At 37.7% G+C, this 136,031-nt stretch overlaps 8 protein-coding genes and 4 long non-coding RNA genes across 19 annotated transcripts in view; 7 read left to right on the top strand and 5 right to left on the bottom strand.

Annotated features, from left to right (window-relative positions):
• Positions 1-11,507: 11,507 nt before the first annotated feature.
• LOC139117783 (putative uncharacterized protein DDB_G0277255) lies at positions 11,508-13,839 on the bottom strand. Its single transcript, XM_070681039.1, has 3 exons — positions 13,768-13,839; positions 12,517-12,587; positions 11,508-12,252 (listed from the first exon to the last, which is right to left on the bottom strand). The coding sequence occupies exons 1-3, from the start codon at positions 13,795-13,797 to the stop codon at positions 11,784-11,786; spliced, it is 570 nt and encodes a 189-aa protein (XP_070537140.1). The 5' UTR covers positions 13,798-13,839; the 3' UTR covers positions 11,508-11,783.
• Positions 13,840-14,358: 519 nt separating this feature from the next.
• On the bottom strand, positions 14,359-15,663 carry LOC139117856 (uncharacterized). Its single transcript, XM_070681090.1, has 3 exons — positions 15,258-15,663; positions 15,066-15,143; positions 14,359-14,475 (listed from the first exon to the last, which is right to left on the bottom strand). Exons 1-3 carry the CDS (start codon positions 15,450-15,452, stop codon positions 14,359-14,361), a joined length of 390 nt encoding a protein of 129 aa, XP_070537191.1. The 5' UTR covers positions 15,453-15,663.
• An 8,434-nt stretch (positions 15,664-24,097) lies between these two features.
• Positions 24,098-26,055, top strand: LOC139116789 (uncharacterized). Its single transcript, XR_011548381.1, has 3 exons — positions 24,098-24,221; positions 24,633-24,761; positions 25,807-26,055. It is a non-coding gene; the product is annotated as an uncharacterized lncRNA (long non-coding RNA).
• A 413-nt stretch (positions 26,056-26,468) lies between these two features.
• On the top strand, positions 26,469-29,822 carry LOC139116790 (uncharacterized). Its single transcript, XR_011548382.1, has 3 exons — positions 26,469-26,640; positions 28,733-28,880; positions 29,629-29,822. It is a non-coding gene; the product is annotated as an uncharacterized lncRNA (long non-coding RNA).
• A 5,444-nt stretch (positions 29,823-35,266) lies between these two features.
• LOC139116784 (signal peptide peptidase-like 2B) lies at positions 35,267-58,912 on the bottom strand. 3 transcript variants are annotated; one of them, XM_070679437.1, is made up of 15 exons: positions 58,845-58,912; positions 57,242-57,358; positions 53,847-54,032; positions 53,147-53,239; positions 51,449-51,591; positions 50,335-50,504; positions 48,920-49,016; positions 48,316-48,508; positions 46,866-46,940; positions 46,496-46,552; positions 45,774-45,876; positions 44,661-44,738; positions 43,831-43,985; positions 41,949-42,072; positions 36,179-40,253 (listed from the first exon to the last, which is right to left on the bottom strand). In XM_070679437.1, the coding sequence occupies exons 1-14, from the start codon at positions 58,902-58,904 to the stop codon at positions 41,962-41,964; spliced, it is 1,638 nt and encodes a 545-aa protein (XP_070535538.1). In that variant the 5' UTR covers positions 58,905-58,912; the 3' UTR covers positions 36,179-40,253; positions 41,949-41,961. The 3 variants fall into 3 exon arrangements, with proteins under 3 accessions (XP_070535539.1, XP_070535538.1, XP_070535537.1); XM_070679438.1 differs by lacking the exon at positions 41,949-42,072 and having other exon boundaries at positions 35,267-40,253; positions 43,805-43,985; XM_070679436.1 differs by lacking the exon at positions 41,949-42,072.
• A 105-nt stretch (positions 58,913-59,017) lies between these two features.
• On the top strand, positions 59,018-64,576 carry LOC139116786 (U6 snRNA-associated Sm-like protein LSm7). Of its 2 annotated transcripts, XR_011548380.1 has the most exons (5): positions 59,018-59,157; positions 59,849-59,951; positions 62,900-62,971; positions 63,482-63,760; positions 64,028-64,576. XR_011548380.1 is itself a non-coding variant. In XM_070679444.1 (4 exons), exons 1-4 carry the CDS (start codon positions 59,152-59,154, stop codon positions 63,619-63,621), a joined length of 321 nt encoding a protein of 106 aa, XP_070535545.1. In that variant the 5' UTR covers positions 59,018-59,151; the 3' UTR covers positions 63,622-64,576. The 2 variants fall into 2 exon arrangements, 1 of the variants encoding a protein (XP_070535545.1); XM_070679444.1 differs by having other exon boundaries at positions 63,482-64,576.
• Positions 64,553-76,068, bottom strand: LOC139116785 (uncharacterized). Of its 4 annotated transcripts, XM_070679441.1 has the most exons (4): positions 75,928-76,059; positions 73,989-74,085; positions 67,201-70,012; positions 64,553-65,835 (listed from the first exon to the last, which is right to left on the bottom strand). In XM_070679441.1, exons 3-4 carry the CDS (start codon positions 67,280-67,282, stop codon positions 65,081-65,083), a joined length of 837 nt encoding a protein of 278 aa, XP_070535542.1. In that variant the 5' UTR covers positions 67,283-70,012; positions 73,989-74,085; positions 75,928-76,059; the 3' UTR covers positions 64,553-65,080. The 4 variants fall into 4 exon arrangements, with proteins under 4 accessions (XP_070535542.1, XP_070535543.1, XP_070535540.1 ...); XM_070679442.1 differs by lacking the exon at positions 73,989-74,085 and having other exon boundaries at positions 67,201-67,318; positions 75,928-76,068; XM_070679439.1 differs by lacking the exon at positions 64,553-65,835 and having other exon boundaries at positions 69,132-70,012.
• A 4,477-nt stretch (positions 76,069-80,545) lies between these two features.
• On the top strand, positions 80,546-92,501 carry LOC139116781 (uncharacterized). Its single transcript, XM_070679434.1, has 3 exons — positions 80,546-80,580; positions 90,223-90,335; positions 90,658-92,501. Exons 2-3 carry the CDS (start codon positions 90,254-90,256, stop codon positions 91,413-91,415), a joined length of 840 nt encoding a protein of 279 aa, XP_070535535.1. The 5' UTR covers positions 80,546-80,580; positions 90,223-90,253; the 3' UTR covers positions 91,416-92,501.
• On the top strand, positions 80,894-88,048 carry LOC139116782 (uncharacterized). 2 transcript variants are annotated; one of them, XR_011548377.1, is made up of 3 exons: positions 80,894-80,986; positions 86,400-86,483; positions 86,927-88,048. It is a non-coding gene; the product is annotated as an uncharacterized lncRNA (long non-coding RNA). The 2 variants fall into 2 exon arrangements; XR_011548378.1 differs by lacking the exon at positions 80,894-80,986 and adding an exon at positions 81,648-81,791.
• Positions 92,502-94,632: 2,131 nt separating the features above from the next.
• Positions 94,633-102,370, bottom strand: LOC139116783 (uncharacterized). Its single transcript, XR_011548379.1, has 3 exons — positions 102,281-102,370; positions 98,768-98,888; positions 94,633-95,692 (listed from the first exon to the last, which is right to left on the bottom strand). It is a non-coding gene; the product is annotated as an uncharacterized lncRNA (long non-coding RNA).
• Positions 102,371-114,233: 11,863 nt separating this feature from the next.
• On the top strand, positions 114,234-121,093 carry LOC139116780 (uncharacterized). The gene is made up of 3 exons (XM_070679433.1): positions 114,234-114,267; positions 115,247-115,359; positions 119,446-121,093. Exons 2-3 carry the CDS (start codon positions 115,275-115,277, stop codon positions 120,204-120,206), a joined length of 846 nt encoding a protein of 281 aa, XP_070535534.1. The 5' UTR covers positions 114,234-114,267; positions 115,247-115,274; the 3' UTR covers positions 120,207-121,093.
• Positions 121,094-126,590: 5,497 nt separating this feature from the next.
• Positions 126,591-136,031, top strand: part of LOC139116779 (uncharacterized) — a 15,949-nt gene continuing 6,508 nt past the window's right edge. Inside the window, exons 1-2 of the mRNA XM_070679432.1 lie at positions 126,591-126,699; positions 134,219-134,320. Coding sequence (XP_070535533.1) covers positions 126,660-126,699; positions 134,219-134,320 — 142 coding nt within the window. The 5' untranslated portion in view covers positions 126,591-126,659. The remainder of the gene's footprint in view (positions 126,700-134,218; positions 134,321-136,031) is intronic.

Genomic DNA, 136,031 nt, shown 5'->3' with positions numbered 1-136,031 from the left:
AAAATAAAATTTACTGTTATTGTTTAAAATGAAAATCTATAACTTGTCTGTCTATACTCTTTGTATGATTGTTTTGATGAATGAGTATGTTTAATTGCCCCCCCCTCCCCCTTCCCCCCTTTATGGCCCCTCATCTCTGAGAAAAAAAAATCAGACGCAGATGCTTGGTATTTTCAATTGAACAAGTTTGAAAATTTATTGAACACCAACAGGAAAGCCAACACAAGAACTAGTAACAATGTAATGAATATGACTTCTAAGTCAAACGAGTCTGTAAAAAGTTAACATCATAAATGTCAAAATCAACACCAGTCAATTTTCAATGAAATCATTCACGAGAAAGTCATTAAAAGTCAAGTCCTCAGTAAACTGCTTCACAATGTTCGACATGGACCATCCCCGGCAACGATGTAGCAGATAGTAAAGGACGTATTGTCCACACACTGAAGAAAGAGGTCCCTGGAGCCTTTGTCTGTTATAGATCCAGTCGAGGGAGTTCCTGTTGAGGAATGCCTTGAAAGGTGTCCTGTTGGGTGGACGTCCGTACGAATCGAAATATTCACCACGGTTGCTATCGGCAAAGTAGAAAGCCACCCAGTGTTTCCCTGGTTGGGTACTTGGGTCCACATTGGCCACAAAGGCAGCAGGATAGGACTTTAGTCTGGTCTTAGGCAGTCGGTCTGATGGTTTCACCCCGGCAAAAGATGATGCAGTGTATCGATCTGTACTCAAGATCTCTTTCAACTTTAACGTGTCCATCTTTCACTGGAGTCGATGAATCAACTTCAGTAATCAAAGAGGATGTTGCGGTCTCTGTCGATTTCAATGATGTTATCCAGTTCGCCATACACGAGTAAATTCACAGTATTTGGCAGGGCTTGTCTGAACTGCAGTTCGATGCCCAGGTTGCCTTCTTTGACCAGGTTCAAATGTCCTCCGTCGGCAGACAAGTCCGGTGTGAGATCAAATGCAAACAGTGTGTATCCATTGTCGTATTCATAGCGATTGATGTTGATTCCTTCATCCCTGCCTATTTTATTCGTCCCAGTAAACAGGGAATAGTAGGCCATGATGAATGATTGACCACCAGCTTTGGTGAAGTCCAGTTTCAGGGGTTTGCTCGGAACTTGCTTTCCACTGACATAAGGACCAGCGACGTCATGCCGTAATGTTTGAAGTTGAAAGGATTCTTCTTGTATGAACCGTTGAAGGCATCGTTGTCCACCAGACCCAAGACCACACGTTTAGGTAGCTGTCCCAGAAAGATGTGGTCTTTGTTGAAGGACATGGTGCCTCCAGGAATAGACAGAACCTTCATCACACAACGATGTATGGGATACTTGGACGGTCCCTGCTTTAAAGCTTCTGCATGGCCCAGCTGTACCGATGGACTGAGTTTTATTTTCCTGATCAGAAGTGTGGCTTCGGTGACTACAGCTTTGAAGCCTGGATTTTCTGCAGAGCTCACAAGGGAGAAGGCATTCTTGCTTCTATTGAGTTTGAGACGTAATTCGACACCATTCATTAGGTACTTGGGCTGAAAGAAGAGATCCGAATGGATGGGTCCTACCATATCAACAACTTGACTGCCAGACGTGAAGGCATATCGTTTTTCAGTCCCTTGTTCACTTCTCCACCTTCTTTAGTGGGGTCCACTTCATCCATTTTCAAGTGATAGTCCTTGAAGAAGAGGGCTGAACCGATATGGGTGTCTTTGGCCTCCTTACCATAATTCAACAAGGTCTCCAACAAGGCTCGGTAGGGGTAAGTAGGGGAAGGGTTGGATATCATTTTGCCATTGAGGTGTACATCCACCTGGCTGAACAGTGAATGGAGCCACAAGTTGACGGGACCCACTGCTGCATCTGCACCAAGGTTAGTACCATCAGCTTTTGTAATCTTGGCCTTGATCAGAAGGAGTGTTGAGGACAGATCGATGTAGTCTTCCCCTGAACCCGAAATCACAAATTCGATGGGTCCCGATTCCACAATGTTGGTCAGGGTATGCACTTCTTCCCATTGTCCCTCTTCCACACTGGTCTGCGTTGGAGGAACTGTGAACAAGTCAAGTTCACTCTTGGTACACTCGCAGGAGTGTTCGTGAAGAAATGCCATGTTAGTCAAAAATGTCAGGAGATCTTCTCTTTCGCTTGGCTTTGGAGGAAATGACTCTTCGTTTCGGAGCTTTACGTTTTATACCGCCGCCTTGGGGAACTGAGTATCTGGAACCCCTGCCTGTCATCAACTGTTTCCCGGCTTCCACCAACCGTCGTTTTGCCGAGTGCTTGATGTTACGTCCACTGAGTGCATCACCTGCAATGTTCAGTCCCGTTTCAGCATCTGTCTCCCTAGGACTTTCGCACCTTGTTTGAGCAGTGGTGTGGCTGCACGGAAGAGGCCTCCCAAAATACCGCCCAAGCCATATCCTCTCTGCACGGCTGCCCCCTGGAAAGATGCTCCATTTCCCACCTGATCCAAATAAAACTTCTTGAATGTGGCCGGGTTGCTTTCATAGATTTTACGTCTATACGGCATGGTTCAGGTTACAATAGTGTAGGGCGTCGTTTTCTGAAGGCTAGTGTCACGATCACTTTCCCACCTTGAAATGGCACTTTCTGACCCATGTCGTCTCTTATGTAGACTTCTACCGTATCAAATTCACGGTTTCTCAGGGAAGAAAGTATGGCGTGTGGAAGGTGCGGTTGATCATCTGTCCATGGATCCCTTCCACATTTTCTATTCTCAACAGGGGTGCAAAGGTATCTCCCACCAACTGGTCGTCCACTAGGTCGCAATACACATACAGAGAAGAGAGGTTTCGAAGACTGAACATGAAAGGTGCATTGTTCTTCTGCCTCAAGATGGTATTGGGATGAAATCCCATGATTTCAGCCAGACCTGGTAGAAAGTAGAGGCTGGTACCGTCACTCACATCAACGGTTACTTTTCTTGACACCGGGTCGAAAGTCAGCTGGACGTTGTCCGGTAAACCTTGCTCTCTCAGAGTGGCCAGTATACTTCCAAAATCATCGTAATAACCTGCAGGTATTTTGACAAGTGTTTTTTCTATGATCTTGAATTTCGTACGCCAATAAGTTTCTGCCCTCGACCACATTGTACCAGAGAAAGGGTAGTGTATGTCCATCAAGGCCACTTCCCAGTTGCCCCGCAGAGAAATGTGTTTGGGTAATTTCACAGTGTAGCCTGTCACTGCATTGTCTGGGAAAACATCCATCGATGCATTGCTCGGTAGCGTCATGAAAAACGGATGTTCAGCCATGATGAAAGTGGGGGTCAGACTGTGACTGTCCAGACAGAGTCACCCCTCTTATAGTTTTGTCAGATCCCTGACCCAACTATTGAATTTGGATGGCCAACCATACCACTTGACCAGATATTCAGTCTTGCCCTTTCTCTTTCTTGTTTCGAGTATTTTTTCCACTCTGAAGACATCGTCCTCTTTCTTGACAACTTTTTGTAGTTCTTGTTCATAGAAAGTACCTTCTAATTCCTCCTCATCAAAATCTTTCAGCTTGTAAAGAGGTGGTCGACTGGAGATCCTTCTCGACACAGTGAAGATTTCTTCTGTCCAATTTGGCAGATAACCTTTCTTGAACATACGTTTAGTTTTGCTGATTCTCACTTGTTCTCCCACACTGAATTTGAATTTCATCTTTGTCTGTTCAGTGTCACTGTACAGAGTATCCAACACCTCGTTTTCATTGGTCTTGTTGACAGATGCTGGTTTTCTCTTGATGCTGCGATGCCAAGTGTTGTTGTAAGATTGCATTAGCTGAGGAAGCACCGATAGGTAGCTTAGGGTGTTGTTTCTGGTAAAGTACTTCCACATTTTAGTTTTCAGCGTACGATTGAAACGCTCAACCACAGAAGCTTTCGTTTCATTTCCGGTGGTGAAAAATTGAATGTCTTCACTCTCCAGAAATTTCTGAAATAGGTGGTTCACGAATTCTTTGCCTTGATCCGTTTGCAGTTTTTCTGGTTTTCCTCCAGTCTTCAAAATCTGTTGAAACGCTGCCACCAAAGTGGTCCCTCATTTGTCTTTCAAGGGAATGGCCCAGGCATACTTGGATAAAATGTCAATGCAGGTGAGGATGTATCGGAACCCTGAATTGTATTTTGCTAGTGAACTGACATCAGCAAGATCAGCTTGCCACTGTTGATCCATTCCACCGACAATTACTCTAGCCCTTGGAAACTTCCACCTCACTGGTTTGTGTAATGTGTAAGTGTCCTGATGTTGCATCCATTCTCTCACTTTCTGACGGGTGGTCTTTATTCCCTTCTCTTTTGCAGCACGGTAAACAGCATCGATTCCTCCAAAACTTGCGGAATGACTTGGATCGTAATACACCTGGCTGAGGTGCTGATCCAAGTCCGTCAATTTGGTCACAGGTTTCATGTTTGATGACTATAGATCCAGAACAGCAAGCACAGAGGCACCTCACCCGTTTGAGGACATCGCCAAGGGATAGAGAAGGTGGACAACACTCCATGACAAATGTCTCCTTTGGAATGACTATCATCGAATTGTAGAGTGATGTTTTAAAAGTTGAGCCAATTCCCTGTCATGGATGATCGATGTCGTGGTCTTGCAGCGGTTGAAGTGACAGGACGTATCTCCCTCCTTATCTTTTTCTTTTTAGCGGGTGATTGTCCAGCAAACACTCCATGGTCACCTTCTTCATCATCACCTCTTGGCTGAAACAATCCTTTTGATTTTCGCTGAGACTGAATCCAGTTCCATCTTTCCTTGTTGCCAATCAGATCTTGTGGTACATTCATGTCAGACAGCACTCGGGCAAATTGTTGCCACCCTCTAGGAGTGAATGTTTTCCTCCGACGTAAAGTGTCGTTGATGAGGTCTACCATATGAGTTCCAGGTAAGGGATTACCATCATACGTTAATTCCCCTTTCTCATTCCAATCCACGGAATCATGCTGTTTCACTTTCTGAAGGAGCAAGTGTGCTTTTCGTCGGAGGGATTTTGGCACACTTTCCATCACATCTTGCTCCACACTATCCGAGGGCTTTGGCTTGTCTATGCCTTCCTCTTCTGTGTTCTTATCTAAGGGAGACCCTGAAGACGACACAGCGGTAGTGGTACCTGTTGAAGTTTCAGAGGGGAGGATGCTGATTTTAACAGGTTCCTTCCTTTTATCAATGTAAGCCCGGTACTGCTGAAGAGTCTGTTGGTACAGTTTTGCCTTTTCATCATCAGTGATGTCTGTTCTTTCCAAGATTTGTTGCATCTCCCTATCCAGAGAGGACAGCATCTTTGTCACGGGTTTGTTGTTTGATTCTGCTGTAGTTGTATTGTATCTAGTAATTCCTGTGGCACAAGTGCCATCTTCTTGGCATGTTCCATGGGCATGGTGACAATTCACTTAAAGAGGAGACTTCCCAACACAGACAGCACAGGCCCTAGGACGGCTGAGAGAAATCCACCCTTTTGCACAAGTATCTTCTTCTTCTTTGATGTAGAAACCTTTTTATTTGACAGTGTGCGAAGATGATGTTTGTATTTGCTCAATTTCTTCTTTTGAGCAGATGACAGTGGAACACTCCCCCGAAGAATGTTCAGGCAACATTCACAGAGGCAATGGATTAAATCGTTACTGGCTCCCTCGATGATCCCCCTCTGTTGCTTTGGATTGCCCCTGGCTAACACAGAGAGAAAATGAGCATGTTTTCTCATTCGCTGAGACATGATGAAATGATGGCATTTCATCTCATCATGTCTATTTTATGTTTTCCTGACGTACACAAAGGCAGTCTCTCCCGGAAAGATGTTCGTGCGCAGGCGAAGGACTTCCGGTGTGTTGGGTTTCAGGTCAAGAGGAGATAACCATAGGGTTCACGGAGGCATCGGTGAAAGCTTCTTGGATGAAACGGGTGTGTCCTGGGTACATCTGTTTGGCTAAGTGAGTGATCTGTGATCCGTCTCTGGATTTTTAAACAAGACCAGATAATGTGAATTCAGACTCATGGTTCGAGTCTCTCTGCCTTGATGAAACAGATTTTGTAAGATAAGCATGACAGAGAGATTACGATGATGAGAACCTTTGGTGAACAGATTGGTAATTCTCTTGTCATTTCCAGTTTCTGACATCAGATCATCAATAATCAATAAGTTGGATTGGTGAGGGGAAAACGTACTGTCCAACTCTTCAGGAATGCCTTCAACAAAATGAATGCCAGGGATAAGGGCAGCCAGTTCCGTATAGGCAGGTTGATATTCTCCATAGCACCAGACAATACGCTCGGGAGATGGAAAAATCATAGTTTCCCGTTCCTTCAGCAATCGTTTGACAAATTCGGTTTTGCCAGATTGTGTGGGTCCACATATGAGAGCAGTGAACGGATGTTGTAGTCTTGCATCCATGATTGACTTGATTGATGTTGTTCAGACAGTAGACGAACAATTCGTATCAACTGGCACATCAGTTGATGAGTGTCAGATTGTCTGGCCAGTTTTAAAAATCTGTGTCTTTCAACTTTATCTTCAATATTATGCACTTGTGTGAGATGATTTGCCAGTCTTACGAGATGTTTTGCATGACAACCAGGGTAAGGACAGTTCTTTCGCATTCGTGGCATGGTATACCGAGTTGACCAACTTGATCTTCACTGTGATGGGACTTTTTGGTTGATTTCCTTTCAGTCAATCTCTCAATTCAGATCAATGCTTTCATAACATGAGACTGGCTTCTTTTTGAAAAGTTTATCATAGATGATGTATGGCAGCACACACAAATACAGGAAGAACATAGGATTGGAGAAATCTCGATTATTGATGATCAGCTTCAAGAGTGTTCGCAGAATGAGACCCATCACGCCAAATGAGTGTTAGGCTGAAACAGTACAAACTTATACAGGAAAGCTTAAGGATGTTCTCATTTCTTGACAGAGGAGGGCAAAAAAAGGCCCAAGGGGCAAGAGGGCCTCAAAGTGTTTGTAGGGGGGTGTTATACCCAAATGAAGTGTGATGTAACTCATTGACCAAGAGCAATCTTCTTCGCTGGCCCTCGGGGCAGTCGGGCCTACTTTTTGGCCTTTGGGTGAAGTCTTGTGAAGAGACGACACACACACATACAAACATACATACATACATGTTTACGCATTCAGCTAATGTTTATACACAAACATCAACAAATGAATTCAAACCAGCCTCTGAATTTTTTTTTAAATGAACAAAGTTGATTTGCGTTTATTACATTCCTTGACAAAAAAAAAAGGTTTAACCATAATCGTTTTGTTTTTGTTTGTTGACATACAACATACAAAAAGACCTTCGAAAGATGAAAGTTGAAATCTACAGATAATTCTGTTGAAAGAAAAAAAATTGAACAAAACTGTTGGTCTGTCGTCTTCAATATTTAAAATTTAAAGGGGGAAATAAAAAATGTAACTTCTTGTCTCTTTTCTTGCATTTACAAATTCTCCAAATATCAAATACATACATTCCAAGACTTTGAAAGTGAATGAATTATACAACTCTAACAGATAGAATAATCAGAATACCATTGCCACAAAACTGATCAGGAAGATTTCAATTTTGTTTTTGCAATTATCCAATTAAATTGTGAAAACAGCTTCACCAAAATTATTAACATACAACTTGATAACTTGAATTTGTTTTTTTTGTTTTTTTTGAATGATATTATCAACAAGCCTATTGAATTACAATTATAATTACCATGCCTTTTTTTTTTCTTTCTTACAAAGTATTGGACTCTGCTTGATTGGGTGGGAGAGGAAAATATGAAGAAAAGCATTTGCCAAACATTTGTTGGCATCCCTCAATTGATGTTTCTCATTTTTTTTTTTTTTTTTTTTGGTGGGGGGAGGAGTGTTTCATGGACAAAGTACAGTTTTAATATCCATAGGGAAGGGTTTTGTAATTTTCAATTAATGCTCTCTTATCATAAACTAGGGCATATTTTTTACTTTCACTTTTTGTGACAACATCACATCCAACACGTCGGATTTTGGCGGGGTCATTCACTGTGATGGTTGATGATGGACAAGTGGTGACCAGACGAGTGATGGCATCAAAGTTGATGTTTAAACTGTTGCGGTAGTTTAAGGTGATCCCTCTGACTTTACAAAGAGTGCGGTTTCCCTTCCTGTCGGGTTGTGCTAGACAGAAGGCATAGTTTTTGGCTCCACCGGACACAAACTTGGTAATGTAATTGCCTGGAGGTTCAAGTTCGCTGGTGAGATCACCTAAGTAGTCACCCAGAGGTGGTTCATACATGTCTGACTTGCTGACAAAGATGACAGAATCGGTATCAAAGTACAAGACACGCTCACCAATGGCTTCAAGAAGATCATACAACTTCAGGCGGGCATAGGCTGTGGTGAATGCTGCGATGACAACATTTGTATTAACGGCACCTTCGACAAATTCATCCCGAAGTGAATGTTGTACAGCGACCATGTTATCGTTGACAAAAGACAAGTTGTTGACGGTGTGTTGCTCACTTGTGAGTAACCGGAAGAGTTCTGCAGGTTCTTGGATGTACTGAAGCAATGGAAAATTGTTGAGCAAACTTGCCCCACATGGAATTCAGCATCAGTTTTGCCAATGCTCGCTGACCTGGATTTCGATGAATCTTAGTCTTGTCAAGTAGGATACCTTCTCTCTCATGGTACTCACGGATGTATCGGTCTTGGTCATCTTCCGTCTGACACCATGAAGGCCAACCACTGCTCTCTTGTTTCAACTTTAAGAAGGTATTGATGTAATCGGTGAACAGCCCACCTGTTTGAGACTCTCTGTTGTACTCTTCACTTTCTCGGTAGTGCCACACCTCAAACACTTTGACGACTTTGTACCCCTTCTCCACAGCTTTTGCTAACTCTGGCGTTGTCCAAGTTCCCACAAAGGATCGTTGGTCATCGCTATGTTCACACGGTGCCTGCTGTTTGGTATCCGCACAGCTTCTGCATAGGGGAAACATCAGTTTCTTATCCACTCTGAGGGGCAGAACAGGAAAGTAAAGTTGCCGTGGTGGCAACACTCGACATCTGGCAACACCAAAGTACCACTGAACAGGCAGTATGATGTTCTTGGTGCGGACTTCCGGATGCTTGATGGGGTACTTACAGTACTTGTTGACATAAGGGTAGAGGCTTGTGAAATCGACATAGTGAATCTCTTCGTTACCCTCACACTCATGGTAAAGTCTCGTTGCATTGGTTCTACCACCATAGAAGGCATCCCGTGGATAAAGAGGCTCCTGTAGATCAAGTGACTTGATGAATTCTTGCAGGTCTTGGTTTTCGTGAATATCTCTCTTAAAGTCACATTCCCACATTTCGATCACATTGAAGCCATTGGTGCGTAGAAATCGCATCTTGTCGAGGGTACATTGGTAGAGATCACCCATGGTCTTCTCTAGTTTGGTGTTGACGATATCATCGTCTTCGTAACATCGCGGACAACCATGGTAGTAGCAACCGTGCATCTCATAAGCAGTGTTGTTTGCTTCATCATACCCATCTAGCCAATATCGATCAATTTTCTTCTCACCCCCGTTGTATACATGTTGAATGTTGACATTCTTCTTATATGCATGCCACTCCAACCACTGCAGTGCAATGACAGATTGATTTCGTCGGTGGATGTAGCCGTGATCTGGAATGATCCCAATGGTATCTTTCTTGAGAAAATTCCTGCGTAGAACGACATTGCAGGCTGATGCGATGGTCACACAATCCCTGAATGGATCCACACCATTCTGTTGTTTGAACATATCTTGAAATTTCAAACAACTCCTCCTTAAGATGTCTACATCGCTTCTACAGTAGTTCTCAAGTTCTTGTTTCAGGTTGAAAGGATGGTTTTTCGATCGCTCTTCTTCGTACCATCTCAGGAATTTTTCTCTCTGATGTTGTTTCATACCATCAGGACCATAGTATTGTGCATCTGGGAGAGGACCGATGTATTCTTGATTCTCCGCTGTGTTGAAGAAATGGGGAAAGTAACCTTTGTGCAGTTCAGCCAGTTCAAACATGTCGGGAAGTTGAGCCAACGCCACAGGGAGGAAATTGTAGGAGTCGATGAATTTGATATTTAAACTGGGATGAAAATGCGAATGATTTTGGTTCCATTGATAATGACTTCAGGTTGAACATTATTCTCATGGCAGTACTGCAAAATGAACTGACCATCATATCCTTGAAGATTGTGTGCTATGAAAGTGCCGGGGGAGTTTTCTTCAGAAATTGCCCAATCACAGAATTCTTGTTTAGTGTTAGGACCATGGAAAACTTGCTCTGAGCAAGACTCAGACTGGACGATGCAAAATTCGGGACATGGACTCCACCATCTTGGTACATTCAAAGTCGAAGAAATAATACTTCATTTCTTCTTCACTATATTCTTCATCTTCTTCTTGGACTTCAAAGTCGAAAAATCACCCTGATCATCACTGTTATCTACTGTGCCGGTCCTCTTCTTTTTCTTGCCAATAGGCTTGATAAAACACAAGTGGTTGCTCGTATTGTTTGCAGACTTTGAAGTATTGCTCACCACAACGATATTCCCTCTTCTACTTCTCTTTTCCCAATTAATGGTTACACCGTACAACTTGCAACGACTGATGACCTGACGTACAGTGTTTTCAGCATGACGACTGGTTGCAGTGTGCTTGTTGAAACACTGCTGACCAAGAAAGTAACCATAACAGTCTTTACAGTATATTTTATCACCGGTAGGCGAACAGATTGAGGGAGTACGGCAATATTTGCAGAAAACTTCATTAACATGTTCATGCTTATTTTCGTATGCTGTGTTGCAGTTGTGACAATAGTGGGCTTTCTTCAAAAATCCAGGCATCGAAGTCACTACATCATAGTGGTTGTCATGATGGTACAAGTATATGTTGTGTTCTGCAGTGTCACGTCCCTGATAAATAAGTGTACCAGATTTCTCATCAGAAATGACATGGATCCTGTATAATGGTACGGCAGCTTGCAACTTGTCCAGTTCTTCATTTCCACATGGCCCTGGTGGAATACCTGCCTGAGTGATGAGTTCAGCTGCACGTCTTGTCTGTGCCTGCCGTCCCCTTCGTACTGAGTCCCATTCAGGATCACTGTTGCGATTGATGTGAGCAATTGCCGTCACTATTGCCCTTGCACAGCACAGTTCATCGTTGTTAGCGATGCGGATGACACTCCTCATCAATCGGAGTCGACGGGCAATGTTGACAGGTCTCCTTCTCCAATCCTTTCCTGCCCCCTGAGGCATGTGTACATGAATGAAGTTGATGTAGATGTTTTCATCAAGAGTGAACTCTTCGTATGATTGCAGCACCCGTTCAATTTCACCCAATACCCTGTCGACTGTAAGCTCTTGCACAGGTGAGAAAGGTAACCAAATTTGATAGGGAAGTGATGGACTTTCCAGAGTAATTCGCACACGGTCTCTTTCAGGGATACCATTAGTCAGCCTGTCGAGGATGCTTCAAAGACGTCTTGTAGTACTGACATGACTTGTATGAAACCACGAACTGGTTTAATATCATTGAATTTGATTTCATAATCATGCGCTAAAGCATTGAATTTTTGTACTTGACGTTCTCGGACGCGTGTGATTTGATAGTACTCAGCCCCGACGTCTTCATCTGCTGGCGAGTCATCTGGTGGCATGTCATCTATTGACCCCTGACCAATTTGACTTATTGGATGTGATGGAGATGATGATGATGATGATGTAGTGGTGGTGGAACTTTGAGAGGAAGGAGGGCAACGGCTATTTGCAATAAGAATCTGCCATTTTGCATTGAATTCTTGGGTATTCTGGGGTGGGAGAATCCTTTGAATTTACACTATCATCAGTATTTAAGGGGGAATGGGGAGTATATTGATTGATTAGAGTTTGTAATTTGTCATTGAAACTTTGAGTGCCTAAATAATTACTGTCATAACTACTACAGCTACAACTACTACTACTACTACTACTACTATCGTGTGAAGAATCTGAGTTCAAATTGCTACAGCTGTTTTCTTCACTACTACTACTACTACTACTACTACTACTACTACTACTACTACTACTACTACTACTACTACCGCGTGACGGATCTGAGTTCACATTGCTGTGGCTGTTTTCTTCACTATCCCCAATTTCTTCACCCCAAGGAAAATCCCATGTACTCTTCACCATCATTACATTTTTTCTCAGCCTGATATATTGCTTCTTTGGTTGCTGTGCTCTTTGCCTAAAATGAAGGGACAAAAAAAAATTGCTTCATTTACTCCCACAGAAATACCATAATGAAAATAATACTAATCATAACCTAGAAAAAAAATAAATGTCATCATGATAAATCAAAATATATGTGTGCGCTTGCTTTTACTTTTTTGTGTCAAAGACAAATACATGTTGACCTCTTATCATATATGAAGTTAACTGAGTATTTGCTATGTATTACCTAAAAATAAAAAAAAAATAAAATAAAAATGTGGAAATATTGTACACTTACATAATTAATTCATTATGATGATCTTTTTCCCTTCCTTCATCATCATGATCACTCTCAGAGGCAGTGTTGTCCTGATAAGAATAAAATCAACAAATAAATATTTAAACAGTAAAACAACCCATATTCTTATTTTTAACACAGAGAAAAGTTTGGGAAATAAAAAAAAATATTCCATTCAAAGGGGCGGGAGGGGGGTTGTGTTGTGTTTCATAAAACACTAAATATACAAGCTGAGTTCAATACAAAATACTGGCCAGAACTGTTGGCACTATACACTCTTGTATACTGTTCACTGCCTATATAAATCTGTATTATATATCTTCATATTCAGCACAGTAGCTCACAGACTGAAGAATTGTACATCTGTGTTTGTCAATTTTGCAAAGTCCTGCATCGATGCATCATTTACTTTACTGATTCAGAAGTGAATGCAAATTCATTAAAATTTTATAGTGGTAGAGGCTATACTTTGATTGCACAAATCAACAAAAAAAAATAATGTCACAAAGCTATAAACCTCCTCAGTACAATATGGCCGGATATCACGATTGCATTTACATGACCCCTTCAAATGCACAAAATAAATCGCCAAATAATACACACTGTGTTTTTTTTTTCTTTCTTTAAAATGCATTCAGTTTGTCGATTAAACCTCCCTTTCTCCACAGCGCATAAAGCAATCATTTTCCCCTTCCGTAAATTGCTGGTTTATATCTCACGCCAATCTTTTCATTTAGTTTGATTGTTTGTTTACATGCGAGGGGGTTTCCCTAGATTTGTCAGCTCTCAGGTCAGACTCAAGCCGACGAACCAGCAGACAGCTTGCTTGTGCAGTTGGCAGTAGAACAATAGGTGGAATTTTCCTTTTCACGCACACGACCTCTGACCCTGACTGTCAATCAAATCAAAAATGCTACAATGTTCCTTATACCTTTTGATTACGGGTGCACGACTGAAGAACATGACCCAATTACTGCAAATTTGTGGCGAGTAGAAAGGAAAGATCGTTGACCTTATTCAGTCGACTGCATTGATCACGCACACGGCCAGAAAGTGCATGCACCTTGCAAGTCACCTATTGTTTACATGTTCTGAGCAAGGCAATGGCTGTGGCCTCAGCGATTTTTAAATTTCATTCTTTGTCTCTTTAGTGAACAACTAATTTTTTTTTTCTTTTTGAACGGGGGAAATCTCAGCCAAATAGTACATCATAAGTCTCATGACAAATAGTACATCGTAAATATTACTCACATCACAGTTCCCGTACGGCCGATGAGACATGGGTTGCCGATTTTGAGTTGCTCTGTGGAGCTGTGAAGTCAGCCCATCCTGCAGAGAAAAGAACACAAAAAATATGTATTACACACTTATCCGGGGGGGGGGGTGATCATTGATTTAGGTCATGTTTTCAATTACAGGTTTCAAAGTTCACTTTGACCTTTTTATCATTTATTTGTTTACATCCGTTTTTTTTTTTCTTTGCTGCTCGGTACGGTTAGGGTGGCGGAGAGCAGTTAGCAGACTATACAACAAAGGGCGCGCAAACATTTTCACCCAGCACAAGCTCTGACTGTCAATCAAAAAAAAAAATTGTTACATTGTCCGTCGATTGCATTGATCACGCACCAAGCTAATGACACAAACTAGCACCGGCAGAGAGTGCATGCACCTTGCAGGCATGTCACGTATTGTTTACATGTTTCGAAATTAGTTACTGCGGAGAAATTCCAACATCGGTAATGTTGACTTTGATTCCTGTTTTCCCTCTCCAATGAACAATATAATTTTTTTTTTTCAAGTGGAAGAAAAAAAAATATCACAGAGCCAATGACAAATATTAAATCATAACTTATTACTTACAGGATCAGGATCATAATTTCGCGGCGATCCCGGTACCGGTTGTGTCCGTTCGCATTGAACGGGAGTTGTTTCTCGGGGGAGCTGCAAAGTCGACTCATTCTGCAGAGAAAGGGAAATAAAAAAACACACATAAAGACGTACATTCCCCAAGAAGTGATGATTTTATTTTTTCAACTGCCTACGGCTTTCAAACTCACTTTGAGTGTTTTATTGTTGTTGTTGGTTTTTTTTTTTGCATACATTCTACTGCCCTGCGGCCGGCCGGTCGCCGGTTATTTATAGCAAAAGGTAAAAAAAATTCCATTTGACTCACACAGCAATCTGAGTCTGTCAATCAAAAATTTGATACACTGTTTCAACATCTTTTGATCACGACCCAAGTACATGACCTAATTACTCCAATAGGTCAGACCTGCCTGACACTACGCATATCTTTGACTGTTGTGATCACGTAGCAAGTAACACAAACAGGTCATCGGCGTGAACTGTGACAGACAGACACAGTCATGCACCACTGAGACATGTCATGAGCTGTGTACGTGCTATCCAACCTCTGAGCAACTGAGAATGTCATTTTTTTCCCCTCTCGGGTGACTATCGCTAACTTGTTTTTGAAACAGATGGGGTACGGGGCGGCGGCGGGGGGGGGGGGGACACGTACTTGCTTCAATCATTATAAAGGTACTCACATTAAGATCGTCATTCTGTGGAGCATACAGGGGTTGACCATTGGCTGTACCATAGCATGGCTGCAAAGTTGACGCATTCTGTAGAGGTAAAAAAAAAAACAACACTCAGAAACGATATGAGATATACATACATATGATGGACGGTAAGAAAATTTAGAAAAAATTGTTTTAAAAAAAAAATGTATCACTTACGGTATAACCATAGTACTGGTCAGCCCATCCAAACACCTCATCCAACTCAGAATTGGTCAAACACAAATCATCCCACTCCTTATCATCCATGGTAAGGTTGATGGAGGAGCCCCACCAACGGAGAATGGATCCAACAGTGATCAGTGCTGCATCACCCGAGGCTGACACACAGAAATGCGACAGTGGCCCTGGCATTGCCCTGCTTCTTATAGTCTTGCCTCATTTGCATAAACCAATCAGAGTGGGGTACGTTGACGTTGTATATTCTCACTGAGCCAGGGGGTCCTTGGGGTTCAGGAGGTTCCTCGGGGGGCCCATCTATGCATGGACCAACTCCCAAATTTATAGTCCACAAGTCTCGCGAGACTTTGAACTCTCGCATTTTGCGAGATGTGTGGACTATCCAACGGCCATAACTACTACAGTCCATTTCAATAGAAACACAACAAATATTCCTTTATCTTATTTTGTAAAATCGCAGCAATTCAAATCCAAATAATTAATCAGATATTATTTTATTTGTATGTCAACTTGCTCTCTTTGATTAAACAATGATGGCATTAACGTGCATGGATTGCCGAAGAAAACTTTTCTGCTTTAAAGAACTGTGTCGAAATGACTCACGCCTCTAAAAGTAAGTAAATGACCCAATTTTCGTCGATTTGTGACCATCATTCAACTTTCTGTCTACGTACAGATAAAGGAGAAATAACAGTACCGGTAGTTTGTTTGGTACTAGAAGGTGGACAAGGTACTTTGGGAAATGTGGCAAGTGCTACCAAGAACGGCACTCCAACAGTCATCATAGAAGGTTCTGGTCGAGCGGCTGATTTGCTTGCATGGGCAATAAGAAACGCACCGGAACCGTACAGGGAAGATAGCAAAGATGAAAAACTCATTTCATTCGAAAGGTAAGAGTTACGTCTATGACAGATGTGACTGTGAAAGACAGGTACACCTGAAGACAAATATAATAGACCTAGTCTTCATGGCGGAAACATTTTGGTTGTCTCACAGGGAACCTAGAATCTGGTTGTTGTTGTTTTTTTGTATTGTTGTTTATGTTGTCATTCATCGTATTGTTTTGTTGTTGTTGTTGTTGTTGACCAATAAAATTGAAAGAAAATAACTGTTTTGTTGTTCTTTCAAAGACAATGTAGATGTCATAAGAAACACTATTATTGGACCCAATGCAACTCTCTTCCAACGTACACCCTCTTCCCAAAATTACGAGAGTGTATACGGAGTAACATTGAATCGAATAATGATAGTGTCCTTGTAGCGTTTCTTATGACATCTGCATTACGTTTGAAAAACCAACAACAACACAATAGTTGTGTTCGTTTAATGTGATTTGTAAAACAAATACAAAGAAAAACAAAAACAAGCATATTTCTAGGCTTCCTGTGGTTGTCATGGGGGAGCTCCAACGGTTATGCGCAAAGTGCGCTGCTCGTATCAAAGTGCGCACACAAATTGAGCAGGTCAGCACAATTTCTGTGTGATTGAAAGAACATTCGCTCCATCGTCACCTGCAGGCGGCGTATGTCCGATGCACATTATGCCCATGTCGTGTGTCACTTTTGCAAACCTTTACGGTATCCGTCTCCGAGAGTTAACACAGGAAAAGAAGTAGCGGCGCTCTAATTGATCATCTCAACCGTCTGTCAAAATGGTGATTTATACCAACTTCGTAAACAATGAAATGATTTATGTTACGAAGACAGGTAAGATAATTTTGTGTGCCTAATAACTTTATTGCATTCAAAGTCATTGAACGTTCCAATATAATTTTGAGCTTGCTTTGTATCATGATTTAGTGATAATTTTCGGGTGAATATTTGAAACATAACATAAAAATCGATTCTTAAGTGAGGCGTAAATATGTGAACCTTTGCTGTGCTATTTACCTGTGACCACATGCTCCCAGCAAAACTTACATCTCTGCCACGACATGCCAAACGTGGTTATACACCACACTTCAGTAAACAGAGAAGTCTAAGATAGCGATAAGATGGTAACTTAACATGATACCATATTTTATGTCAAAGAAGAATGAAAAGTCATATATCACGTTTTGTCAAACAGTTTTGGACCTCAGATTTTTAAATTGATAGCATTCTAATCATGATATCAGAGGGATATAGTTGATCATTATTTGTCTTTCACAAACATTTTAATTTTACTCAAGTTCGCTCACATAATGAGGCTACAGTGAAGATTGCCGTAAACGTAAACGGCAATATTGATTTTATAATTGCTTCAAGAAGTCGAGTTTACTATGAATATGCTAGAATCTTTATGTACTAGGTCACCTGTAAACTTGTGTAAGCTTTCCTCGGGAGTCACTTCTATACTTTCAGTTTGAAAGTAGTGTTGCAAGTCTTTCCCAGAGAGCCAGCACAATAAAGGATATAGGTATTACCGTTAACAAGGTACCGCACATACAGCGTGTAACGGCGTGTCTGGTGTGCACCAGACATCAATATTTCTTTCTGCTTTCAATGTTAATTACTGATGGTCGTTTTTTATGGTCGCTGTGTATGACTTATAAAATGACAGACCAGATTTTTAGGGCATACATCCCCAATTGCAAAATTTTCTGAAGTGCTGAAAGTATATTTCAGAGCTTTACTGCTGATAGACATGAAACAGTTGACATTTTCGTTCTGAATTTGCAGTTAACAGAACGATAATGGTACTTTATACTTTGACCAGACGTAAGAAAGAATGAAGTAAAACAATATTCCAAAAGATAACAAAGTCTCTAGAAAAGGATTTGTGTGAACCGTTGTTGCGATATTAATCGGTTATCTATCTTTCTTCAGAGATCTTCAAAGAAAGGTCAAGGAAACATTAAAATCTACATCAGAAGACATCATTGAACTTGTTCGACAATGCATCGCTGAAAGGAAACTGTTTAATATTTATGAATTGAAATGTAAGGAATCATCCAAGGAAATCGACTCCGCCATATTGAATACAGTTGTCCAGGGTAGGTATTTGTATACCAAAGAAGAATGATGATTTGTACTTTACAAGGTATTGTCTTCAGCCTGATGACGTAGTGTGATCGTTATGTTGCAAACAATCTAAGGGACATTGTGTAGGATAAAATGATATTAATCTTGTTCAATTATAAAATTCACAGTTTCCATAGACTTGATTGGTTTACGTCGGTCAACTTATTGTTGAAAATTCCTTATGATTTTTATCTTTTCAGCGAAGACAGCCGAGAAGGAACAATTGCGCCTGTCGCTTGCATTCGACAAGGTCGAAATCGCTGAAAGAGTTCTATCCAAGTCTAAAGATAAACTGCAGGTATATTTGTGCAAGCAGATTGTATTCTCTTCTTGATTTTATTTATCTCTTATGGGCCATAGACTGCAGAGTAAATTATGTTTGTGTTATATCGTGAAGTATAGACCATAAGTGGATCTTTAATACCTGATCAACAGTTATATCTCTTTAATTAATTTTCAGGATTTGAATTTATCAGACTTGTTACACACAGCTCTGATCAATAATCAGGTGCAGTTCGTCAAACTATTCTTAGAAAATGGTGTCTCTCTTGACGAATTCCTTACCGTAGACGAACTGACATCACTTTACAAACAGGTAAAACGTTTAACATGTTTTATTTAAAAGTAATACCAGATCTCGCAAAAATCGTTGTACGCAGCCTTTTCAAACTATTAAGCCTCCGAGTACTAGTGCACACAATCCTTTCAATTCAGTGGGTGATATGACCTGGCTACCATCCTACATTCTAATTTTATATTCCATCCAATGTGCAAAACACTTGACCAATCAAATATCTGTTAGCAACTTTTGAACCATACCACCCAGATCCTATATACCAAATTCCAAATTTTGACTCTTTCGTTTTTGAGAAGAAGATTTTAAGAGATTATATTTAGGTTTTTGCAAACCTAATTGAGTATGTACAATCAATGTATCTCAGCAACTAGATGTGCTACAGGTTTCGTTCCTGCTGTTTATGAGTCACCCTTGGACCAGACGTTTTTGGCTATTTGTGGATGACCTTGAATGACCATTGACCTACTTTAATGTATCTTTGGCACCCATTCAAAAACTGTTGCCCTAAATGAGTGGCACATGGATAAACTCAAAGACCATATTCGTTAATGTTGTTGCCATGCCAACTGCTCGCATGACCTGGTGGCAGTCTTTGATTGAAGCTTTAAAATACATCTCATTTGTAGATTCCTTCAATGAAAATTCTGAATATAGACTTTGTAGACCATAGACCATGTAGATCATGATTATGTACATATCTAATTCTGAGCTGGCTCATAGCACTAAATGTCTAATTTTTGGTACATAGGGTCATGTATGGAAGCAAATTTTTTTCATAAAATGATGACCAGGATAACCTTTGCCCTCCATTTTACAAATAGGCCTATAAATCAGAAACCACAAGTGCTAAACCCTTCATATTTAGTAGGATGGAGGACCTTATGGTGTCACATACTGTACCTCATTAATTATACACATGTCTTATTCTGAGGCCTGATATTTTATATATCGGGATAAGTAAGGGAGCCAAGTTTTTTGACAAGATGTCATATACCAGAATGACCCTTGACCTCGACTTCACAAATAGGCCTGTAAATCAGTAGCCACAAATGCTACAGCCCTCATGTTCGGTGGGATGCGGACCTTATGGTGCGACATACTATACTATTCAAGGTGTCTTCTTGACAGCTTAGAGATGATGTGCTATTTTTATTCAATAGGTTATTACATATGTTGTTCCTAGAAGTTTCACGAAAACTCATTTTGTAGCATTTGGGACAGTAAATCCCGAGCATTTACGAAAACGTGTTAAATGTCCATTTTCAGGTTAAACCGACAAGTTCTATGTATCGGCTTTTGAATAAAGTGAAGAGACATGAAACAAAAGACAGGAAAATGGTAATGTATGATATTTTTGTTTGTTTCTCTCAGTTTACACATCAGAACGAAGCTTTAACAAGTTCGTAAGTTGTCGTTTGCACTATTGAAGACATAAATTAGACTGGCAATGTTCAATAACCGTATCCATTTTAAGATGCGCTGTCTTCATATTTTATCTTAGAGTGAGGTTAAATACGAGATCTGTGATATAGAAAACTTAATTGATCAGATGACCGACGGCAAATACAAAATACGTACTACGAGGGACAGAAAAGGAGGAAACAGAGAATACTCCAGAGGTATTGAAACGCAGAGAAAGAAGGCAAACAGTGAGTCATAGCGTTGACTACTCTAGACATCTGATAAAATTTAGGTTTTGATATCAGATCATAAGCCTATTCAAGATACAGAAAATCATCCTCGGGGACAGACATTCGGACTCTCAAACTTTTACAATTCTCTTCTGATATACCACATGTGGGGGTTCATTTTAAAGCTCTTGGTGAAAGAAAACTTTTCACCGGCTTAGTTTTTCGAAATTCGAAAATTTTTATTTTTCTCCATAGAGTTAACACAGGGATGGCGGCCATTTTGAATTTCCAATATCGGTAAATCTTGGATAATTTGTTTCTCTAGTACCCAAATTTGCACGGTGACCCACTATTTTTATTCTTGATTTTGAAAGAGAATGATTGAAAGATTCCTTGAGGAAAGTTAGAGCAAAAGTTTAAGTCTTTCACTTTCGAGGTGCATATTACCTTAAAGCATTCGTATTTGTAAGTTCTCTCAGTCATCCATTGCAATCATCGAACAGAAATACGACTTTGCCGAACATGTTATCAATTCACACTGACATATTACGTTTGGCCGAAGTGTGCAAATTTTGTAGCATGGCAATATGGTTTACCCTCTTTCTTCATAACTATCGATAATTTTCTATAAAGAAAAGCAGATTGACTCAAACTTTTGCTGAAAATTTCTTAAATGAAAATTTCAACCATTCTCGTACCAAACCAATAATAAAAACAGTTGGTACAAATTTTAGCGATAGAGAAACAAATTATCCAAGATTTACTGTTATCGGACATTTGAAATTCAAAATGGTCCCAATCCTAGTGTTAACACTATTAATATCATTAAGGCAACATTAAAATTTGAATTTTCGAAAAACTAAAACTTGAAAGTTCTTCTTTCGTCAAGAGCTTTAAAATGAGCACCCACACGTGGTAGATCAGACAAGAATTTTAGAAATTTTAGAGTCGTAATATCTGTCTCCGAGGCGCATGCTACCCTAAAACAATAAAATGTACTTGTCTTGGAAAACGAAATAGTACGGTCTTTCCATTATCTTATCTCGTTAAATGTTTGTGACTGACTGATTTGCTGTTCGTATACACTTTACAGACACAACCAGAAGACAATATTTTGAAAATCCACGGCGTGAACTTTTTCTATGGTCTGTGTGTCTGAATCAACACGACATGGCAAAATTCTTCCTGGAAGAGATTGGGGACACTATGGCAGCCTCACTGGTAGCTATGCAGTGCCTCAGAAACATTGCAAGCACAGAAGATGATATTGATTCACGTGCTGGCATGATGCAAAGCGCAAAGTAAGGGTTCGATTAATAATTTATTGTTTTCTTGACACCCAATTTGTAAATGATGTTGAAGCGTTGGCAAAACTTCGCGGAGCAGAAGAAGCTGTATTATGTGATGACTTGTCGAACGTTAAATGATTTAATATGTTTTGCCATTACAAATTGCCATTAATTACTCATGTGTTTATTGTATTCCAAGTTTCGAAGTACATGCACTCTATAAACAGAAGTGTATCGTGAACAGATTATGTATACCGTTTTGTAGATGTTTTATGTTAGGGAGAAAACCTGAGTAAGTTATGATCTCTCAAGGTCAAATCATACGAAAAATCATTAATATACAAAGATGAACATCGTCATCACAGACAGCTACTTTGAATCTTAAGGAGTAAATGCAGTTTAAATAGGAGAGACTCGTGTAAAAACAAAAGACACCAGATTCAGATATGAAGAAAAAGGTAATATATCCATTCTTTAAGATAAGCGCGTATATCAGGATATCAGGAATGGCATAGGATAATGTAATTATCAGTCAAGAATTTGGTCTGCAATTGTTTTATGTGATCAAGTTTTCAACTATGTGACAGTGATAATAATATTTAATAAATAACTTACGAATTAATATTGTATAAATGTTCTTAAATTCCACTGGAAAATTCTCTGATATCATTTATAATTTAAATTTTTTCAGAGATTATGAACAATTAGCAATAGAGATTCTGACACGATGTTACAATGCCAGTGAGAAGCAAACTCTGGCACTTCTATCACGCAAGCTAACACACTGGGGCGATTCTTCTTGCGTTGATCTCGCATTCAGCGCAAGGAGTATGAATTTTATCGCCCATACCGCTGTACAGGAACTGCTGAGCAACGTCTGGTATGGAAAAATTGATCCACAGCGTACATCGATGTTCGGGGTTAGTTACAGTACCTTCTGCACAATTCCTTATTGCTGTTTATACAGTCTATTTACATTATTTTCATGGTGCATAAGGATGCATATTGGATGGATGGATGGATGGATGGATGGATGGATGGATGGAAAGATGGCTGGATGGATGGCTGGATGGATTGATATATGGATGGATGGATGGATGGATGAATTCTCATGATGTTTGCCATGTACGACATTATGTTTCTCTGTGTGTGCACAGTGGAAATTCTAACTACCGGTAATGAATAAACACTGCCACTTTGTCCACATCAACAAAGTTTCTCATTTTGGGTGAATACGCAAAAATTTAAGAGGCTAAAATTCAGTCCAAGAATTAGGCAGATTGCTACTCTTTTCGTTATAGATCGCATGCTGCACTCTGTGTCCACCTTTACTGTTATGCTTAATGCATTATAGAGAACCAGATAGCGGGGACTATGAGGTCAAGGGTCAAGAAACAAATGTAAGTGTACTATATGTTATAGGTAGAATGTGTGTATAATTCAGTTAATTCTCAAATGGCTTGAACTCACAGAGTACGGCACATAGCCACATAGTGAAGACATAATATTCAAAACTGCTAGGCTAAATCCAACCTTTATACAAGTTAGAGTGGTTCAGTAACCGATTTAAGTTGTTACAATTTTCTGACGCTGTAGAGTTCATTAAACACTCACATATACATACTTGCTGTCATCGCACACATTGACGTTTGAAATCGTCGCCATAATCAGATGTGTAATGAATGTGGTTATTATTTTTACAAAATCGCGAAACTAAAATGAAGAAGTTACCAAAAACAAGAGATTTGTTGGTGGATGGTATTAGATTTTGATACCAACAATGAAACCTATTCGATGCTAATTCGTCACCTGTGACATTTTAACTTACGTAGCCTTGTTTTTGCTGTTCAACAAAACAAATATATCTATTGTGTCGAATAATTCTATTTGCATTTATTTGATTTGTGTTTTACGTCCAGCAGGATGCAGCTCTTGATTCTGTCGCTGAGGGCGCCACAGAGGTAGACAAAAAGTATGTCCCGTCCAGGTGACATTTCTCTTATAATAATGTCACGTGATTATTACCTGAAAGAACGATATGAATTTCATTTAAATTATTCTTAGTTTTTAAAGTTTAGAAACTACTTTTATAATTCCATGATTAAATACTTTGTCATATCGGTTAAGTCATGCACTGGTTGTCCTGAAATAGTTATTAGAGACACGACATACAAGGAGACATCTCATCCTCACTATACTAACACTTGAGAACAGTGAGTGTTTAAAGAAGATTCTATTGGTATTTGAACAGCTGATATATCATTGTTTCTGCTGTTTTCATGGTAATAATCGGACTGATCTACTCCACTTCAACATACAGTACGAATGCAACGGCGTGTAACATGACTCAGAGAGGCAGAAACAATAGTGATGAGAACTTGACTGGAGTAAAAGAGTTGAAATACTTCTTTGGAAGTCCAGTTGTGAAGTTCTACTATTCAACCGTAAGCGACAATCCATGACTCTAAATGTTTGTTAGTTTCCCTGCGAAAGTGAATAAAGATAACTGCGATACCGTTTTCTCGAACGTCCTTAGAAAAATAATATCAGCCACCGAGGCTTCTGGTTCCGTTACCTTCGGTCCAGTTGTTGAAGGTACTTGATTGTATGAACTATTATTGTGCCGCCTGGTGCTTCTTATTGTAGTCAAATGAGTAGACAATGCCATCGTTGATCAGTACCGACAAAATGTTTTCACCTAAACTTGTACAGCTGAAGATGTTATGTATATTATGTTAAGTGCTACATAGAACACGTCACGAAAGATATGTGTCATGTCTCTTTACTGAAACGTATCAAAGTTACATTTAAACTTTCCATACAAGTATAATTTTACGAGTAATTTTTTCTTGCAGTTTTCATATATCGCGTTCTTGCTGCTGTTCAGCTATGTACTACTGGTCAGATACGACGAACTTTATTCCACGGCAGAAGTGGTATTGGTAGTGTGGGTCACATCTCTACTCTTTGATGAAATAAGACAGGTAGGTCGAGTGTTTATAAGAATGACCTAAGCTTCGCTAAGTAAAGAATGTTTTCCTAGATTGATGGTCTAGTGTTACTGCTTTAACTACCATTTATGGCGCGATTTGCAAAGTAAGATTACTATCGGCGTAACGCCAGAGTAAATATCGACGTTAAATCGACATTGTTATGACATCGTGTCAGTTAGTTCAAGATGTAAATTTTACAATATATTTCAGATCTACGAACAGTGAGGGTTCATTTTAAACTTCTTGGCGTAAATAAAATGTTCACCGTCTTATTCTTTTGAAATAGAAATGTATTTTTCCATAGAGTTAGTACAGGGATGACGGCCATTTTAAATTTCAAATATCGGTAAATTAATGTAGTTTGTTTTTCTAGTATCAAAATTCGAACTGTGACCCGTTATTTTTATTTGTGGTTTTTGAAAGAGAATGGCTGAAGGTTGCCCAGGGAAAGTTTTAGCAACAGTATCCGAATTTCGAGGCGCAAACCAGCTTAAAAACAGTTAGCTGTAAGTGTGACCAAATGCCAAATTTTATTGCGTCTTCGACGCACAAGAATTGACCCATAAAGTAAGTGTTAAAGAAGGCCAAAGATGAATTTAGTTTAATAGGAACACGTGATTTTCTTATTTTCGGTTTTGTATTCGGTAAGTATTGGAAGGTAAAATATATCTTTTGAGTCGTCATCTTCAAAAATGCAGCATTTATTGTATGTAGATAATTTGAGAATACACGAAGCTTACAAGTAATCGCCTCGATTCTTGCCTAATTTTCTGACTTGAACGAAAGCATTTATATGCGCACTTGTCTACACCTGCGACAAACGTATGGAAACAATAGGTTTCTTCATATATTTCAGCGATTTTTTTCAATTCAATGTCCATTTTTCATACTGATTTTAATTCAGATTTACACATTTTATGAACAATTTTGTAACGCTAGGCGGTTTATGATTACAGTCGTTTTCCAGACTATTAGTAGTTTTGTAATAGTGAAGACAAGGTAGTCAGTGGTGTATTTCGTTTGTGTTTCATTGCAGATTGCGCAGCAGACGACCAATGGTATCTCTAAGAAATTTTTCTCTTGGATAACGCGGGACCATTGGAACATAGTAGATTCTATCAGCATGGTGGGGTTTTATATCGGTTTAGTCGCCAGAGATTTTGGTGGACATGACATTGGAAGGTATATCTGGGCCATCGATTTGTGGTTTTTCTACTTTCGTCTGCTAGACGTATTCTCGATTAATCGACATATCGGGCCAAAAGTCCTTATGATTCAAAAAATGGTAGGTATACGATACACATTCTCTTTGTAGTTTTTATTTAAAATCACCATATACTGCATTTCTTGGACTTTTCAAAGTCAGGTTTCTCTTGTGCCTGTTCTTTTTCATGCAAACCTTTTTGAAAGTTGGCAGCCAAAGTCGGGTTTTCCAAGTGATTGAACGCGCTCTACCTTTGAGTCTGCGCAATAGCGTGTTAGTTTTGTGATTCCGGGGAAACTCCCCTGTATCACGTACACCCCATTCATCGAGTTCATGCCAATCACACGTTTCATGCGAAAATAGAATACAAATCATCGCATTCACCCAACTCACACGTTCACAAATCACAGACTAAACCAAATATATGTATTTCTTAATGTTACTTGTCTTTAAAGTTAAGCAAATCTTCAATTTTTCTCTCAATTGTTACAAAGTTGGTGGATCTGTCTGTCTTCATTGGTATATTCTTTGTGATAATGGTCGGCTACGGCGTGGCTGTTCAAGCAGTTCTCAACCCCGGGGGAAGTCCAACGTCGCTGTTCACAGGGATTTTCTACAGGCCGTATTTCCAGATATACGGGGAACTATTTCTAGATGACATTTCTGGTAAATGGATACTTGCTTTCTGCCTAATATGGAGCTTTAACAGCAACACTTCTATCGTAAATCTAAATGTTGATTAAAATATAGGTAACGTAATATGGAAATTTGATTGTGTATAACATTTTAAAAATTCATTATCGCAGAGGTTATTATCATAGGAACATGAAACCTTGAGTACAAATATTGGTAATTCAATAATACGAGACAACTTAAATAACATCAGTTCTAAACATGGATTTGTTACATCGCTGAGCGATATTATTTATGAATCTCTAAGGGAGCGTTCAGTTATTATGGCCGGGGATGGGCCGGCAAAATCCAGGGGGGGGTCACCTCAAATTTGAAAACTGCAAAGGGGGGTCATGTATTTTTCAAACAGCTCAGAGGGGGGTCACTTAATTTTCATAAGTATCCGTCCCGTCAAAAAGCAGTTTCAGTGTTCAGAAATGTTCTGGAAGATAAAAATGATGCGTTGCATGATTTCATTCTCTGAAGTTATTCAACTGTAAATCTGAACAAAGGTATAATTATCTGTCACATGAACATCTTGACTTGGCAACTCTGAGGCTTGTCTTATTGTAAATCAAGCTCATTGAGGGCAATGAACAATTCCTGTTACTTACATATTAGAGATATAGCAAGTTTTGTCAGGGAAATTATTTAACAGTTACCTGTACTGAGACTACCAGTACCATGAAAAGTTAAATAATACTTTTAGGTGAAATTCCAATATCATAATTGTTGCCCACATCTGAACTTTCAAATACCCTATTTGAATCTAGTATATACATTTGTATCAATTATCAAACACCTATAAAAGCACAAATCAATTTAGTTCAGTATTGTAAAGAAATTTTTCTTAGTTTTCTCATAGACTCCAATTTATTGTGAATCAACATTTCGGTGAAATTCCAAAATCCAATTTCTTGCCCTTATATCAACCTTTAACCATTCTAGGCTAACTAAGTACTTTAAAATGAATTATCAAATGTCTATAAATACACAGATTTTGATTGTTTTGTATTGGAAAAAAAATATTCATAGTTTCCTCATAGACTCCCATGTACAGTGAATCTACATTTTGGTAAAATTCCAAAATCCAATTTCTGGCGAACACATCCATTTCTTATCACCCTAGTCTAATCAAATACATTAATATTAATAATAGAGAGTACATAAATACACAGGTTTACCTATTTTTGTGTTGAAAAAAATTATTCATACTTTCATCATAGACTCCTATGTATAGTGAATGATCATTTTCAGTGAAATCCATAATCAGATTTCTTGTACACACAATATGCACCTTGAACCATCATATTCTAATCAAGTACAATTATGTTAATTATTGAACGTCTGTATATGCACAAGTATAGCAAGTTTTTCATTGGAAAAAAAATATTCACAATTTTATCATTGACTCCCATGAACATTTTTGGTGAAATTCTAAAGTCAAACTTTTTGTCCACATACCAGATGTAACAACCCTATTTCATTTAAGTACATTTATGTAAATTATCAAATATCTATAAATGCATAGATATAGTTTTGCATTGAAAAAGTATTACATAGTTTTCTCATACATTACCATGTGTAGTGAATCAACATTATCAGTAGCTGATTTTCAATTAAATCCAAATATCAAAATTTTGTACACACGCGCTTGCGCAAAAATATTGCGATCCACCTGTAATTTCTGTCCAACCCCTTTGAGGGGTAATTTCAAAATTATAGCAAGTCAGAAGGGGAAATCTGAGCATTAACACCTCGTGAGTTTGTAAGGAAGGTCATTTGAAAAAATCTAAGATTTGTTTGGATTCTATCGCTCCATACCCCCAAGTGTTTGTGTGTGCAGCTTTACTCAAGCAATGTTGGGGGGTGTCATGAATATTTTGTCATCTTAAAAGGGGGGTAATCAATTTTTTGGTACAATGGGTAGGGGGATTCACTTATTTTGACTGATTCGCAGGAAGAATTTGCCGGCCCATCCTCGGCCACAATAACTGAAGGCTCCCTAAACGGGATGATAATGTAACGATAATACGTAGGGATACTTAGTGATGCATACGGAGTGTTTGTTTTGCTTTGTTTGCAGACGACGAATCCTGTACTGGTAACCTGACACTTGCAGATGGTGAATTGCAGACGTGTTCTAGAGACCGTTGGTTTGTCTTAGTTCTATTAGCACTGTACATGATGCTGTCAAACGTACTTCTCTTAAATCTACTGATTGCCATGTTCAGGTTAGTGACCAATGAAGAAGTATTGCTTTTGGAACCGGGGCGGCATTTAAAAGGATACTGTGAGTCGTTGAAAAGAAATCGATAAGGTGATTCGGTCAATTTTGGAGTAAATGTTTGAGGAGAATTTGATTGATTTACTTTGGGAAGTTCCTTTCATGATATAGTTAATTCGACTTGGTGTATATTTATGAAATATCTATGAAATACTATATATTATACACCTGCGTCTGGCTATGGAGTTTCGTCGTACAGTAATTTTCGGTATCAGAAGACGCGGAGTCCAATAACTTTGACGCGGAGTACAATAACTTTAAGTGTTATTGGAAGCTATTTGACCTTTGACCTCAAAACACCTTTACGTTAACACGGAGAAAAAGAAGAGAAAATTTTACATTTTTTACAAAAACACATTCTTCTTAGCATTCAGTACTTTCCAAATAAAACCGTGGTCAGTCCAAAACCTGTGAATTCGAGTGAAATTATGCTGCTGACGTATAATTTCTACCATGTGCACTGCGTAGCGCTGGTTGAAATTTCGTTCTCCGCTGCACGATGTACTCGGACATAAATCCCGTTATTTTGGAAATATCCTTATATTACATGATATGTGTGTATCTATCTGTCCATCCATCCATCCATCCACCCATCTATTCTCTCTCTCTCTCTCTCTCTCTCTCTCTCTCTCTCTCTCTCTCTCTCTCTCTCTCTCTCTCTCTCTCTCTCTCCCCCTTTACTTTTCATATTTTAGTTACACTTTCGCTGCGGTACAAGATAACACTGATATCTTCTGGAAATATCAAAGATACGGATTGATTGTTGAGTACAAAGGTCGTCCAGCCCTATGCCCACCACTTATAACTCTATCCCACGCGTGGCTGTTGATGCACGGTGTCTGTATGAAACTTTGTGGCATCAAACATATCTGTACCTCCAGGCCGTTGAGTATGTATCTTGTTATTGTGAATTTTGTGGGCTACGATTACTTTCATCACTAATACATACACCAGCGTTTGAATATTTTCCTTGTTTCTATCAGACTGTGATGTCGTGTACAATATATCAAGAAGTGAAAGCAAATACCACTTTTTACAATTTCGCATGCTATTATGATATAGCGTTAGATAACTCGCTATGCGTTTTCTCAAAGGGAAAATTCATCGATGACTGCAAATATAGAGGCACATATGTCAGTATTATTAAAGAGCAGTGTGACAATCTTGTGCGATTGATCAATGCGATCTTTAATAATAATAACACGATTGGCACTAATTTGGGATAATGTCGATTTAATCTACAAGTGTTATCTCATCTGCTTTTCTTTTTATATTACTTACTTGTTTTTATGAGTAATTTGTCATATTGCAACATTCAGCTATATGGCACCTAACACTCTTGAGAAACTTGCAAAAAATGAAAATCCAATTATCCCAAATTAATTCCAATCGTGTTTGATTTGATTTTTTTCAATGACAGGGGTGAACATGACCAGTAAGGAACAAAAGAATATTGGATTCTTTGAACTTATTAATACAGAGAGGTACATGGAAAGTAAGGAATCAGAAAAGGCAGACAAAGAAGACGGAAATTTAGATGTAGCTTTTGAAAGGTTGGCAAACTTAACAGTGATTATTTAATATATATTCATGTATTCTGATGAGCCTATTTACCCTATGATCATTATAAAAATCCTTAAACTGATGTTTTCATCCAGACAATAGTTCATAAATTGAACACCCTTGCAATTATAGTATGGTTTGTTCATATTTCAGACTGGATCATGTATCTCAGCAAATTGAGGGGCTTGAAAATCAAGTGAGTATTACAACATAACCGTGGCATAGTTTTGTTTCGTATGAATGTGAGTATTATGTATTTGGAGAGAGAGAGAGAGAGAGAGAGAGAGAGAGAGAGAGAGAGAGAGAGAGAGAGAGAGAGAGAGAGGTCTGAAGGAGACAGACAGTCAGTCAGACAGACAGACAAAGAGATATATAGACAGACAGATATATATCATTTACTGAAGATAAAGTTCCGTTCCATTCATACGCATTTACCTTAAGATTGAAATGATGGGAATAGGAAAAGAAGATCAGGGAATTAGTTGAAACATTTCCCGGATTAGTAGATTATGGAATACCATAAATGGGTTATTATGATATAGATTGTTTTAAATGTTTCAGTGGAAATCGTTTTCACATATTCACATTACATACATTTGCATATTTACATATACGGTTTACATACAGCTCTTGTTTTCAAAGCGATTAAGTATAGATTTGAGATACTGAATTCCTGACAACACTATTAATGACGATATAAATATCTTCTAGCTTGATAGGTTAATATCAATTGCAGAGGACATACGTGGCAAAAAGTAAAAGGTAAGTGGAAAGAGAACAGGAAAATATATTGAAAATTTGATTTCGTAAAAGTGAGAGGCAACTCTTTGGTATGTTCATAATCGTCTGTTCTCTGTGAATCCTAACCTTGTGGTTTTTATTTCTATTTCAGAAAGTGACCGTGAAGTCTCCAGTCTTGCCCCTTTTGGTTTTACGGGGTTTTTTGCCATCTCTTAACTATGATATCTATAGCTGTGGACCTCTCCCTGTGGTAATCTTGAAAGTTTGAGAGTGTTGCATTTTTTGTATCGAATGATGAATAGTTCAGTGTATGTATACAGTTATAGAGGGATCATTGTTAGAAAACTTCTACTCGTGTGCAGGTTATTTCTTTTTGTAACTTTCCCTCGTCTTCAAATCCACACTGAACTCGTCCAATTTTGACGAACAACCTGCAGTCACAATGGCTACACGTTTTACACTCATACGGGTATTTTCATATAACCACGATTGGAACTAATTTGGGATAATTTGATGGTTAAGACTCATCATAAAGTCAGTTTAATCTGCAAATCTAAGGTCATTTGCTTTTCTTTTTAAGTTATACACTTGCACTAAAAATAATTTGTAATATTGTAACATTCAGCTATAGGGCACGTAATATGTTTGAGAAATTTGAAAAATATGAAGCTCTTATTATCCCAAATTAGTTCCAATTGTGTTTATTACAGTAGCGTAAGGCATAAATAGATTTCTTTCAAAAGTTTGCACAATGCATGCATGTCACTCACAGTTTTTAGATGTTGTACATTTTAGCAACCAATAAACTATACACATGTCCATAGCAATTTGTTTTGCCGTTTGAATCTTATTTACGCATATAATGTCGGAAAAGGATTATAATGTGCTACCTTGATTGTTGTAGGCAAGGCATTTACTCGTAATACTCTTTACTATAGCTACTTCACTTACTTCACTCCTTTACTTACTACTCTTGCCTAACTAGACTAACTTAAGGGTCAGATTTGAAAGCTTGGTGGGAAATCAGTTTTAGCTCCCAATATCATATTCAATGCCGGAGGAGCCTTTGTGGAGATCAGTTATTTCACTGTGATGCGGAGTACTTTGGTACTCCATGGTCGGCAGGGTAAGTTGTACCTTAGTTCTAGTTTTCCGACATGCAGAAATTATTGTTAAACTTGAGATTAATATGTGAACGACACATGATAAAAAACTATAATTGTTCCTACGGATGTGTAAAGCGAGGTAAGGCGTTAGTGTCAAAAACTGTTGCCCCTCTCAAGAAAGCAGAGGCGAGTAATCGGCCGTGTGAGGGCGTTTGTGGGTACCCTAGGCAAAAAATAAGGCTCCACCGGAGAGAGTAAACAGTCCCCAAATGACCGAATTTTCCCGTTATTTCTCTCGAAATTCAAAAAAGTAAACTGTCTTTGCATGTCAAGGTATATTCAAGCATATATTTGACCTTTTTCCGACATAAACCACGTACTAGGTCAATATTCGGATGAAAGGCCTCCACAGGTGAGCTATAATGCAGTAAAAAAATTATTAGAGTGTTGCATTCCTTTTAGAAGATATTTAGCTACCATCGCTGTGTTAAGTCTACAGGGAAAAATAAAAATTTCGAATTTCGAAAAAAGGTAATATTTTCTTACTCCCGGAGTTTTAAAAATGAGCCCCAACAAGTGGTAGATCAGAAAAGAACTGTAAAAGTTTGAGAGTCCCCTTGTTGACCTTAAAGCTACAACTATAACATTGAAATGTGAAACCTCCAGGGGATGGACAGAAAACTGATTTGGCAACAAAGCTGCATGAAATATATTACAGCTCGTACGTAAAAATAGTGTCAATGACACTGCGCTCCCATTTTATAGAAATACTAAGTACCAGTACACACATGACATTGCTTTCCTACAGAATGATTACTAAGAAAATTCCACTACAAGTGCAAATCAATCTTATACCCAAGCATATAAAATGATCCGCCTCATAATGACCTTTGCACCTACTTTGAAAGTGATGGGATAAAGTGTTTCAAGAAGAGTTTTTGAACAAAATTTGCAAAAATTGCCCAAAAATACAAATATGCACATTTCACCATGATTTCAATGGATCCTATTTTGGTCATCCCTAGGAACCTGTAAACCAAATTTTAAAGCAATAGGACCATTGGTGTTAGGTGTTTTTTGACAACAATGGAAAAAATAGAGAAAAAAATAATCATAGAAAACAGCCAATATTTGCACCACATCAATGTGGCTAAACCTGTGTGGCCTAAGGTATTAAAAAGCAAGTAAGACAATGATTAGTTGAGCAATTTCTGAGTTGTTGATGTTTTACCATTTTCACATTTTTGTGCCTCATTTCAATTTTTACCATGCTGACATGTTCATTTTAACAACAGCACATCTACATCATATATAGCACCACTACACCAAAAGTCAGCTTGACCCATGCACCTGTTCTCAAAATTTGGCTGTGGACGGACATAAATACATACATGTACATACATGCCTGCCTGCCGACTGACCGACCTACCGAATTACCTACCTATCTGCATACCCCTGCTACCTACCTACCTACCTTGTTGACTTCCTAATTAATTATTTAAAATCATATTTATTTTTTTCCTGGTCAAATTGATAGGCTTTTTTACAGTACGTGAGTTACATACAATGTAAGTCAAATTTAGTTAAAATATCATTTACCTCACAAAGCTTCTAGAATTGCATCATTCCTGTAAATAACACCTAAGCCTGGAACTGCATGTGCTTGAATTTTTGATGAATGACGTACTACATTTCACCTGTGTATCAAATTTGAAAGCATGACATAAAGTACCAAGAAATATGCAAATTTCATCTTGAGTTCACCAAGTCATCTTCAGGTCACTCCTAGGAGCCTGCACACCCACTTTGAAAGTAATGACATACACAGTTTCAAAGGAGATTTTTGGACCAAAAATGGCAAAAACTGCCCCAAAATACAAATTTCACCATCATTTTAAGATATAATCCTATTTTGGTCATCATACAAGGAACCCCCAAACCAAATTTTAAAGCAACCAGACCATTGGTTTCAGAGATTTATTTTTACCAAAATGGCAAAAAAATGGAGAAAAAATTCATTAAAAATACAAAGCAGCAAATCTTCACATCAAATCAATAGTAAAGGCACATGAGCTGTAACTTTTGGCACAATGTTCATGATTTTATATTTAGATTAAAATGAGTTCATAGAAGTGTTCTGACTCAGAGATGTTTACTCAAGTATAATTATCCCCTGAGTGGGACTGCGTGGGGAGGTTTCAGTACAACAAATAATAAACGGGTGCCGCACCCAAATATGGCTGCCTCCATACAACTACATGCATGATAAACAGCGTCAATGGCGCATGTACACATTGAATCTTTACAAATACAACATGATGCAACCCACTGAAAGGTCGGGAAAGGGATTCACTCCTCTTTGACAAACAATTCTCCGTTTTTTTACATAACATGGCAAGATTTTGAAAATGGCGGGAAATTCAATTTCTTGCCCATTCTGCCACAAAAACGTTGTTGAGGCATAGTTAATGACTATATCGTTCAATTTGCAGATTGCAATGAATATCTGAGGAAAGGGAAGGTACCTTGAGGTTGGACAAATTTCGCAGAGTTCAGTGCAGCTCATGGACCTTTAAATGAGTGTGGCCTAAGGTAACTAAAACCAAATATGACAACGATCAGATGAGTGATTCCTGAGTTCTTGATTTTTGACCATTTTCGCCTTTTTTTTCTACCTCATTTGCATATTGATGAGACTAAAAAGTTCATCTTATAAATGGCACATCTACACCACACATGGCATCACAGTGGTTTGGAAGTTTTTGATATGGACAGACAGACATCCATACATACATAGATACATACATACAGACAGACATCTCACATACAGACTTTTTTAACAATATAACATCCCAGTTGCCATACATGTATGGCAAACGGGAGCTAAAAATGATAATAAATGCAAAAACTGAATGCAATATAGTATTTTGCTTGAACTTCTTTATTATGTACATAGTGGTGATGTGTATTATGAAATGACACAAATTCAAAACTGGTTTTGAAGAAACGTGTGCACTTATTATCCTGTACAGACTCAGCTTTCATTATGAAGAACAGAGTTATACCCTCCAAATAAAGTACTGTACTGCAAGACTGTCTTGAGAGTTTTGCACTATTACTTTGCAGTAAATGTCTTTCTCAGAAGTTATGAATACTGTGTATACTATACACGGCAAAACGAATTATTTTTTTCTATTTCTTGCAATGGCATTGTACAAGTTTCATGAATTACATGTATAGCTCCATTTCAACATCTGTTGAAGGAAAATGGGTTGGCAATCCAAAGTGATGTGTCAAAGACACTGTATCTGTAATTTACATACACCTTATCTGACAGCTAGTGCATTGGTCTCATAAAACCTACAAATGCAAAAGCTTTATGCACCGCAGATTTCATGAGATACTTTATGTCATTCATTTGACGAAGTTTATCATTTCCGCCTCAGCTCAGCTTATACAAAGTCTTGACACTGTTTTGATAAATCTGATTGTTTACGCCATAAAACCTAGCAGAATTGAAATTATGAAACCATTGTTCTGAAACATGCCAACTCCAAGATCCATTACAGTACAGACAACACAACCTGACATCCAATACTGACCCCTTTGACTACCATGGTTTGGTCCAATCCTATTGTTTCCAATGATGAAACTGGACCTGTACACAGGGAAACGGGGAGGAAATTACCCATACACATCTCACTTGTCACAAATACGAAACTTCAATGATCACAAACTGTACATTTTACAGAACAATACTCAGGCACTAAGCTGAATAAATACAAATAACTTGGATAGATACACTGTCACAGTGAACAGCTTTACAATGTCAATGTAGAATGAAAAAACACTTCAAGTTTTACTTCAAAAACCCAAAAACCCCATTTTACAATTCAGAAAATGATCTGAAAACAACCCTCTGATTTTGCTAGGTGAAACTGTAGGTGTTGTCCCTAACTCACACTTGAAGTTGATCTTCTACATTCATGAATTGACACGTGTAACGTAAAAAGCAGCTCACCGGTTCTATGATCCAATGATACACTAAACTGAATCACCAAGAATATGAAAAGATTTTACAAACTTGAAACATATCTTGTGATTGTTTCCTTGCAGGATATTAAAACTTTGAATATCAAACTTTGAAATGACAATCAATATTCTGCCTGTCTACATGAACAGTCAGAACTATGAACAAAAAACATGAAAGATACATTTCCAAGGGATATATACGACAACTATTGAATATATAACTTGAAGAACACAATACAGAATGGAAGATCGTTTTTTTACAGATGAAATTCACCCTGCTATTGTCACAGCATGCAGCCTCTTACATTTGTTTTGTACTTTCTAGGGAGGATGACAACAGACTAAACAAGAAGTGACAAAACTCTGGTAATTTCAAAAGAATGTTAAATTACAAAAACTGTAAAGACACAATTAAAGGATGCTTTTAGGCCAGTAGTCTTGTCTAATGCAGAACCTCAAAAATTTTATAAATCTTTGGCTCTGCAGGAAGTTAAGACTTCTATTTATTGCAGTGAGAGGTGAATTTTTTTGGCAATATTAGTTGTTTCTCTTTTATACATCAGTTAATAATTCCTGTAATTATCGTTCATAGTCACTCCGCTTAACCTGTTGTCTAGCATCTCTACGAATGCCAAATTATGGCACACATTCTGTTGCTAGTTTTATGAGCAACACCCATTTTAATCACAGGCCACTCATGAGAGGATCATTTCAGACTGATTGACTTTCAAAAGGTCTCTGCTGGAGCCCATTCACATTTAAATGAGTAGTTTTACATTCTACGGCGTTAAAAATGGACCTCATGACTAGATGGAGTATGGACAAAGGCCGAAAGATAATATTAAGATGCTAGACTACTTAAACTGGGAAAGACTGTGATTACTGAGGCAGCAGAGTTTTATAAAATACAAACATTGTTATCTTTGACAGGTGAAATAAAGAGTGCATTTGGAATTCATTTTCAAGTTGATATCACATCAAGGTGAAGAAGATTGTACATTATCATAGTCAAGAATGGTAACAGTGCTCGGCAAAACTGCCGCTGTCACTTCTAAAATATGTTACGAAAGCGAATGCTTTTGATAGTTTCTCATGCTACTTTGCTCAACCTGTTTGCTACATGTACTTGGTACCCAATGTCAGCTGTGACAGATTTTGGTACATTGTGACATCACACAAAGCACTAATTGAGCAAATCCTCATCTCTGGGACAATGCAAAGGCAAGCTAAGTTCACAATAGGGACCAAGTTTTTTGTAGCTCCAGTACAGAGATACAATTGCAAAGTAAACAAATCTTGGAAGCAAAAAACCCAAACACATTCACTCTGAAGATAAACCCCCTAACACTGGTTGAACTCTAGAAGTGATTGCAGAAATGCATAGAGAGTTACTTTAAAATTTGGCAATGAAAGAGAATTTTTAACTCTGGACATGTCATCATGCCTTTGGAAGTACAACAAGAATATGAGATGAGTGGATGCAACTGAAATCTCAATGAATTTTTCAAAAGAAATGTTCAATATTTGATTGGATTTCCAATGATGCTAGAAAACTGTTACAGAAATATTTTGAAAACAGGGGGCATAGTGCCAAGTTTCTGAAGTGCGACTCTGTTTACATGAAAACGAACACATTACATGTATTAGTAAAATGTGAAATATCCTAGTAATACACAATAAAGCACAGAAAACCAGACTGAAGACCCTGTCAATAATAGAAGCCATATACCATACATTTTGGCAATTGAGTTCTAGTTTGGTGTGGAAATGGTTGAGCTAGTGTGTCTTTTGTAATCACAATGCTTGTACGCCAAAAACATTGCTCAGTCAATAGCACTTACATGGTAGTCTATATAGCCATTTATAAGGTAGTCTCTATAGTAATTAGTGAAGTTTAGTTACACATGATATCTATGTCTGCCAGCAGCCTTGAGAAATTTGGCATATCTTTACCACTTTACAGTTCAGTTGTGTTTTGGATGATTTTGCAACACAATCTTTAGGAAACATGCAAAATTCGGGTACGTTTCACCTTATTTTCTTTACTTGATGACGTATACATGTACCATCCCTGCCTTAAATTGCTTGTGTCTGTATAGCATAGTGTGCACTTCAGGTACATGTACAGTACCTGTGTAAACTCTGCAAAATATGGAGATATCAAAGATGCTGGCTTACTTACAGTCACATTTCAGGAACTTGTTCACCTTCATCATCAAAAGATGTCGAGAAAATAAAAAAAATAGTAATAGTACAGAAGGTATGACTACCTGGTGCAAGTAAATACCCACCCACCATTATAAATGCAACCTATGATTATCACATAACAAAGATGTTGCACATCATGGGCACACATACTTGAATATAACTAAACCTCTTTATGTAGTTGAAAATACTTGCAGTTCTAGTTCCATAAAACCACAGATCTACAATACGCCATTGGCTGACACTATCTACCGATATATGAATAAAATGGTCTGTGGTTGTTCACTTTCATTCTTGAAACAGCTCTTCCAACAATTATTTACACTCCACTGAGAAAACCAACAATTGCACATCACTGGTGGAGATTTTATCTCCAAATGCTAATTCAACAGAAGAATTTAAGAGAGTACATTTTGTGCACTTCTATGACATTGTTCAGATACCTGATGTTATTCAGATTGAGATATCATAGACTCAATTACAGTGTCATTCCATTGCACCATCATATATTCCATGGATTGGCAAGGCTGAAGATTAGTGGGCACAAAAAAAATGTTTGAATTGTTAGTAACCTAGGGAGTACACTCATGCTATCACTTATTATTTGGAAACCTAAGAAAATCCCTTTTAATTTGGAGCTGACGGTGTGTCCTATTAACCTTCAGTCATCCCATGAATTTACCGGTAGTATCTGTGGCTTTTGAAAACAAATATCAAATATGCTTTATGTGACAAATAACACTTTAAATTCAGCACCCCTTGGTTAAGATAAAGAAAGCATGATGTTCTATGATGTTCTTGAACTGTCCAAGCAATGTCTTACCATACATATACGTAGACATACAGTTCATCTAAATTTTTGCCATAGATGCTAACATTAAAGATCATCTAATCACCAAAGCACTGTTTTGCTTTCAATATGCAAATGATTTCCTCTTCCATTGTCAGGGGACAATTCCCAGTTCAATGTCCAAGGGCAAACCATTGCTGATGCACGACTAACTGCGTCAAGTGTGGAATGCTCAAAAAGTAAAACTGTTCCTGTTGACTCAAAACACCTATCAAACCTCACCATTTTCAAAGCTGATAAATTATTGAAAAATTTGATTTTCAAACAAAAGAAGTATATATGGTACTGGTACATCTATTGACCATTCAGGCTATATACATTTATAACAAATAAACTTTCAATGAAACAATATCGTAAGTAGGTCTGTACATGCAAAATAATATGAAATACCAAAATATTTTCTTACCCCCATGAATAGAAACATAATCCAAACCAATGTAAATAACACTTGAGCATTTGTTTATTCATGCAAAAAGGCAAATTGATGAATTAAATGTGTACTGTTTGAGTGCAATGAAAGACTTAATATATGAGTATATGTTGGAAATCATTGACAGATTTGCTGAAAGTCGAGACCCTGGTTTATTGATGGCAAGTTTTAACAGACAAGGTTATTCTGGTTTTACTAGTGACCTTTAACCTCAAACTTGACAGTGACCCTTCACTCATCATCATTGACCAGTGGCCTTGTCTCCTCTGACACACCATCAACAACTGCAGCATCTGTTGGGTTTATTCCGGTCTCAGTTTCATTGGACTCAGTCTGGCTTTCTGTGACATCATCTCTACTTGCGTTTACATTCACAGTGGTCCCATTAACGTCCTGATAAACAAAAACAAAAAATATTAACAAATTATAATTCCATCGTGAGGATCTATCCAATGGTGATATCTTTGCATGAATTATATCGCTGTCCCTCCAACAACTGTGTTTATGTGTTGGTAAATGTTTCACATATTTTTCCCTCATTTTATATTTAATTTAAAAATCACCCATGAAATGTCCTCACTTTGTGCAAACCCTAGATGCATTACCTTCATTTCTGCTGTCACCCGCTGCCTTCGTTTGGGAGTCATTGGTAAAGATGGGAAACCGGCACTTCCAAAAAGTTTGCCTAAATTGGCTTTATTTGCTTGTCATGTCTGAAGATTGTCTGGTTTTAAAGCATAGTATGTGTTAAAGTAAACCGTATTTCACACTTTTACACTTTTACTTTCTTCATAGCAAAAATTGATTGCTAAAATTTATGGCATACTTTTTATCTTTTTTATACATGTTTTAGCAAAAAGTTAACCAAAGATACCATAGTCTCCAGTTCAAACATATACCACTGGGCACTAATTTCTGATCGGAACAAGATATCTGTGGAATCATATTGTGCTGAAAAATTGATTAACTTTGAGAGTCTATATCGCTGTGTCTGAGAGATCCATTGAGTGATGGCAACCTCATAAATAAACTAGTGAGAGCAAGTAAAGTAGATTTGCTAGTGGTCTGCTACCCTCACTTTGAATGGTCTGCTATGGCCTGCTCTGTAGTCATTTACAACTCCATGTCTTAACAATTGCTGGACTCAGCAACAAAGACCCTCAGGGTCAGGTCTACCTCAATTGTCCTCTGAAACTCAAAGATTTCGCATGTTGCATGAACTTTACAGTGAAAATTAGTTAATAAATACCAGGTAACATTTTCTTTAAGGAATATAAAGATGGCCAAAAGGTCATTTCATGGATTCTGTCTCACTAATATTGAACAAAACTAATATCTTTTTCTTCCCTGCAATGTACATAATGAAATCAAACATACTGAAATGTTGGGAAACCCATCACTGTTGTTACAGAATTATAGAGATTCTTTAGTAAAAAAAAGAGCCACTCTCATGCAAAGGAAAAATACATCATTCAGCTCAGACAGCGAGTATTAGGAGCAGTGGACCAAGAAAAGAGATGTTGTCAAATGCCATTCCAGGGTTAATTTAGGTTTAGTAAAGTTTTGCATTAGGCTGATAGTATAGGCAAAACATATTTGTGACATTTGACAACTACATGTATTTCTGAATAGATCCATTGCTATTACTGTGCAGTGAAAACATCACAACTCAGTCAATACATCTTTCTGAACTTTGCAGCTATTTAAATACAGAAGTCACTACATTTTGCATAGATTTGGAGAATGAAATGCAGATGTGTGTTGTTTTCAGGTCATCAACATCCCGATGATCTCATCACCATGGATACAATATTCAAATCAAAGCAATTTGATTGGCTTGGTGTGATTTTGAGCTCAAAGTTGATTAATGACTGATTAGAATGCAAAGTAAAAATCAGTGTCTGGATCCATTGATTTGTTGATAAAGTGAGCTCTGAGAGAGGATCCCCTTTTACAGTAAATAATCAGGAGAAACTTTAACTTAGATGTTATTTGCATTTTGATTAATTTTAATGTTTTAAAGTTTAAACACAATTAGCAAAACGGAGCACAAGAAGGCATTGCTTTAGGATGTACTGTGCTACTCACAATAATTCATACGTCATTCAACATTGCTGGCATTATCAGGTCTAGCGTTAGTATCGTTAGTACAAGATTCATCATTGCGGGAATTGTCCCCTTTGTCAGATTCTGATTGGTTGGCAAGTGTCTCCTGACACAACGAACACAGAACACAAACATTGAAAAGAAAAAACATACAAACAATGACAACGATACAACACTACATTTTATGAACAATGGTCACTGTACATGTAATTACTTGATGGCTTCTGATTGGATGAATGCAGTCACATGTTACAATGACATACAATGTACAGTTTCACTATTGTTTAGAAGATGAAACAAAATTTTGTGTGGAATCCGTATATGGCAACATACAAACAGACCAAAGTTCATATGAAATATGAGAGACATTCAAATAGACGACAAATACTGTACATGTAAGAATACTGTACTACAGTTCATGTAATATTTTCATCTACAACTCAGGATCATTCATGGTTTAAGAATTCATGTAATGTAACAAAGGCACAATTATATTGTGAGGTGTTGATTTTGTGTTCTTGTTCAGCGCCTTAGAACATTACCTTGCAATGGATTTTGGCGCTATAAAATGCTTTTGATTGATTGGTGCGTACAGTAAAAATATAAACAATCTAATCAGACAATTCTAAATATCCTAACATTTATAGCAAAGTTGACACAAACAATATCATCAGCAAAATGCATGACTGTCAAAAGTTGTGTAATCCATCTTTCACATCACCAATCACATTAATGTGGAAAATACAGAACATTAAATGTCCTTGAAATCTGCATGTAAATTTCATGTATTCTTTTTCTTGTGTGAAAAACATACTCAGACTGCTTCACTGATTATCAATACTTTATTTAGGCTTTATCTTGCAATAAGCTGTTAGGTTTTATAATAGAGGCAGAGCAAATCATATATCAAAGCATTTTAGATTGGGAAGGGGCTGGGACAGCGTATGATCAAACATGAAGGAGGGTTGCTTCATTCAGGATGTAAATAAACCTTTGTCATAGACATCAAAGTGTTTAACCCTTTGCACCCTGACCCCCTGGTACTCTATGACGTCATCGGACATTTATGTCCGAGCCGGGTTCAAAGGGTTAAAGGGCCAGGAATGCTAACTTTTCAACATTTTTTCACCATTTTTGTTTTTAACGTGGACCAAAATTTCTGTTGATATACAAAGTATTCAGCTTGTCAACTCAGCCTGTATATGTGTAAACTGCGTTGTTACTGTTGACAAGTCAATTAAGGTCTAGACTAGAATTCAAAATCAAATGTAAACAGTGTCAGCAAGCTAAATACCCAGTAGTGGGTGTCTCAACACAAAATTTTGTGAGCAGATGCCCGTAGATGGCAACATAGGAACTTGTAATTGACTTACAAAACAAAATTAATGAAAAAAATCATTAACAGTTAGTATTACTGGCCCTTTAAACACAAGGCCATTACTTAGGGTATGGACACAGCCACGGTATTGCTTAGTTTTATCAAAATCTGCACTATTTTGTCATGGCTATAGCATGTGACTTTGATATAGCAGACATAGGACTGATAAAGAGAGGTTAGTAAGGAATTTTATTCAAAGCAACAGGTTAATTTTTGCTCAATTTGGGGATTCCACTCAGATGTTATGGTCACCTCCCAATGTATAAAGCATAACATTTGTTCATGTGTACTGTTATGTGAAGACACACTGCCATGAAAGTTATGAGTGGATCAGAACATTACAGTGGAGACAACGAAGGAGCTTGTGTTTAAAAAGTACAGAAACTGAGAAATGGATTGTATCATGATGGCAAGGAACATGTGTTAAAGCTGAGAATGCGTGGACAGAGTTATAGCATACGTTTGTCAATGAAAATGGCTATTCACCCGTTGGCCAGTCCAAAGATGCTTCAGCTCTTTCCGTCTCCAGCCAATCACAAGGGTTGTACCAACAGTGCAAGGCACCAGGTAGAGCAATGCTGGTTGGCCAGTTTCCATGAATAACAGTGCTACAAAGCAGATCACCAGACCAATGGCATATGCTGTGAACAGATTAGAGAAACAATAGCAGACAGGATTTTGGTCAGCCATGGATTGAGATTCAAAGTGAATCATTTTCCTTATTGCTTCTCCTTGAAAAATAATATTGAGTTTCATCGTCAGTATTGGATGGTATGCATGTGTGTATGATGTATGTATTTATCTATCTATCTATCTATCTATATGTGTGTGTGTGTGTGTGTGTGTCTGTATGTGTTTGTTAGTGAATTGGTAAAATGTATCTTTTGATAAGAAATTTCAATTTGCAAACTATATAAAATAATTATGGTCACCACATCACTGTTGATAAGAAATTGTAATTCAGCTTTTCTGCATTGATGTAACACAGATTTTCACTCCAATTTTGAATATCAATTATTCAAAGAGAGGTTTTGTGGTAACCTGCATATTATGAAATCAGAATCTAAATTCCAGGAAGCACTTTCTCTTGAGTCAAGATGCATGACTATGACTAAAGACTTCATCTTTCAAAAGGACTTGGTATATATATTGAAGCACTTTATTTCATAAAGGATGTCTTGTTGAAATTTTAATTATTGTCTGTGGATGGAAAAAAACCATTTTGTTTGTACAAATTTATTACCACATCATTTTAAAATCCATTTCATGAGAACATTTTCAGAAAAGATTAACGTACTTAGAAGGAAATAACTTACCCACAGAATTTGCAATGAAATAAATTTTCCCTGAGTGGACTTTGAAGTCAAAACGGCAAGCATATGCAACAAGCAATCCTGTAATAAAAACAAAAATTTGATGATAATTTAACAGTGAACAGCAATGGACATGATTTTGAGACCTACAGCATTTCTTGTTGATATGAACAACACTTTCCAAACTGTTACAAGATTGATGGCACTGCTGAACAACACTAAGCCACATCCATCTACATGTACGCTAGAAACCAGTGCCTGTCTGAGGCTGCCTTTACGGCAGAATGTGCTTTGAGGACAGATATTCGGACACTCAGATTTTTACGCCGCTTTCCTGATAAACCACTTGTTGGCGGCTCTTGAAGTAAAATAACGTTGTCATATTATTTGTGAAAATTGAAAGTTCATGTTCCCCTTAGAATTAATAAAACAGGGATTGTGGCCATTTTTGAATTTCAAATATCGGTAAATCTTGGGTAATTTGTTTCTCTAGTCTAAAATTTGCACGGTGCCCCCCCTCCCCCTCCCCCATTTTTATCCTTGATTTTGAATGACAATGGTTGAACGTTTCCTTGACACAGGTTTGAGCAAAAGTTAGTCTTTCGGTTCAAGGCACTTACTACAGTACCAGTACAAAGACTCCATCTAAGCAAACAGTGAATTCTTCAGCTCAGTTGTCATTAATTTGCCAAATTGGTTTACAAAAACAGTTGACCATCTGTGAAATAATGCAACCTTAAGGAGATGCTCGACAAAGGTAGAAATAACTTTATCTCTTCCCCAGTCAAATAAATCCAACTTTTTTCCTCTCAATACCAATGGTGATAAGTATCAAACACAATATGAAAGAGCATTTTTACACAAGTAAACAATTTATGAAAATATCAAAATCTCTTGGCACATGAAACCGATTTGCATGTGTACAATACACACTACTAGCATTTCTCGGTTTACTGTTTATCACACTCTTGTCTCTTCAGAATGTCACAATGCTGCTATTAATAAATGCATTTTCTAGCATTTCTCTGTCTTTTAATAATCGTCAGTTGGTTTATCAATCCAACTTTGTCTCCCTCCCTAAATTCAGAGAATCCCTCTTCCGTGTAGATGTCTCACCTGGGACTAGGATATCTCCAAATCCAAGCAAGGAGTATTGTACACCAATACACATGGCATACGGAGAGTATGAAAATCTTGGTACTTTTAGTACTATAGGAATCTGTGTGTAAAAGGTAAATACAGGCATGAATTTCTGCAGATGATTGTGACATGTTTCCGACTAAAATGAAACCACCTTGTGCAAGAAAATGTGCTTCAAAAATGTGATTTCATTAGTTAGAAATTTTTGCAATATAACATGAAGGAAATGACAATACTTTGCCAAACATTTAGTTTGTGATCTCTCAGTTTTTCAAACTATCATTGCATGTTCCACATGCAATCAGTCAATCCATTGTACAGGGAAATTCATAACGATAGTAGTACCTCTATGATATTCTACCATAATAAAGTAATTCTGGACACCTTTGTTTCAATATGACATGTCCAATTTTGAACATCACACTGGTGCAATAAATCTTTTGGTGAAAGATCTTCACTTAATATACAAGGAAAAACTTGAAAAATCTTCCTAAAAATCTGTAACACTTACATTCATACAGATCATTCAATCATGCTACTTTCAAAATATCTCTTGGAGAACAAGATTTAGACATTTCAATCTTTCAAAGTTTGCCTGCACTGAGCAATTCTTTCAAAGATTTAGGTTGACTAAGTCTCCTTTTTCATGAGGGAATTCTGTAGAAAATGAAACTTAATCAGGAATCTGTTCCACCAACCTGTTCCTTGGCATCACCTCCTCCAGTGGCGACTTGAACCATCACACTCTCACCGCTCTGTGACAACAAAGATGAACAGAAAGCAAATTTTGAAACCATGTAGAAATTAAAACTAAAACTAATGTCACAGCATACCCCTGGACTGGAATTTGAACCGACTAGCAGCATGATATGATCTCCACTTTGTGCTCATACCACCCTGAATTACACATATACTTTCACTTTTGTTTTCATTTGCAATTACTTTTGAAATAACACCAGAGAATGCTTTAATTTTGGACTTTGGAGTAGGCAGTAATCTGACATGAAGGTGTACGGCTTCAGTACATATGTACATGTATGCTATGAGTTCCTGCTTCAATAGACTTACCTTTGTCATGTATGGTGTTATAAATACAAAGAAAATATCATACACAAACAGTACAGCCAGCAGGATGAAACATATCTGTAACAAAAACAAAGGAAAAAAATAATCTGTAATTACATGTACAAGTACAAAATTGAACTGTAAAACACTTGTGTTTTGTTTTAGTGGTATGGGACGGGGAGGTCTGGTATCCAGGCATTTGTGGTACTCAATGGAATATAATATTTCTGATGTAGGCAGGCACAGTATCTGCCATGTATAATGTAACCTCACTGAATACATGTTTAGCTATATTAAAGGGTACAGTAAATGATTTCCTTTCAATGCTCCCCCTCCTTTTTTCCTGTATGTAGATCAGTCCATTCTTATTGAAATCTATGGGAATGTACCAAGTTTTGGTAGTGAAAGGGAAAAGGTAAAGTGCTGAGATTGTAAATGTTTCATTTTTAAGAAAAAATTTTCCTTATTATCATCTATACCTACAAAATGTATGAAGAATACTAACAACCTTTCTTCTTAGATTTATGTTCTTAGTCAGGTATTCAAACCATGTTCAATGAATTTTTGTCTCGACTCACAAGGTCCCGTCTGGGATTGGTCAATTTGAATATTTACCACAAATATTGAAGCAGTAAATTTCAGTGACAGCAGTGTTCAGATCGATAACGTTCACAACATATGTTATGTCATGTCTTGGGTATCAATCATCTTGTTCCCAATAGGATTCAATGATAACTTGTTGATGATCTAGCAGGCACAGTCATCATTTGACTGAAACTGACCTAGAACTACTTTCAAATTGACAACTTCGAGATTTTAAAATGATCCCATTAAAAAATTTTCATGACAGATACCAGGAATCCCACATGTACAAAATTATGCATGAAAAATCCACAAACCACATAACAGTGATGTAAATATGTTCATGCCCTTCTCAAATGAAGACAGCCATTTTAATTTTCTTACAGATTTTCGCCTATCATGAAAATCACACATATGATGGTCATTTACAATTGAACAAAAGATTTGATATGAAAATTTTGTGGGAGAAGTATGTAATGAAAGCATTATAGGCAAAAGGGCATGTCTGTCCAAAAATGATCACCTGCCCTCTGGCACATGATGTCATGCTGGCAGAACAGATAAATATAGAATGTCCTACACGAATTTGTCTTCACCTGGAAGATGTTTTCAAGCAAAGTTTTGAATATAACAGAACAGAGCATAATTCAACCGAGAAGGAACTGATGAGACACATTATGTTGACTGCTCACCTGGCGGTTGCCATGGCCATAGACTAAAAGGTCTGTGATGCCTGGCAGCTCACTGAAGGCTTAGACAAAGTAAGTCCATATTGCTATGACAACAAACCTGTAACATTTCATGGTGAAATATATCTTACTTTGTCCCTGGATGTAAGAGATTTGGGCAACAAAGGATGGTGAGATCTTACCTTGAAGTTTGGTAATCGTATAGTTTTCAGTAAGTGAATACTGAACGCGATTCCCATCAAATCTTGGAGTATCCAGGACCATTCTTCGTGTCGGAACACAAACCAGAGCACACAGAAGGCAATCGCTAAGAAAGCCAGGATTATACTGCGGATCTCAGGTTGCATACCGCACATAGGTTCCTTAGGTGGAATTCTACAATAAAAACACACAAAAGATACTTTTATTTAGGGGCTTAGATATACATACATGTAAGCTCTGAAATCCCCTAAAGGTGAAATAGATCTGTGGGAAATTTGACAATACTTTGGAATATGTACTCCCATGTTTTCAAATCGTAATGCAGTGTAATAAATCTCCTCACAAAACGAAGCTCACATGAATTATTGTCATCTAAGGATGACTTAAAATTCTGAAAGTCTTGTTGAATATTTTGGACAAATACCAGCGTTTTTGCATATTAATGACAAAACTGTGACGCAACTTGGAATCGACCTTAATCACCATCCTGCATTGGGAAAGAAAATCAGAACCACTGAAAATGAATGTACAGGGAAGAATTCCTCATCTTGACATGTTCTACATGATTGACAACTGTTCATTTACCTGTATTCACCAATAGGAATCTTCCTTACAAGTGGCAGTAGACAGGCATGTATCCCAGCGGCAGCAGCCAAACAGAACAGAGCTATGATGATATACACTAGTAAAGAAAACAAAGGTACAATTCTATTGTTCAATTCAATTTAAGCACATTTTTCACGTTTTGTAAAGCTAGACCGCAACGGTGTTGAAGGTCTGGGATTCCATTCATACAGATACTCTGGTTTCTATCAATTGTCATTTACATACAAAACTTGGGAGGTCTGCTGTAAATATGAAGTACATGCATACATTTGAATTCATCACAACTACTACTCTTATCAATTCTACATTCTACAAGAGAAACAATAGGCTCAATATTTTTGCTTTGTTTCTCATTACATTCGTGTTAACATTGTTTTGTGAGCAATACTACTTGTTCAGTGTACTTCTTATATACAGGAATGTATCACTTTGTAATCCAGAGTTACATGTAGGTATCGTCAGAGCAGTTGTCTCACAACTAGGGGACGATAAAGTTGAGGCTTGAATATGGTTGTTGGGGTGTAGGACCGTTGAGCAAGGTATTTCACTCCTTACTGCTCAGTTGGTTAGTGTGGGTTATGGGTACCTCATTTTGTAAACAGGCTTCTTGCCGCTTAGATGGTGGAGTGAAGTACGGTGAAACATGGGGCCCAGGGGGCACTGAAGTCCTTTGGACTTTTGCATGTCACAATCTAAGACAATTGTCACACTATTTAGACAAAGATGAACTCTGGTTTATGTGAAATGTGGTCAAAGGCCAGCTGTAAAGTTTGTTATCAGTTGGTTTGGTTTGGTTTTGATATGCACACTGTGCTCTTATTTCGTCATACATCTGGCAAGTGTTCATCTGGCAAACTGCACACATTTTTGCGTAACTGAGCCACCAAGCCATGCATGCCAAAATCAATTATCAACTATGCTAAAACTTTACTTACAATGGAAAAAAAATTATTTAATATCATCAAAAATTAAACAATTCTGACTCCACTCCGGCTGAGGGAACACATGTACCCGAAACAAAGCAATCAAATGAATGGCTCTGAGGAAAAATTCTAAATTTAATTTTTGACCAAAATTTTGACCATCCTTAAAAGAAGACTTTAAAACGATTCAATAAGAAACCAAAAAACTAATCCAGAAATATTTGCCCAAGTGACCATCACAGCGAGTTTAAGATCAAGTTATACTAAATAATTTTTGGGGATACTGTATCTCTGTCTACAGCTAATAGTATATGGCATACAGAAGGCCATGGCATTCGTAGGACCTTCCATCCAAAGGATCAAATAGTGTTAATATTAAAGTTTTTAGATTCCTTGAAACCCTATGAAACCTTTCAATATAAACACCTTTGGATACCATTTCATGGACACAGATACAGCACAAATACTAACCCACATAGTTATAGAAGAAATACAGCAGCAACAGCATTGTGATGATCATGACAACAAATACAATGATCATGATGGCGTTGACGTCCATCGTTGGTTCTTCCTCATCATCAGTATCTGACTTGCCATCTTCTAAGCCTCCATGGTGACGTCTCAGCATCCTTCTCTTCTCTCTAGGAGATAACAACAGGGTTGATGATCACAAAATGAATACACTACAGTCACAATTGGTGAGAAATCTTTCATGGCAAATTCATGTACTAAAACGTGAACAGTTTGAGGGCCCTTCTTTATTTACAAATGTACAGTACTGTATGTCCTATTTTGGTACAGAAAACTATTCATAAAACTAACTTGCTCAGTGGAAGGGTAGACCTTTTGGCCTGTGACCTATGACATTTTGCAGTTCTACCTCCGAACAGGGTTAAGAAACTTTTTGACAAAGAATTTGACAAAAGTTTGAAAACTGTCTAATGCAAAGACATTCTTCCACAGAAAGAAAGAAATTTGGTAAAATAGTTGAATGTTACACCTAACGGATCATAATGGTTTCAACCAAAGTGTCACCAGTGTACCGTAGTGCATAAGAACCTACATGGAGCAGATCAATTTTCAGCCTGGCAGATGAAATGTCACCGACTAAGACAGATTGAATTACAGTAAGTCTTAAGTTTTGGTTTGCTGAGATCAGAGGTGTGGTACTGAATATGGAGTATACAGTATGCAAGATATAACTATGAGAGCTGGTTATTTTCCGCATGAATTTCAAACGCTGTTGTTTTATTTCACTCTTTCACTTGTATTGGGTAGCTTTCTTTACCATCCTTCCACATTTGGACTACAAGCTACAAAACTTACTAGGGGCACACACACATCAAGAGTCAAGGCTGTAAGGACCAGAAAACACAACATTGCTAGTTTTTAAATCACAACATGTGAACAGCTCTGTCTGAGAATATTCCCAGGCACTTTGCGATGGTGTCCGAAAAGACTGAAATCAGGCTGCTTTTCCAAGAAGATTTCTTGACTAAAAACAAACTATTATCTCATCGAGTCATGCATGGGATCTAAAATGGTAGACCTGATATCATAAACACAAAATATACCCTGTACTTACAACCTATGAGCTGTTAGACCAGACCAGTAAGCACCAATAGCAACAGTTCCTACAGCCATAACCCAGATAAGGATCAGATTATAATCCACTTTGACAGTTTCCAATGGTGCATACATGGCTGCAGCAACGTTGTCACCCAGGGCCTGTTATAAAACACAATGTGTAAAGATACACATGAAGTGCCAGGAGCTCTGTTACTCATTTGATTAATAAATCAACAACACAGCTTTGAAATTTGTTGGTATAAAATAATCAAGACTGTGCTAAGTACTATGCAATAGACAGGATGGCTTTACATTGTAAGAGAATGACTGCTAGTTCCCTTTTCTTGTGTACTGATGAAAGCGTCAAAAGCCATACACACAGTACAATGCATTACCCACAATTCTCTATGATTTGTATCCTTGAAGGTTACTTTTCTAAAAACTTTTTCATTTCTGCATGTAAGCACTTATGTTCAGCATCAGAATAATTTTAAATAATATCTCTAGTAAAAGTACGTTTAGATATATCATCGAAAGTTTCAAAATAACCGCTAAGCAACCAGAAAAGTCACATTCTTTAGATACTACAAATGCCATGCTTTTTGGGCAGCAAGTTATGACGAACTGAAGGGGTCATTCTTTGAGAAAACTTAGCATGCAAATTTCTTTTGTCACTTCCTTTGCAAAAATCAATATCCTTTTGTTTCATAAAACAGGTGCAACTAGTCTCCCTACTTTTCATCACATTATTCTGTATGGCTGAGGACAATCTGTGGCAAATTTCACAAAAATGTTATCTCCTCTCTCAATTATGCATAATTTTCCAAATTATTTAAAATGAGAATTTAGAAGAATGGTGTGCATAAAAGTACGTTTTCAAAATTTTGATAAACTGTGAATTTGTCTACACATGGGAGATATGGTAGACTTCACTCAGGTATCTTCGAGGATACAAAACATAATGAATTCTGGGAAATCTACAGTACTGTGATACATAATAAACTGTCTAGGAACAGGCTGCAATATGGCACTGGCACAGCTAATTGTTTGACAATACAGCTATTTGGTGTTTGAATTGACTGATGAAAATGCAGAACAGTAAAACAGTGAACAACAGGTGGTCATTTACGTCGGCCAAATGTAGACTAGCACACTACGCTGATACATGTACTTTCACTGTGATCAGATACACAGGTCATGATACAGTATCTGTAACAAGAGCTATGATAGAGTATTCTGTGTCTCATTTTCAGAAATGGTGTACAAACTTGACAGTTTACTCTCTAACTAGTCACTTTGCTATATGCCTACCTGTTATATTATACTATTTGTGTTCATTATCTGTAAAACTGTTAAAATTTTTGAGGGTTGTCCTCATCCTAAAGCATGGGTTGTGATAAAGCTCTAAATTTCCATGAAGTATGCAATGTATTTCTCCATTCAACTTCAACAAGCTACAGTTTACAAACTTGCAGGTTACATGTATGATTTACCTAACAGAATATCTCATATTCATTCACATCACAGATCAAACTTTCTGCACATTCAAATGATGAGATTGGTAGTCTGCCTAAATGATTATAGTTTAATAATATCTGCATTGAAATACAGTATTAACATTATTGTAATATTGTATCTCCTTTCTTAATAATCAACAAGTAATTAAACAAAAGTTGTCTGATCCATGAAATTCATTGTTTCAAAGTCTCCTTACCTGGATGGCTTCAGCATCTTCCATGGCTATGACAGCAACTGGAATATGTATTGCCTCAAACTCCCCGGCACTTTCATTGGCTGATGGTGTGAACTGAAAATAGGAATTCAGAAATTACAAAATGAATCACTCGTAATTAATATCCACAAATCACAAACAACTTCCACAAAAAACAATAAAGACTGTGTTTTCTATTCACTGTTAGCACTTGAAATGATTGATGCGCTGGGCTGTAACTTTTTTGATTTGGTGACAGGTGCATGCCACCTGCAGAAGTCACTTCTTCCCTGTGATCTTAAAATTACTGCATATCACTGATGTACATGGGTCACAAGAATTCTGATAATACAATGAAAGTACAGACTTTTACAGAACACAAAATCAATGGTACGCCAGCAAACAACACTACATCAGGTATTGTCAATACCTCTACACACCCTCCCCAAATGGATCACATATGATGGAAACATCACCTTACTCCCAACCCATACAGTGAAATATACTCTTCCCCTTGTGCAATGCATTTGGTCAAAAAGACGTCCCTTCTCTGTACCCAAAATGGATGACGTATAGTCAAAAACACCTCCCCATCAGTACATGAACCCACATATACCTAAGACTCTCAGTTCTGCATCTCAGAACTCACTGGAAATTTTTTCAAATTAATAACTGCTCGCTGACATTCATAAGTTCAACTCACCACAGCACCCTTAGTTGCAACAACAAGAGCTTCTCCTCCACTGTCTTGTACAATCTTGGCTCTGTCAAAAAATGAACAGTTCCTTTGTCCCCTGGCTGCTTGTACAATCTTCTGTTCAAGTACACTGGGATCTTCAGGAGTCTCACACAACATGGATGGCAGCAAGTTTAAATAGGGATGATATTTCTGGAAAAAAAATTAACATGAAAATTTCAGTTTGATGATTATAGTACTGCTTACATGGTTATCTGTAATGTTGTAAAGATATTTGCAATCAAACTAAAAGTAACCTTTTCAGATTGTTATTCAAAATTTGTATAAAAATCAAGGTCCCCTGAAGATCACATGTCAAATGCTACATATAGTACCATGTATGATACATGCTATCATAATCACTATCACTTTAACCCTTTGAGCGGCAAAGTCATTTTTTGTTGCCTTTATAAAATGTACTCCAGTCAAATTTTTCAGATTTTTGCTACTAAAATTTTGATGAAAACTGTGACCGATGAAATGTAATGTCTGTTTGGTGGTCCAAAATGATCAGAAAAATTACAGAAAAATTCACAAAAATTGGTAAAATGTTGCATTAAAAATTTGTCAGGAAAAATTACAGCACTCAAAGGGTTAAGCCAGTAAGTGTGTCATAGCAAATCTAATTAGTGAAAGTTATGTCTTTATATCATTTTACTGGTCTTTTTCACAATGTTAATACCTCAAGAGAAATTATTTTAGTCTTCGACAAAATGTCTACCCTCAGCAGCGAGCATTTATTTTTATAATTACACTATTCAGCTGTAAAGTACAGCATGTTACACGTTGTTACAAGTTAACTTGTGGGATTACAAATTCTCACGTCCCCAGTGCGCTGGGAGTGTGAGAACACCAGTGTGAGATCAATTTGTTCTCACACTCTGTATTGTTGCGCGAACGAACACCTCGTATGTGAAACGTATGTTGATTGGTCAATTCTGCTCAGCGCCCAGTTCTCTGCACGAATTATTTGACGAATAGAACATCGCGTAATATACAACTGGCACTATAGCAGGCAGACGACTGAACCGCAGTGTGAACAGGTTGTTCTAGATTTGAGTACCGTCAGCGTCGGCAACAAAGACATGGAGGATGACCGCCTTTATCTTGTAACGGAGAATTCAGGCCATTATTACAAGCCTATCGCTGTTTACACTCGTCGACATATTTTCTGGAGAAGAACTGACTTTACAGCGATACAGTCGGCGAAAGACTTCGATGAGCGAGCCATCTGCACAACGGGCTGTAGCAGACGACGGCGTTCACGCAATGTCATTAACAGATGGCCACCAGAGCTGTTTCGCAACATTTCCTCAGATTACCTGGAAGAATTTGTGGCTGACCAACAAAACAAAATTGCCATATCGGTAATGTACATGTTAACGTGTTTGATATGCGCATCCATGAAAGAACTTCATTTTTCTCTGCGGAATGATACAAATGAAACAAGGGCAATCGGGTGCTTGGTTTTGACAGTATAAACCTAAATAAAATGCAATTTTCAAAAGATATTGGAGGGACGTGAGAAAAATAATCCACACACCCCAACGGGTTGGGATGGAATGTCTCACACTCGTTGGGAACTCTGTCTCACACTCGCCTTCGGCTCGTGTGAGACAGAATTCCCCAACTCGTGTGAGACATTCTATCCCAACCCGTTGGGGTGTGGGATTATATTAATCTACCATTCATTCACCATCACATCTTTGATAAAATCCTGGTTCTCTGTGTGGTTGATAAACCAATACATATTGAAACATGAGATAGATACCCTTATAAAAGGCCCTGGGAAGGGACACTAACACAGACTGCACTTTCTTTTTTGTCAATGTACCAAGTTTGGTGTAAATATTTATTGATATTGATCCCCTTCTCCAGAGGGTGTGCAGTTCACAATTACCAGGTTACATTTTGTGGGAGGAACACTCACTTTATTCACTTGGCATGATGCAGTTCAAACAACGATCAACAAATTTCATTTGGTTTGATACGAGTACATCATCCATAAAATACCAATAATTGTCCGAATAGGGCTGTTTATATTCTTTTACTGAAGAAATGCATTACTTGATATTGAAACCCATTGTGGACTTCAATTCACACTTTTTTAAGGGTCTTAGGCAAAAAACAGAATTTCAAAAAGATTCAATCTGGCCAATGGGGGTTCTCGTTAATACACCATGTGACATTGTGAAGATATTTGTGGAAATCTTTGAGAGTTGCTTTCACTTTGAAACACTATGACCCTTGAAATGGAATTACTACAAACAGCCCTATTTGCCATGCTTTAAGATCATGCTGTAAGCAAAACAGAATTTTTTTGTAAAGCACATTACACTCTCAGGTCTTTTGTTTCAGCTTGTCTGAACAGGAGGTTACCGTGGTACAACTCTATATCCATGTCAAGGAACAGAAATGCAAGCATCCATTACAGGAGACTCATGACTAATTTTTGTACTGATTTACTGACAAACAAAATATAATGCAAAAATATCGCCTATTGTTGACTATTCTTTGTACGATCAACTACATGTATGAATGATTTAGAAAGAGGATTACATATCGACAGAGGTCAAGGGATTAACATTTTCACCTTGAAAATTGCATACAATCCAAATGTCTTCAATTGGAAAGTTGGGATTGTACTTTGTACCACAGTGTCTCCAATGGTAGAGGGACAGTGTTTATACAAAGAAGCTGGTGATGTAGAGGTTGCGCTTTTGCTTGCACCAACCAATCCAAAATTTTTGAAGATTCTTTCTGCCAGTCACCTTTTTATTTATCAAAAAATAACACAACTTCATCTGTAAAATTCAAAATTCACTTCACTGAGAATATCTCTCTGTTAATGTTATCAACAAAAAATGTGAAAAACAGTTTTCAGTGATATGAAAAATTTTCGTACAGTAAATGTCAGCACATAGATTACCAGGGAGTGCATCTGGAAATCTGTTCAGAGTTGAACAAACTGACAAGAATACAGGGTGAACATATTTTTCTAGTTCAAGACAGACGCAGTTTTAACAAAGTAACAAACTCACGTTTAGTTGGGAATTGGGAATTAAGCAGAATCATGTGTCCAAGCTACATATCTGTCTTAATAAACTTGGTTTTGCTAACGCTTTTTTAAAATTTGTTTCACTCAATTGCATTTTTTGTGATATTATTACGTCTACAGCTCACGACAGTCAATGGTTCATAAATACAATCAAAAATACTTGTTTTCTAGATATAACCCTCTGCCCCTAACAACTGTTGCTAAGCAATTTGAATCCTTCACAATCACCCTCACTTATCGAGGGCATAGTGATAAGGACAATAAATGCCATGGTATTTTTACATGTTTTTTCATGAGTACTTACCATGTTTTCAAGGGTTTCTGGTAGTTTTTGAAATTGAGGGTTAAACATCAAGCAGTACTCCTTGCCGACCTCATCACTTCCATCTTTGACATTAAGCAATGCATACTCTGCTGTGACCTATCGAGCGATGGAAAACATACGTTCAAGGTAAAAAATATCTGTATTGAAAATCAAGGTAAAAAACATCTGTATTGAAAATTATATCCTATCAGCCACATCTAAAATAGCCTTTGTCCATGGCAGAGAATCTTTCAGAATATTGAGTAATGTCTTGAACAACAGCGTCATTGAGACCTTTATATTTGAAATGATTCAGTGTATGGATGAAATTTTCAGCTATGGATGGCAGTTTGGGTGGGGTTCTTTTGGTCAAAAATATACTGACAAGCACAGCACATGCTATGAGTTGAGTGTTATACTGCTTGTTAACAACAAATATGCTGTATAGCATTTACCCACATATCAAAAGAATGTACATATTATTCATAAAAACACACACACAGAGATAGGTGTCTCTATCATTGACTTGATTCATGGATTTTATTGTCCTTTTTTTTGTCTTATTATTTTTACTTTTGGTGGTTATAAACATTTCCACAATGGTGGAGTACTGAAACACACACTTTGCCTTCCGCAGAACAGAAGAATTTTTATACAACACCAGTGTGAGTTGAAAGCAAAAGTATTGTGTGAATATCGCTAGCGCTAGTAATTTTGGAAAGGGAAAAGCTTAACTGAATACAGAAAAATTCTGAGAGGATAATCAATACATTTATTTTTTTCAGCTGCTGTAGTGTTCTGGAGATTGAGGCCACCAAACTAGCTCAGCTACACAATCTGACGTGAATGACAACAGCCCTTGAACTTAGCTTTATATCCAAAAGGTGTTTCTACTGCAGATGAATTTAACATAAATCAACTATGAAATATTACTTTCTATCCACAGCTGTCAAGGTATACCGTGAGGCTGATGGCAAGTACAGTCAATGTGGAAAGTACATGTACATCTACATGTTTGTGTACATGTATGATGTACTGGCGGCTAACAACTTTTCCTGTATTAAGAAATGCGGAACAGAATCAATCTGTGCCGGTTGGCTGTACCTGTAAGTGTGTTACATTGCAATAAAAATGGCTGAGCAAGGTAGGTATTTATTGCATCACTGTCACAACTGTAAGACGGCAAAATTACATCCGCCTCCGACGCTTTACCTGTCACGTGATAAAGATTGAGCACAGCTGCCGCATCTGCAGTGTGTGTCGAATCATTGTACAAACGATCGCGAAAGGCAACGTTGCACTGACACTGTACACGGTATCGATATTCATACAAGCCTCCATGTACAAAATTGATCTGGATGAGGCCTCCGGTGTAGACTGGTTTTCTTGAGCGTATCGACGAAACATTACGTGTGAGGTGTATCACCAACACTGACTCACTCGGTAGCTAACACCATCTACATCGCCGAGCCCGTAAAATTTCCGTAAATTGATTATTCACACATTAGTCCTCACTTAAGACCATCAGGTTGATTATTTTCAGATAATAAAAACACCCCGTATACTTCATTTGGATTTTTGAAACACTAAAACATCACCATACCTGGGTAATTGTCAGAAATGTCGCGATGAGCAGCAGTGTACTTCCACTACCTGAAGCCATTTTGAGAGAAGGTCACACAAGGACCTCGTAGCTTGATGAAAATAAATAGCTGTTTGGCAGTACTGTTCGATTTCAACTTTCCGGGGGTAGAGAATGACCTGATCTATTTCGATGAAGCAAAATATCATTTCTGAATGAAACATTTTGAATGTACTTTATCTGAATCTTGCTGGAAAAATTCACCACTTTTTTATCATTATGTTCATTTTTTGCAACCTAGGTAGTCAAGGTCCTATACAAACGCAAGATGGCGGTAAGTGAAGAGCATTCGCTGCACATGTGGAGAGCTTCCTCAAGTTCTATCTTGCAATGCAGCTCACAAATGCGTTCCATACAAAATACAATTGTGAAGTTCCTTTGAGACCGTGTGTTTAATACGTTGCAGGGTGGGGAGAGCTACAAAAAAATGATCAAGTTACTCTCCTGTACACGCTCCGAGTCGAAGTCTAATACTTTGCCTGTGCTGCGTACTGTGGGTTGATCAAGCATGGTCAAAGCATGGAGGTGTAGAGCATGGATCAAAGCATGGTTGTTTATAAGACCGTCGGTCGTTCACGTGACACAATAGACGCTGAAGTGTCCTGCTACATTTTGTACCGTGTTGAATACTTTAAATACGATTTGCGTGATTTGTTAAGGTCCGAGTTTTTTTTTTGTATTTTAAATGTTCTGTATGTTATCGTACAAGCATGAAAAGACCTCTTTCTTTTGATCCCCACCGTACTACACGACCACCGCATCACAACTTTGAGAGCGTGTACTCTTTCATTTCTGAGACTGTTACGATGATTTTTTGTGTTTCGACGAGACATGGATGTAGTACTAGTAGCTAACTAGCTCCTTAGATATGATAAGGAGGCGTCGTTTTCATATTATACTGAATCATATAAAATATCGAGTGGTGCTGAAAATGCCTCATAACTTTAATTTTTTCATTTGTCAAGGATAAAGATAGAGATCGGGAAAAGAAAAGGAAGGAAAGTATTTTGGATTTAACCAAGTATATCGACAAGCCAATCAGGGTGAAATTTCAGGGAGGCAGAGAAGGTAAGATTACATGCAAATTACAGGGTTTTACATGAAGCGCATTTCTGCGTCCTTTACGCATAAAACCGGACGCAGGACCCCTCAAAACTAAACCCGCGTCCCTTGGGACGCAGCAATATCTGTTGCTGGTGTACACCTCGCGAAGCTGCTGAACACGTAAAACACATCCCAGTAAACCTTACCGACCCCGTACTTTAATGGAATGCTCCATAGTGCATTGGCCTCCACTGTTTCATAACCAATGGTAACCGCGGAAACAAATTCTATTGCTGTAAAAAGTTACTTTCAAAATGTAAACTGATTTTTAATTGGTCGATTTCTTGTTTGTGTTGATTAACACATGTTTATGCATCAGGGCGGGTCGTGTCAAACAGGCCGATCTGCGAAAGTTTTTTGGCGGCCGCAGCAACCAGCACCATGCAGGTTTGGTCGAGGCCGAAACGGCAGCTACGCCATGCGATACTGATAATCAGGTCCCCCGACCAAGTCAGCAAAATTACGAACATTCAACTGAAGTTGACTCAATAGATTTACTATAAATGGCTTCGATATTCTGAAGAGCGAAACGTCATGGAGTGCGGTGTATGTTTGAAAGCAAATGTTACATGCCCGTTCATGGAAGGTTTTTGTAATTTTCAACATTCAACTCTCACTCGTCATCAGGACTCGAAAAGTCGTCTCACAAGCGTTAAAATCCTAAGCATGAGGACCGGCAGTTGCAGGGTAAGAGCACAGTTACGAGTGGAGTGATACGTAGCGGTAAGAGTAACGAACTCGAGGCGTACGCTGCACAATTACGTACTGTTTACCTGATCGCTAAACGTGACCTTCCATGCGATGTATTCACTGACATCATTCATCTGCAGAATCTGAACGGCTTAGACATTGAATATTACAAACGTCCTCAGATAGTTATGGAGTTTGAAGAGTGTATTCAACGTGCGATCGAGAAGTCCCTGATTGATAGCATACATGCAAGTGACGTCATCGTATAATGTTGGATGAGACTTGTGTTGTGACATTTCATTCATAAGAAACTTGCAATATATGTTCGATATATTCAGAATGGCGAGGCGAATGTTTCTTTCCTCTGTAACCAGTAAATTACAGATGCCACTGCTGCAGAGATCGAAAACGCCTTGATTGAATTTTTGACTAGGAAAGAAATCTGTGACGAGCCGTGAACAAAATATATGGACTAGGAACAGACGGGGCGGCCGTAATGACCGGCCGTTTTAACGGGTTGGGTGCAAAATTAAAAGCCAGAAATCCCAACCTTGTTCAAGTGCATTGTGTTGCACATCGATTGAATCTTGCTGCTTCCCAAGCAGGCAGAGATATTGAATATTGCAAAGAATATCATAATATAATCCATTCATTGTATAAATACTTCATTGACTCTAGTGTGAGATATGACAAACTTAGGGAAATTCAAACTCTGTTGAATGGGAAAGCAAAACGAATTACTGAGGCTACATCTGTTCGCTGGCTGTCGGTCGAATCAGCTGTCAAGATGGTTTTCATCAGTTTTGAGCCAATTGCCTTGGCACTTGCAAGTGACAAAAAGGGGGAAAGGCTGATGAGCTGTTGAAATTTATCTCTATTCATTGTGTCTGCTATTCACTGCCTTATTGATTGATGTTCTTACTGTCATTGGAATTTTGAGCCTTACATTTCAGAAAGATTCTGTCACCTCTTATATCAAAAAAGTGTTCAGTCTACTAGGGACACATTGAATAGAATGACTAATGATTCACACACTGTCAGAGACGTCTTTAATGATTTGGGTGATGTTCCTGTGAACTAGAATTTTCATGTAGGAATTATTTTAAGAAATATGCAACTATTTGCTGTGTGTTTTAATACTAATTGAACACAGTGAAGACCATGGCATTGATAAACTATAAAATATTTTTGTGAAATAAATTGGGACCCCCATATTTTGATGTAGGACTCCCATTTTCTAACACCAGGAGTCCCAGGGACTCTCAAAAGTAAAAAGTGATGTAAAACCCTGAAATTACATGCAAATCAGAGTAAAATCGATTTGCAAAAAGTGTATTCAAGTTTCCTATCTTTAGCACAGGCAATCTAGACTGCATACCTGCCCTCACTTTTCCATGGAAAGAGAAGCTTTGTTTCTTTAGTTGAGCATTTTCTTTAAGAGAAACAAAAGTAACATCTTTAACATGCTAGTTTGCTCGTGTTCAGTAAGGTATGTCATATAATTGTTTACTCGGGTAATGTAATTGGTTTTTACTTAACAGCAAAAAACACTTTCCCAGTAAACCAGACGATATGCTTCACTGAACATTTAGCAAACTAGCTTGAGCATGTGAAAGACGTTCCTTTCATTCTAGAAGTTACAATCTTACTGTTATGGCTTGCCTGGGGAGCCTGGTATTAAACATGACTAGGTAACCTCTGTCAATTAACCTGAGTAAGGGACTAAGAAAAGCATTTCTATTGTCTAAACATGAGCAATTTGTAGGGCACAAAAAATGTGTGCTTTTTTATAACCTTTATGGAATATTATTCTGTATGGATACAATATTGACAGCCTACAAATACATCTGCTTTTTAACTTCACGAAATTCAGAATTGTGCATGTGGAATTCATTGTATATACCAGGGGTTATGATGAAACACTTGGTCTTGAGAAGTAAAAGAAGGGACATCAAATTAAAGCAAGACACAAATGTAGGAAAAAATTTGAAAAACGCCCTCTAGTGATAAAGATGGGACAACTCTGTGGAATAGTCTTTCCACAAAGACCTCAAGAAAGACGTACCATGTTGTTATGATACAATGTTGTCGTAACAGAATATTTTCTGTTGCAAGAATAAGTTCCTCAATACAGCTGGCAATATTTTGTAATATCCATACGTTAAAAAATTATCGTTGTTATCGTAGAAATTCATGAAATATTATCACTTTTCACTTTACAGCAAGCGGAATTTTAAAAGGTTTTGATCCTCTATTGAACTTAGTATTAGATGGAACAACAGAGTACATGCGAGGTAAGTCAAAATATGCAATGTAGCAGAATTTAAAGCTGGTACATTAAAGTGTCAAAACTTCACAAATGATACAGACACTCCATTCCATTCGAATCCTCTGCTACCCCGTGTAGAGGTCATATATCAACAAATATTAAACAGTGTTCTCCACAAGCAGAGTTTGAGGGATGGGCCATCCCTGTGTTTTGAGCAATCTAGTCATATGTTAATAACCATACAAGAGAAATATTTTCACAGCAGAGGAATATGCAGTTATGTATGGTTATGTAAATTGACCACCCCTCTGTTTTTTCCAAGATATGGAGAACTCTGTTATACTGTAATTCCAGTGTTTGTGGAATATGTGTACTTATCGCAATAGAGTACACACTGGATATGTTTACCACAGTTTCGTAATCAAAAACATCAGGATTTTTTATTTCAAATGTTTTAGCAAGTTTTTATTACTTCTCCATATTTTATTAAAAAAGTAAAATAAATTATTGATCCTTTCTTCTTTCCACTCTTCAGATGCAGATGATCCGTATAAATTGACAGATGAGACAAGACATTTGGGATTGGTCGTCTGTCGTGGTACTTCAGTTGTCCTTATCTGCCCTGCTGATAACATGGAAGCTATTGCCAATCCGTTTGTACAACAGGAGGCATAGCCTACAGATTGGTCAGAGAATCTGAAGATTTTTGACTTTTTATTATTTATCTGCCCTTTTCTAGTCACATTACAAAATTGTTGTTTAATTATTTTTTTTATGAAACGTTTCTCTCAGAGTATCAACACAATCAAATAAGGCCAAAGTAATTAAATTCTTTGTTTTGCGTCACTCTAAATGGGAAAATGTACCCGTCTAAGCGGCTGAAAAACACACACAAGAAAATAACACAATGTAATTTGATTGCAGCAAATAAAAAATTGTAACAAAATTTTAGTTCAAAAAAGCTAAGCGGTTATGTCCTAAAATTTCCTATTCAAATACACTGTGTGTGTTTTTCATGAAAACCTTAAAAACCTAAGCGGGTGGGGACGCAAAACAAAGAATTTAATTACTTTGGCCTAAGTTAGCATGACAACATCTGTGTAATAAAGGGAACACATAGTTTTTCCATAGAAAGAAAGTCGTACTTTTTATTTCACTTGCTTTGTGGAGTGATGTAACTAGGGTTCATGCATCAGAGAAACTTACAAGTTTACCAATGAAAGTTATGTCAAAGATTTGCTGTTGTTTTGAAGTTTGAATCCAATATGGCTGCCATGCTTGTATTGCTTTCAACACAATGGTTTGGCCAATACATGTCGTTCTCGATGGTAAATGTTGACCTCTTTATAGGAAATCAGGTGGGGTGGGGAGTGTGAATAGGGTAAACATGGTTAACCTCAACATTTGATTTGATCGCTAACATTTTGCTTTTGAAAATCTACATCACAAAGAATATTTGTTAGCAGACATGTATTGTAACTTTTAAACGTGTAAGTTTGTAAGAAGTGGACAAAGTATCCTTTACCAGCTTGCTACTCCCACATTGAACAGTCACTCTGTAAGTTTGTGAATTGTCAAAAGTGGGTAACAAAAATCTGGATTTGAAATAAAAGTATTTTAATTCCAATAATTACTTTTCCAGTGTTTATATATTTTGTGAAATGAAACATGAATCTACATCTGAAAAACAAAATTGATTTGATTTCTTGTTGAGCTCATGTAACTACGTTTGCATTGTACTTGCAGCACTAATTGCAGGTATTTGTGCACGAGAAAAATATTTGACACCAATTCCTAAGTAGTATGGGGAGCCATGTATCTGTCAGGTGCTACAGAACAGGGTTGGCTGTGGCATAGTACCCCTCTACTGTCTATGGCTAAGGAAATTCAGATTGGACTGTTTGTCAAAACCACAAGTATACTCTTGATCAAGTCTACCAGCATCAGCTCTTCTGAAAGCTGCCGTCGTTTTTGAACCTGAAATTCATGTTCAAAACCATTTGTCTTTATAAGACTTCAAAAAGAAAGATCAAGAACACAATTAGGGCCCATTGTCCATGACGACTTTGAAGTCATCATCTAACTTTGTATTGAACCTGACCAAATGATGTGACATCTCAGAAATGTAAATCTATCATAATTTTGCCAGTTCAAATTCAGCTTTAGCAATTGCATGAAATATATCTTGATTGTCTCTCTGAATGATGAAGTACAAAATGTTAGGTGACTTTTTATCTTCCCAGGAAATCACGGTCAGTTGATCTCTGCTGTAACCGTGACCAAGATACAAAAGTGACCAGGAGCTAATCGGCTGGAACATAAAATCTTTTTTGAAACGGGTGAATGAATGTTTCTCAACTCCGATTGAGGCATCATCTATGCAATATTTTATGTAGTTTGATTGACTAATAACGCCATCGGCATCACAGTCACTTGGGGGCACTCTGAATGTGTATGTACATTGCACTGCAGCTGGTCTATAAGTGAGTGGAGACATGTATTGAGGTTGTTCCCCAGTCATAAATGGTTTAATCTTCTCAACATCAGTGGACGGTATCTCCATTTCTTCTCCAGTCTTTCTGTCAACATCAACTGTCAGAGAGCCACACCGGATGATCTTCTCTCCAGTCTCTGCCAGTCTTACTGTGTCAAGGTAGCTGACAGATGTCTTTCCAATGTGGGTTGTACTTGTAGTGGATCTTAACGGTGTGGCCCTTTTGATTCTCGTCTTGAGAGCAGGGAAAACTTCGATCTCCATCGCTCTGACAACTAGCACCCTATCTTCATCATCTTGGTATCTTGATGAGTATGTTGGAGATTCTGCTGCTGAAAGTGTTCTTTGTCGAATTATTTGAATCAGGGAAACTAACTTCCAGATGGCCAGTGTTCCTGCAGATACATGTAAGGGAAGCAAACATGTAAATGTACCTCTTAAGCAAGTTTACTCAAACATGATCAGAGCTGTGACATTGCATACATATACATATATACAAGCATACATACATACACATATGCAATTCTAAAATGTTTTCAATAAAAAAATTTAAAAAGTATGTGAATATATAAATGTACATACATGCTTAAATGTATGAAATGAGTATTTAAGCATGTATGTACATTTATATATATACATGTAAAACATACTTTTGATAGTGTAACTCATTTCACACACACACACACACACACACATATATATATATATATATATATATATATATATATATACACACATATGCCCTCATGGGTGAAAAATTAAACCATTTATGGTGATTGGTTGGGAAATTTGACAAGTAATATTTGTCTTCGTGATGCACTTAGAGATTATCTTAGAATGCTTTTTAAAGGGACATAAGCTGTAACTTGTAGCAAGTTTTTCAGTATTCTGCTTCTGTATATCAACTACCATGTCTGACCCTAATCCGTTTGTCATGCTGAAATTTTGAATATTCTTTTCGTCAACACAGCTTGTATGTGTGTAGTGATCATTTTTTATTGTTTACAAATGAATTCTAGTCCAGACTTGAATACAATTTTCAACAATAACAATGGAGATTATACTCATATAGGTTGTTGTGTTGATATGCTAAATACTTGGCATTAAATTACAGTTTAGGGATTCAATGCAGAAAGTGTAGGGAAACCACAAAACAAAAGTTCTCAAAAAATATCCAAAAGATACAGCTTATGGAGCTTAAATAGTTTGATTTATCTCCATGGATTATGGATAGCTCTTCTGTTTTACCATGGAGGTAGCTTCCCTCCTAATCTGATTAAAATCAGATGTAGAGTACGGCGACGTCTTCTTATGCGTACGCGGTATTCTCAGCAAGAGAATACCGCGTACGCATAAGAAGACGTCGCCGTACTCTACATCTGATTTTAATCAGATTGCTTACCTCCATGGTCTGACAAAGATTGCATTTCTTAGACATTGGAGTCACTGTTTGCATTTTCAAGATATATTGAATAGGGTACAGCTGTGCATAGTTTGACCAACAGTTTTCCATCAAATATTTGGTCAAAAAATTTATTTTTGGCTGAAACTGCATTTTCCACAAATATTTGGACAGAAAGCTCATTTAGAGTTGAAAGCTGTGCTTGGATCAAACACAGGGTTTAACACAGGTAATCAACATTCTAGGTAAAAAGTCAAAACTGGGCGAAAAGGGGGTCAAAACTGCGGTACATTCATGGTTTATGTATACCCTGCCTATGGCAGTGCCCCCCCCCCCCCCCCCCCCGCTGAATGCTCACCTGTTCGATAGAAAGAGCCAGCCGCAAATTCTTTATGAAGCATGTCCATTTCTCCACTGTCAGCTGAAAATCTTATCTCCATGACAACTACTGGTCTCCACAGTGGCAGCCAACCAACCTATTTCAACAAATTGTAACGAAGGTGTTTTCAGTTTTTCAGTGTAAATAAATCATTTAAAAAGAATTTTGGCCAAATATTTTGTAAGAGAAAGTAAAAGTTGTTTGCAACTGTTCTCCCATCACGGTTAGGAAAGCTTCCCCTCTCCCCTTCCCACTCTGAGAACTATTCAGTACCGTTCTCCCATGGAAACCCTCATGGTTGCCTCTTCCCATAACAAATTTTCTCTGCCCTCTCAACGTCACATGATTATCTCCTTGCCACTGAAGTGTGATATAGATTCAAAAATGCACAAAAATTGCCCCCGCTCACTGACATATAAGGGTTGCCTTCTTGCTCGCCCTCTGATGAAATAAATGCTCTTCCGCCACCGAACCATTCGCGAACACCTATGTTCGCAGCGTCACCTCGGTAGTTGATCGAAGGCCAGTAGTGCCATAGTGGGAAGCCAAACCGCGAACTTCGGAAGTCACATGATCCGTGACAAATCACGGTCAACCTATTTCCGGCAATGAGATTTCAATATCGGAATTCGAAAATCGGCTTTTGTTGATTTTTCTGGTATGGTAGATCCTATTAGGCCTAAATATTGAAATATACTAATATTTCAATTCCCCTTTTTTCAGTGTCGAAGTGTTCTGGTAATTCTTGATAGCAGATTGCTGTCAAACACGCCATGTAATTTCAATATACCATTGCAAAAATTGCTAAAACAAAAAACTCTCAAAATGCTGTATTTCTTGTTTCTTGCTCTTATTTGTTGTCGTGAGATCTGTCATTCGATATTAAATGGTTCGTTCTTTCGTAATGCAATTAAACTGCATGAAAGGTAAAATGGCACCGACGCTACTAAAATAGTTTGGCTTAGTCCTTAATGCAGATGCTGCTCAATATCCACAAAATTTTCGTACACGGTGTTCATATAAGTAAATGAGAATACCCACATTTCAATCTCATGGGCAATCTTAAACCGCGCGTACTGACTTCTGAATCTTGCTTAAACGAAGCGCAAAGAACACAACGGTATGAGAGCTGTTGACATTCTAGCACGTAAATACTAAGGCCAGAGAAATAAATCTTGTTCATCGGATTTTTTAGACCAAGGTTCAGGAGCGGCGAGCGATTTTTTTGTTTGTTTTTTTATTATTTTAGGCCAAAGGTATTAAACCGCCGTCCCTCGTGACTTTTTTGCCGGGATGCAGACAAGGCAAAATAATCTGTTCCCCTTTTAGGCTAACCAGAAATATCTCAGACAAGATACATTGATACTGGCTATTGAATTCAACACTATATTTCTCAACAATAACACAGGGAATTACATATACAGTCGGTGTTTGCACACCATGCACCAGTCTCATTCGAATCCCACACGGTCCGCGAAAACCCGACGAAGTGCAGGGCGCTGCCAGCGGCGGTACTAAAGTATTTGCAATGCACAGTTATGAATTTGCCGAAATAAAAAAAATTCCAAATCAGACAAAATAGAAGCGGCGATCCCGATGAACAATTTATTTTTTCTCTCTGGCCTAAGGGATCTATGTCCCGGACCCTTGATACATGGCATGTTTGCACGCGTGACGAGGCAAATGATGAGAATGAAACTGCTGTTACAAACAAAGGTAATTCGCTACCGTATGAGGCTTCAAAGCACTTTATTAATTCACTATTGACAACAAATCAACAGTGAAATATACATCAGTTTACAAACAACAAAACAAAACAAAACAAATAAGGACAGCTACACTGGAGCCTTAGTTCACCATAATAATAGTGCATGTAAACACGACATGCAATAGATTTGACTAAAGTGTTATTTCTCCACTCCCTCATAATACAATTTCGTTACAAATTCTGTACTTCATGCAAATCTTCCTTTGATGATCGGATAAGTATATATCACCAAAGACAGTGAAATTTTCGAAACTTGCGACTACAATTTTGATATTCCATTTCTAAATCTGATGACGCAATGAAAAATATCCTTTTCATCTCTCCTGATGACGAAATAGAGCTCTAACGGTCTTGCCGCCTGTTCCCATGAAATCACTTCCAAGCGATGCCCGGCCGCAGCTTCGCCGAGGTGAACCATCGAAACCGATTGGACATGGTAAAGCCCAATATCTCCTTTGAATAACGTGTATGCCTGGTCCTGGGTTCCGAGTATTGCACAGTCCATGCAGTATTTGATAAAATTCGCCTGATTAATATGAAGATTTTGATCAGTATCACTGTGTGGTGCTTGAAAGGAATATCTGAAAGCGCCATCGCTCGGCACATCTCGGAAAGGATTCATGAACGTTGGTTCTTCACCGGTTTGGAGTTGTTTGACTTTCTTTAAAAAATCATCTGGATTTTTAATCGGCCTTCTTGTTTTTTTGTTAACATTGACACATAAGTGGGCACATTCGTAGACCAATTCACCTGACTCGAGTAGTTTTGCCGAGTCAATCAGACACGAAGAGCTTCCCCGAACATATCCTAAACGCAACGTCGCTGCGAGAATCGAGTCGGCCCTCATTTTCGAATACATGGCGGGGTGTACTTTCATTTCAACGGCTTTTACAAATGAAGTCGTTACGGTATATGCTCGTCCGATGTAGTATGCTCTTGGGATGGGAAGGAATGGGACAACTGGCCCTGTTCTATACTTCATAGTGTTGCTCAGAGTCATCAACTTCCAGAGCAGGAGTCGACCTGAATAAACGGACAAAGAAATACAAGTACAATGACACAGGCACTAAGCAAATCGTTTGCATTTCACACGTTTACGGAGTAGTACAGTTTTTGTCGAAGACACCAAAATTATCATATTTGCATCCACGGTTATCCTAAGGCTGAACAAAAAATGTGCTGTTCCGATAACCCGACCTACCCTATTTTTAACCTGCCGACCCTAAACTTTTTAGAGCTACGTAAACGCGAAAGTAAACAAAAAAAGAAAGGAAAAAAACGTAAAATCGCGCGTTCGGTACTTGGCATTTGATTTCTGCTTGAAAGAGGATGTCTTTTATTTATTTTTTCCTTTTATATGTATTATACATTTTTCTAGAAATGTTGTGGCAAGTGTTTGACCGCTCTGAACGCCTGAAAAATGCAGATTTAAAAATAAAAATATTTTGAGAAAAAAATTCTGCCGACATACCTACCCTACTTTTGAAAATCATGTTATCGGAACAGCACAATTTATTTTGGCCTAATATCGGCTACGCCTAGCTGATGCTAATAGCTATTTGCTTGAACGATAAGCCACTGACTTTCAGCACGGTCCCTGGGGACAGTGCTTTCAGGATTCTTAACCCTGAAACCATAGTCTACCCCGAACTTGTTGTTTTCAATGGGAAGATTATTTGGATCTCTCTGCATTGAAATGGGTGAGCAGGTTGAAAATAAAGTTGACAATGGACATCCAGTCAATGCTGTAGTACCACTTTCTATTTCTACTCAAGAAATGTCCGAAGACAGAGTTAATTTGCATGCCCGCTATCTGAAACTTGACTCCGAGGGCCGATTGTATGTCGTTTATTGTAGCACGCACCTCAAAACTGAATGTAAAGCGCAGTGGTCGTCGCGCCGCGCTTGCGTGGTTTTTTTTGTTGATAAACATAAATTTTTGTAAACATAAGTCTTCTCAACTTCAATAGGAGTGAGATGGGAGCAGTCCCCCACTTTGTTAAGGCCTTTGTAAGACTCAACATCATGCAATAGTAAAATATTAAGATCGGAAACGAACTTCAGTGGTATAAACTCGTGTAGAGCTACGAACATTGGGACACTACACTCAGCACATTATGTCGCTGAGTTCACTGTACGCAGACACAGTGAACAAAAAGCTTTGATCGCGCGCGATCACGCTAGTTATACACAATGCTATGTACAGTACAGTGAAAATACATAACTAAAATGATCAACATTGCCTATATATGTAGACCAGCAACAAGCACAATGCCTAACACAAAAATTACACTCAAGACCATGATCGGCTAGCCTGAGCAGGACACGGGAGATGTTGTTGGGAGACGGTCACCGCGTTGACGTACACGGATATAGAGAATCCGGTCCCACAACGTACCGGCCGGCCCGCGACGACTTGGCCCACAACCAACTGTTGATCACCATGTCTTACTTCTCCTAGTATTACGTGTAAGAAATAGTAAATGTCAGGAAACAATAGACAAAACGAGCGGGTTTTCGCGGCATTTGGCAGGAAAATTGCATGGCTACACCGTGCATAGACGTATCGAGAGATCCTGTGCCCCGGCCTGTGCACGGTCATGGCAGTGATCCAACCGGTGCTGGGCAAACTTCGTTGTTGTACCTCGTGATTGCCGGTAGGTCTGAATCCTCTTTCAAGTGAGATAACCCCCACATAACAAGAAGACCTATGAAAGGTCCTTCGCTTGACTTGATACCTGTACTCAGAATTCTCGTTTGCACCCCAAAACGGGGTAAACTTTGTTGTAGTTGAGTTGGATTCTCCACAGCCGAGTGTAGCGCGCCATATACCCGGTTTGACACGGACGTTCATACAGACCACGGAACGGAACAGATGCAGAGATGCTTCTTGCTGCAGCGGGCATTGCTCTGCGAGCTGTAGATTTCTGTAGTTTGAGTTGTTGTCTTTGTACAACTTGTTGTACTCCTGTCGGGCCTCTTGAAATGAAAGCTCTCGTCCTTGCTAGCGATGTCGAAAACTAGAGCCCGGTCGTTGATAGTCTGTTGGCGTATACATGCGTACATGCGTACGCCTAGCTCTATGGCTCGAGCAATAACAGTAGCCGAGCCCCATTCAACTGATTCAAGAAAATCATGAGCAAATGTGATCTCAATCCAGCGTGCAATTATTGTTCAATATTCAGCAGATATTTAACTTAGATTAATTGACCTTTTATTGCGTGTTACATTTGGTTAGTTGGTATGCTTGTGACAGATCAGCCGCCATTTTAACAAGCGGCAATATCGCAAACATTACAATCAACCCGTAACATGTGCGGCGTTCTTGGATTTGTTTACAACAGAGGGGGACCCCCTCAGGAGGATGCGCAGCGCGACGACCACTGCGCTTTAAGACTCCAACTTTTTTTCTTAAACTTTTCTTAAGGAATGTCTCAACCATTCTCTAACAAATAAATAAGTAGGCCTAAAGGTCAGGAGTAACCGCACAAATTGTAGTACTAGAAAACGAATTTCTCAACATTGACCGAAATTTGAAATTCAAAATGGCCGCAATCTCTTAGTATACTCTTCTGGTAAAAATTAAACTTTCGATTTCCACAAAACTGTGATTTTCACAACACTTGTTACTCCAAGAGCTTCAAAATGAGTCCCAACAAGCGGTAGATCAGAAAAGCATCGTAAAATCTGATGGTCGGAATATAAGCTTATGTTCCCGAGGTGCATTTCACATAGAATGCGTCTCGGGGACACAGGCGTACGGAATGTTTCCTAGATCGTCGTCGGATGGAAAGTGACTGACACTGTGAGGCCGAAGGCCGAACCCCGGTACTGTTATACAGTACCGAGGTTCGGCCTTCGGCCTCACAGTACAGTGTCAGTCACTTCCCATCCGACGACGATCTAGGAAACATTCCGTTAGTCTGTGCTCGGGGACAGATATACTCGCGAACTTTTTCAATTTTTTTTCTGATCTAGCACTTGTGGGGGTTCATTTTGAAGCTCTTTCAGTGAGAAAAACTTTCACCGTCTTAGTTTTTTGAAAATCGAAAATTTCATTTTTTCTCTGTAGATTTAACACAGGGATGGCGGCCATTTTGAATTTCGAATATCGGTGAATCTTGGGTAATTTGTTTCTCTATTTCTAGTTTATTTTTGATATTGAAAGTGAATGATTGAAAGAGTCTTTGAGGAAAGTTTGAGCAAAAGTTTAAGTCTTTCACTTTTGAGGCGCATACTTCGTACATTGTATCTGTGAGTGCCCAAGTTCATGTACATGGGCTGTATTTATGATAGTTGAATGCATGACACATGTCATATGCTGGTATGCATGCAAGCATATGAATGAACCATGAACTCGCAGATCATAATATTTAACGAAAGTACAGTTGTTGTTAGCGCTTGATCCTTTGCACAATAACAAAAGCAGATTTTTCATTAATAAAATGCATACGACTGTCGAGGTGAAACTTCCATTGGTTGTATCTTTAATGTATTTTGTTGTTTTGTTTTGCTGTTACAATACTGTTTCATGTTCTATGCTGAGATGCATGTGTTCAGTTTGTCAACACAGCCATGATAATTTAAAGTTCATTGTTACGGACGATGTCCGACTTGAACCTGATTAAAATCAGATGTAGAGATGGCGACGAGTCCATCTTTGCTTGTTCTTTACCGCTCTCGTTAGTTGATAGTCGTTGGGAGGCAGGTATCGGTTAACGAGAACAGCAAAGAGCAAGCAAAGGTGGAAACGTTGCCCTATCTACTTTTGATCTCAATCAGATTGGGGTGACTGTCCGGTCAGGACTACTATTCATTAAATTTTGTTATCGACAAGGTTGCAGGTAGTATACAAAGAGTTGTTTTAGCAACGCTGGCACGATTTTTTTCAGTACGCTTTGGAAAGAAAAAAAGGCATTTACTTCTTACATAGAACAAAGATGATGACAACTTGATATCATCAATAGTTATTGTCCCTGTTCATACTGGTGAAATTTACCTTTTGCATCGAGGAGGCACGCAGACTGTTCCCTGAACAGCATGTTGAACTCTTTACCGTCTTCAGACAACGTGATTTCCATGGTGATCCTGATTTACTGGTGATAATAGGACAAAGGTGAACCCAAAGCTATTGCGCCAAAAAGACCAATATAAACACTATATCCAAGGTTCGTTGGCAATTGATGAAAATTAAAACGTGTTTATGATCATTATGTAAATCGTAACATTTCAATGTTGCAGCCATACGTTGGCGTGATGCACCTAGCTATCATGCGTTTACTACATTTTGTAAACAGGAAAGCGCACAGGCGCAGTTCCAACGACCTCTCCATTTCAGCTGTGATTTACATGTAGTATTTTGTCGTTCAAAATTGTTGGATGGTGAATGTAAGCCAATTGCATTGGTCAATGAAAATCAGTTATGAGATGTTTAAGCAATAAAGCACTCCCAGCGATGGTATACCACGTGATTTTGACCAGTTCACGACATATATGCACGAGCGATAGCGAGTGCATATATGTCGTGAACTGATCATCGCGTGATATACCGTCGCCGGGTGTGCTTTATTGTTCAAATAATATAAACAAATGCAAAGAAATACTATTAACGTTAATCTCTTTAAGAGATTACTTAATGTTCACGGAGTCAGACAGAATCTGATATTTTAATTGTGAAATTATATATGCCGTATATAAAATGCCCGAGACTAAACCAGTGGTGTGTGCCTGAAATAAAGTATTTTGTTCATGTCTGCAGTCAGAAATAATATGTTTCATCATCGATTCGAATGTAACTGCGGGCAACCAAATGTCAGAGAAAACTGGTGCCTCAGCGACGGATAATTAAAGCATGTGACCTGGCAACCATGCTATATCCGTGGCATATACTTAATCGTGCGCTCAATATGAATTAAAATAGAGCAGACTTGCTCCCCTCTTAAACTCCATGAGTTAGCTATCCACTTTGCTGAAACCGTGGTTTGGCATCGTGTGTTAATCAATGGTCCTTGTTGCCCTCGAGAATTGCACAAGGAAACGAAATAACACGCGCGGTAGGACAGAAGGAAAGTAAGAAAATGAATGATTTCACCATTTCCACTAAATTCTTAGTTTCCAGTCTAAGTTATTTACCCTGTAATAAGCTCAGCTGCGGTAATTGTCTGACCTTTACGCCCTCATCGACCTTACGGCTGAGCAATAGCCCTGGAGTGGGAGTCGTTTGTGTACTTCGAACCAAGGTCGCTCAAGACAAAGTCCAGAGGTCGGGTAAGGACACTTGTCATGGTCATTAGGTTGCAAACCCCTTCATATGACCCTAGCCGCCTGACTTCGGGCATGGTGTTCATCTTATTTTACAGGTCACTTCGAAATTCTCAACTTCAGGGATACATAGGAACGGTTGCGTTAATAAACGAGGAATCAGACGCGGTAGTACTTGCACGTGCAGCGTGTGCTCGAAAGAAATGCCGATGGTGCAGCTATAGATGTGACCTTACCACAGTAATTTACTTTGATGAATGCGATACTGCATAGGAAACCTTAATGCAGAAAGGTTATTTCAAACTTAAACGTGTTGTCAGAGAGGACAAAACAAGTTCTTCAACATCTGTCTTCCCCTCCTCACTTTTTGTGAAACGCACATTGAGCTTTTACATGTATAGGATATGTGGTATAGCAGAATCCCGGAGCAGTATTTGCGTAAGCCGGTGATGCGTAGAAGTCTGCGTATTCCCTGAGTTACTTTCTGACTATGGACACACACAGACCTCAAAGCAGGGCTAGCTTTGTGTATAGTTTGGGTTACCCTTAACACGCAGACTGAAGTAATGATGCATAGTTAGACAATAAGTTTCCGACAAATCTAATATTCTGTCATTTACTGCATGGTGCACTGAATACCTAGTCAGGCCAAATAGTCTGAATATTGGTATACAAACCTTGTATGTCCTTTCTGGACGCAGCCACTGGTCACGGTAGACCTTGCACTGGTGAATAACCGTGTACAGAATGTATTGTGGCACTTTTTGGCGGTGAACAACAGTGGCCTAGACGATCTGGTCCGGTTGGCGGTCGCATATGAACACAACTAGCCCAGCTTTATCAGGTCAGCAGCTCGTCCAATAATACCATTTCACACCGAAATAAGAATACAAAAACTTACTGGCTTTTTTATCGATCGTGATTTCTATATCACTTATTGTGGGCAACAATCTGGCAACTTATCAGCTTTGAGGTCACATTATTGTTGTATTTAGTTGAGTAGTGACGCACATGGGGTCTTGATAAATAATCACTGCTCTCGCTAACTTCGAACTAAGGGACTGGTCAGTTTCTTCGGCGGGGGGGGGGGGGGGGGTGGATTATTTTTTGCCGACGTCAAAACGTGGCTGACCCCCCTATTCCAAATTTTGAAAACAGGAAACAAATAAAACCAAACGCTGCAACCTTTGCATAACAGAAAAACTCCATATAATTTATTCAGATAGCAAATCAACGTCAACAAAACGTGCTGAATTCCTCTCAAAATGCAGACACCGCAGCAAATTCCTCCTCTGTAATAACTGACTTGCCATTGGCCACAACCGCTTATTTGAATATGCATGCCCACCTGCAACACAATATAAACAGTTCTATTGCCGCCAAACCTTCACTCCTGATGATTGCTTAGCGCATGAAACAGCCTGTAGAGTGACAACTACAAGTTCCTAGATTCTCAGTATATATATATATATATATATATATATATATATATATATATATATATATATATATATATATATATATTTATACGAATATATATATTAAACATGTCAGTTGTAAGATAGAAATTTCAAAGTGTCAATCTTAAAGTTTGAATACAGTACATTTTGAATGAGCTGTATTTTGAATGAGCTGTGAATGTATTTCACACTTTCTTTGCTTATCAGATGTCCTGAACTGTTGTACAGAATGGATGTCAATCATTAATATCAAAGAGGAAAAAGCAGTGAATCAAAAACTTTGATGGTGTTAAGACTTGCCGACCATCCAATTAAATCTCCTGAGGAGCCATGAGAGCTTTTTTAGCCAAATCTGATGAGGACCTTTTCTTGTAACATTGAAACCATAAAAACACAGCTAATAATGACAAAAACTGTCTTTTTAACTGTTATTTTGTTCATCAAAAGCATCTTTCTACAGAAAACCTGTGAAACAAAGGAAAATAATTGCATCAATGAGAAGGAAAGATATCTTGCCATTTTTCTGTCTCTAAAATAAGTCACTGTATAAAATATATATTGTGAAATATTTGTGCATGTTGCTTTCTCATACTGAATTCTCATAGAGAGAACAGAAAAGTATCAGGAATTTGTCATCCTTTTCATAAGAAATGCAGATTTCATAATGGTACACTTTCACTCGCAAACATCAAGATACCTCTGATTTATTAAAGTATGGCGCCCGAAAGGGCGCGCCGAAAAATATGAAACATCCTGATATCTCTGATATATGCCTAGTATATTAAAGTCATGCACCTGAAGGGCATGCTGAAAAATGTCTGATATATTAAAGTAATGAGCTTGAAGAGCACGCTGAAAAATATTGAACATACAGATATCTATGATGTATGTATACTTGATATGTTAAAGTTGGGCGTGCTGAAAAATATGACTGATTATTAAAGTTACGCGCCCAAAGGGCGCGCCGCAAAATACAACTGAATGATGAAACTTGTGGCTGACACTAGCATTTTAGGCAATGATGAGCCTGTGTCAAAATTCAAAAACACACTGACCCCCCTATTGGGCATTTCAAAAACATGGTGACCCCCCCATCACCAAAGTCAAAAGCGTGACCCCCCCCCCATGAATCCACCGCCCCCTCCCCCAGGCTGAAGAAACTGACCAGTCCCTAAGTCCAGTAGGTCAGCTCGGACCTTTGTCACCACTGGCACACGATATAAAGGAATTGGGACAAGCAGGTAATCTAGATCTCGTCTCCCGACCATGAACCGAACCAGACCCGATGCTGCTAAAATATAGTTCTGAGAACACGAAGATAAATCTGTGCCACTCCTTTGTAAAGATCGAGTTTTCCTTGGGGAGCTGTCATTATTTACGGCCTGGGATCGGAGGAATGTGAGGGGTTACTCAAAATATTTAAAACTTCAAAGGAGGGTTGCTCAAAATCTAAAGAGGAAGAAGGGAGTACCTCAATTTTTTTGTGCGAAATACATGTAAATTGAAATCACTCTCAGATTGAACCATTGCACACATCAATTTCTCAAAATTTTTGATGCGAGACGGGGGCACCAACTCTCGTGCTCTCCCCCTTGGGATGTTATAACAGTTATACTTGTAAAACCAAATTGAAAACACCCAATCATTAATTTATAAAATTTTTGCATGCTAGATAGTGGACAACCCCCTCTGATGCTGTTTTCACCTTTGTGCGTCATTAGATAACCGATGATAACCGATGATAATCTGGCAGGGTACATCAGGATTTGAAAGGTCCTTAATATTGCTCTATTTTTGTAAATTTTACAAATACATTTGTGTTTAACTTTTCTAAGTGGAAGGGGTAGTCAAAATTTCTGAGTTAGGAGAGGGTTACTCAAATTCATCATGGTTGGCAGGACCGGGGTTACTCGACATTTCGGAGTCGAGTTTCCGATGAAATTCCTCCGACCTCGCAGGCCGTAAATAATGACGTCCCTTACAATGTAGTCGACCCAAAGGAATGCATAAAACATACATAAAACTAAAGGACCAAAAAAACAACCCATTATCATGTGGTCACGGGGGTCGGAGGAGTCTTCTGTGTAACACCAGTGTTTTCTCTGCATGTTCATTGAAAGGGGCACTTCGTGCGCCATTCATCAAAATTAGGAGGCAGACTTGACATTTCAGAGGGCAGTCACTGTTGATGTTGGTGTTGCCCTCCCAGGAAGCGCTCCCCGATATCATTACGATCGTCACCCAGTTCATTTACGTCATATATGTCGCACGCATCATCCGTACTAACATAGACATCATGATGTTTGTCAGCTTGTGATGAGCTCGGCTGCTCTCTATCTTCTGTCGATTTGTCATACACTGGTTTCCTCGACCCAGAATTTGACGTATTTACTCCCTTGGACACGATTTAACCAAAATTTGAGGGTTTAAATTCATGAAAATATGCGCCGCCGAATAGGTCACATTTTCACGAAAAAATCCCTAAACATAGGTCGATTTTTCATCCGAAAAAAACCCTAAGCATGGTTCGATAACAAAGCAAATGCCCATGCTTCAGGAAAACATTCACATGCAACAGAATAAAGATGAAAATTCCCCAATTTGTCAAGGAAATCCCTAACACAATGGGTCAAATTAAGTTGGAATATACATGGGTTGATGTTTTCGACTTTGGCGGCACACCCCGTATCAAAGTATCAGGAGTACACTCCTCCCGGGTGCCGATCAAACGATTGTGTTTCATTGCGATTGAGATCGATTGTCACTGCAGTGTGCCTATACAATGCTAAAGCGGGAATTTTCCAGAATTCCATCATTGATACAGTGCTTCAAGTTCTGATTTCAAACTTCATCGCTATCAAAACATGAACATCAAATTGCACTAGTATCCATGGAGACTGAACCGCAACTAGGTCGTTGGCTGGTATTTTCGATACGTACACTCCACGTCATGCGCACGTCACCTAAGCTGAATGACAGGCGACATTTTGTATTTTCCGAGGGATTATGACTAGAAACAACAGCAAATGCACAGATCGCCAAACTGTGCACTTGGGACACCCTCATACATGGGACGTTTTTGCTTGCTGTGTTTAGTGCGCGATTTCCGTGCAGTCACTAATTTTTTCAGGGCAGACAATGTCTCGAAATGCGCAAGTTGCGGAAATGCGCAATCGACAGAAAACCCTGTAACACTGCGAGTTATACACTTTGTAGTAACTCTCGCCGTAGACTGAACTGGGCAATGGTGTCACTTGTATATTTTGGCATAGATTGTGAAACTGTATGAGGGTTTCGAGAGGGTTGTTCACATAGCACATTACAATGTGTAAAATATGACTTTATTAATCATAATCATAATTTATTAATAATCATAATTATCAAAACAATGGAGTTTCCAGATGGCATTTACACAAAGTAGACGACATTGTGTGTATAAAAGTTTTAATATTCTGTACCATTCATATTAATAATTATTAATATTCATAATTATTTTTTATGATAATAATAGGAAAAAATCATCACAAATTATGCCTACTGGACCTGTGAAAATGATGGTAAAAATCCATAGTTTGTCAAGAAAATTCCTAACAATGCGCAATATTTTGGAAACAATCTTTGCTTTATGATTTCAACTTGCCACATGAAATGTGGAGTTCCCCCCCCCCCACCTGATTACAAGATGAATACTCCCTCATGCGCCATGCAAATTGATGTGTGGTCAAAGTTCACCAGCCCTATCACCTGACATGATACGAGAACTTTGACCCGACCGTGGCGTTCATTGGGGACGTTTAGGCGTTTTCTTCACTGATGTAAAGCTCGTCAACTCGCCAATCAACGTACCGTCAAGAGAAACTGTACGGTCCAGTAAGTACAACTGAACAGAACGGGTATTACGGTAGCTCTGCGTACGATGCTGTGCGTTCCCGGCCTCCCACCACATGTGGTGGGACGCCGGGAACACACAGCATCGCGACGCTACGCAGGGGTACATGGAACAACCTCTTTTGGTATCTCCATAGTATTATTAGCCTATCTAGACCCTATTCGTCGCTTTTGGCCTTCGTCGTCGGGGACGAAGGCCGAAAGCGACGGATAGGGCCTAGGCTATGGTATTATGGGTATTGCAAAGCCAGTCTACGATAATTTATGTAATGCCATAGTTTATAGCTGCAATAATAGTAGCCTTGGTGGGCTTTGGGCCTCTGTGGACACCAGAGTCTGTATGTCGTGCGACCCAGCCCACCAAGACTACATGCAGCTATACACCATGGTAAGTTGCTGTGTGCGACCCAGCCCACCAAGACTACATGCAAGACCTTTCCAGGTGTCGGAATCAGGCGTATCTTCCTGGCACACCACATACGACACATTGGAAGCTGCAAAACAATCACAGCTACAGGGCCGTACAGCTATAGCTGCAGTACTGTAGCTCAAGATTTTGGCTGGGTATTTGGGCCTGGTTTTGGTTCGACCCAAATACCCAGGCAAAACCTAGAGCTACAGTACTGCAGCTATATACATGTATACAGAGAGCACCGGCGGTAATCTGTGTCCAGGGTCTGTGTAAATGTTTGCTGCGGATCCGTAGCCCTACCACTCCCTTTGCTGGTTCAACACATCCGCAGCAATGTAAATGTTAGCCCTGCGTACAGGTCTGTGTGTTCCCGGCCTTGTACGGCCTGTGTGGAGGCCGTACAAGGCCAGGAACACACAGACCTGTATGCAGGGCTATATACATGTGTGCTACCTTTAAGACTCAAGCATGCTAGAAATCGGCCAACCGTAGGCGTTTCGATAAAAGAATGTAGAATAGATGTTACGTAAACCATGATGCATGACACTAATATGGTCTATTCAGTGGACAGAGCCATGACTGCAGGCAATGAGAGAGAATATAATATAATGATCTGGCTATTCACATTGCTTATCAGCTTGAGTGACTGTTTAACCAAGCAAACACTTGCACTTTGTTGTGCACCCATCATCGCGAAGCGTAACAGCCGCTACTGCTCAAGATGATCATCGTTAGGCCAAATATAAAAACATTTGGTACCATATATGCCTCTGAAAAATGGGTAGGTAGGTCAGTGGATTTGTTTTCCCCTTACTTATTAGCTCAGATGCATAAAATATGGTAAAATTTACAGCTCAGATGCATAAAATATGGTAAAATTTACAGAACTGACATGAAATATGTTTTGAAAATGAGAAAAACATGTAAGTCAGTGGGAGTCTTTAGGGTTGCTTGGATAACAGGAAGCACACTTATTTTTTTATTTGACAGTAGCAATCTTACAAATTATGATTACTTAATGTGATGTTACATACAGACATCAAAACGGTCGGACCGGACAAATTGCCCGGGTGTACAAAGGTCAGTCCGCGTCCAGTTGTGGTGTGGCCGTGGAGATAATTCACGGGCTGTTTGACAGAAATTTATTGTGAAGTACAATGTACAGGTCAAAGTTCAAGGCAGTCCAAAGGTGTATTCATCATCCTCATTATTGTTTTAGGCAGCACCAGAGTTCTGCCATACCTATGACCAAACCTCAACTAGGACCAGGACAGAATCAATAGGATGAGGGTTGGTGCAACTTTGGTTAGGGTCGATTTTTAGTCCCCACGGACACCGTCCTGGGGGACTTATAGGTTTGGTCATGTCTGTGCGTGCGTCAGTGCGTGCGTCAGTGCGTGCGTCTGTCCGTTCACGCAGATATCTCAGAGATGCAAAGAGTGATTTCATTCAAACTTGGTACAAGGATTACTTCATATGTCATACAGATGCATGTCGATTTGTTTTGTGATACGATCCAATATGGCCGCCAGGCGGCCATTTTATTACGATTTTTTCATGTAAAGAGCCATAACTCAGACATGTTTCAACCGATTTTATTCAAAGTTGGTACAAGGACATCGACCAATGTCATAGATATGTACATTGATTTTTCTGTGATATGATCCAATATGGCCGCCAGGCGGCCATTTTATTACGATTTTTTCATGTATAGAGCCATAACTCAGACATGTTTCAACCGATTTTATTCAAAATTGGTACAAGGACATTGACCAATGTCATAGATATGCACGTTGATTTGTTTTGTGATATGATCCAATATGGCCGCCAGGCGGCCATTTTATTACGATTTTTTTCATGTAAAGAGCCATAACTCAGACATTTTTCAACCGATTTTATTCAAAGTTGGTACAAGGACATTGATCAATGTCATAGATAGGCACGTTGATTTTTTTGGTGATACGATCCAATATGGCTGCCAGGCGGCCATTTATTACGATTTTTTCATGTACAGAGCCATAACTCAGGCATATCTCAACCCATTTTATTCAAAGTTGGTACAAGGACATTGACCCATGTCATACATATGTACATCGATTTGTTTTGTGATACGATCCAATATGGCCGCCAGGTGGCCATATTATTACAATTTTTTCATGTACAGAGCCGTAACTCAGACATGTTCGACCGATTTTATTCAAAGTTGGTACAAGGACATTGACCAATGTCATAGATAGGCACGGTGATTTTTTTGGTGATACGATCCAATATGGCCGCCAGGCGGCCATTTTATTACGATTTTTTCATGTAAGGAGCCATAACTCAGGCATATCTCAACCCATTTTATTCAAAGTTGGTACAAGGACGTTGACCCATGTCATACATATGTACATCGATTCGTTTTGTGATACGATCCAATATGGCTGCCAGGCAGCCATTTTATTACGATGTTTTCATGTACAGAGCCATAATACTCAGACATGTATCAAGCGAATTTATTCAAAGTTGGTACAAGGAGATTGACTAATGTCATACATATGCATGTCAATTTGTTATGTGATACGATCCAATATGGCTGCCGTGCGGCCATTTTGTTACGATTTTTTCATGTACAGAGCCATAATTCTCAGGTATATCTCAACCGATTTTATTCAAAGTTGGTACAAGGATATTAACCTATGTCATACATATGTACGTCAATTTGCTTCAGATATGATCCAATATGGCTGCATGGCAGCCATTTTGTTACAATTTTTTCATGTCCTTAGCCAAAACTTGGGCACATCTCAACTGATTTTATTCACGGATTTTATTGAAACATAGTACAAGGACATTGACCTATGTCATACATATGCACATTGATTTGTTTTGTGATACAATCCAATATGGCCGCAGTGGTGCCATTTTTTTTCTGAATTTTTCATGTCCGGAACCATAACTCAGACTTGTATCAAGCGAATTTATTCAAAGTTGGTACAAGGACATTGACTTATTTATACATATGTATGTCGATTTGTTTCACGAGATGGTCCAATATGGCCACATGGTAGCAATTTTGTTATGGTTGTTTCATGTCGAGAGCCATAACTCTGGCAAGTCTCAACTGATCTTATTCGAAGTTGGTACATGGACTTTGACTTATGTTATACATATACGTGTTGATTTTTTAAACAGTAAGATCAAATATCGCTGCATGGCTGTGATTTTGTTACAATTTTCGAATGTACAGAGCTATAACTCAGACATATTTCCACCAGTATCATTCAAGTTGGTACAAGGACATTGACCTATTTCATACATATGCTCGTCAATTTGTTTCACGTCATGTAGCAGTAACATGTCAATTATTGAAGTTTTGTAAGTAGGCTGATATGTCAAGAATACTGCATCAAATTCATGAAATTTTGTACAGATGTTAAGCTCACATTGCTTTAACATTGAAAAAGACATTTATCAGTGTCATTTTCATTAATTTTTAATTGCATAAGTAATGAACTTTCCTAATTAGAGTGATATAGCCACAAATTATACAACGTCAAATTTGATGAACACTTGATACAGATGTTGATCTCATAGTGTTGTAAATACTGCATCAAGAAATATGGTAACAGTGATAATCTGTTAAGTGTTAGGATTGTATGCAAAAGTGTTTACAACATCCTGTTGATTAATTCCTAGTTGACTCATTTTATGAACTTTAGGATGGTTGCCTACATTGGTTTTATGTTTTCATCACCATGGAACTCATTCTTGGCCATTGAGCACCATCTGTATCGCAGTATTTTTATCACAGACCTAATTAATGAAGATGACTCTATCCTCTCTGAGGACATGTAATCAAAGTACCCATTAACAAGTGGGGACTGTGTCATCAACGATGACTTGTTTTCCAAGCAAGTGTTCGTTGAAGGACCTTTACAATTTGTGCAAGCATTAGGGGAAGGGCTAATACTTTGCATGGAACTCTTCCAGGATGAAATGTGACTCGAATATCCAAAATATGCCTTTCACCCATACAAAAATTAAAACCTCTTTCAGTCTTTGTGCTGGCAAGATATCACCAAGATGGCCCAATTTATTTATGTCTGTCAGTCACCATAATTGCCAAAATCAACTGTGCTTGGGCATAATCCTCAAAGTTGAATCATTAATTCCATCTTCTCATGACTGCACTAATGTTCCAATCACATCATTGTTTAGGAGTATTGTTCTCATGTATAATATGAATCAAACGAAAGTGATGTTGGCATGTAAACAGTTGTATACGTCAACGGTTTACCCATTTATAAAGACTCTTAAAAAGAGAACATCACTACATATATTGCTGTTCATGGGTGATAATTTAAAACCAGTAATAGAATATGAGCCTTTATCTTCTTCCTTTATCAAAGATGACTACATCTCTTCCATAGACATTTTCCATTTATATCACAGACAAAGCAATTTTTGTCTGTGTTTATGGGCAAAATGATAATAGCTTATGTGTTTCCTGCTATATGGCTAATCATTTATCGTTAAGCTTTATCTAAAAGTTGACTCAAAACGCAGCACGTTGCAAAATTTACTGAAATGATATCATTATAATAGCTATATGTTAATTGTTTCTATATCTGGGGGGATGAGCACTTTGTGTCACAAGTAATCCCTGTCATTTTCTGTGTTGCAGAAAAGTTTATGCTATTATAGTATTTCACAGTGCCGTACAATTTTAGCTTTAATTTTTAATAATTGTTAAAAAATAGTAATTATGACTTTGATATCGTAAGAGGCATTAGCATGGAAACAGGGAGGGTAATGATCTTTGTGCAGGAATTTTAAGGGAAGGTTACCATTTCTAATGCAAAAGTTTAGGGGAGGGCTACAATTTTCCATGTATCCAGTTTTTGAATGGCATCAGCCCTCCCACCTGTTAATTCTCTCCACGCCCTTAGGTTAAGAATTCGGCCTTGAGTTTCAAATTGCTCAACCTACAACAACCTTTATCACGTTTTTGTTTGTTGATAACCACACAATAGAAAAACCCCACTTATTTGCTTATCAAAGTGCTATGAATAACTACCGAGTTAGTTAGATTTTCGTATGCTCTTAAGTGTACTATTAGTGTAGATCGGGTTTTGCCATTTGATCTTTAAATGTAGCTTGGTAACACCACTTTTTGCATACATTAAAAAAAAACGCTTCTCATGCCATGTGTCATGTGAAAGTTTTGATAAAATGGCAATATTACAAACATGGTAGCTGGCATACTACTCGCAAACTAATGAGTCTAGCTTATACTGCAATTCATGAGCGTAATTTCATAACTTATGTCGAATATACCATTCAATACAACTCTTATATAGATTTGATAACACGACTTTTTCCGTCTCGTATCATCTGCGTCAATTAGTGATGAAGGTGGAATCCGTATTAGATGGCCGGGTAGTTCACTGCACTTTTGATGACCTTTTGCACCATGACCTCGACGAAAAAGGTGAGACATCAATAGTCGATGATTTTGTGGTAGCAGTTGTCACAGCTTGGTTCTTTGAAATATGATCAGCGTGTTACATTTGACCTCACAGCCAAAAAGGTCGTGTTTTAGTCAAGCAGTTAAATGTCTGGTGATGTAAGCCTTTTACAACATTTCCAGCGACTTATATTGTGCTGATGGAAACAGTAATAATGATGATGATGATGATGATGACGATTAATCGATGATGATGATGATGATGATGATGATTATGATGATGACGATGATGACGATGAATCGATGATGATGATGATGATGATGATGATGATGGTGATGATGACGATGATGATGATGATGATGATGCCATGGTCGTGCTGAACATAATGTTGTTGGTAATACAATTATGACTCTCGTCACTGATTACTGTCATAATATTTTTTTCACATTTCTGTCTTACCAACAAGGTTATCTCACCCTGTGGGACCTGTCCAAAGTTTTCATGGAAGCCAGGGTTACAGGATGGCTTATTCACGATCAACACGGTCTTGCTACAGCTTATCAAGGTGACCACAGTCTCTTCATCCGAACACAACGCATCCAGATCAACCCGGCTTTCTACTCTAAGCTGTCCCCAAAGCTGCCAGTCGTCTGCACCGTCCGTGTTCTTCACGTTGGCAGGACGTCACTGGTGCTAATACACGAACTGATGGTGAAGAAGACCGGGGAAATGGTCGCAACCAGTCTTGTGCAGTATGTTTTCGTCAGCCGTATCAATAGACGTTCTATGCCCTTACCAGAAAGTTACGTGCGGGTACATGATGACCTGACCAAAGTACCAAGACCTAAACTGCTCGAAGACTTTCCTAGATTTCCGACCAACTCCAGAAATTTGTACCAGTATACAGTCATTGTACCCGAGGGTGATATAGATATGAATAAACACACCAATCAATCGAATTATATAAAATACTGTCTGGAGTGCGCCAGGTGCGGGGCCCGTGACCGAGCGTATTCCATCCTACGCAAAGATCCGTTAGAATATCAAATCAGAGATGTATCTTTACAATACATTAGCGAGTCAGTCATTGGTGATCGGTTGTCGGTAACTTCATGGGAAAATGAGACTCAGCCAAATTTGCTCTATTTTACAATCCGCAAGGAAGAACGGGAAATTCTAAACTGCTCGATGACCTTTAATCTATCAAACTTTCCCGCGAAAATGTGAACTCCATGCAGATGAAAGATCCAAATTCATGATAGAGTGGCTACGGACAAGGTAATGTGTGCCGGCAGAATGGAAATCCTACACATCTGTTGATTTTTCCAATACGTTTTACATTTATCTGGAGAGAGTTCAGTGTGAATGTAAAGTACACGAGAAATCGTAATTACGTAAAAAATGTACAAAGGCTGTAAAATTACAAAGAATGTTCAATTATAATGGAATGTCCAGGACTGTAATTTGTAAATGCAATTCTCCAGATCGATATCGATTATCATGATTAATATGTATATATCTGTATCCACGATCACAGTGCCACGATGTACTGGTTCAGTAAAATTAATAAAAAACATGTCGTAAACGATTCTGATTTCTTGTTGGTGTTACTTGATTCCAGTAATCGCCTCTCTGCCCATTTCCGATCCTCTGCTCTACACTTTTTGAACCTATGAATATGACTAAAGACAAGTACACGACCTGTAAAACCTGATCTGTGTAACACAAATAATGTTTATAACACACCTCATCCGCAGTCTGTCTTCTAATTCGTCAATTTGATAGTCACTTTTTGTGCTGATCCACGGAAACGACGTTATCGGGAACACATTTGTCGGAACTGTTGGGAGGGGAGCGTAGAGAGTGTTTTCGAGCGACGAATCTTTCAGTCTATCAGCCAGGCATCAGTTCCGAAAAATGGTAATGTTTGACTTCAAAACGACATTTTGCGCAGGAACTGGAATGTTAACAAAAATGTCGTCTGCGGTCGAGTGAAAAGATAGTCGAGAAATTCCTCGGTTTATCCTACTTTCTGAAGAAGAACTGAATGCTCTGGTTTCCAACAAGGACTCGAAACAGACGAAAACAATAATCAAAGGTGCCCTGAACGTTTTGCAGAAGTATTGCGATCCTGTCGGGAAAACCTTCCTTGCCGAACCACTCAAACATTAAGCTTAATACATGCGGCAAGTTTTGTGTATGATACGTTCTTACTAATGACTGCGGATGAGGTGTCTTATAAAATACATATTGACTGGCCATGAGGGCAACAGCATACGTCTTTAACCCCTCGAGCCTGTGAGTCACCCCAAAACAGACTTTCCCTCGGTCTTTGGCCTCGGGAAACAGTCTGTTTTGGGGTTACTCAAAGTCCCGCGGGGTACCCTGTCTGTACAGACGTATGCTGTTGCCCTCTTGGCCAGTCAATATGTGTATACTGAGTAATATATACTTAGTCAGAGGAGTCGTGCAACCCAATCATATATGTGATGAAATGTGTGGTGTATTGTATGCAATTTGCCCGTCTTATTCAAAAGATTTCAGAGTCCCTGTATAGTGTGTTTCAAAAGGAGTACTAGACTTGCTCCAAGTCTGTGGGCATTTCAGTATCAATCATAATAAATTGAAGGACTGAACAACAGCAGACCTTCGCGCTAATGGTAGGCTGCTGCGTAGATCACGGGGTGAACGCCTTGGCCCACAGGCTTGTGGCCAGCCAGTAGTAACTCAGTTGCCGAGAAAAGCCAGGCGACTTGGGGCCAGTCTAAAGGAGTACCTGTAGTCAGTGTTTGTCTTCGACAGCGTCCGTTAAGTTCATCTCTCGCAAGTTTGTATGCTTACACGGGGTATCGAAAGCAATATTCGTCTGGGAGTTGTGATCGATAAATACGCCATTGACGGCATGCCAAGTGGAGGGGGGGGGCGCTACATCCTTGGATTTATTTCAGTTAATGTGGGGGAAGCGTACGCGCGTTTCGACAATAAATCCGAGGCTTGGATGTCACTTGTTCAACATATTTCAGTTCTTTTATATCCTTTGGGTTAGCAGACCCTTCATCGACCGAATACTGCAACCAACAGCGTCTTGTGGCAAATACTTGGGACGGTCTTACAGCAAATGACACGCCACAGTTTATTGCTTAGGAGGCGGCCGCCACTGTGTAACACTAGGAATGCACAGATCAGACGAAGAAAGTCGGTGATAGTGGCAATATATGGACCCTACATAAGACAGCCGACTTTGTGCACTTATGTACTACATTCACTTCGTCACATTCGTGTTTTTACAATGTAATTTTTGTGACATCTTCAAGGATTAATTTTTCTTTACAATAGGAATGAAATATATTATTTCATGCATAATTTATTACCAGGTATCATTTAAGCTTATAATACACATGTTGAAGAAAGGGCGATTTCAACCCGTATAGCACTGTGGGAAGCACGGATCTGTAAAGGAGAGCTGCGAGTTTGCCTACAGTTCATTCATCTTTCTGTACATAGCTTTGTTTGCCCACCATGAAAAGTGAGTAGTATGACAGGTGTACTTTGTAACATGTAATCGACGCCCTTTATCAAGGGGGACCATTGGGTAACGTGTACAGGGGAGTGGGCAAGTGGCGTCTGCTTTCTGGGTGTACTCAAAGTTGCAAGGTTCGAAATTCCTGATCAGATTTTTCAGTTTTACCTAGAAAGATGGCGCTTGGTTTTCTGAACACTGTCTTGCATCTGATTATGGTATGTTTATCCCTAATATTTCAGTTCGTCGGTCAAGGTAACACATTCAGCAGACATGAAGGTAGAATTCTTTGCGGACGGCAGGGTGGCCCAATGTACTTTTGATGACCTTACGAACTATGACCTCGATCAGAAAGGTGAGACAACAATTTTTTGCAATTATATTAACAGCGGTTTAGGGGAATTTTGTGTATAATATGACCAGGTCTGAGATAGTAGTCGGAAAATGAAGTCGTCTAATACGATGGATGACTACTTTATTACTTAAAATATAATTCCTTTGGCAAATTTCAAAGTATAACTCTTACATTCAAGGTTCTATAATGTTCGTGAAAAGTAACAAAAAAGATGACGTATGCATGCATATATGTACTCAAAATTGAAAAGGAAAAATATTGCAGTTTATACAGCAATCAACAATTTGATATTGACCCATAATTTGACCCTTTCTATGTACAGGATATTCCAGCACATTGGGGCTGCAAGACGTTCTACTGGCATCACGATATCTGGGATGGTTTGCACATTTTGTCGAAAAATATGCCCTCACCTCCCAGTCCCTTGGAATATTCGTAAGAGCGCAGCGCCTTGTGATCCACCCTTCGTTCTACTCAAGATTTTCTCCAAAACTACCAGCAATGGACACTCTTCGCATTGTGCACGTCGGGAGAACGTCACTAGTCATCAGACAAGATCTTCAAATGAAAGAAGCCGGTGACTTAATCGCTACCGCGTTTACACAGGCTGTTCTTGTGAACCTAAATACACGGCGTTCTTCGCCCTTACCGGAAAGTTACACTCGCTCCTTCTCAGATGTGATGAAGCTTCCCAGACCAGTTATTTTCGATGATCAGCCTGACTTTGAGACACAACGTAGGAATCGTTATGACTACAAAGTTGTCGTTGCCCATGAAGACACCGATTTCTACAAACATGCACAATATGATTCCTACATTAAATATTGCATCGATTGTGCTAGGTTTGGGGCCCGGCAACGAGCATACTCTGCCATTCAGGATGACCTGTCGGCGTATTCGATCACAGAGATGTCCATTCAATACTTGAACGAATCTGTCCTGAACGATGAACTGTTGGTGACGTCATGTGAAGACAAGAGCAACCCTCACAAGATACATTTCTCAATCAAGAAACATGGTCGGCAAATTGTGCTGTGCACAATTTCTTTCGGCGTAACAATACTTCTAGCCAAAATGTAACGACAATTACATTACTTGTCGTAGTTCAAGATAGTGTTTCTTTACTGTTAACACCATACTAACGGAAAAAGACGGCAAACCTGTGCGGCATGGCACTTCGCATCTTTCATGAGCGATACTTGAACAACTCATAGTGGAAATTCATTTCATTATTAAAATGTATCTGAACAGAATTGCATTGACAGTTGTGAAATTTTCAGGGCCTCAGATCGAACTGAAATGAATATTAGGAATCAAACCAAGACTACAATGGCACAGTGATAATATTGTATCTTGAATGTAAATATGTGCCGAGTGAAAGCACAGCTAAATGAACGTAATAATCAAAGAGGACTGATTCGTAGGATTTTTGCAGCAACGTAGATGAAGTGAAATCCACCATTAATAGCATTATTTAGCATATAATACCAACATCATGATGGATATCGGGAATATTTGATCCAAGAGCGCTAACATGAAATTGAAGGGCGCAACAATAAAAGGTTAGATTACAGTATTTTGTTTGCTAACATGAAAGTGTCGACATTTCTGCAATGTAATATGTGATTTACAATTTGTACATTTGATGAATGCTTAGTAACTTTATCAGTAATATTTTGATTAATTTCTGTTTGATATTTTGTGTAAAGATAGTGGATGCTTCGAAATCGGAAGACAGTTTTGCCCGACCTCTCCGTTATTGAATCTTTGATATCATTCTCTTGAACAACTCATAGTGTTCGGAATGAAAAACAACATCAGATGTCACTGAGCAAATTTGGTTCTGGAGAAGCACATTTTCCTATATTTACCAACAATTCAAATTCAAAGTGGCTGCCATCGTTGTGTGATGTCGCGGAAGGGAGGGGGGGGGGGTAATTTTCCATTTTCACAAAAATTAGCGAGTGAAACTCCAATAGCTTCAAAATGAGACCTCGCATGTGGTAGATCAGAAAAACACTGAAAGTTTGAGAGTCCGAAGAGGACAAAATTATTGAAGATTATCGGATAACACGCTTGCTGTTACAATTTTGAAGTTAGAGTATAAAATTGGATGGAATTGTTCCCAACTGCTGGGAAATAAACGCCAACACTGTAAAACAAAAAGACCACGTTGCACGATTTAATGCCTACAGTACGTGCTAGTTTCCAAAGGTTGACCGTGATAGATGTCAAGTGTGATCTTCATACGTAGTTCTGACCGGCCTGGTGCATACACTTTTTTCAATGACATGTCATATCATTAATATCTATAATACCTTGATGACGGTCGTCTCAAATCAGTTGTCTTGCCTCCCGAGATAATCTCTGCAGATCACATACTTAGCATTGTGATGTTAAGTTTTACCTCCAGCACAGACCTTTGTAATCTACCGGCAGTGGTTCTCATGGGTCCTTTCACCTCTATTCTTTTAGAACTTCGACCGCCCTGCGACTTTGGAAAACAGTCCCGTAAATCAAATTAATGTCTTTTATTAGCTCCCATTTGCCATACATATTTAGAAACTGGTAGGTTACCTGGTTATATGGTTGAAAAAGTCTGTATGTGATATGTCCGTAGTATGTATGTCCGTACGTAGCAAAAACCCACGAACCGCTGCACATGTTAAGCTGATTTTTGGTATAGTGTTGTCATATGTGATGTAGATGTGCCGTTGTTAAAATGAACCTGTCAGTCTTATAGATATGCAAATTAGGTAGAAAAAAGGCAAAAATGGTCAAACATCAAGAACTCAGGAACCACTTATCTGATCATTGTATATATTTGGATTTTAGGTACCTTAGGCCACACTCATTTAAACAGTATTGATTTGATGTCAATATTGGCTGCTTTCTATTTTTAATGATTTTTTCCTCCATTTTTGTGCAATTTTAGTAAAAAGCTCTTCTTTTTTGAAATAAATGGTCTAATTGCTCTAAAGTTTGGTATGCCGGTTCCTTGTGATGACCAAAATAGGATTCATCGAAATTATGGTGAAATTTGTATTTTGGGGCAATTTTTGCCAGTTTTGGTAAAAACTCTTCTTGAAACAGTATATCCAATCACTTTCAAAGTAGGTGCAAAGGTCATTATGAGGTGGATCATTTCATATTGCTGGGGTATATGATTGATTTGCACTTGCAGTGGAATTTTCTCAGTAATCATTCTGTAGGAATGCAAGGTCATGTGTGTACTGGTACTCAGTATTTTTGAAAAATGGAAGCACACAGTGTCACCGACACTATTTTCAATTGCTCTCCTGCTGGCTGACCTTATGTGAAAGGCAGATAAGAATATACCGGTGTTGGCGTCCTGGTAAATCATAAAAATGTCACAAGGAAGTCTAACCATGGTTAGTGCTACATGCAATTCAACAAACCTGACCTTTGTACAAAATCATTATTGACGTGCAAACTGTATTTCATCTGACCACACTGTAAACATGAAAGCTGTCAAACAATCCATCATGCTTTTTTATCACTTGAAGTTAAAAGCTACACAAAAAATTTAAAGAAGATTACAACCTGACTCCCAAGTGGTTACTTGCTAAATCGAATATTTTGTTTACAGAACACCACATGCTCATTCTGTGTCGCAGTTCACAGAACACGTCACGTTACGAGAATATGAACAAATGTAGCGCTTACTGACTCGAAAAAGTGACATTAGAGGCTTCGTTTGCGAAGACCACTTTTTTGGAAAATAGCATTTTGAAAAAGTCTGGTCACGTGACCATATCGGAGTGATGTCTGCCGCAGTGCAGCTTTTGAACAAGCGGATGGCTAGAGCACGAAGAGCGCTCTCTCAGTCAATCCAAAAGTGATGACGAGAGCAGTAGCTGTACAGACCAGATCGAAACACATTACGTGACCAAGAAGTTCACGTACCAAGCGTACCGACGAACAGATGCTATGGCGAGAAAAACGTTGTCTCGATATTTGGCCTTAATTTTTTCTCGTTCTTAACCTATCCACGACAGTCACACTCAAAATTAATGCTATCTGTTGAAACTTTTACTGTGAAACTTCGTCACCGAATATGGTCTGTGTAACTGTTTCAAGCTGTGTCCTTAATATAATTATAAAAGTTACAATTAAAGTATTCATTACAATTTTAGACTGCTAACTGGAGACAAACGCCATACCTGGCCACATAATAAAAAAACACACAAAAAGTATACCAGTCTTTATTCGAAAGATTTACCCTTATATAATTTACTAATGGTTTTGTCAAATTTATCGATGAATTTAAACCTTGATTGTTTTGTAACTAGAAGTAACCAGTGTAATTACATGGCATTAATACAACAGATTGAAAGTGATACAACGCCATTATCGAAGTTGATGCAATATACAGGAACCATATTCAAATGATGCTCACAGAAAGGTTGAGACAATATCACTATTTTTGACTTCCTACTTCTCTGAAATTTGACCGCAGAGCAAATCGACTGCGATAACATCATTAACTATTTTTCAAAAGGTGACTTCTTTTTATTTGTAAACACTTTTGGTGACATCATGATCTTGACCAGATGAGCATAGCACCCCTTGTGTGGTTTACAAGTTTGATCCGAAAGATCCCACATTTAATGTGAAAGTGCATTGCATAATGTCCTTGTCATACTTTTGGATGGTGAAATGTATCTGGAAAGGCTTTGCTTTGTCTTCCCATGAAGTCACCATAAGTTCATCGTTGAGCACTGATTCGTTGAAAATCAAATATGTTATGCGAGTAATTGGATAGTCAGCAAGGTCGCCCTGGATGAGAGAGTATGCTCGTTCACGAGCTCCGAACTTTGCACAATCCATGCAGTATTTGATGTAGTATGGATTACCGACATGATTATTCACATCAATATCGCTAGAAGACACAATTGTCTTATGGCAATACAATTTCCTATCATTGGGTGGTAATCTTGAAAACTGAACATGAATTGACGGCTTTTGAACTGATGTCTTCTCGATGTAGGCGTTGGCAAAACTTTCAGGAAAGAGAGTTTGGCGTCGTGACGCAAGGTTGACAAAGACATACTGCGAGCATGCTGTGGCTACCACTTCTCCAGTGTTTTTGATTTTAAGACCAGTCTTGATCACCATTGATGTTCTTCCCAGGTGCACGACGCTGACGTCACATTTAGCGGGCATCTGTGTCGTGAAGGAGAAGAATGCTGGATAAATATCGACACAGTTTGCCACCATGAAGAAAGAATTACCCTTACTGGCAGCAGCTGCTAGACCATAGATGTCTTGCGCACACCATCCGGACTCTGTCGCTACGCCAAGTAGAACAATAAACCCTATATAGTCCATTTTGCCTGAAATTTGGAAAAAGAAATGAAAAAAGCTCGGAGTGTTAAATAATTCATATATTAGATATGTCGTATTCACCTGAAATATCAAAGCTTCGACATATTTGGAGCGACAGGGAGATGAATATGGCACAAGTACCAAAGGTTTCGAATACTCGGTAATACATGAGGAAGAATTATGTCATTTGAACAAAGTACATTGAATGAAATTTGCAAAACGTTATAATAGTTTAGATAAGAGATCCAAACAGATATTTTAGATGTCCCTTTTGTCGTCATCTTTTACTATTTTAATAGTTAATTGTATTGGTCTTTGTGCACAAGAGCGCTGACTGAGTGATCAACAAATTTAAAGGCCTCAGCCGAAGTTTTAACTGATAACAATTCTTCTTAGCATCCACCTTAATGAGCTAAAGACAGGCCTGTAGGGCCTACAAATTGCATTAAACTCAGTATAGGGTCTCTCTGGAAGCTGATCTATCGAATTCATGGTTTATTGAGGAACGGCTGAGTGATGATATATTGCTGTGAAACAACGGTTGCAAAAGAATTCTGCAAATGCTCTCGTATTTAGGGAGCACTAAGCACCACGCAGATATTTCTAATTCAATAACTTTGTAAGTGATTCAAAGTTGGTATCGCTGATTGGTAATACTTAGTTTCCCGATGTGACAGTAACACTTCAAATCACGTTTAAAGTCAACGGAAATTTTTTGCAAAGTAATAATATCCTATAATATTAATGAATCTGGACCGACTTGCGAAACGCCAAGTAATGCACATAAATTTGCAATGCAAATTAATAGTCATTCACATGCCAATGACAAAATCTTACCACATTTGAATCTTTCTCGGTCTAAATATCTGCTCTATTGTAAAATTCATCGTATATCAAAATAAGTGTCTGTCCGGTCAGGGTGCATTGATTTGCCATGCACAGATGTATGCTTCAGTACAATAGCAGGGATTGCTACTGGTAGGCCACCTGGTGCCTGATCGGATTTATCAAGAAACAAAACTTAGTGAATGGACTTGTTAAGTTCACAGTCCTTTAAAAAGTTTGAAGATATTATCTGGGGTATGTAAGAGTTCCCTCCTGGAAAATATTGTAATATTGTGAATAAATCAGATGAGCCACGTATCCGATTCTTCTGTACAATAATTGGTGTGCATACATGCATGTCTGTCACTCAATATTGACATGTGCCATCTTTCAACAAAATGAGTTCACGTGTGTTAAATAAATAGCTTTGGACATAAAGTGGTAACGAAACAGCTTCCTATACATCGGACAGGAGGGGTACCACTCTTCAGGGAGCATTCGTTTTTTACAGGGAGGGGGGTTGGTGGAAATCATAGAGGTGTTGACTTTTACGAAACCGTTTTTAGGGGGGCCAAATTATACAATCAATGATTGGAAGGGGGTCAAATTTTACTAAGGTTTGTATAGATTTATGGGGAAAAATTGACTTTTGGAATTTCACCGAAATTTTGCTCGGTCCTCCATACATAATCTATGAGTAGTCTATGAGAAGCTATGAAAAATTTCTCTTCAATACAAAACTAGCTAAATCTGTGTATTTATAAACTCTTGATTATTAATATTAATGTACTTGATCAGACTAGGGTAGGTACCACTGCATGTGTGAGCAAGATATTTGGTTTTGGAAATTCACCGAAATGTTCATCACTATCTTTTTTATGAGCAAGATATTTGGTTTTGGAAATTCACCGAAATGTTCATCACTATCATTTTATGAGAAAACTATGAATAATTTTTGTCCGATATAAAACTAGCTAAATCTGTGTATTTATGTACGCTTGATTATTGATATTATAGCACTTGATTAGACTAGGGTGGTTACAAGTGGATGTTTGTGCAAGAAATTGGTTTTTGTAATTTCACCAGATGTTGATTCACTATACATGTTGGTCTATGAGGAAACTATGAATTATTTTTTCTAATACAAAACTAGGTAAATCTGTGTATTTATGTACGCTTGATTATTCATATCAATGTACTTGATTAGACTAGGGCGATTACATGTTCGTGCGTGTGCAAGTAATTTGATTTTGGAATTTCACTAAAAATGTTGATTCCCTATGCATTGTGGTCCGGAGGAAATTTTTGATTATTTTTTACAATTCAAAGCTTGCTATCAAAATCTGTACTTTAAAAAGGTTTGACATTTGATATAAATGTACGTGACGAGAATATTAAATTTGAAAGAGCAGAGCTGAAAAACCAATATGATATTAGAATTTCACCCAGTGATTATTTGTAAAGTTTAAAAAGGATTCTTTGAAAGTTCAAAGGTCAAATGGGAAAGTATAAGTCAATTAAGATCTTATTGATACGGACTGTGACATCTTGGGGAGGATCGCTGTTTTTTTGTGCATGAAAATTGGGGTGGGAAACTCTTTTTCTTGCAAATACTTTTGAAGGGCTTAATTTTCCAGCCCAGAGCCATAGAGTGCGAAGGGTTAATGAATCAAATCTGATGATTGTTTGGGGGAGGGTGTAATTTTACAATTGATGAATTGGGGTGTCAAATTTTAGAAATTTGATTTGGAAGGGGGTCTCTTTTTTACATTTCATTTATCGCTCAAGTTCCACCGACCTCCACCCCGTATAAAACGAATGATCCATTATGAAATATTAAATTCTCTGGAATTTCAAGAATAATCAGACATTCCACATTCCAAAACTAGACATATGCATGTTTACACATACACACACTGTAATCATGCATTACCGACACAATGTAATGTGTTTGCTCAAGATGTTCCAATAAATAACATAATTATCACACATCCTATCGTCCAAAACATTTGTTGCCTCAAATTGAGTATGTATCATTATCAGACAACAACACAGTCATCAAGTTTAGCCAAACATTTTTTTCTAAAACACTGACCATTCTTGTTCGACGGAGAGCAGTGTTAAGCTATTACACATACATACATAGTTATTTAGAGAGTGATTTTCAGAAGTCTAAGGATGTTTGGAATTTGTGTCACGAGTCACTTTGAACCCTATTTGAAAATAGAACTATAGAGCTGCTTTTTGACGTCGCTTACCTGTCTTCTCCAGATCAAACTGTGACAAATCGTTGAAAGTGCAGTAAGTAGTATGCCATCGGCGGAGAGTTTACAATCCATTACTGCTGAGTGTGACAATGCAATACCTGAAAACAGTGAACTGTAAAGAAACAAATGAGGAGTTTTTGTCAATCATGCAAGTATTACGATTTTGATTTTGTTCGCTGAATCATGGTCAATACAGTATGCAGTAACACATTGTGTATTGATGATGCAGTAAATAATAATATGCTTAGCTTGAATCAGGCCATCTGATTGGCTGGAGTCAGGGTTTATATTCTCGACAAGAAGAATTGCGTACGCGCGCGCGTAACATTTTGAAGCTAGCACATATTTCGAATTCTAGCTTGATAGCTCAACTCGGAATTATGTCAGACAGGTGTACGACTTGAATTAATTTTGATCGTTAAATTTTAGTAAGGTGCAGCTTGATGAACTCACAAAAGTTTGTAGAACGACGGCGATGAAACACCTACATAATTTTTTAATTTCTTTTTCAGCGTTTTCAAGTAAAAATTCTTCAAGTTTTACGTGTAATCGTTGCGTTACCGTGTTGTATGGAATCAACTGTGCACATGCGCGCGTTCTGACACGTTCTTTTTAGATTTTGTGTTGAGGCTATAGGCTCCTTACACCTCGTCCTTACTTAACGTCAAAATAACGACATTGTCAACTTGTATTTAACTTTATCATATTATATTCAGTTTAACACGGTGCGCTCTGGTATTTGGTTGTGGATAAAGGACCTCTTGGGTGAAAATTATCGTATTTTGGTGAAATAATCCCCTCGCTTCGCTCGATGACTATTTCCCACCAAATATGCTAATTTTCCCATAGATGTCTTATATCCGCAACTTAATTCCTTCATAGGCCGTTTATAACCTCTAAATAACAGTTGTAAAAGATACTGAGTATGTTTTCACATTAGCGAATCAGTATTTGCACAATCAACTTTCCCTTATAATAATACTTTACTTGAAGGACTCCACCAAAGTTGTTTTGCATATTGATGATGAACTGATAAAATATGAGTGGACGACATTTTGCACTCAGATGTCAACTTATTGGTAATATGCCTATTAAATGAACATTCACAATTAGAGACATAAAACCACTCTGGAAGGGGTTGTTCAAAGTTAACCGAACTCGCTATCTTTATTGATTAGACAGTGATAAATTGGTAGTAAAAGGCATGTGAACGTTTCAAATTCGTGATATCTAACTGGAAGGACTAAGCAAAGTTGATGAAAGGTGCCTTGTATATTGATGATAGAATGTTTATTGGTTTTAGTCGTATTTCTTTGGGAGCAAATTGGTAATTTGCGTATTTGATAAACTGTCATAATCAAGGACATAAAGCGTGAGAGCCTTAAGAATCAAACAAACTACATAAAGTGACCATACAAGTGATGACATTCTCTGTCATTGAACGCACTTGAGTTGACTGTTTGACCGAACAAGGAACAAAATTTCAAGCCATCTCGACATAGCAAACATGTCTCCATAAGAATCTAGAAATTGTCCAATTTTAATGTTACCTTACAATTATTTAGTTGGAGTTTAGTTTCCATCATTTCGACGATTGGAAATCTTAATTATATTTCAAGTTTGTAGTCTCATTGTCCCGGCTTATTTTAAAGATGTTTGTCACATTCAACTTTTGAACAGCACGTGGCCAAGTTGTCCATCGCAGGCACTGAAGGATGTGTACTATATAGTCCTGTTATTTCGGTAACCTATGGTCGGAAATTTTGATATGAACTGAAATGCCCATGTGTTTCAATATATATTACAGTTGTGAGTAAATTTAAGCTTTTGCCTCATGTTTGCAACTTCATTGAAAGTGTTATGATGAATATCATGAACAATATTTACCACAGATTGATGCTCAAGGCCATAAAGTATACAAATATGTAATTAGCTGAAAAAATAAATCTCTTTGACTGCTATCATTGTATCGCCACTTTACATAGCAAGTGTAATTGCCTTTGGTTAAGTCCTTCAAGCTGTATATGCCAAACTGTGAAAGCTCATTAAGCTTAAATATGCAAATTATAAATGATTTTTAATATTGTTTTGATCTGGTATCATCGATGTATATAGCATGTTTCGCCAACTTTGATCAAGAAAATCCCTATATATAACTATCCCTTAATAGGAGAGTTCATTAAATTTGCAAATAAGGCATTGGCTGAAGTACAAATGCTTAATGACTTTTAATAATGTTGTATTATAGTATCTTTAATGTACATAGCAAGTTTCGTCAATTTTTGTTGAGTCAATCAAGATACATATCCTTAATAAGAAAGTTCATCAAATACGAAAATTAGTAATTGGCCGATGTAAAAATGCTAACTTTCAATGGTGTTGTAACCTTTATCAGGAAAGTTAATTAAATATGCAAATTAGGAATTGGCTATAATGAAAATGCTAAACGACTTTCAATAATGTTAAATCATAGTATCTTTCATGTACATAGCAAGTTTCGTCAACTTGGGTCGAGTCAATTTACATATATATTCCCTATTAAAAAAGTTCATTAAATAGGCAAATTAGGAATTGGCCGAAGTGAAAATGTTTAATGACTTTTAATGATATTACCATAGTATCTTTAGTGTACGTATCAAGTTTCATTAAATTTGGTCAAGTCAATTCAGATATGTATCCCTAATTAGGAAAGTTCAATAAATATGCAAATTAAGAATTTGCCGAGATAAAAATGTTTAATGACTTCAATAATAATAAGTATAGTGCCTTTAAAATACCAAGTTTCATCGATTTTTTACACGTCAATTCAGATATATCCTTTATTAGGAAAGTTCAATATATATGCTAATTAGCAATTATCTTTTATGTCACCCCTTAATACCTTTCACGGCAAATATATCTTCGGGTGATGATCATTTATAGCAAATCTCATCAAAGTGTGTGCAGTCGTATTCAATGTATATCTGTTTTTTTCTAAAATCATTAATTATGCAAATGAACAAAAGGTATGCCACCAAAAACAGTTCTTGCCAATTGCAAAATGAATATCTGTACCGATTTGATTCTTATCTTATAAGCTCTTTTTAGGGGATATTGGCCTTATAGACAGACAGACAGTGAGACAGACAGACATCGCTGCGACATTACCTCATATGTGTGAACACGTGAGCTAAAAAGAACGGAATACTTTACATTGTCGTCAATCTGCCATGCACACTTTGCCTAAAATACTTACGCATGGCCACTGTGGCGAGTGCCCTGGAATGTGTTTTTTGACAACCGAGAGCCATAGGCTGGAGGGCGAGTCAAAGGCATGAACTCAGACGAAACATTCGAGTTGCAATGACTGGCAAAGGCCGCCATGGCACGAGTGGCTGTCGAAAGTCAAGCCTTACGCGAATGAGGACATTTTCGATGTCACCATGAATACTACCCAATAGGAGGCAGATTTTGAGTTAAAGGGAGTACGAAATCGCCCTTTCACTGTCTCTTTTCAAACCTTACCTGAGGGATTTGAAATGGCACCGTATGCAAAGTCAAGAGTTTGATGATACCAATCCGAACAGGTCTACAACAGACAGTCAGAGTTCGCCTTCTGACGTCATCAACATGACCTCAGATGGATGTCACACCTAAGGTCGTGGGGCAGACAAGGTCAAACAAGCTGAACACTTTAACAAAGGTTAGAGGCCTTGTAAGGACCTTGACAGAATTTACATGGGGAGAAAAATTTGTGCTTTTTATAATTTCGATGCAAAAAAACCGACCCTCCTCTGCTTTGCCTTTTCATTTATAGAATTCAGCTGAGCCTCCCGATCTCTTTTATCGGTTATGAGCAAATATACTGACAGGACCTATTTTCAAGAGAAGCTCCCGTTTCTATCTCGGACACGAATAATAATAACTTTGGAAACAATCGATGAAATTTTAAATAGGACTTGGAAAGTTCAAAACAAAATCAAGGCAGATAATGAAGAAAATTATGTAACATATGGCTAAGACATAGCTGACGAGTTTAATGAATACTTTGGTAACGTTGGTGACATCTTGGCAATAAAAATACCACTCCTATTAAATTAAAAGATTTGCTCGGAAACAATCTTAAAAGCTCTTGTTTTGGTCTTATTTAAAGAGAGATAATTCATTCTAAGGCTTAAATCGCATAAAGCATACAGTTACATGAAATCCACCCAAAGCAAGTAAAAGATGATGTTGATTTATATTTCGGAACCCTGTTCGGTAGTTTACCTGATAACTTTAAAATTACAAATTTAATTACCATCTACAACCGTTTAAATTTAAGTGAATATACTTTGTAATTATTGACCGATTTCTCTTTCACTGGCTATCAGCAAACGCTTTGAAAGCTGTTCAATAAATAGTTATGTGGAAGAATTTTAGGTTTTTTGTAAGTAGTATGGTTTCCGGAAACGACATAGCTCAACGCTTGCCTTAGCTGATGTAATTTAAAATCATGAAATCGACAATGGAATTATCATACTCGATACATTTATTGATTTGAAAAGACCTAGATCCCTTTTGACCACGAAAATATTTATTAACCAAATAACATCGTTACGGGATCCGCGGGACTGTCCTTATAGGCCGTGGGCTAGAGGGGGGTCTACGTGCACCCCCCCCCCCACAGGATAACAAACCTGTATGTTTTAGAAGCCTTGGGATCCCTAGAATACGAAATGGAATTTTAACAGAAAAAATATAGGGACGCAATAGCTGTTATGGTCATGTTTTGAAGGGTACCGCAAAATCACCATTTTCCAACCCAATGCATTTTCGTCAAATCTGTCTTCTTGTAAGTCATGTGCTGAGCTTATTTTTTAACATAACCTCACTTGTTTGGTATCATTAGAAAGGCAATTTATTATTCTTTAATACTATGCAATATCTTCAACGTTTTTTTGTGAAAATGACCAAAACGTACCCCCTTACCCAAAAATTTAACATTGCAAATTACAGGAAATCTCAAATTCTACCAATTTTTTAGCTTGGCATTATAAAAAATGCAATGCGTTGTATGAAATCTGTTTTATTTGATACAAGAACATGTCAGAAATATGAAATAGACTTTTAACAGAAGAAATATTGGGACTCTACAGCTGTAACAGTCATATTTTTAAGGGTACCGTGTTGCAGATTTGCATGCTTTTTTGTTAAACTTGTCTTCATATAGGTCAACTGCTGAGCTTGTTTTTGAATATAACCTGACTAGTTAGGTATCATTAGAAAGATAATTTACTAATCTTTAAAATGACATATTGTAAAATGCAACATCTTGTATAGTATTCATGATATATGACCAAAACTTACCCCATATGCCAAAGTTTACATTGAAAATTGCAGTCAAAGCTAAAATCATATTCTACAATTTTTTTAACGAGACACAAAAAATCTGTCCGTTTTTGCGATTAAATTTGATTTATTTGGTAAAGGGTCATGTCAGAAATATGAAATAGACTTTTAACAGAAAAAATATTGGGACTCTACAGCAGTAACAGTCATATTGTGAAGGGTACCGCAAAATCACAGTGTTGAAGATTTGCATCCATGTTTGTTAAAGTTGTCTTCATATAGGTCAACTGCTGAGCTTGTTTTTGAATATAACCTGACTAGTTAGGTATCTTTAGAAAGATAATTTACTAATCTTTAAATGACATATTGTAAAATGCAACATCTTGTATAGTATTCATGATATATGACCAAAACTTACCCCATATGCCAAAGTTTACATTGAAAATTGCAGTCAAAGCTAAAATCAAATTCTACAATTTTTTTAGCGAGACACGAAAAATGTGTCCGTTTTTGCGATTAAATTTGTTTTATGTCAGAATATGAAATAGACTTTTAACAGAAAAAATATTGGGACTCTACAGCTGTAACAGTCATATTGTGAAGGGTACCGCAAAACCACAGTGTTGCAGATTTGCATGCTTTTTTGTTAAACCTGTCTTCATATAGGTCATCTGCTGAGCTTGTTTTTAAATATAACCTGACTTGTTAGGTATCATTAGAAAGATAATTTACTTTAAAATGACATTTTGTAACATGCAATATCTTGTATATTATTCATGATATATGACCAAAACTTACCCAGTACCCCAAAGTTTACATTGAAATTGACGTCATAGCTAAAACCAGATTCTACAAAGTTTTTAGCTAGACACAAAAAATGTGTCCGTTTTTGCTATACAATCTGCTTTATTTGGTACAGAGACATGTAAGAAATGTCAAATAGACCAAACAAGTGAGGTTATGTTAAAAAATAAGCTCAGCACATGACTTACAAGAAGACAGATTTGACGAAAATGCATTTGGGTTGGAAAATGGTGATTTTGCGGTACCCTTCAAAACATGACCATAACAGCTATAGCTTCTCTATATTTTTTCTGTTAAAATTCCATTTCGTATTCTAGGGATCCCAAGGCTTCTAAAAAATACAGGTTTGTTATCCTGTGGGGGTGCACGTAGACCCCACGGACTAGTAACTTGTTGAAATAATATTTGTACGATACTCGTCATTTGTATGGTATGTGAACGACTGATCTTCAGATATTCAATGAGTTTCTTGTAGAGTCCCTCAGCGTTCGACCTTGGTCCCCTTCTTTTTCTAAAGGAGCATTCGCTTTTTTTACGGGGAGTGGGGGTCGGGGGTCGGTGGAATTTGAGCGATAAATGAAATGTAAAAATCGACCACCTCCAAATCCAATTTCTAAAATTTAACCCTCTCCATCCCAAATTCATCAATTGTAAAATGTGACCCCCTCCCCCCCCCAAAAAAAAAAATTCATCAGATTTGATTCATTAACCCTTCGCACCCTATGGCCCCGGGCTGAAAATATAGGCCCATCAAAAGTGTTTGCAAGAAAAAGAGTTACCCACCCCAATTTTCATGCACAAAAAACAGCGACCCTCCCCCTGATGTTACAGTCCGTCTCAATAATACCTCAACTGACTTATAATTTCCCATTTGACCTTTTAATTTTCAAATAATCCTTTTTAGTTCACGTGTGTAAACACGTGGGCTAGTGTCATAGCGATGTCTGTCTGTCTGTCCGTGTGCGTGTGTGTGAGTCTGTCTGTCTGTCTGTCTGTCTGTCTGTCTCTGTCTCTCTGTTTACACGATAACTCAAAAACGCCAGACGGATTCAAATCAGATTTGGTAGACAGGTACCATATGCTACTTGCAAGAACTGATTAGATTTTGGTTACAGTGGCTTGCATATTAATGAAGTTATGCAATATCGTTTTTTTCCGTACAATGGTTTCCCTATGGAGACGGTAATGACAGTGTAGACAAATATCAAGAAATAATGCACAAAATTTCATGAAACTTTTCACAGAGTGCATTATCATGATACTGTGAGTGTCATGTCAATTATCTTTTCATTTGCATATTAAATGAACTTTGTGTATTAGTGAGATAACTCTGAAATTCCTGCACCAAACTTGATGATATTGGCAACAAATATTGATCTGATTATACTTAGAAGCAAGTTGCAAGTTAATAAATAGATCATTTGCATATTTTATGAAGTTTTGTAATTAGTCATATAACTGCGATATAACTGCATCAAATGTGATGAAATCTGCTGCAGATACTAATCCGACTGGTATCTAACTGTGGTATAAAGAATTTAGTAGTGTGAAGTTAATTAAGGGTTCATTTGCATATTTAATGAACTTTGTAATTAGGTATATAACTCTAGAATTACGTCACCCAAGTCAGTGAAATTTGGTACAGATATTGTTTTGATAAATATCTAATTGTACTGAGAAGCATTTGGCAGTGTTAAGTTAACAAATAGGTCATTTGCATATTTTATGAAGTTTTGTAATTAGTCATATAACTCCAAAATAACTGCACCAAATGTGATGAAATCTGCTGCAGATACTGATCTGACAGATACCTAATTGTGGTGTAAAGCATTAAGTCTGTGGAGTTAATTAAGCGTTCATTTGCATATTTAATGAACTTTGTAATTAGTGATATTACTCCAAAATTACAGCATTAAATTTGATGGAACTTGCTACAGATGTAAAAATATGCTGATCTGATAAATATCCAATTGTACTGAGAAGCATTGAGCAGTGTCAAGTTATAATTAACTCATTTGCATATTTCATGAAGTTTTATAATTAGTCATATAACTCCGAAATAACTGCATCAAATGTGATGAGAACTGCTGCATATACTGATCCGAGAGATATCTAACTGTGTTTTAAAGCATGTAGTAGTGTAAAGTTAATTAAGGGTTCATTTGCATATTTAATAAACTTTGTAATTAGGTATATAACTCTGAAATTACGGCACCAAATTTGGTGAAACGTGCTACAGATGTTGATGTGATGGATATCTAATTGTCCCATGAAGCATTGAGCAGTGTCAAGTTAATTTAGGGCTCATTTGCATATTAAATAAAGTTTTGTAATTAGTGATTTAACTCTGAGAGTACTGTGCAAAGTTGATTAAACCTGCTACATATAGTGATATAACAGATATCTTATTGTTCTGTGAAGCGTACTACTATTAATGAACATGTTGTAAAACACGTGAGCATATTCAGTTCATATCTGGTTGAACTTAACAAATAAATACTGGGTGAAATTCCAATATCATATTGGTTTTTCAAATCTGCTCTTTCAAATATAATATTCTCGTCACGTACATTTATATCAATTGTCAAACCTTTTAAAAGCACAGATTTCAACAGCTAGTTTCGTATTGTAAAAAAAATATTCAAAGTTTCCTCACATACCACATTGTATAGAGTACGGTGGTTTCAATGGGGTTCGAAATCACAACATACGGTACCAAGTCACCTAGCGGAGAATTGCCACAGACAAAACCGCTCGGCCGAATCCCCAATCTCAACATTTTTGGTGAAATTCCAAAATCGAATTTCTTGCTTACACATGAACTTTTAATCGCCCTAATCTAATCAAGTACACTAATATCAATAATCAATCTTGCATAAATACACAGGTTTAGCTAGTTTTGTATTGGAAAAAAAATTATTCATAGTTTCCTCATAGACCAACATGTATATAGTGAATCAACATCTCAATGAAATTCAAAACTCCAATTTCTTGCATAAACATCCACTTGTAACCACCCTAGTCTAATCAAGTACATTAATATCAATAATCAAGCGTACATAAATACACAGATTTAGCTAATTTCTGTATTGGAAAAAATTATTCATAGTTTCCTCATAGAAAAGATAGTGATGAACATTTTGGTGAAATTCCAAAATCAAATATCTTGCTCACACATGCACCGGTATCTACCCTAGTCTTATTAAGTACATTAATACCAATACTCAAGAGTCTATAAATACATAGATTTAGCTAGTTTTGTATTTAAAAGACATTATTAATAGCTTCTCATATAATACTAATAGATTATGTATGGAGAACTGAGCAACATTTCCGTGAAATTGCAAAGCCAATTTTTCCATAACTCCATACAAATCTTTGGAAAATTTGACCCCTCCAATCATTGATTGTAAAATTTGACACCCCTACAAACGGTTTTGTAAAAGTCCCCACCACCACCCCTGATTTCCACCTACCCCCCCCCTCCCTGTAAAAAAAAACTATTGCTCCCAAACATACACCAATGATATTCACAAATTTTCCGGTATGTTCCAGTTCGAATTATTTGCAGACGTCACAAATATATTTTACTCTGTTCTTGCTAGAGCTTTGTAACCTCCAAAAATGTAATAATCTCCACAAATGTAATATCAACCACATTGTAATAAAATCAACCACAAATGTAATAAAATAGTCAACCATAAATTTAACAACCCGCAACCACAAATGTAATAAACAAATTAACCATAAATGTTATAAAACTCAACCATAAATGTAATAAACTTGAACTTGCATATGTGATCATTTGTTTATCAATGCCCTGAGTAAATAATAACTTTGATAAGACTAGTGTAATGTTATTGCATACTTTCCTGAAACTAGGTTTCCTTTCCGAAACACAGAATAGAATACTTTGAGAACGCTATCAGAAAACGGCGAGGTACAGATCAAACTGTTAGATAATGGAAGTGGAACAGCAGATCTAGACACTGATAATTACTTAATAAGGAAGCGTCAAAATAACTCGTCAACCAGTGATACCACACAAAGTTTATGACAGATGACTCAGAACAAATAACAGAGAAATATAAAACCTTATAACAGAAACTTACGACACAAAACATGTTGACGAGAACATATATTTCAATCTAGTAAAAACAATATGAACTCTACCTTGAACACAGTAGAACAAAATTAGACATCCTGGCATCCCTAGTGAAGGAACAAACTTCAAGTGGGACAACATAGAAATACAGACAATCTATCGATTATTCCACACAATTTATTCACTGAAGACGAATTTGAGGCAATTGATTAAGAAAGTACGGCAATTTTCGAAAAAACGGCGTTAAAGGATCGTAGTGGTATACAGTCTTCCCCACTCTGGAGTAGAGACTGCACTGACATTTAGATTACAGCTGTGTCTCGCCATGACCAGTCAGTTCTGTACACAAAACAGGGAAACGTAAAATACACTTTCAAATATGCAAAACACACTAAACGCAAACAATTCAGAAATGAAGAATGTGTGGAGTTGCTTTCCTTATTACATAGATAAATATTTAAGGGCTAATTCCTCAATTGCAACGACAAAATAGATTTATTACATTTATGGTTGACAAGTATTACATTTATGGGTGATTTTTTTATTACAGTTCAGTTCAGTTCAGTTCAGTTTGATAAGGGAATAGATATCCTATGCTGGATAATGGAACATCCCTCTGTTGTGGCATAGTAAAAGCTGGTGAAAGTCAAGATTTTCCGTGCATGTAGCGGTCAAACATGTTCTTGAAAGAGTTAACACTGTTTGCGTTGACCACCCAATCTGGCAAGCTGTTCCATAAGTTGACGATTCGTGGTGCAAATGAGAATTTCCTGATATCCAGTCTAGTGGTTGGTTTTATCAGTTTGTGTGCGTGGCCTCTGCTCCTTGACGATGTGTTTAAATTCAGTGATATGTTACAGGAGTCGATGTGGTTTACTATTTTGTAGACCTCGATCATGTCTCCTCTCTCTCTGCGACTTTTAAGACTTGTTAATTTTAAGACCTGCAACCGTTGCTCATATGACATATTGTGGAGTTGGGGAATCATTTTTGTTGCCCGGCGTTGAACTTGTTCAAGGATACTACTGTCTTTAACTAGCCAAGGTGACCATGCCTGAACTGAATACTCAAGTCTTGGTCTGACTAGTTGCTTATACAGTCTTAAAATAATGTCTGTAGATTTGCATGAGAGTGTTCTCTCATCATACCCAGAACTTTATTTGCCTTCTTTGCTGCTTCTACACACTGCCGTGACGGTTTCAGGCTTTTATGGACGATAACTCCAAGATCCTTCTCTTCATCTATGCTTTCCAACGGAATACCATTTATGTTATAAATATGATTTGTGTTTCCACTTCCGAGATGCATTACTTTACATTTGGTAATATTGAATTTCATTTGCCAGTCACATGACCACTTGTGTAGCTTATCTAGATCTAGCTGCAAACTCTGTATGTCATCGTTCTTGCTTACAGTTCTGTATAGCTTAGTGTCATCTGCAAATTTCTTTACTCTTGAACTGATGCCCACCTCGATGTCATTTATGTAAATTAGAAATAGGACTGGCCGAGGACTGAACCCTGAGGAACACCGCTAGAGACAGACTGCCATATAGATGCTGACCGTTTATCACAACACGCTGTTTTCTGTCACTTAACCAGCCTCAATCTAGTTAGCGATACTGCCGCGAATTCCATGATTTGCTAATTTATTGCAGAGTCTACGGTGTGGTACCTTATCAAATGCTTTGGCAAAATCCAGATAGACAACATCCACCGGGTCTCCTCCGTCGATAAACTGTGTAACCTCGTCGAGAAACTCCAACAAGTTGGTCATACAAGATTTACCGTGGCAAAAACCGTGTTGCGAGTCAGTAATAAGATTATGTTTTTCCAAGTGCGTAACTATCCGATTCCTGATGATGGACTCCAAAATCTTACCACATAAGCTGGTTAGGCTGATTGGTCGATAATTTCCTGGCTCACATTTTAGACCTTTTTTGAAGATAGGAGTAACGTTTGCTACCCTCCAATCGTCCGGGACATTTCCTGAGTTCAAAGATTCGTTGAAAAGCAAGGTTAACGGTAAAGCAAGCTGCTCAGCACAATTTTTCAAAACACATGCTAGGATACTGTCAGGCCCAGGTGCTTTGAAGGAACAAAGACTGGTAAGTTTCTTGACCACATCTTCTCTATTTATCTGCACACTGTGTAACTCCTCTTCTTTGGATAGACTACTTGTCATGACTAGTTGTGGTAAGTTCAGCATATCTTCATTCGTGAAAACAGACACAAAGAAGTGGTTTAGAATGTCAGCCATGTCAGCATTTTCACCAATAAGTGCTCCATTTCTGTCGGTCAGAGGTCCTATTGAGTCCTTTGTTTTCTGCTTAGAACGAGCATACGCAAAAAATGCCTTAGGATTATCCTTTATGTGTTTTGCTAGGTTAATTTCATACATTTTTTTGGCTTTCCTAATCTCTGAGATGACGTAGCTCTGTTGCAGTTTATATCGTTGATAGTCTTGTAGACTTCTGCTCTCGGTATAGATACGCCAAAGCTTCCTTTTCTTCCTCACCTGATGCAGCACATGACTCGTCATCCACTTAGGTTTAGATCTGTTCTTGCGCCGCTTCATTGGAATACATTGAGAAGAAACAGCGTTTACAGTGTCTCTAAAAAATTTCCACATGTCGTTTGCTGTTTTTCCGTCAAGATTATTGTGCCAGTCAATATCAGCTAAACTTGAAAACAATTTGGGAAAATCAGCTTTGCGTAGATCAGGAGCATAGCCTGCTGGTGATGAATTTACAGTCACTACTTGAACTTCAAAATCAATAATTACATGGTCACTATTACCAAGATGGCCGATTGCGGTAGCTTTGTTTATCATTGTTGGCTCACTAGACAGGATCAGATCAAGGCAATTGTTTTCTCTTGTAGGAAAGTCAACGTGCTGAGTCAGAAAGTTGTCTTGGACACTCTGTAGGAACTTTTTGCCTTGATTGTCAGACACGATTGATGACCAACTGATGCCAGGGAAATTAAAATCCCCACAAATAACAGCATGGCGAGCAGCTGCCTTTGAAAGTACCTTGTATAAATTATTATTGTTTTCTTCAGAGCTGTTGGGTGAGCCGTACACAACACCAAACAATAGAGGGGGAGCTCCAATCAAGGAAATTTCACACCAGACTGAATTTGTGAAGTTGTGTTCTTGAAGCTTGGTGACTTCTACAGCCATGTAGTCTTCTTTTACGTATAGTAGTACACCTCCTCCTCTGCCATTGAATGTGTCCGTTCTACCTTGTCTGAACGGAGCATGATAACCACTGAGACATAATTCAGCAAGACAAATGTCAGCATATGTCCATGCTTCTTTGATGGCAATTACGTCATAGTCCCCTTCAGTGATTAATGTCGAAAGTTCGTCACGTTTATTCATTATACGAGCATTTGTGCAGATACAAGATAGCGTAGTTTTCCTCTCCACGTTGACATCATGTAAGTGTTGGTTCAGCTTGATTTGATCAGGATACTTGGACTTAGAGATTTCTTCATTTAATATATTACTATGTACACTATTTACATGCTGGTCTCTCTCAACTAGTCGTTTTTTGTCTGGTCACAGTCATCCAGCTGGATAATGTGGCCTCTTCTTATCCTCAAGTTCTTTTCACCCTGGTCAGTTCTCCTTTTTAACTCAGTTCTCAACGCCAGATCTTCCTCCTGTTGTTTTCTGGTTAAGTCGGGGGTGATGTACACTTTATTTAACTCCTTGTCGTCACTAGATTTTAACTTCTTGGCGTTCTTGAAAATCCGTTGTCTGTCGGCTTTTTTCTGTAGTGTCATTTTGATTGGTCTAGAATATGTTTCACCTCTCCTCAGTCCAACGCGTTGGACTGTGAAGTCAGCATGAGTGATATCGGGTAGACCTATCTCTTCCATAAGTTGATCCACTAATAGCTCGTCACTCTTTCCTTCTTGCTCTTTACAGTTTTTTATCATCACATTACTGCGTCTTCTCACTATATCCATTTCTTCCCTTACGTAGTCGGGTACACTATTTCTCAGGTCAGACACACTGTCTTTTACTTCGTTCACAGAATCGTCTAACTGTTTTAGCGATACACTCATGTCTTGCATTTCCTTTTCCAGTTTTTCCTGCTTTTGTTCGAAAGTACTCATCATTTTCATTATACGTGCGGCGCACGTGTTACACTTTTCACAATAGCAATGGATTGGGCTGTTGTCATCGTTCGCGTTAACACTCAGAAACTCGTACGTCGTTTTTGACACGTTTTCACACACGATGTGATGCCAAAAGTTACATATTCCACACAGAATAGCATCGTCGCCTTCCTTTACACCCTGCTTACACGTTCCACATCTGCTGATGGACTCTGTCACAGGAGTACTGTCGACTTTGTCTTTCTGTTTTGATGTACTACCTTTTCGGTTTGTGTTTTGTCTTACAGATGACCTCACCGCCGCCGCCATATTGGATACTCAAAGACCACGTTGTAGTTCAGAAGCTCAAACTGACGCTACTTTCAGGTCGATGGTAGAGCAAAAAAAACAAGTTTTACCTTCACTGGAATGCAGGATACTTCACAAACACATAGCAGAGGTTTATGACGAAAAAACTCAGCGAACAAAACGTATAAAACAGGGGGCTAGAAGCGTGACTTTAACTTGACCGTCACCTCATACAGCGCCCTCATGCCATATATGGTTACCATTTATTACATTTGTGGTTGGTGTTTTTATTACATTTATGGTTGATTTTTGTTACATTTATGGGCGATATTACATTTATGGGTGCAATTTATTACAATTGTGGTTGATATTACATTTGTGGAGATTATTACAATTGTGGAGGTTACAAGCTTAACGTGCGGTACATTTTGAAGGATTGTAAACACTACAAAGTCAACGACAGTTACAACTGCACTGTATTATACAAAGACTGAATAATTTTGATTTTTGTTTAAAACAAAAATTTGCTTTGACTGTACTTCACAAAGGCAATATTGTTTCAAGGTAACCTTTTGGGAAAATGTTGTCAGGATGGGTGAAAAATGTTTCCATACCCGTTTGGTTTAGCTTCCCACCCCCGAAATCAGATGTTCCACCCCGTACAGTGTCCTTGAGACGGAAGCAGTACGCGAACTAGGATTTATTAGATAAGCGCCCTCACTAGCACAGCCTGACCTATACTCTAAGCTTGTTATTCGGCTTTATTTCTGGCTCAAAAAGATTGCAGGTTGACACGGACACATTCACAGATCGGATGAATCTATCTGATGACTAACCTCCCATTAGTTATTCAGGTAAGAAATGTACCAATTGGCAATAGAAGAGAGAGTTTGAAGACAAAGGGGATTTCCATACCGTCCGTTGCTTGAAGAGTGACAATGCATTTCCGTTCGGTACATGTCTCGTCGTTTGCACTCTCAGTAGGGATGGTAGCTGTCGAAACGCAGCTGCCTATGTCGGGGCCATGTCGGGTGATTCTATGCGGATAATAAAAAGGTCGACCCCTAGGTTGACCTTTTGATGACCCGGGTAGACGCAACCCAACCTTACACCTTGACAAGGCCCTTTTAACACAAACATATGATAGTTGACTCCAATTTATTTTATTGCATGATGTATTTGTATCAAAGTAAGAGCTGTTTAGGATAATGCATTTATTGCACAAGTTGTATTTGAACTTTTAACATCTACAGGCTTTCAATAAAAAATTGAGGAATGTTTACAAGACATGGCTAAGCCAACACCTATACATTGTTCCTCATATTGTGCAAAACATTGACATGGTGGATCTGTATCAAAGAACAAGCTATACTGAATAATACTTTTAGTTCACAATACTTATTTGAAGTTTCAATATTGACATGAATTTCAATTCACCAAAACAATGCCAAATTCAATATCAGCTACATTGAAATGGGCATAAATACTGTCTTGCAGTATGGGCCTAATTTACCAATTCCACCTGTTCCATATTGTAGGAGAAAAGTAATTTTAAGCTGTCTTACAATATTGTGAACTAAATTTCAAGTTGGATATGTTTCTTTGGATACAGTGGGTGAAGGGTTAGTGATAGGGCCATCGTGTAACCTTTGAAGGCTGATTGTTTGATTTTGACCATGCTGACACCACCGGTAAGCAAATTCCTTTATAATAGATTACGTGATTTTCTTGATACAATTATCATAATCCACACATTATCAATATATATTGTCATGCTGAAATTATGTGATATGTCCACGGCTGAGCAAAAAATTCTAATTTGTCTCATTGTAGTTGGCATATCACATCGTCACATTAAGCTATGATGGATTGTAAACTCTCCTCTGATGGCAAGATTGCTTACTGTACTTTCAACGATTTGTCACAGTTTGATCCAGATAAGACAGGTAAGTGTCATCAAGGGCAGTTCTATTGCTGTGTTTTTCAGCCGAGATCACAAATTGGATATTTGTTATCTGTACAAAAGGTCCAAAAGAATACCCTAAAGAAATACCATTCCCAGTTGGTTTCAACCGTACAACTTTACAGTCATGTTAATTTGGTCAACTCTACTTTAGATACAACCAGAATGATCAATGTCGTCATGTAAAAACTGTCATAGGTTGGACTTGATGTTGATATTGTAGTGTCCTTAAATGGCGAGACAACCCCATGTCTGAAATGTACATTTTGCTATAAGAAGACAATGATCGTTTTCTCTGAAAGCATGAATAATTGACATTATCTCGAGATAATGTGGTTAGAAATAACACCACACATGAGTAAACCCTTTCTTATTGCTTCTGTGTATCGTCAATTTTTATAATACTTGTGTTTGTGAGTCCGGCTTATCGGATCATCTTCCTGTTTTAACAAGGCGTAAGTTGAAGGTTTCTCGTCCACTTTCTGGTTCTCATGTATCCATTATGTACAGATCTTTCAAAGCATTCTCTGCTGAGAAGTTCTTGCTTGACTTAAGTAACGCACCTTGGTTTCTACTCGATAAAGTTATTGATGTCAACGGTGCTTTTGATACATGGATTTCGATTTTCAATGAGATTTGTAACTTATATTGTCCTTTTGTCAAAAGACGTGAAAACGTTTCACAAACAGCCAGAATGGTTTTCTAGAGAGATTTCAGATGTTATGAAAATGCGTGACAAGACTCTTAAACGCGCTAAATCATGTGATTCTCATAATCTTTGGTCTGAGTATAAGGTTTTAAGGAACAAAGTCGTTCACCTTATTATCCAAGCTAAAAGGAAGTATTATGTGAATACCCTATGTAGTAAGAGTTCTAATCCTGCTGTTATTTGGCGAATTTATGATAGTATCATGAACTCTAATACTTGTAAGAGCCCAATTTTTTCTAAAGATGGATTGTCCTTGAGTAAACCAACTGACATTGCCAACGCTTTCATGAATTATTTTACAAATATTAATAGTCATCTCGACTGTTCCTCTGTTTCTGGTAATTTTGTAAAGTTACAGGATTTTGTTGATGATTTACTCAGAAATCAGCATGTTTTTAGAATCCCTCCTATTTCAAGTAACTTTGTCTTTTCTTCGTTATTGAAGGCGAAATGTACTGGTTTAGATAATGTCCATTGCAAACTCTTGAAAATTGCTGCTCCTGTAATTACTGATTCTCTTCTACGTTTATTTAATATGAGTTTATCTCAGTCTGTTTTTCCGAACGCCTTTAAATGTCCGGAGTGGTTCCATTGTACAAAGGATCAGGAAGTGTCAATGACTTTGCGAATTATCGTCCTATTTCTATCTTACCAGCTCTTTCGAAAATGCTTGAGAAACATGTTCACGTTGCTCTGTATGATTATTTGACATGTAATGATTTGCTGTTAGATAACCAGTCAGGTTTTAGAAAAAACTTCTCGTGCCAAACTGCTTTGTTACGCCTTACAGATGATATTTTATGTAATAGTGATGACGGATACTTAAATGGCGTACTCTTGCTTGACCTCTAAAGGCTTTTGATGTAATCGACCACAAAATTCTTTTGAAGAAATTGTCAGTTTATCGTGTATGTGATGAAGCTCTCAGTTGGTTCAAATCTTATCTTTCCAATCGTCATTTAATTGTTAGCTATATGGGCGGTATGTCTGAGAGAGCTCTCGTTCAAGCGGGCGTTCCACAAGGCTCTATTTTAGGACCGCTCTTATTCACACTTTTTATTAATGATTTATCATTATCTGCAGTTTCTTCTCATTTACATATGTACGCAGACGATCAGACGTTGCTATAATAATGATGTGATGAAGCTCTCAGTTGGTTCAAATCTTATCTTTCCAATCGTCATTTAATTGTTAGCTATATGGGCGGTATGTCTGAGAGAGCTCTCGTTCAAGCGGGCGTTCCACAAGGCTCTATTTTAGGACCGCTCTTATTCACACTTTTTATTAATGATTTATCATTATCTGTAGTTTCTTCTCATTTACATATGTACGCAGACGATCAGACGTTGCTTGCACGTGGGAAATCCATAGATGATTTAAACAATACTATAATAATGATGCTGTACCTATCAAGAGCTGGATTTCTGCAAATTCTATGCGCCTTAATGTTAAGAAAACAAAGAGTCTTTTGATTACAACTCCTTATAGGTTAAATCGTTTAAATGATCGAGATGTATCGTTATCTGTAAACATTCATGGATTTTCTGTACCATGTGTTTCATCTGCAAAGGTTTTAGGTGTAACTCTTGATGAAAGCTTATCTTGGAATGATCATATAAATTGCATGTGTACATCGTTGAGCAAAAGAATTGGCCTTTTACGCAGGGTACGTTCTTTTATACCCATTGATTATCGTATCGTTTTATACTACGGTTTAATTCAAAGCACATTAGATTATTGTTGCGTAGTATGGGGTAACACGACTGAGAAAAATCTAGAGAAACTTTTTACACTGCAGAAGAGAGCTTTGCGTGTACTTTTTGAATTGCCCTATGATTTTCCTTCTGTAGAATTGTTTTCTGTTTTCAATGTTATGTCAGTAAGACAAAGAATTTATTATTTCCTTGCAATTTTAACATTTAACTGTGTGACAGGTAATGCTCCGCAATATCTTTCAGATATGTTAATCTTCCGAAGTAGAATTCATCAATATTATACACGTTCTGTAGAAAAAATGGATTTTAACATTCCAAAAGCAAATTTATGTATGGGTCAGAGAAGTTTTAAATATCGTTCATCGCAAGTATGGAATTCTTTACCAAGTGCATTAAGACATGCTCCAAATATAACAACGTTTAAGGTGAAAGTGAAACAATTTATAAAAGAAAATGTTCCTCTGTAATTAGTAATTAGCTTTGTTGTTTTTTTGAGATTTTTGCTCTTTATTTGAGCCCCGACGAAAATTACTCCTTGAGTAACTCGGTCGCTCAGTAAAAGTGTAAATAAATAAAAAAAAATAAAATAAATGCTCACACAGCGTGCAATGTCAAAAATTACACCAAGAAAATCAAATTTCTTGTACTCATATGCACTTGTGACCACTTAATTCAAATCAAGTACACATCAATTATCATGTCAAACATCTACAAATGTCCAGATATTACTAGTTTTGTATTGGAAAAACTTGCTCACAATTTTGCCATAGACTACCATGTACAGTGGATCAACTATGTATGATACCCATATTTGGTTGAATTCCAAAGTCAAATTTCTTGTCACAAATGCATTTCAAGTACATTTACATCAATTATCAAATTCTATAAATGCACAGATATTGATTGTTCTATATTCAAACAAATTATTCATAATTGATTCATAGACTACTATAGTGGATGCAAATTTTTGTTGAAATTCCAAAATATTTGTTTGTACATTTATGCACTTGTAACCTTTATATTCTGGTCATTTACATTAATATCTAGTATCTATACATCTATTAAGGTACACATACTGTAAGTTTTATATTGAAAAAAAATCATTCATGATTTTCTCATAGACTACCACTTATATTGAGTGAATCAACATTTTTGATGAATAAAAAATTCAAATTTTTTGTACACACATGCCCTTTTTACCTTCCATTTCAAGCAAAGTACATCTACGTAAATTATCAAATATCTATAATGTAAGGATATAGATTGTTTTGTCATGAAATATTATTAAGTAGTTGGCCGAAAAGACTTCAATGTATTATCATTTGATATTTTAGACGAAGAAATACATCGGCAATATCTCGCAAAATGTGTGAAATTTCATGACCCTTCAGGAATGCTTGCATAAAACTTGCAATCCACCCCTTAAAAACAATGACCTCGCTCTGTAATTTCTGTTTAGTCCCCTATCAATAAAACAGAGACTTCTTCTTTTTATTTTAGCCAAAGTAAATTGAAAACATAGTAAGTATACATTTTCACGGTTGCTACTGCATGTCAAGCTGTTGCAATGGCAGGTGAGTCACATGTATCTCATATATATTGTTTCTTGCACACCATAAATTGTTATTTCTCTACCCTTTTTCAGGTAAACTGGATCCCGTTGGGTTATTCATGGTTATTAGAGAAGCAGGAGAATCAGGATGGATAATGCATGACCGTTATGGTGTAGCAACCGCTATCAGTAAGGGTAGTGGTGCCTTTTTGGTAACCAGCTGGGTCCGTATCTATCCAGCATTCTACTCCTACTTGTCAACAAAGATGCCAGCTCAATGTGAAGTCAGCATTGTGCACGTGGGAAGAACATCATTTGTACAAAAGACTGACGTAAAAATCAAAGACTCTGAAGAACTGGTCTCTACAGTATACGCGCAATTTGTTTTAGTCAATCTTGTGTCACGTCGTCCCACACGCTTTCCTGAAAGCTTTGTCAGTGCTTATATAGAGCAGACAAAATTGAAAAAGCCAACTCTTCATGTTCGGTTTTCAAATTTACCACCCTTTGATAGCAAACTGTATTGCCATAGGACAGTAGTGTCCCCATGTGACATTGATGTGTACAATCATGCCAAAAATTCATCCTATATCAAGTACTGCACCGATTGCGTCAAGTTCGGAGCCCTCGAAGGAGCGTACTCACTAATCAAGGGCAACATCCATAATTATCCAATTACTCTCATTACACTTGTGTTTTTCAACGAATTAGTGCTCCATGATGATCTTATGGTGACTTCATGGGAAGACAAAGCAAAGCCTTTCCAGATACATTTTACCATCCGAAAGAAAGACAAGGACATTATGCAATGCACCTTCACATTCGATGTAGAGCATTTAGGATCAAAGTTGTAAACCATAGAAAGGCGTTATGCTCACTTGATCAATTTGATTATGTTACCAAAAGATTTTATAGAGAAAGCAAAATAAATGTCTGGCAGATAGTCCATAATGCAATCGTAATGAAGACAATTCGAAAATGAAACTGGACTACTCTAAGCATTACTGGAAATAAGTAAAAATGTAATACTGTTCTGACGCAAGGCTATTCATTTGGCAGAGTAATAAATCAAGTGAGATGTACCGTGTCAATCTTTCTATGACTATTATTTGAAACTGCCTTTCTTATCATGCATTGTCTTCTGCAAAAAAGCTGGAAATGTATGCCAAGATTTGTTTTTCAGTTTTCTCAATCAGTTACTTTTATGTCACATAAGAGACATTTGTCAAGAATCCGAATCTGACTGGTCTATGTGACCCGTGGAGCTAGAAAGCTGGTAACGCTAACTGCTTTCTATCACATTTACATTTTGATCGTTAGAAACCATTAGCAACATCCTGTGTTTTGGCCAATGATGACTGTGGAGTTACTTTTTCAAATGAATAAGTTAGTGTCAAAATATGCAAATGAGAGAAAAAAAGGGAAAATTCTGCAAATTGCGAAAGTTCTGTAACCGTGTGCCAGATTTGATTGAAATTTGGTATGCATGATCTTAGGTTAACTTCTGTCAGGTGTGTTCAAATTGTGGTGAAATTTTCATATTTGTATTTTGGATGCATTTTGCCCAATTTTTGTCAAAAGCACCTTAGAAACTGCTTGACAGATTACTTTAAAACTTGGTATGCATGATCTTATGGTTGACCTCAGTCAAATTTGTTTAAATTTTGGTAAATATTTTATATTTGTATTTTGGAGGCAACTTTTCCCAATTTTTGGTCAATAAATCATCTTCTTTGAACAATTTCCGTTGTTGTTAGTCCAAAAAATGTCAAATATCTCATTCTTGAATTCCCTGGTCCATTTACAAAATCGTGGGAGCCTCTGCACATATCACCTTTGTATTTGACGTTTAGCAACATGCTCAACTGCAAATGGGAATTTGTTCCAATGAACAAAAGTACCAAAATTATGTTTGTGAGCAGCAAAAGTGTAAACTTGGCTTATAATCAATGATTGCAAATCAGAATTTTAAATGTTGGTGATAATTTGGTGATAATTTGTGCAGAAATACAACCAAAGACCAAAGATGGTATTTTATTCGGCTTGTTATGTTTTGGTAACTTATATAGCAATGTTTATTAGATCAGGCAACTCGCTGTCCCTTTTTATTGAATAATTGCGTACGTCAAAGCAATATCCAGTCGCCTGAATTATTTAATATGTTTATGGACGATCTTACCAGCCGCTTGCAAAGATATATCAAGAGCTGCAATATAGGCGAGTTTAAGTTAAATCGTCCTATAAATACGGATGACGTTGCTCTGCAGAGTCCGTCAATTGCGTAATTGCTTACCCTGGTGTCAATTTGTGAGACATATGGTATTGACCACAACATTAATCATCTCAAGCAGTCACAATGTATGAATATCATTCCAAGTAAGTTTTCTCACTCAAGCTAATTTTCCACCCATTAATTTCAGCGGTAAGAAACTAAATGCTGTGTCTAGACAAACCTATTTACGATTTGTCATTACAGATAATTCATCAGTAGTTTCTACAACCCCAATGCAAACTCTTGAATTCGTTAATTTGCAAATTGTAATAATACCATCAAAGTGTCGCTGTTCCGTACTTACTGTTCTAATATGTATTATTCTCAACTAAGACGGGAGTATACGGCCTTAAGAGTATGAATATCCGTAGGGTAGGGTATAATAATGCTTCCTGTATTTTAATCTGAATTTCCTTTAGGATCGCTGTGCCAGTTGTGGATATGTACGTTATTCATAATGTTCTACCATACCAAGGTCTTCGACGAATGTTAATATACAAATTTGCTCTCAGATCAACTTCGATTAACTCGAGTCCGGCTTTGATTTGTAAATTAAAAAGTCCGCTGATGTGTTTCAATTTAAGAATTTGACTTAAAAATGGCTCTGCAGACTGCTAATAAAAGGTAGTGTTGAGAATCTGCGAGCAGAACTGACCAATACATGTTTTTTTTTCCTATTTTTGCATCCCTAATAAATATGTGGCTATATGATAAATGGTTGGGGCTTGAAAATTTTTGAGGTTATTGAGGGGGATCTGAAAATAATAAGATTTCAATCGTGATTTGCAGCCCCTCCCAAGGAATGCGTTATTTGCGAAAGTAGCCTTAAGCGGAGAATTGCATTCTTATTTCCGCTTTTCGTTCAGACTTCGCCAACATTGGGAATATTCAGAAGTAGGGAGCGCAACCAATGACACTAACGCCCTCATGCTTGTCCAAAATAGGCGAGCGGCAGACTCACCTATTTTTCATACTTAATGTACCCACCTTACATACGCCCACATCATAGTTCATTTGAAAGCTTGTTATCTCTACTTCAAGAAAATTGACGATGTGGAGCTTCCAAGTAGGGCCATACATCCCTAATATGCATAATTCACACGGGTATCCAATTTGCATAAATGCGACATAACATAAGAAATTTCATTGTTAACTACTTTAAACACACTTTCAAACTATCGAGTGATATATCAAATGAAAGGTATTTGCATGTATAATACAATATGGATATCCAAAGACATATTTGAATTGATTTCACTGAAATATTTCAATATTTATTATGAAAAATTTATTTTCACCTTTTGAATAACAATATTTTAAAACTTTTAACAGATGCAACCACATCATACAGCCACATTATACATCATTTGAAAGCTTATTATCTGTACTTTATGAAAATGGACAATGTTAAGCTTTCAAGTAGGGCCATACCCCTTAATTTACATAATTTACACGGGTATCCAATTTGCATAAATACTATGTAAAATCAGAAATTAACTGTTAGCTACTTTAAACATGCTTTTAAACTATCGAGTGATATATCAAATGAAAGGTATTTGCATGTAGAATACAACTGTGATATCCAAAGAAATATTTGAATTGATTTCACTGAAATATTTTCATATTTATATTAAAAAAATATTTTCCTCTTTTGAATTTCAATATTTTAAAAATGTTAATACATACAACCACGTCATACAGCCACATCATACGTCATTTGAAAGCTGATTATCTGTACTTCAAGAAAATTGACAATGTTGAGCTGTCAAGTACGGCCGTAGCTCCTAATTTGGATAGTTCTCATGGGTACGCAAAATACAAAAATGTGATATAAAATTAGGGATTTATTAACTACTCTAAGCATACTTTAAACTATCGAGTGATATATCAAATGAAAGGTATTTTCATGTAGAATACAAAATAGATACCCAAAGAGATTTTCAAATGATTTTATTGAATTATATTCATAATTATACCGAAAGATATACTTTCCCCTTTTGAATAACGATATTTTAATAATTTTAACACATACAACTACATCATACAGCCACATTATAGGTCACTTGAAAGCCTATCACCTCTGCTTCACGAAAATTGACGATATGTAGCTGCAAAATAGTGCCGTGATTCTTTAATTTGCATAATACACACTGGTACCTAATTTGCATGAGTCCGATATAAAATTATAAAAATCCATCGATAAGTACTCTTTACTTGCTTTTAAACCATCGAGTGATTTATCAAATGAAAGGTATTGGCATGTACAATAGAGCTATGAATTCCAAACACGTATCTAAAATATTCTTATTGAATATTTTTATTTAAATCGCGAATATCATGATTTTTATTAATATTCATAAAATTGTGCAGTAAATACGAATAATGCCCACATTATGCAAAATAAGAATAAAATATATACAAAATAAGAATAATTCAACAACACAAAAAACAAATATCGCTCTGACTGAGATTCAGAGACAATGTCTGGTTTTTATTGGAACCCAACTCGATTCATATAAAACATAAAAAATGCATCCTACTCTGAAATTTTCGAAAGCTCTTCTCAAAAAATCACATCTTTAGACCTCATTATCTATGAAGATCGTAGATGCAACAAATTAACATTCTCGACTTAAGAACACACACACAAAGCCAACAGATACCAGATTCCAGTTAATGCAATCAAACGGCAACATTCAATGATTTGTTAAAGGCAAAACATAACGATACAGTAGAACAATTATGCCACAACAACACGATACAAAATACAATATTTTTCAGATAAAAGTAATGAAGTAAAAATAAAAAGTAAAAGTAATTCTAGATCTTGTTTGATTATTACTAACTTTAGAACAATCGGATGACATTTAATTGTTATTTGATTTTCATTGAATTGCCTTCGAAACCTTGGAATCGCAAAAAGTAAGAGGGAACCAAAATATTTTCAGGTCCCTATGGGCAGATCTAAACTTTCAAGTCTCCTCTACTATCCCTCAAATTTTCGATTCCACCCCGAATTCCTCTGTCCCTCACCACCATATTTGTGAACGCAGCCTAATCACATACATATGAAATAGAAATATAAGCGTTACACCTATGGCCAAGCAACACCTACAATAGCTCGATCTCTGAATCACATGAGCATTCACAAACACAACCAGACCGATACGATAGACATTCTAGCTTCCTTACTTGAACAAACTTAACTTCAGTGAAACAACGTGGTCCAGCAGTGCACACGTTTCACCAACCGAAAATGAATTTTAAGCGACTGGTGAAGACAACTTTATTCTCGAAAGGTAGCATCAAAGGATCGCAGTGTCACAGTAGTCTTTCAACTCCAGTGCGGGTTCAGGGCAGGATACGTAGATTAGGGGTACGCATCGTCATGGCAAATCAACACTTTACACAAAGCAGCCAAACATAACCTACACAAAATTCAAACAACCATAAAATATGAACGATGTGTAGAGTTTGCTTTCTCTTATTACTTGTCACCAGTTGTGTCTGCTGTCAAATTAATCTTCCATGCACAGGGCAGTCATAACTGTGGCAACCCTTTTACTCATGACAAAACTGTTCAAGAAGAGGATGATGTAGAATTACTAGATGTACTTGAAATTCATGATACTGTATCGCCATGAATGACTTGTATCATGGATCATGCCATAACTTTGACTACAGCTTACTCTCACACAAGAAGAGCTATTCATGTGTTCTGAAGCATACATTAAACAAACAAAATATTCATTTCCAGACCTCATTTCAGCTGTTTGTTCTCCGTGTTCTGTGCACTTTTTGCACATCATAATGCATGTGGTTGCATTGATACTGATGTTAAAATTTTTGAAATACCGTTATTCAAAAGGGGAAAATAATTTTTTTCACTACAAATATGAAAATATTTCAGTAAAACTACTTTGTATATCTATTTGGATGTCAATTTTGGTTTTTACATGCAAATATTTTTCATTTGATTTATCACTCGATAGCTTAGAAGTATGTTTAGAATCGTTAATGAATTTTGAAATTTTATATTGCATTAATGCAAATTGCTTACCTATGTAAATTATGCAAATTTAGAGATACGGCCTTACTTGATAGTTCAACATTGTCAATTTTCTTGAATTAGAGATAATAAGCTATAAAAATAACGTTTGATGTGTCTGTATGATGTGGCTGTATGTGATGAAATATTTATAATATTGTTATTGAAAAGGGGAAACTATTTTTCCAATATGAATATGAAAATATTTCAGTAAAACCATTTTAAATATCTCTTTCGATATCTATTTCGTATTCTACATGCAAATACATTTCATATGATATATCACTCGATAGTTTAAAAGTATGTTTAGAGTAGTGAACAATGAATTTCTAAATTCATATTGCATTTATGCAAATCGGGTACGCTTGTAAATTATGCAAATTAAGGGCTAGGGCTGTACTTGACAGTTCAACATTGTCAATTTTCTAGTAGTAAAGATAATAAGCTTTCAAATGATGTATGATGTATCTGTATGTTGTAGCTGTATTTGTTAACATTTTTAAAATATTGTATTCAAGAGAGGAAAATATTATTGTCAATATAAATATGAAAATATTTCAGTAAAATCAATCTAAATATGTCTTGGGATATCTAAGTTGTATTCTACATGCAAATACCTTTCATTTGATATATTATTCGATAGTTTAAAAGTATGTTTAAAATAGTTAACAGTGAATTTTCTAACTTTATATCGCCCATATGCAAATTGGGTACCCGTGTGAATTATGCAAATTAAGGGGTATGGCCCTAATTGTCAGCTCTACATCGTCAATATTCTTAAAGTAGAGATAATAAGCTTTCAAATGACGTATGATGTGACCGTATGTAAGGTGGGTACATTAAACTCCTAAAATAAGGCCCTTTTTGGGGATTCGCCGCTCGCCTAATACTTGAAGTACGCCATCCGATCAGGTCATGCGGCTCCCTGCTGCGCAAGGTGGGGTCAGGCGACCTGTACAAATCTATATTAATTTGATAAGGTCGTCCATGACACCCTTTCCAAGAAGAACCATTACAAATCCTTCAGGTAAGGAATGTAGCTGTAAAGCGACTCAGCTGTTGGTCCATAGCTGTGGTGTTTTCTGACGGGATTTCTGCCTTTTACGGGCTGGTTTTGACTTTGGTGGCAAGCGTAAAAACGTGAAAGTCAAAACCAGCCCGTAAAAGGCAGAAATCCCGTCAGAAAACACCACAGCTATGGACCCTCAGCTATAAAGCGACTGTGCGATGCGAATTTCCGTACTGTCTATTATTTTAGAAGTGAGACGGATTTGCTGTCAGTAACGATGTAATGAAGTAGTACCAATAGCTCCTATTTTATCACGAATAGTAGGCGATATATTAGCTGTTAATATGTAATCAGTGCTGTGGCGTGTCGATCGCGCAGGGTCAGGACCAGGGCAATAGCTATCTTTGGCAACTCAGCTGTCTAAGACGGGGTCGGCTACATCAATGCGGGTCATCAAAAGGTCAGCCCCGCCATGTCCCTGGCGGAGTTGAACTTTCAATGACTCGCATAGACGCAGCCTATACCCAAATTACAGACAGCTGCGTTTCCACAGCTTGGGCAGTAGCCTACCCGTTGAATTTTCTACAATGTCAATATTGCAGTGTTTTAGCAGCACTAGCATACCATGAATTGACGATTTGTAGTCAATGCTACCACAGTCACCTGTTTCTAAAATTCCGCTCTGCGCCTACGCACCCATAGACATGCCTGGGAAGGAGATCTTCTTCTCAGGCAGTCTTTGGCGCGTAGGTGCAGATTTGAATTTCAGAAACAGGTGACTGTGATGCAACACTTTTGTGTACAATAAAATGATATGTAAGTTTTAATTTTGAAAAGTTGCAAATCTTGAGTAGTTACGTGCGTATTAAGTGTCAGTGCCACGCACAAACAGTGACTAGTGGCTAGTGGTATTCCCGCTGTCGTTTCACTACATTTCAATTTCGTGCGTGTGAGCGTGTGGGCTGCAGGCTGCACATAGGTGTTCGATAATGTCAGTAAACTTCATTTGAAGCGAATAAATCATGTAGTAAGTATGACTGAAATCAACATTCCAACATGGAGGTAGATTTCTACCTCTATGATTCCAAAGAAACGACGTTTGTTAAGACCTCTAAGGTGTCCTCGACCTCACAGGTGTCCCCGTGTTAAATGTCCGGTAAGATAGGGGCTAAACTGAAAGCTGACAACACCTAACGTATAATGGACGCTTTTGTTGTCAGATGGACATTTCCGAAGTCATATTAGCTGCAATACATTACAATAGTGTAATGTTCTAAGGTTTACAAGATCCAGAAAACCTTTGAACTTTGAGTATGTTATGAATGGCAAATGTTTAGAGTCTGTTATGAAATACTGTGATCTAAGTGTTGATCTTAAAGCCAACCTAGATTGGAACAGCCATATCGATCGCATTTCCATGAAGTCTAACAGATTACTTGGTATGGTAAAGCGTACTTGCAGTTATAAGTGTGACAAAAAACTATTACAGCTCTTTATTGTTCACTAATTCGTAGCCACCTGGAGTATGGGGTGTTGTTCGAACGGACTATTGTACACGAAATCTAGTTAAATTTGAAGAATACAGAAAGCAGCGACTAGATACATGCTCCATTATCCTACTGGTGTTGATTATAAACAGTGATTGGTTTATGTCAATCTTTTGCCCGTGTCATTATGCAGAAAGGTGCTTGACCTTGTGTTTAATTTACTGGACTACATGCTACGAATATACATAAACTTATTGAATTTTCATCTTTATAACATTTACAACCGTCTCAGTGCTGATTCAGCTGCATTGCCATTAACTCGCTTTAATATTCTTTCTTACCGTCACCTCTCCTTTAATCGCATGGCCAATTTATGGAATAATTTACCCGGGGCTTTGAGGACCATTTATTCAATGCTTGCATTAAACCGGGCAAATTTCATAGTTCATTTGATCCGAGTCCTCAGAACATCCACTGCTTTTGTAGTAAATGTAGACCTATGTCAATTTTATTGTTTTTGTATATTTTACGTCAGCATTTCCTTTTGCTCGTTGTGTAGTGTGTTATGAAGTCATAGTATTTGCTGATAATAAATATTTCAAACAGCACAAAATCATAGCTTGGAACAGAAATAACAACGTTAATTGATTGCGTTTTTTCCAAACATACTTTGCTTATGGAGGGATGCTTGTCAGTTAAGTACAACTCCGAAGTCAAAGATATATCAACTCTTTAAATATTCAAGTTGATATAAAATTAAGATAAGGTTACTTGTACAATTAAACAGTTGCTTCAACTAGACAAATATAGCTGGAAAGAGCAATGAGGCATACTACAGTGTTGCAGCCAGGACACGCCCTTGCGACAATGTCCCCTAAACGGAACCCTTTGTCCCGCATTCTCGCGCACTGCGGGTCACTTTGGGCGCACGCACTCTTGCGTCGACTGTGTTCCATGGGTTTAGTCTGCAAATATTATCTGTTACCGACGCTGGACTTCGTTTTGCATTATTTTGAGGCTTTCGAAGTGTTGATTAAAAGCAACTGAAACGCTGCACTTGGTGGAAGTCCGCCTGATTGAGCTCTGATTGGAGGCAGATAGGGTATACTGTTACAATTACCTGAAATTAAAGCGCAGCGACGCGGTCCTGGTAGCTTGAATTTTGTTTTGTGAAACTTATTTATAATAAAATAATAAAAAAATGATCGACAACTGATGCATGTTGTCCCCAAAATGTGCATTATGTCCCCAAAAATAAACGGTAATCGGACACATTGTACCCTGGTTTAGAATTCCTGGCTGCAACACTGGCATACTAGTGTAATCGTCAGAATTATCCATGGACATTTTTGGAGTCAAAGATATTTTTCAATTCAATATATGTTGGACAAATTGTGGACGCGTACAATAATGCTATTCGTAACTGAAAGTTTAGAGGTCACTTGGCACATTAATGAATTCACATTCCTTCAATTATGTATAAAAAAGTTTAATGTAGCTGTGACAGCATATAATTATGAGAATTATCCGGGGAACCGTTGAGGTCATGGGACACTTATGGAGTCATATGTATTCTTTTCAATATAATACTAAATATTAGAAAAATCAGTGGAAGTGTACCATATAATGATTCTACCCGTAACTAACACTTGACAGGTCTCCTGGCACAGTTTTGACGTCAAACAGATTCCTTCCAATGGCGCATGAGAAGTAGGATATAGTAGTTGGATCATATAATTGTGGAAGTTGTCCATGGCCTATGCTATGACCAAATACGGTCTTTGTGGCGTGTAGAAAATATTTGTTAAAATACTATTTTAGTGTTGCTTTGTGCCTTGTAAAATTTGTTGATTATTCCACTTCGACCCAGTCCCATGATCATGTAGTAACCGCTTTCTTGAGATTGAGTACTAGTTCTATCAAGACCTTGCTCGATTCTCGATAGTCAACATCGAACAGTCGGTATGCAGTGTCCGATTCTTTCATGTACACCAAAGGTGCTAAGTGGTTGGAATAAATTTGTGTGGACAGCGATAAAACACACGTAACACTAAAACTGACCCATGTTTGAGTAGGTGGAGCAGATACTAATCCGAAAACCTAGATTCAAGACCGCCAAAGGTATTAAGAAATTCGACTCAGAAGTTCTTCTTGTACAGTGATATGCATTATCTTTCGTTATCAATTTTATGAGGGGCTATCCTTTGAACCTTTTCATGCAAAACATGCTAAAGCAACTCAGGGAATTAAAACAATGGCGAGGGACACCAAGACATTAAACAAATACGAGCTCATACATCCACTATTGATTTACACTAATCAGAATTGTAAAAAGAAAACATAAATCTTATAAGAATATTGTGTATAATCATGATAGTCATAAGCAAAGATGCCTGATCAAAGTTATAACAAGTTAAGTTATAATAAGTTACTATAAAGTTAGTAGTCAAGAATATTGAACTCTAAATGTGTTTTTAGTTGGTATTAGGTGTTTTAAAATCATGCAGATAAATATATCATTATTATTGCTTATACGAAAACACATGTACAGCACGTACGATCCCCAGGCGTACGAGTCGATACGTAGCTCCTGAGTTGAATATTGGACGACGTTGTACTGATTAAAGTTTAAGTACGACCAGCTGCAAACAATGCTGAGTGCGTACTCAATAATCATTTGAATTTTTTGGCAAGGCGGTCGGAAAATTTAGCCGTTTATAGAGGCGATGCTTTACCTTTGACGATTTCTACGCATAGGTTTATACACATAAAGAAAATATTGGTGATACCCTCCCCTTAATTATCTTTACTGAGGCTGCTGGAGGCTGGATTTGAACACGCAAGCAATCTGTGACTTATCGCTGGTGCTCGGGTCGAGATCATCGCCACACCCCTTTTTCGTGTCGGATAGACTTGTTGATGTTCTCATAGAAATGTTAATAAAAAGTGAACTTTAGACCCCTGCTTTTTACTACCACAGCTTTTGACCCCACTTTTAAGAAATGTAGAGTTTTGACGTGAGCATTTGTCCTTTCTATACCTATACGCAAATCGTGTATGAATCATCATTGGAGTAAAGACTCACAGAGTATCAGCGTGCGTAGAACGATTACGAAGCCAGTAGCAACGTTAACACAAAACATATTTTTAGCAAAGTATAGCATTGATACTTGAATGAACTTATCCACAACCAACCATGCGTAAATTCATCGCACAAAGCGGGCAAAATTGCAACCACTTTACATACGCATACAGTTTTTACAAGATTTAATTTCTTTGAGCTAGCAATAAATGATTGCTTCAGGGAAATTTCACAATTTGAAACGTTCAGAGAGGTTCACGATTTTCTTAATCTATTACCATGGTAAGCAATCCATAGAAATATGTATACTGTGAAAGTCCCCAGCTATTTTCTAGACCATTTTCCAGTATTTCCATAATTTAAATTCATACCAACAATGAGCATGAAATAGATGTGTACCAGTCAATGATTCTAAGCACATCGTTTCTATCAATTTCGCTGTCACCCTACCAAATTATCAAGACTGCAAAACACTTGAATACATGTCAATCGGTAACGTAGAACAAAGGTCTTGAAACTGGCCTCCGCTAAATAAATGAATTTTCTTTTGTGATGTTTTCTCGTTGTCATGTTCATTGTTTGAAGATTTTACTGTTTAAACCATCTTTATTGCATGCTGTCTTAAATCTTTCAATTTTTATTCATTTTACAGTTCACTATTTTGCGTTATAACAAACTGTATGAACAGTAAACCGGAAGGCTGTTCATCACTAACCCCCTCCCGGCGTAACACCTATATGCGCTCTCTGTTTAATCCCTCTACTGTACTCCATATTTGATCGAAATAGGCATAGGCGAGGAATATTGAATCACCTGTTTATCTAGCGAACAGAAGAAAATAGGCAGGATCATTACGTTAAGCTACTGAATCACTTTAAAAGTCAAAGTTAGGAATGCTGTCATGTACCATTTGTGTGATATATATGTCACATAAATGTCACACAAGAAATTAAAGGGTGCATATAAAGCAAACCGAAAAGGAAAATCTAAACATAAATATTTATTGGATAAAAATATTAATTAGTTTCAAACCTGTGCGCAAAAAACACTGTACAGTCGACTATGCTGGCGCATTTCATAGGGACCATTTTACCATAGACTTGAAAAAAACCTTAACAGAACATAGAATCGAACTGGGTAATTAGAATCATACGATTGTCTACGCAAAGCTCATTTTTCGTTCGTGACATTTGATGAAAAGTACGGGAAAGTCGGTGAAATTTTCATACAATGATTTTACTTGACGCTTTTCGTTTGTGTTTAAGTTAACAGAAAAATAGCGTCAATGACGCTTTACTCACATTTGGTCAGCTGCGGCAGGTCCGAGCGAGTGTAAGAACAATATTTAGTAGCTTCTATGGGCCTTAGCGTGTGGTATTGATAATGTCAGGTGCATTTGAACACATTTTGATACACCGTTCATCAAATACCAAGGCGAAATACGTAATGATTGGCAACGTTACTGTTGATATGGCCACACACATACAGACCATGCGGGCTGGTATATAAAAATTAAATACAATCTATCGTAACAAAGTAAAAAATTTCTCTGGTAATAATATATTACGCAAAATTTAGGTAACCGATATATTGGAAATTCATCAAGCAGTAATGTTTAAGAGAACAACTTATTATTGGCTTGGAGGTATATTGTGGTGTTGTTTCTGTAAAAATCATACCAATGCACAAAATTCTGACTCACATTTATTAAGGTTTTCACCAAGTTTACAAGTTTGCCGCTAATTAGCATACTTTTGGCAAATAATACCATCCTAACAAATTCTCGTTTACAGTTGCGCATACATCGACAAGCTGAATACGAAGGTGGAATGATCGGGTTTCTCAAATTTTACAATTGAACCAGGGAATATAAGAGTGGATTTCCCAAAGTTTTTTTTACCAAAAAAGAAAATATTGCCAAAAATATACAAATATGAAAATTTCACCACAATTTGAAGATTCTCAGCTAAGGGTGCCCGTAGAAAGATACAAGTCAAGTTTCAAAGCAATCAAACACCCATTTAAAAGGAGATTATTTTTGATAAAACATGGAATAATTGATCCCAAAATACAAATACGATAATCTCAAATCTCAGCTCATTGTGAAGCCTCTCAACTAAAGGCATCCCTGGGAGGCTGTATACAAGTTTGAAACCAATCAGACACCAAATTTCAGAGAAGAAAATTTTTGACAAAACAGGAAAACTCGTCTGTGAGATACAAATAATAAAATTTCACGACAATTTGATAGGTCAAACTTAAGTCACCGCTTGTCAGGAAACCCGCATACTAAGTTTCAATCACATTTTACCTTTGGATACGGCACTTAAGTAACTTGTAGGATTTTGCCTTTTTACCTGATTTGCATATTTTTGATACTAAATAGTTCTTCTGAACGAATTCACATTGCAATTTCTGGGTGCGTCCGTACAGCAAACAATAAGATAGTAGGTACTAGGGTTTTTGTGTCATGTGTACATACCTACATTCGTGCACGCGTCCGTGCGTGCGCACATGCATGCATGCATGCATGCATCCATCCATCCATACATCAATACATACATACATACATACATACATACATACATACATACATACATACATACATACATACATACATACATACACACACACACACATACATACATACATACATACATACATACATACAGACAGACAGACAGACAGACAGACAGACAGACAGACAGACAGACAGACAGACAGACAGACACACAGACAGACACACAGACAGACAAACACACACACATAGACATGCTGATACCACAAACTAATCAGATAAGCTATCTTTTGTCTAAATACATATACCAAATATGAGCTTAAATGGTATCATGCCACAATTATCATGTGTGTTATTGCGAATGACAGAACCATTCAACAGCAAACAAATTTGTTACCATATTATGTTTATTAACAACTTGGCTTAATATTTTTATATTTTACATTGTAGTTCATTCTCAGTCAGCAATAATGGATTGTAAACTCTCTTCCGATAGCAAGACTGCTCACTGCACTTTCAACGACTTGTCGCAGTTTGATCAAGAGAAGACGGGTGAGTGTAACCAAGGGAAACTTTCAAGCTCTGGTTTATCTAAGGGTCTGGTTATTTTAAGGAATAAGTTATTCTCGAAAATTTCCAAAGTATTAGATGTTGAATATGAGCTGAGAAGTAATCCTCTATCTATATCCGTATGGACATATTTAAGTAGGTTTGTCCACTTAGAAGACATGCTAGGCGCCACAGATATGAACAAGGTGCCCAAATAGTACTGTTGGTGAGCAATTTGGCAGCCTTAAAAACTGTTAACTGTTATAGGCCTCGCTGAACTAACAAAGTTTATTTGGTCTCTCAAGAACAAGGGCAGAACTTTGGTGTATCATTGTCAATTTTTGACAAAGCATCGAGTTACTCTAATATGAGCAAGCAACTGTAACTACATAATGATTCGTCCGAGCGTAGATACAGGCACGGTCCCTGGTATGTTAAGGTACCTGAAAGGCCAATTTGGGACTATAAATTAGAACTCCCAGTTTACAAAAAATGCACTCTGCGACCGGCCCAAGAATGAGATTTTTCGCCAAGTTAGACCAGTCCCACATAGTTTTTTTTATAATCTGGGACCAGTCCAAGATCATGTTTTTGGCTATCTGGGACTGTCAAAGACCATGTTTATTGGCAATCTGGAACTGGTTGCACATTCACATTGCATCTTTTGATGTATAATACAGTCAGACAGAGAGTTGTTTTTTACTTGGACCATTGCTAGATGAAACTTCATCACATTTTATAAAAGGTCAATGCCTCTGGTGGTCACGATATTTATGTGGGATGATTTTTCCTACATACATTAAATTTATTCTGTTCGTTGTTTGTTTATTTCATAGATATACAGTAGTGTGTTTCAGGAGAATTAATACTGTCTGTTAGTTTTAGCAACAAGTTTGATTGCGTCATAATTCATTGCATTTTTAATAATATTAAGTATATGGCATTCTTTGGGACCTCGCCTGTTTCTTTTTTTATGAATTCTATGAAGTACGACCCCTTTTTTGGTTCATTTTTTACCCTTAGTGTGATGAAGTAAACTTTGTATTCAGATATGCTTGTCCCACTATTGCAACACACTGTTTGCTATGAATGTTGTATTAACAGCTGGTGTTGGATTTTTGTAGACCTTTTGATTGAAGTATTACAAGTCTTGCTTATGCCTCTTTACTTGAAGCAAGGTATAAAACATCTTTCGATGAAACAGATCTCAATAGAGCTCCATTGTACAGTGGTAGGAAATGCCATTGTGGTGTCTGTCTTTGGCTGGATTGATGTACTTGTATGTTTCAGTATATGTATTTATATTTGTATGTTTAATTTCAATAGTGGAAAGTAGGCGCCATAGACTTGGAAGTGTCAAGGAAAAAGTACAGGCCTATTGCAATAGATGATCCCTTTCCCACTTTATTCAAGAGTTTAGAATAAACTATTGTCTAAATGCTACGGCTGCTCGTTAGGGGTGACATATAGAAAAAATGTTGCACATCTTCAAGTTGAAAAATCTGACTTTGTAACCAGAAAAATTAATGATCGATGAACGGACATAGAGTAAAGACTTTACATTTATGGTTCTTTTATGCACAGATCAGATATACTGTCAAATGTTAATTTTTATGTATATTAGGAACAGGCTAGACTTAACACACTATCAGGCATTTTGTTAAGTCAGATCATGTAAAAGAAACATCTTGTTGGTCGAATAATCTCTACTCTC

Source organism: Ptychodera flava, chromosome 18, assembly GCF_041260155.1.
Source record: "Ptychodera flava strain L36383 chromosome 18, AS_Pfla_20210202, whole genome shotgun sequence".
Taxonomy (NCBI): Eukaryota; Metazoa; Hemichordata; class Enteropneusta; family Ptychoderidae; genus Ptychodera; species Ptychodera flava.
This window is presented reverse-complemented; position numbering and strand designations above follow the sequence as displayed.

What these genes read in the sequence shown, in the direction of transcription:
- LOC139117783 (XM_070681039.1), bottom strand. Translation starts at nt 13,797, where the DNA reads ATGTCTCATCGGCCGTACGGGAACTGTGAT. An exon ending in GGCCGTACGGGAACTGTGAT is followed by an intron (nt 12,588 to 13,767) that starts GTGAGTAATATT and finishes TATTCTTATCAG; the next exon opens with GACAACACTGCCTCTGAGAG. An exon ending in CATCATAATGAATTAATTAT is followed by an intron (nt 12,253 to 12,516) that starts GTAAGTGTACAA and finishes CCTTCATTTTAG; the next exon opens with GCAAAGAGCACAGCAACCAA.
- LOC139117856 (XM_070681090.1), bottom strand. Translation starts at nt 15,452, where the DNA reads ATGCCAGGGCCACTGTCGCATTTCTGTGTGTCAGCCTCGGGTGATGCA. An exon ending in ACCAGTACTATGGTTATACC is followed by an intron (nt 15,144 to 15,257) that starts GTAAGTGATACA and finishes TTACCTCTACAG; the next exon opens with AATGCGTCAACTTTGCAGCC. An exon ending in CACAGAATGACGATCTTAAT is followed by an intron (nt 14,476 to 15,065) that starts GTGAGTACCTTT and finishes CTTTCTCTGCAG; the next exon opens with AATGAGTCGACTTTGCAGCT.
- LOC139116784 (XM_070679436.1), bottom strand. Translation starts at nt 58,904, where the DNA reads ATGGCTTCAGGTAGTGGAAGTACACTGCTGCTCATCGCGACATTTCTG. An exon ending in TGGAGATATCCTAGTCCCAG is followed by an intron (nt 44,739 to 45,773) that starts GTGAGACATCTA and finishes TTTTTATTACAG; the next exon opens with GATTGCTTGTTGCATATGCT. An exon ending in ATCTTTGGACTGGCCAACGG is followed by an intron (nt 40,254 to 43,830) that starts GTGAATAGCCAT and finishes TTTGTTTATCAG; the next exon opens with GACGTTAATGGGACCACTGT.
- LOC139116786 (XM_070679444.1), top strand. An exon ending in ATTTCAGGGAGGCAGAGAAG is followed by an intron (nt 59,952 to 62,899) that starts GTAAGATTACAT and finishes TTCACTTTACAG; the next exon opens with CAAGCGGAATTTTAAAAGGT. An exon ending in AACAACAGAGTACATGCGAG is followed by an intron (nt 62,972 to 63,481) that starts GTAAGTCAAAAT and finishes TCCACTCTTCAG; the next exon opens with ATGCAGATGATCCGTATAAA.
- LOC139116785 (XM_070679439.1), bottom strand. Translation starts at nt 74,070, where the DNA reads ATGGAAATCACGTTGTCTGAAGACGGTAAAGAGTTCAACATGCTGTTC. An exon ending in GTGCCTCCTCGATGCAAAAG is followed by an intron (nt 70,013 to 73,988) that starts GTAAATTTCACC and finishes CCGTTTATTCAG; the next exon opens with GTCGACTCCTGCTCTGGAAG.
- LOC139116781 (XM_070679434.1), top strand. Translation starts at nt 90,254, where the DNA reads ATGAAGGTAGAATTCTTTGCGGACGGCAGGGTGGCCCAATGTACTTTT. An exon ending in CTATGACCTCGATCAGAAAG is followed by an intron (nt 90,336 to 90,657) that starts GTGAGACAACAA and finishes TTCTATGTACAG; the next exon opens with GATATTCCAGCACATTGGGG.
- LOC139116780 (XM_070679433.1), top strand. Translation starts at nt 115,275, where the DNA reads ATGATGGATTGTAAACTCTCCTCTGATGGCAAGATTGCTTACTGTACT. An exon ending in GTTTGATCCAGATAAGACAG is followed by an intron (nt 115,360 to 119,445) that starts GTAAGTGTCATC and finishes ACCCTTTTTCAG; the next exon opens with GTAAACTGGATCCCGTTGGG.